The sequence below is a fragment of the Mesoplodon mirus genome (genome assembly GCF_964341445.2).
Source record: "Mesoplodon mirus genome assembly, chromosome: 2".
Lineage (NCBI taxonomy): Eukaryota > Metazoa > Chordata > Mammalia > Artiodactyla > Ziphiidae > Mesoplodon > Mesoplodon mirus.
The window spans coordinates 87146049-87290227 of NC_138977.1; the positions used below are offsets into that span (position 1 = coordinate 87146049).

General features: G+C 36.1%; 1 protein-coding gene across 2 annotated transcripts; it reads right to left on the reverse strand.

Moving 5' to 3' along the window:
• Positions 1–1474: 1474 nt before the first annotated feature.
• GABRA2 (gamma-aminobutyric acid type A receptor subunit alpha2) lies at positions 1475–120146 on the reverse strand (the record flags this gene model as incomplete). 2 transcript variants are annotated; one of them, XM_082610954.1, is made up of 10 exons in its annotated part: positions 1475–1771; positions 5712–5891; positions 11656–11858; positions 41996–42148; positions 43185–43328; positions 47824–47906; positions 50020–50240; positions 71099–71166; positions 117414–117529; positions 120055–120125. In XM_082610954.1, the coding sequence occupies 10 exons, from the start codon at positions 120123–120125 to the stop codon at positions 1475–1477; spliced, it is 1536 nt and encodes a 511-aa protein (XP_082467080.1). The 2 variants fall into 2 exon arrangements, with proteins under 2 accessions (XP_082467080.1, XP_082467081.1); XM_082610955.1 differs by lacking the exon at positions 5712–5891 and having other exon boundaries at positions 120055–120146.
• Positions 120147–144179: the final 24033 nt, after the last annotated feature.

The window sequence follows — 144179 nt, forward strand, 5'->3', positions numbered from 1 at the left end:
AAAATGTTGAATCTAGGCATGAGACACAACTATTAATTTCTATTAACATATTTCAGGGACATAAAGAGTATTTTTTAAATACTGAAAGGAAAATGAATTTTACTCATTAATACTTAGTAATTATATAAAATTGAAAATTGTAGTTTCTAATTTAGCTACATGTTTGTGTGTGTATCCTAATTGAGCTAATTGTGTGTGTGTGTCTGTGTGTGTGTGTATGTGATGTCTGTGCATGTGAACTAATCCGCAATCTGTTGGTGATGCTTTAAAGTTTCAGTTTAAAAATGTTCAACTCTTACCAAAACCTCTTCAGGTATACAAAGCTGCAAATTTGAGTCAGAGAAATTTAAAGTTGCAATTTACAAAAGCAGATTTACATTAATTCTTATCTGAAAGAGCTGCTTTCAAGACAGAAAAATGTGCCAATTAACTGCCCTTTCCTTTGTAATTAGTGGCTTCTGAGTCCTGATGAAAAGAAGCCTTAAGGCAGAATTTGCAGTAAACAGGAAAGGAGAGAATCGTATAAGTGCTTATATATATTCTGTGACACCTATGAATTCTCATTGATGGGAGTTTTTGGCACAATTTTCTAATCCAGTATGAATGTTGCTCCACAGCAGCCAAACTGGATGTTTTTTCCAGTCTCCAGCACCAAGAAAATTTAGCTGATCAATTTCAATACAACACATACTGGAAAGAGTAAGACCTATTTATTGTCTTTTTTTTTTTAATTTAAGGTAGTTTCCAATGATTAAAATAATCTGTAGGATTTCAATTATTACTTTCAAATAAACTCTGATGCTAAAAATGTGATGACCACGACATTCCAATAGTTATTAAATTCTAGGCATAATGAACATCCTGTCAGGGTGACTCATAATTATTTGAATTTGTCATGCTGTAATATGTACATGGCTATAGACACTATACAGGGTAATTAAAAGCTGATTTCAAATCTCTAGTTTTTCTTCTTATGTGTACTAGGCTTCCAATTATACTAGCAGGGATCCTGAGCACTCGGGAAAGGGAACTGATGTTGCAGATATGAGGTTCTGTTATTTAGAGGAATTCATCTTGGAACGACAATGTTACCTTACGTTATAGTTAGGCAAAAGTAGAAAACACTCCTATGTAAGACCTAAATCAAAAGTATCCATAAAATGTGGTGTAGGATCTCCATTTTCATTGCTGTTAGGAAAAGAGAAAATAAATCAGGTCATCTGAAATCCACTTTAAACCAGTTCCTAGGGTAAATCTTTTAAAAAGGCAATGGCTTTTTGGGCATGGGGTGCTTTCTGCCTGCAGTACCACAAGTTAGCAAATGCGTGTCTCTATTAGAGGTCTATAAGCTATGTTGCTATATACATACTGTACATGTTGGTTCACAAATTAGCAGTTATTAGTCAGACTGTACATGGCAAAACAAACCAGGTTTAATGTCGCTATACATCCCAAAGACAACCTGTGTCTAGATTCAAGGACTGACCCCTAATACAGGTTCTCTGTTTAAGTATGTAGCCCAGTAAACTAAATTAAATGTACCAAACAAAACTGGGAAAACTATTCTAGACATTCTGTCAATTTTGCTCACACTGTTGAAGGTTTTCTTGGCTTCAGCTGGCTTGTTTTCTGGCTTCTTGTTGGGTTCTGGCGTGGTTGCACTCTTGGAGATGGTAGAGAGAACTGGGTCTTTTGAAAGATTCGGGGCATAATTGGCAACTGCCACTGCATAAGCATTGTTCTGTATCATGACAGAGGCTTTTTCTTTTTTCTATTGAAAAATACAAGAATTAACAGAATGTGGGTTGAGACTGCTTCTTAACATTTTCCAAACTCCAGTTCAAATTCTGAAGAAAAGTATCTTGATAAACATCATTATCCATTAGAAAGAAGGAATTTAGGGAAATAAATGTAGTTTATTAAGTCCTAAAACCATGAGGGAGAGGAAACCCCCAGAGTAAATCAATGATATCATTTTTCTGGAGAACCATTTTCTTGTTGTTTACATGGAACACTGACAACCAAAAATACAACTTTAACAAATGACACATTTTTGACCCTTACAAGTCACTCAAATATTTGTTGAATGAATGTGTGAATGAATAAATGAAATGTAGACATAATTTAACACAAGGAATGATCATCTACAGTGAATGATCTCAAATTTTGAATTAATAATTTAATTTCTTTAACTTGATAACAGGATTTCTCCCCTTCATGTCAAAATCATACAGTAATGTTTTACTCAGATGGTAGGAAATTGTATCCATATACAGATGTTAGTGTAATAAATACTAACAACATAGAAGGAAGATGAAATACAAACTTTTGGATTTCTGCCTAGCTCATCCACAACATGTTTCTCCTTATACTTCCCAGTTCAGTTCTTACCCACTTTACTCTGGGTCACAGTTTTCTCCTGCCTGGACAAAGCAGCATTCCTTTGTACTCTTCCACTTGGCTTGACCTCATCCAATCATTAGTCAAACTACAACCCCCATGGGGACTTTTTAAAGACATAAATTGGATGGGGTCACCTGTCTGCTTAAATCTCTTAAATACCATCTCATGGAACTTAGAATAAAATCAACACTTCCTGCCATGGTGTCTTTTTTTGTTCATTATATACCAGTCTCACTGAAATAACTTGCATTTGGAGGACTTCTTTGTTTGATGCCTTTGGCTATGCTACTTCTGATAGGGCCAGAGTAAAGGGACAAAATAGGTAATTAAATAGTTAATCCCACTAGGGGACTGTAAGTAAAGAAAAAAGTATGGGAGACTCCTGTAAGTTAATGAACACTCTAGAAAGCAGGTTTGCTTAGCCACAAAACCATGAAACAGAAGCATGAGACATTCCCCAAAACAATAAAACAATGGTGGCATGAGATGCACATCCTGCCCAGTGAGCTCAGTAAGTTAATGTTTCCTAGGACATGTTCCTATATGCACACTAAAAACAAAAATATAAGGAAAGGTGACATACTAAAACCTGAGATGATTTCACATTTTTAGCATAAGTTACCACCTTTTTGCTCATTTCCATTGAGGCATGACAGTCCCAGCTTGACCATGTAGGGACAAGAAAACTCCCCTGCCTGACATGGAGGAGGAATTGATGATAGAAGCATGACATCTACTCAAAAATGAGGAAGAAGGGTTTTTTTCCCCCTCCCACTGTTCCTTTGATTATAAAACTGTAGCCTGCTAAGTTCTCAGAGCACAGCACCCTCTGGCCTGCCTACTTGTAAGCCTCACAAGCATCCTATTCTAATACATCACATCTTATTTATCTCTTTGTCTCTCACTTAATTCTTTCTGCACTGAGATATAAAGAACTGGAGCTCAGAGTCCCCTGAAATGCCACCTAGTGGTTTCACTTCCTCATCCTGGAATGCTTTCCCTCCATCCCATTTTCCACGTGATCAATACCCTCTCATATTGTGGTCTTGGTTGAAGTGTCCTTTCCTCAGAAAGTACTTCCTAACCACTCTATCTAATGTCACCCTGGCTCCCCATCTATACTCTTTTAGAGCACCCAGTTTACTTCCATCGTGTCATTTTTCAAAATGAGTAAATTCTTTCTTTACTTGTGTGATTATTTGACTGACATCTTCCTTTCCTATTAGAATCTAAGTTCAATGAAGGCTGGTGCTATTTCTGTCTTGTTCACCATTATAACCTTAGCATGATTCCTTCCATGAGGTAGGCACATAATATGTAGCCAAATTAATGAAACCTGAAAATATTTACTCAACATTAAATAATAATATTTAATGAAACCTGGAAAACTATTTAACAGCACTTCTGTATTAATACAAACTCATTGCTAGTTATCTAAATGCAAACAAATTTGAGCCAGCAATAAATTATCCAAAATAGTGAATAGTGTAAATCAACAGATTTATAGGACCAATTGACCTAGAACATAATTTCAAGTATCAGTATTTTGAATAAGAATTCTCACAATGTCCAAGTAAAATAAGATAACAAAGAGCCTCTGAAAGCATAGGAGGATCTGTAAACAGGCCCACATTCTCCCTCACCTCTTTTCCTTACTGATAAGGCATTCTTCCAGACCTGGCAGGAGCATAAAAGGAAAAGGGGTGAGGGATTACCATTTGTAGCTATATGAAAGCTATAAAACAGCTTTTCCCATGTTACACATGGAGGGTAATCCTCAAGCATATAACTGGTAGCAATGATAACTAACACCTTGTGAGCCCTAGGATGTGTCAGGTTGAGTGTTAAGCCTAAGGGTGTCATTGCTGACAAAATTCACTACTGGATAAGAAGTAAGTTCTATGCTGTAACCCCAAGTTACAGAATCAGAAACAGAAGCTAAAGAGGTTTTGTGACATGACCAGGTCTCCTGTCTACTAAGTGGCTAAAAAAGCACACAAACTCAAATGTGTGTGGCTTCCAAACCTCTACTTTAAACAGCATGCCTCGTGACTTTACCTCTGAGGAAGCTTGTGAATATCTTTTTCTCAAGATTTTCTAATTGAAGTTTATATTACTAGGTCAACCTTCTAAACGGACTTTTTAACCCATAAAGTTCTGACATATAGTGTTTATATTATTATTATTTCAATTATACCTAAACATCACTTAAACTGATATCGAATTGCAGAGATTGGGCAATGCAGAACTCCTAGCAAAGTTCCTGGCACAGGCCAGGCTCAAAAAATGTTTGCTTCATGATAAATGAATGACATCTACTAGAATGATTACTATGATAATATATGTATATAGGTATATATAATGTATATAAGCATATAATGTATTTTATAGAATACAATAACCATTTATTAGATTAATAGAAATAGATTCTAATAGTATGTTCTGCAATTCTATTAGGTAATTATCCCAAAAGTCCTCAATTTCAACATCTATAGATGTAGGAGACTGAGAAATAATAAAATAAGCTCAACTGAAAAACAATGCTGTGGAATTTCCACATTTGTGGAAACTGTTTCACTTGTGATTGAGACATATAAGAGGGAAGTGGGAATATATGACTATACACTAAAACAGCAAATGATTTATTTTTATACATTATCTGGAGAAAAAAAGTAAATTATGTTGCTTTAGAATCAGTGGATGCTGTTACTTAAGTGGAATGAAAAGGGAATATAACCCATACTAATTAAACTTTCTATTTTTTAAATGACATTTTATAAGAATCAGAATATTCTGAGGTTATTACTTTATTAGAGTGTCCAAATATATAATTAAAATTTTAAGTCTGGAAAATTCCTGATTACAGAAATCAAAACATCTTACACCATCATGGCAAACCAGTTTTGGCTTTCTTGGAATATTAGATAAAATGAAGAGTTAGTAAATTGAGCAAATGCTCTAGCTAAAATATAGACACCTAGTAGTGAAGTGACCTAGGATATAAATGAAAATAACAATGACATAGTTTCAGAGTTGGAAAGAATCTCAGAGACTGAATAAGGAAATGGAGCTTAGAATAAGGAAATGGAGCTCTCATAAATACAACACTAAATACAACAGTCTTTGGAGAAAACCCCAGGTTTACAAAGTGGCAAATTTATGCTCTTTCTACATACCATGTTGCTTTTTTACAGTCATTGTGGCTACTAGAAAGCCCATTACTTGTAAAACAACAACATGCTCCCTTGTCAGATAATGCTATTGTTAACTGTCTGCTAACCATCCTGACTGAGAAAAGTGATACTTACAGAAGATTGTTTGAAGGTTATACAGTCCATCCACTTCTCTAAGTACTCTAAAGTCTTTCCTTGGATTAAACTGGGCCATGAGAAAGCTATATACTTGGACCATATTAGCTTAGCTCCTTGAAGAATTGCCTTCACTGAGTTGTATATTAATGTAATGCCTTCAGCTTTTATTGAAGGGGACTACAAGAAACATCAATATGAAATTCATTACTGCTTTTATTGGGAAAATGTTGACATTACTTGCAATAGCACTCAACTTTCCCTAATATAAAACCCATATGATATTGTTTAAAAAAGATTTTTAGTATAGGGCAATCGCTCTTTCTGAGGAAGTTTATACATCCATTTTTTGGTTAAAGAAAGATAAGTTTCCCCCATGGTTTACTCTCATAGCCAAGAAGCTCAAGATTTGAATCTCAGCATAATCTAACTATGAACTACAGTTAATGTTCTGGCCCAAATGGTGGACATATTTGCAGTCTATTTTCCTTCATCCTGATTTTCTACTTCTATTTATATCTTATTATAATAATTTAAGTACATGCATTCTTTTGGTAAACTGCCTGAAATGCTTTTGGAACAAGGCATGATGTCTAAAAATGCATATAAATGAATAAAAACACTTAAAATACAATGTTTTCTATGAATTGCATGGAGTGAATCACAAAACAATGGCACATTTCATGTTAGTTTGGATATTATGGTGCTATGTCTATATTTCAAGTAATTTAATATATAGTGTATTTCCAGAGAATATGCTTTTCTTGGCCAGTGTAGAACCACTGACTCAGACTTAGAAATAAAAACAATCTCAAGAGACAAAAGGTATTTTTAAAAATTTAATTCAAATAAACTATGTGCTAAATGCTATGTCAGGTATTGGCAGAGAAATAATGAATAAGACAAAACTATTATCCACTTAGATCAGGTCACCTACTGTTAGAAACAGATTTGTTTATAATAAAAGTATAATTTAATGAGGTTACATAAAAGAAATTCATGCCAGGTACTGTAGAAGGATAATGGGGGGATGGCTATTAGATACAATTGGATAGATTTGAAGGAATAAGTAGTTCGCCAGTTAGAAAAGAAAGGAAAGGGCATTTTAGCAAGAGGGATGAACACATCTAATGCCATGGAGATGTGTAGGGGCATGGAATTGGGAGATGTATTTTGTTTGTTTGTTTGTTTGCGGTACGCTGGCCTCTCACTGTTGTGGTCTCTCCCGTTGCAGAGCACAGGCTCCGGACATGCAGGCTCAGTGCATATGGCTCACAGGCCTAGCCGCTCCGTGGCATGTGGGATCTTCCCGGACCGGGGCACGAACCTGTGTCCCCTGCATCGGCAGGCGGACTCTCAACCACTGCGCCACCAGGGAAACCCCAAGGAGATGTTTTTAATGGCTATAGGAAATATATGAGCATGGACTTTAGGCTTGTGTTCAATCTTGGATTCACCACTTATTAGACGTGTGATCCTGAGCAAGTAACTTTACTTGACCAATCTTATATTTCCTCATTTCTGACATGGAGATATTCCCAGGCACATAGTAGTAAGTGCACAATAAATAACACACACACACACAATTTCTCATTATTCATCATGTAAACAAATATATGAGAAGGCTATATATTTGGACCATATTAGCTGAGCTGCTTGAAGAATTGCTTTCAAAAATTCATTAAAGAGCTGAAAAATTAAATGAACAGATTTCTGTTTTAGAAAGATAACTCTGGCACTACTGTAGAGGATGGATTAAAGGGAGATATGATTTAGAGATAATGAGGAATAAAGAGTCTCAAAATAATGAGAAATGGCAAGGGCGTGGTCTATGACATATAGGCAGGAGAATGGACATCATTCAATGACTGATTAGGTCTTAAGGGTAACTTCCAAGTTGTTGGTTTCTGAGATTAGGTTTTGCCATGAACTGAGGTATATATGAAAAAAAAGTCGGTATTTAGGAGATTTTTTGTTTGTTTATTGTTTCTTTCACCTTTTAAAAGAGATATGTAAAGACTGAAATGTCATATTCATGTAGAAATGCCTAGGGAACAGGTTGGATGTATGAGCTTGGAAGTTAAAAGAAAGGTATGGAGTATAGCTGTAGATAATAACTGTGGAAGGTAAGATAAAGGTGTTGGCTGTAGTTGTGATTTGATTATACTTCATTAATTCATACCATATTTATTGAGCAACTAATATATACTAGGCCCTGTGCGAAAGGACAAAGATAAATGATTTATTAAAATAAACATGGTCATTGTTATCATGATCAGTGAAGGAGGTGGGATATAAGCGTGCAATTACAAACTGTGATAAAGAATTAAATGCAAAAGAGCAGGATACTATACACACTTATAAAGTGATCTAATTATTCAGGGGTGTGGGGAGTAAGTGTTCAGAAATTTCCTGAGGATTGGTATATGTGTTGAAGATGAGTGGGCTTTACCTATTTGGATATAATAAATAATGAACAGTGTGCTTAGTGTTGCTGACATTCTTACAAGTATTGTCAGTAAAATCCTTAAAGTGAGAATCACATATGAATAGTGAAAACAAAAACATAAAATAAATGTAAATGACTATCTTTGGGGATAAACAACAGCAGATGTTAAGGAGATTGGATCTACTCTGAACTCAGGCAAAGAATTTCAAAGAACAGAATGAATAGTAGTAGCTGCCAAGATTTGAGGAAGGAAGTTGATATTCTAAGGCTCGTTTTAAAGGCCTAACAGAAGAGAAAAAGTTGCTGACTTGGGACTGAAATGGAATCTTGGAGTATAACAGTATTCAATGGATTCAATGGGGATCCCTTAAGAAAAATGGAAAATTATCTTATCTGAAAATGTAGAGGTCCTTGCTGTCCTTCAGTTATAGGACAATGAATGGAAAGAATTACAGTGAGCTGAGAATTAAACTAGAAGTGAGAACATATACATTATAAACAATGTTTTCAAAAAGCTTGAATGGAGAAAAAGAGGGTGGAATCTGATAATGGGGGAATGGGTGACATACAATCTGGAGAGAGTTTTGGTTTTGCCTTTATGGTAAATTAAACATATTAAGCATATTCAGAAACTTAAAGCAAGGAGACAGCTGAAAAGGAGAAGAAAGCTTTGAAGAAGTAAGAGAAGAAAATAATAACTGATGCTTCAAGATTGAAAAAGGAACAAGAAGAAAAGAATCAAGAGATGGGGTGGAAGTCTTGAGGAAGTGGAAGAACACTGGGTGTAAAAGAAGGTTCCAGAAGAACTTGGGAGGTTGCATAAGTAGATATTTTCTTATATGTAAGGGCATAAATATTTGCCCTTCCATATAAGTTGGATTATTTGATCCACCACTACATTTTTAGAATGATAAAATTTTGTTGACTAATTTCACTCCTGAGGCTAAAGGTATAGTGTACACACTTGTGCAAGATCACAGAGCAAGGTAGGCTTTGTTTTCTAATAGAGGGCTCAAATGTGTCTTGAATATGAAGTGAGTGGATTTATTTATTTATTTGCAAAAACTAACTTTAAAGATCAACAGAGCACAATCTACATGAAAACTGTATGTTAAATACATATCTCTTTCTTTCAAACATATAATATTAATGTGAATCTCTAAGTGATTATTCTTATGAGACAAACTAATACTTGCCAGTTAACAAACCTTTAATAACTTTTTATATACTCGTTGGATTGACAGATAATTTAAGTGCATTTACTCATGTTTACTAACTTCAAAAAAGAGGACTTCCTCTAGTCTGGTTAAACTGAAAGGATGCCAATTTGGCCGATGGATAAAAACTTTGTATTTCAGGAAAATTATTGTTCTCCACTTAATTAAATCTAAGGATAACTAAAGCAGAGGTAAATTGCACTGAAATTTTTTTTTTAGGCAGATGTGCTAGTTTGGGGCACTATACTAGATTTCCTTTTAGTTCTAAGGACCTGGTTACTTCCAAGGTAGGTTTAGGAAGTACCTCCCCAGATTCATTTCAATCATGAAAATGGATTGAGTACTCATTGATAAATTCACCACTGTAAAGTTTTAAAAGTCTTTCCATGAAGGCAAAGAAGTCTTCTCATTGGTATTGCATTGCCAGATTTAATATCAGAAACTTATTTATTCTTTTATTCAATGAAACTTTCTGAAGTGCCTACTAAGTGACTGGCACTGTGCTTGGCACTCTAACTGTGGAAAAGTGATTAAGAACAAGCAAGGTGCCTGATATAATGTTCCCTTTAACTTATCCACTGAACTTGAACCACTTATTACTGAAATAATACAAATTTGTTAGTTGTTTTCCTGCAAATTAGGTTGGAACATAAATGATTTCAACCTAGATTTAGCTTCACTATGTGTGATCTGCTATGTGGGTAGAGTTAAATCCAGTATTTATCAGTAGTAGGTTATTGCTTTTAGAATGCATTATCAAGAATGTGTTTTTCACATTTATAAGTACTTCTCTTTTCCAATTTCAGGGGGTGAGAAGGCATATTATTTGATATGCCAAATCACAATATCAATTTGATTGACACCCTCATCACATTAAAAATAATATATCAGTATATTTCTACACAGGGCATGTACACTACAAACCACTATTTATTTTTTGTGACATATTTACAAAGCATTTTATCTTCAAAAAAAGTTAGTATGAAAGTGCATGTGTAACTAATATAAAAAGAAGTAATTGCATAGATAGCAATGGAAAAGCAGTATATTTTATGGGGAATGAAAACATCAATCAACAGTAAAATGCAATGGAAATGGTAGAATAACCTAGAAGTTAAGCATGGAAAATTAATCAGATTCCCTTGAATATTTACTCATTGGTTATTAGTATACAAAACATAGCTTATAAAATGAAATAAACCAGCACTCTTATGAGAACTTTTACAGTTTACAAAATTAGGGAAAAAGAGCAAGACTTTTAAACTATAACATCAACTGTTTGTATGCTTTAACTGCAATATTGTCATAGAAATTTGAAAAAAAAATTGTATTCAAATAACTGAAAAGGAAAATCAGCAAGTATGTTATTCCAAATTTAATGGAAGGGTATTCAGGTAGATATTTTATTAAAAAGGAGCCCTCCAAGTAGAACTTTTTACTATTATTAAGACTGCTTTATATCTCATTGTGATACATACAAAGCCTCCTCTTAAGACAGATGAATAATAATCTATAGACTAAGAAAGGAAATGGCTATTTATCAATGCACAAAACTCCCACTTCCTTCAGTACTTGAAACCTAAAAATAGACACCTGAAATAATTACCAAAGAAGTTAATCATCAGAACAAATACTTTTTCTCTTATAGACTGCAGGAGCAACTTAAAATGTCTAGACATTCCTATCTAGTTACTAATTCCATACAACATGGGAGAGATTACGATATTGCCAGTCTTTTACATCCAAACAACAGAGATGGAGGTAGGTGAAGAGTAACTCAGCCCACTTGGTAGGGCCTAAAATTCTATAACTGGTAAAGTTAATGCCCACTTTTCTTTTCCAAATCTTTTTTCTATAAACCAGTGTGGTTAAGAGCATGAATTTAATGGTCAGGCAGATCTTGGTTTAAGTATACTTATTAACTTGTGTGAGCTTGAGCAAGTAAATAACTTCACTAAGCCATCCATAGCTTCTTCATCAGAAAAAAATGAGAATTAAAAAGAAACCCTAGTTATAAAGTTGTAAAGATTACATGAGAGAACATATATAAAAAACTTAGCACAGTGCCTGACACACAGAGCTCAAAAGATGCTAGGAAGTGGTTTTAACAGAAGTAATACTACCAGCACTCCTAAAGGATTTCAGGCAAGAGCATACTTTGAAAGAAATCTTTTATGTTTGAATGTCCTTAATGTCAGTTTTGAGGAATAGTATCTGTTGCAAGCTAAATCTGTTGGGGGATTCTCTTAATCACGGTGAGAAGGAAGCTCTCACTTACCTTGTCATTTACTACACTCTTTCCATCCCAAGCCCATCCTCTTTTGGTGAAGTAATTTACAGTTGCAAATTCAATTAAGGCAGAGAACACAAATGCATAACAAACAGCAATAAACCAGTCCATGGCAGTTGCATAAGCCACTTTGGGGAGAGAATTCCGAGCACTGATGCTTAGAGTTGTCATTGTTAGAACAGTTGTTACTCCTGCAGGAAGATAGGAAGTAAAAACATCAACAAATACCAGCAGGACAGCATTGGAAATACTTTTTTTTTCCCCCAAAGGTACTTTCAGTGCCACATCTAGCCACTAAAAAAGCAAACAAAAATCTTCAGAAAGAAAACAGTGCAAAGTTAATTATTGTAAATGGTTATTATACTTTTTGAAGTGATGATTCTGAAATGCTTTCATTTTTCATTTTTGTTTGTATGAATCTCCTTTTTCTCTTAAATACCGTTGAGGTTAGAAAGACTGGTGAAACTGAAGTAGAATTTCCTATGAGGAAAGAAGGACTTGAAATTGACCCATTGTCCATTAACATTAATTTAAAAAAATCTTTCACAAAGCCTCACATTAATTTGTTCATCATTTATTTGAATCAATCTAAGCAGACGACCAATCATCCACACTAGTAGTCACAATAGAACTATGATTAAGAAGTTCTTCATTCTAAGTATATCTACCTAAGTATGAAATTAATTCTGGATTGCCTAGCATTGTGAGGACATAATTTCTTTCATAATGAAGCTTAGAATCTGCAGAAAATAAAACAAGCATCTAAATCCCAAACCTTATAAAATTTAAATCACTAAAAAGGTATATTTTATACCTTTGTTGGTTTAAAAAATAATTTCGTTCCTTGCATTATAAAGCTTTTCTGCTTATAGTCTGGGAAGTCACGATGGTTAAGTAAAAAGAAAGCAATAACTCAGAAGCCAGTCACAGTATCAGCAGGTCAAAATGTCTACAATTACCTGTTTTATCAGAGATTCAAGAGAGGATTTGTTATGTACATAGGGGATACATTAAATTAAAAGACAATTGAAATGTTAAAGAAATGCTCATTCATATACTGAAATTTTTTATATTTTATTTTTTACTTTCCCTTTGGATAAATAAAACAGCCTTTTTTCTCACTTACCATAGAGTTAGAAGTTCAAAATAGCAATAATTCTATTTAATCATGAGTGAATGCATCTAGGAATATGATGGTAGTAGTAGGGATAAAAGGTAGAAAAATAAATTTAGTTCACCTGCTGCTGAGTCAATATTAAAAAACACATTTATAGAAATACATTGTGTTTGCATGCATCAAACTGTGAAAGGTTTTAGATGGTGTCTTCTTTCGAGAATTTGGTAGAGGAGAATAATTAAATAGAACACAGTCCAGGTACACCCACACATACCCACGAACACAACCATATCCACCTGTACACACACACACACACACACACACACATATATACATGGCAACGCAAATGATGAATCAATATATGAAAATATATTTAACTTCAGCAGTCAAGGAAAAAAAAGCAATAATGAGATACCTTTTCAAAACAATATTATCAGCAAAATGTTAGCAAAACTTTAAAAGATTGATACTATCCTGGCATTGAAGAGGATGTGGAGCAATTGACATTTTCTTTAATAGGGATTACAAATATCTAAGAGACTGTTGCCTAATCTGAGGTCATAAAGATTTAGGCCTATATTTTCTTTTGAGTTTGATAGTTTTAGTTCTTACATTTAGGTCTTTGGTCCTTTTTGAGGTGATGTTTGTTTATGGTAGATGTCCAAATTCATTCTTACGCATGTGGATAGCCAGTGGGCCCAGCAACATTTTCTGAAAAGACTTTTCTTTCCCCATTAAATGATCTTAGCACTGTTGATGAAATCAACTGATCATAGATATATGGGTTTACTCTGGACTTTCAATTCTATTCCATTAATCTACATGTCTGTCCTTATGCAAATTTCACAGTTTTGATAACTTATAGCTTTAGAGTAAGTGCTGAAATTGGGAAGCAGGAGTTCTCCAAATTTCTTATTCTTTTTTAAGATTGTTTTAGCTTTTCAGGGTCCCTTACACTTTCCTATAATTTTATGGTCAGTTGCTCATTTTTTCAAAAATGGTCATTGGAGTTTTGATAGGTATTGCATTGAATCCCTTGTTTGGGGAAGTATTACCATCTTAACTACATTAAGTCTTCCAATTCCCAAACATGGGATACATATCTATCCATTTTAATCACATATACATATATCATCTCCATTTATTTAGAACTTTAATTTCTTTCAGCAACATTTTATAGTTCTCAGTATACAAGTTTTTCATCTTTAAACTTAAATTTATTTATAGTCATTTTATTCATTTGGCTGTTACATAAATAAAAATAGCTTCTTCTTAATTTCCTTTTCAGATTGCTCATTGCTAGTGTATACAAACAAAATTGATTTTTTTATTGTTGATCTTGTACCCTGAAACTTTGCTGAATGTATTAGCTCTAATAGTTTTTATGTGGTTTAATAAAAGTTTTCTATGTATAAGAACATGTGATCATGTGATCTGCAAATAGAGTTTTATTTCTTCCTTTCCAAATTGGATGCCTTTTATTTGTTTTTCTTGCCTAACTGCCCTAACTAAAGCCTGAAGTATGATGTTGAATAGAATTAGTGAAAGCAGACATCCTTGTCTTGTTCCTGATGTTAGAGCAAAGACTTTTAATCTTTCACTTCTAATTGTGATGTTAGCTGTGGGCTTTTCTTTGGTCCTCTTTGTTGGGTTAAAAAGTCCTTTTCTAGTGCCAGTTTGTTGACTGTTTTTACCATGAAAGGTGTTTCATTTTGTTTTTCAGAATCTACTGAGATGATTTTGTGTTTTTTCATATTTCATAAATATGTTTGGTATTACATTGATTGCTTTTTGTATGTTGAACCAACCTTACATTCTTGAGGTAAATTCTACTTGGTCACAGTGTGCAATCCTTTTTATATGTGACTGGTTTCAGTTTGTTAGTTTCTTGTTGAGGACATTAACATCTATATTCATAAGGGATGTTGATATGCAGGGTTTTTTATTTCCCTTGTGATTTCTTGGCCTGGTTTTTGTATCTTGGCAAAATGGCTCCATAGAATGAGTCAAGAAGTTCCCTCATCTATTTTTTCAAAGAGTTTGAGAAAGAATGGTGTTAATTCTTTCAATATTTGGTAGAATTAACCAGAAAATCCTTCGGCCTTAGGCTTTTATTGATTTTTTTGATTACCCACTTCATGGCTTTACTTGTTATAGATTTATTCAGACTCTTCAGTCAGCTTTGGTAACTTTCTGATTTGAGGAATATGTCCAGGTTATATAATTTTTTGGCATACAGTTGTTCACAGATTCCCTTATAATTCTTTTTTATTTCTACAAGGTCAGTTGTAATGTGCCCTCTTATTTCCTGATTTTGAAATTTTGAGTCTTCTCTTTTTTTTTTTTTTTTTTTTGCGGTACGCGGGCATCTCACTGCTGCGGCCCCTCCCGTTGCGGAGTACAGGCTCCGGACGCACAAGCTCAGCGGCCATGGCTCACGGGCCCAGCCGCTTCACGGCATGTGGGATTCTCCTGGTCCAGGGCACGAACCTGCTCCCTGCTTCGGCAGGTGGACTCTCAACCACTGTGCCACCAGGTAAGTCCTCTCTTTTTTTTCTTGATAAGTCTAGCTAAAGACTTGACAATTTTGTTGACATTTTCAAAAACCAACTTATGGTTGTATGTTGATTTTCTCTATTGTTATTTCTATTCTCTATTCCATTTATCTCTGTTCTAATTTTTATTAATCCCCTCCTTCTTGCTTTGGGTTGCATATGCACTTTTTTTTTTTTTTTAGTTTTTAAGGTGGAAAGTCAGAATATTAATTTGAGATCTAAAAAAAAATAATGTAGATGTTTACAACCATAAAACTCTCTTTGAGAAATGCCTTTGTTGTATCCCACAAGTTATGGTATGTTATATTTTCATTTCCATCCATTCTAAAGTATTTTCTACCATCTCTTGTGATTTCTTCTTTGACCCAATGGTTATTTAGAAGTTTCTTATTTAATTTCTACATATTTGTAAATTTTCAAATTTTTATCTATTATTGATTTCTAATTTCATTCCATTGTGGTCAGAGAACATGCATTGTATGATTTCAATCTTTAAATTTATTGAGAATTTTTTGTGGACTAATGCATTGTCTTCCTGAAGAATGTTCCATCTACACTTAAGAAGAATGTACATCCTGCTTTTTTGGGGTGGAGTATTTTCTATAGAAGTCTGCTAGATATGGCTGTCTTATACTGACATTCAAGTCTTCTATCTTCTAGTTCTAGCCACTATTGAAAGTGGGGCATTGAACTCTTCAAATATTATTTTTGGACTGTTAATTTCTCCCTTCAATTTTGTCAATTTATAGTCATGTATTTTTAGGCTTTTTTGTTGGGTGCATATATATTTATAATTGTTATAACTTCTTGATTGACTCTTTTATCATTATTTTATATTCTTATTTGCCTCTGGGAAAGTTTATTCTTTCAAAATCCATTTTGTCTGTTATCAGTGTGGACAATCAAGCTCTTTTTTTTGGTTATATACTGTTTCCATCCTTTTATTTTACCCTTATTTGTATCTTTGAATTTAAAGTTGGTCTCTTGTAGACAGCATATAGTAGGATCATGTTTTATTGTTTTTTATCCATTCATCCAATTTCTCCATTTTAACTGATGGATTTAATCTATTCACATATAACATAATTTCTGGTAAGAGAAAAGTTACTTCTGCTATTTTCTATAGGTATTTTATATTTTTGTTTCTTAGTTCCTTCATTACTTCCTTATCTTGTGTTAGATATTTTTTAATGTACCATTTTAATTCCCTTGCTATTTCTTTTACTATATGTGTTTGAGTTATTCTCTTAGTGTTTGCCCTTGGGGATTAAAATATCTAATTTGAATTAATACCAACTACTTATCAAGAGTATACTAAAATTTACTCCTATAGCTCCATGCCCCTCTTTATGCTGTTATTATCACAAATTACATTTTTACATTGTGTGCCCATCAATATAGATGTACAATTCTTGCTTTGTGCAGTTGTCTTTCAAATCAGAAATAAGGACTTACAAACAAAAAAATACATATTTATACTGTCTTTTATATTCACGTGTTATTATTTATTTCTTTCTGTGGGTTTGAGTTACTATCCTTCCATTGCAGCCTTAATGGTTTTCTTTAGCATTTCTTGTGTGACAGTTCTGCCATTGACAAAACTCACTCATTTTTTGTTTATCTGGGAATATCTTAATTTTTGAAGTGTAGTTTTGATGGATATAGAGTTCTTGTTTGAGAATCTTTTTCTTTTGACACTTTGAATATGATATCCTACTGTCTCCCAGCCTCCATGCTTTCTGATGATTTGTTAGCTGTTAATCATATTGAGAGTCCTCTTTACATGAGGCATCACTTTTCTCTAAATGGTTTCAAGATTCTCTTTCTTTCCAATTTGATTCTGATGTATCTATTCGTGGGTCTCTTTAAATTTATTCTATTGCTGGTTTACTGAGCTTCTTGAATGTGTTTGATTTGAAAGGTTTTGGCCACTATTTCTTCAAATATTTTTAAAACCTTTATCTCTCTCCTTTCCTTCTGTGACTACCATTATACATATACTGACATGCTTGATAATATGCCTCAAGTGTCTTGGGCACTGATTATTTTTCCTCATTTTTTCCTTTCTGATCCTCATACTTAAGAATCTTAATTGACCTATCTCTGAATTCGGTGATTCCTTCTGATTCCTTAAATCTAATGTTAAGCTCTTCTAGTAAATTTTTCTTTACATTTATGGTACTTTTGAATTATAGAATTTCTACCTGTTTACCTTTTATAATTTCTATCTGTTGATTTGATATTCTCTGGTGAGACATCATTATTATACTCTTCTTTCATTCTTTAGACATAGTTTCCTTTAGCTCTTCTATTTTAACTAATGTAGCTTATTTAAAGTCTTTGTCTACTTAGCCCAACACCTGGGCTTCCTTAGGTACAGTTTTTATTGAATCTTTTTTTTTTTAGTAAATGGGCTATACTTTTTTTTTTAATTTGCAGAACTTATATTTTTGTTGTAAACTGGACTTTGAATACTGTAATGTGGTAATTCTGGAAATCATATTCTTGTCCTCTCCAGGGTCTTTTGTCAATTGCTACTTGTATTTATTGTCTCTGTTTGTTTAGTGACTTTTCTTAACTAATTCTGTAAAGTCTGTATTCTTTTCATTTGGGACCACTTAAGTCTCTGTTTTCTTAGATTAGTAGTCATCTAATGATTGCATAGAGTTTTGCTGAAACACTTGAAACTAAAAAAATCTCTCAGTCTTTGTCAGGTGATTCTGTGTGCAGGTTGGGATATGTCTTCATCATTCAACCAGGCAGTTTACAACTCTGCCTTCGCATCCACTTCCTGCTTGTGTAGAGGCTCAAGGTCAACAAGAGGGGAGAGCTTTGGGCTTCCTCAGTCTTTTCTTGTGTATTCACATAGCTCTATGTATGCATGTGGCCTTCTAGATTCCAGGAAATATGTCAGTGCTTTTCAAATCACTTGTGTACAATTCATTCATCAGCTTTTCCTCTCAAACCTTTTGGTTAGCCCATTGTTTGTCCCAGATGTTATCCACTGCCTCAGGCAGAAGCAGCTAAAATATTTGCCTGGAAATGCTTTCAGTATGTATCCTTCAGGTGGTAGCTTTGACACTGGGGGAATTCTGAGTCAAGAGAAATAAAAACAAGCTTTTGAGAAGATATTCCAGGGAGGCATCATACAGATGAAGTAATGATAATTCTTTTTGGATGAGCTCCATTTTCCTCCTTCTGGTACCAGGAATTTAGGCTTTATTTTCAAGACTACCACTTAGGTAGGGAGTGGGTATAGGACTAGTGTAAGTTACAACACCATAAAGATTACTATTCTTTACCAAGATCCTACCATTTTTCTTGAATACATGTATTCAGGGTTGTAAGCTCTTGGCTAGTTTCCAAAGTTCTGAAAAAGCTGATTTTAACAGTTTTACCTGTTTCTTATTGCTTTTACGATGATGTGGGATTTTAGTATTTCTTATTCCACAGTTTTTGGTGATGTCACTTCTAACATTTTGAGGGTCTACCCTGAGACCTAGGAGTTATCTTTCTAGATAAGCCAGGGCAGTATAAAATACTGGATAACAGTATAGATATTTCCTCAGAAGGCCTTATCATCAGATGGCTTGGGTTTGAATTCTGGCTCCATTACTTGCTGCCTGTGCGATTTTGAACAAGTTTCTCAACTATTCTCATTATGTTCATCTTCAAAATAGAATTTTAGACTATATCTACTTCAGAAGAACGTTGTGAAGGTTAAGTATGCATTTACCACAAAGCCTGGAACATTGTAGGAATTTATTAAATGTTACTTATTTTACTTCTCTTTTTCATTGTTATTACTATTATGTCTATCAGAAATCTACTTTACTTAAATGATAGCAGAAAAATATTTAAAGGTAAATGATACACAAGGCCCTTTACATGAACACTGCTTATAAAAGTAAGAAAGTGGCAAAAGTGACATAGTCAGTGTTTGGGAAATAGTTTAATAAATTGTTGAATACCTACATTAGTAATACTGATACAACATTGAAAAGAATAAAGTTGGGCTATACATTGATGGCAAAAAATCTACAATACATTTTGCTTAAAAATGTTTCATGATTCAAGATTCATGAAAATATACACAAATGGATTTGTGCATCAGTAGAGATATACTGCATGAACTTAGTAAAAAAAAAATCAGAAAAGACACTCATCTTAAGTTACCACTTTGGTAACTTTAGGAGAGAAGATAGCACATGGTTTGGAATGATGAAACAGAACTGGACTTGTGACTGATTTTTCATTCTTTTACTTTTTTTGGTATTTTACCGGGTAAATATAAAAGGATAAAATCTCTAAGGATACAATCTAAGACAATAATATTAGTTACTTTGGGGAATTAACATTGAAGGAAAGTCATTTTTAAAAATTTTTCCTGGAGTGAACCTGCTTTGCTTCTGTGATAAGAAAAAATACAAAATTTTTGATTTAAACAAGAGATACTTAATGACTTTTAATCTTTTCTAATTCAAGTTTAAATTCTTGGGAATGACTGATAGATACGTTAGTGTTGACTAACTTAAAGAAAATCTACAAAAAATGCATGTTCAAATTATGGCCAACTATAAATTTAACTATGATTCTAAGTCTATACTGCTAGCTTAAAATTAGATTTGAGTCTAGTCATTCAAGCCAATAAAACGTTATAGCAATTTCAATATGAATCTACTATGAGGCTCTTTTTCACCATATTCAAATCTTCCCTATATCTAAATTTTATTTTCTTTCATCTGATTGTGGAAACTTGACATTAAAATTGTTAACATGGACTATAAGCTCCTTCCTCCTTCCCTCCCTTCCTTCCCATTTTTCCTTTTACTGGAGGGGTAAGATTCTCATACATCAGCTTTTCTGCCTGCTAGTTGAGTCTAGCCTGGTCCCATTACACTGTAGATAGAAGAGCTAAGAATTAAAGAGCTGCACTTAGCTAGAAACCTCACAAACATTCCACAAGCCCATCTCCCAATAATGGGCATTCTTCTATACCTAGTAGGGCCTCCATAAATGAATGTTCCCACAACATTACTTTAACAGACTTGTGTCTTCCCTTATCACCTCTGTGTGACCACCGAATCCCAATGCTTCTTTGGGAAGCCAAAGTTTATTTTTCAGTAAAATAAAAGGCAGGTATTTTAAATTGCTTTCAGCACTAAAATTCTATGCATATATGTGAAAAATATGCGACCATTTCCCATACACATACAATATCTAATGCATAGCTATTTTATATTCTGATTTTATTCTGTGTAATATTTATTTCAAAGTGTAGGTGCCAAAAACCTCAACTCATAGTAGCTGAGAAAATGGTGTCAAAGTAAAGAAATGCTAAGTATTGAGTGAAAATATACACTGAAAGGAGAAAATCAAATCAGGGGAAATGATTTCAGCACAGAGACTGAGACTGTGGGCTCCACAGCCAGATGCCTGAATTTCAATTTTGTGACCTTAGGGAAATTCTCTAGCCTCTTCGTTCCACAATTTCCTCATTTGTAAAGTGAGGATTAAGGATAGTGTTTTCCCATCCTGTTGTTATAGCAACCAAATGAGTTACTGCATGTAAAGCAATGCCTCTGTTATAAAAAAGACACCCCAGTGTGTGTGAGAAAAAGAAACATCACCCTTAAAACAAAGTCAGGACATATTTAAATCAGAAAAATAAAATAAAATACTACTTGAGACCTTTATCCCCATCAAATGCTTGTTTGTGGTTAGGGTGTGGGAAGTTAGTTAGGAAGAAGTGTCAGAAACCAAACAGGCACAAAAACTGCAATAGAACAGAAATGTAAAATTGTTTGATACCACCTGCTGGCTACTGCTAGAAATGGCAGAAACAACAGACATCCTGGAAACAAAATGGTGGATTTCCCACTCAACTCCTGCCTGCCCCTTCAGCCCAATGGACAAAGCAATAATCACCCCTTTCCCCAAAAAATGATAATAATAACATTTACAAATACAGTATAAGTGCAGTATGAAAGGTTGCAATTTTAGTTTATTTTTAAGGTTGAAATTTTAATGCATAACTGTACTACATCTGAATAACAAAAAAGTTGAAACTTCTATGTGTTAGAGACAGAAATTAGAACTTGTATAGCATATCATTGTCCTAAAACCTAATTATCTCAAATTCCACTAATTTAAAATTTGTGAACTATTGATTATAATCTAGAAGAACATGATCGAAAGGTTAATTATAATGTAGACAACACTTTGAGGGATTACAAAGTTTTCTTTATGCTTACCTGAATACATCATGGATTTAATAAATCCAAAACTCATATCCCTTTCCCCAAACCCTTTGTATCTTGATGTCCCTTTCTCAATGAAAGGCCTCTGCGATCAGAATGAAGTCATTTTCATATTCTGTCAGTTTGGGCAACACATGGTTTCCTCTCCCTTGAACCCTTTCCTTGTCACACATCCTTCTTCTTTACCTAGTTAAATCCTATTTCTTCTCTTAAATTATTGAGTACCTACTTACTGCAGGTACTTTTTGTAGGCACTGGGAACATACCAATGAACAAAATAGCAGAGATTCCTGCACCTAAAGAATGCACATTGGACTAATGCTGCAGTACACACAGCTCAACTTGTTCTTTCTGCAGGATTTCATCCATAAAGGAAAAATAATAGGCACCTATGAACTGGTCCTATGCATACCTCCATAGGTCGTGTCCTTTTTAAATTTTCTGTTGGTTTACATGACTGTATATCCCCAATAAACTATATGGATTACAGTTTGTTTGTCTTCTCCCCAAAATGTAAAAGTGTGCATAACAGAGGGTAGGAGATCATTAAGTAGTTTTTAAATTAAATAGTTTTTAAATAAATAGTGCATAGCAGAGTGCAGGAGGTCGTTAAATAGTTTTTTTAATTGAAATGATTCCCCCAATGATCTGTAATTGATAAGCCTTTATTTATTAGGATAATGGCAAGAAATCTCTTCCTTCTTTTATAAAACAAGTAGGCATTGAGTTCCCATTCTGTGCTGGGCTCTGTGGAGCTGTGAATGGAATGCGAGCCAAACCAAATCAGTTCTCTATGAGACATTTTTTCAAAAGAGCACAAAGTAACATAACATCACAGGTGGGCAGGGTTTATGATGAACTGTAACGGGGTGACCTACCTAGACGGGAATTTGGGTTAGACTTCCCCAAGGAAATGAAGAGATAAGTTAAAATGGTCACCAGACAACGGAAGATAATACTAGACTGAGGAAAGAATATGCACAGGACCCAACCCAGAGACATGGGGAAACACAGCATTGCGAGGCATGGAGAGAATCCTGCAAGGTAGGAAGGCAGGAGAGAAGGGTTTCGTGAAGAGTCGGAGAGAGGGTGAGGCAAGAGCCAGACTATCCAGGACCTGTTTGATGGTGTTCAGGTGATATAAATTCTTTTCAAGAGCAATGGGAAAGCTTTACAGAGTCCATTTTAAACTGGTTAGTGACATGGTCAGTATTGCTTGTTTAAAAGATTACTCTGGCTATTGTTCCTCTATAGTTAAGGTGGTTGCTATTTTCTTTATTTTTTTCCAGCATTTTCTGTTTTCCTTTTGTTTACTGTAGTTTGAATACGATATGACTAGGTATGTTTATTGTGTGTTTTGATTTGTTTTGTATTTATCCTTCTTGGTGTTCTCTGAGCTTTTGGACCTATGGTTTGGTCATTAATATTTGGCAAGTTTCAGCCTGTTAATGTCAAATATTTCTTCTGTTCTTACTGTCTTCTTCTTCTGATATTCCAATTATGACTATGTTATACCTGTTAAAATGGTAGCACAGTTCCTGAATGCTTTGTTGTTGTTTATTCAATTTTCTTTTCCTGTTTGAATTTCAGTCCGTAAGGCTTCTAATGATCTACAGACAAGCTCAGTGATTCATTCTTCAGCCTTATTGAGTTGATTGATGAGCCCACTAAAGGGATTTATGTTATTGTGTTTTTTTTTAAATTTCTATCATTCCTTTTGATTCTTAGAGTTTCCATCTCTCTGTTTATGTAACTGATTTCTTCTTGGATGTTGTTTCCTTTTTCCATTAAAGACATTAACATATTAATCACAGTTATTTTAAATTCCTTGCCTAATAATTCCAATATCCCTGGCATGTCTGAGTCTGGCTCTGTTGTTTGCTTTTTCTTTTCCAACTGTGTTTTGTTTTCGATTTTTCCTTTTGGCATGCGTTCAAAATTTTCCCCCAAGTTTTATTAAGATATAATTGGCATGCATCACTGATAAATTTTTGTTGAAAGCTGATCATGTTGATTTGGGTAATAGGAACTGAGATAAATAGACCTTAAGGGTAGGATTTATGTTAACTTGGCTAGAGGTTGGCTGTGTTTAATGTTTGCTGTCATTATAGGTGCCGCAGGATTCAAGGCTTTTTTTGTGTGTGTTCTTGCTGTAGCTTCCCCTTTTGACTTTGGACTTCCCTAGCTACTCCTCCTCCCAGGGAGTCTGTGTCTTCACCTCTTTCTGCTGTAAGCTGCTGCTATTCTACGGGTGTCACCTTGGTGTGGCGGTAAGGTGTACGGGAGGGAGACTGGTCTACAATCTTCTGATTAGATCTCAGGCTTTTAGGCAGCCCGTGTCTCAGACCATAGCTTCACAAGTGTTTCTCCACTTGTACAGCTTTCTTCCCCATTCTGCTTACTCCTTGCAGTGGCTGTAGCATGTGCAATCTATTTCCTTGATGCTCTGATCTCTGTTGATAGTATTTTATTTCCTCAAAACTCCTTAGGTGAGAGAATAAGACTAGAGGGCCTGGAGTCTGAGGACTGGCCTTCTGTCAGCTGGGATGAAGCTCTGGCCAAGTCCCTTCCTCTGGACATGGGCTTTGGGTATGGAGAAGGCTCTGGGTATATTTCAAAAAGCTTCTTCTCCCTTGCCCTTTCCTCTGCCATTGTCAAGAATGGATATTTCTCAGATCTTTCCCTTGAGAATCTAGTGGGGTTCCGGGGAGGTAAAGCCCACGAATATGTGGGCATCCCCCGTAAGATTGTGGCCTTAGGAGTTTCTTACTTTCACATGAGTACACGCTCAGTTTCTAACAATTCATGACAATGACCATTCAAGTGCCTCTACCAGATATCTAAGCAGCATCTCTTTCAGGTAAAAAGAAAATCTTAACTGTGTCTCTCAGTGTGTCTGCCTCTTCACAATTTGGGCTGGCAGTTTGCCTGTCACCTTGATTCTTGTATGAATGCAGTAAAAGCCCTTAATTTTCATTTGTTTAGCTTTTTCTTATTGTAAGGATGAGAGTGACAGCTTGTAAGCTCTTCACATGACAGTGCTGAAACCTGAAGCTCAGCGCCTTGATTTTAATACATGATTTTTTATAACTTCCCATGTTATTAGTCATACATATATTTTTTCTCTTCTGGGTTTCTGGTTGTGTCTGCGTGGTTGAGTTTGACAGTTAATCAGAAAAGCTAGGTAATATTTAGCAAGGTAATGAATCAATATAATATAGACAACCTTCGGGAAGTAAAGAATGAACTGATATCAGCAGATGACTGATAGTCAACAAGGCAAATTCATAAATCTCTGCATTTGGCCAGTGCAATTAAATTTGAAACAGATGCTCTAACAGTTCACTGTGTTCCTGCTAACTGCATCTTCAAAGAAGAACTTTGAAGACATATAAAAATGAATTAAAATGAATTATAAGGTCAGAGTGTTGTTATATCACTATATCGACATCATTTAAAAATAACTTGTTAAAAACAGGAAAATTCAAGAAATCAACCAAGTTTTTAATCATATGTACCTGATTTATGTAATCAGCTTGCCTAATATTTGTTCCCCCACTAACTGGTTTGATTATATTTTTGGCAAAAATATTACTTGTAAAATCTGGCCAAATTATTTAATGCTTCACTACAAGCATAAGCAAAATCATATTTTAATATTGAAAGTAAGAAGAAAATTCATACAATAATGTTACTGACCCTAATTTAACATCTATGCACACTAATTGTTAAATTAATAAGATATTAAGAACCTTCATGGATACAGACTGCAATTTATTTGCAATCAGTGTATGTGAAAGTACATATACGTACATGCATATGAATATTCAGGAACTCTGGGGCATCAGTGGTGGAGCCTCAAGCTATGAGAATCCATTAATATACCAAGTCTGTGTTGAGTGCCCCTTCCAGGTTATCAGAGAGCACCCTGAATATTCCCAGAACATAACATATCATAATATAAACCATTGTTTACCTTCCCTTCTCCTCAAACAGACTGTAACATCTTTGAGTGTAGGAATAACATCTTTTTTGTTTACCTTGTGTTGCTAGGTATAGCAAAGTGTCTGGCACATATTTTCTAACTGAATGGATTAATAAATATAGTTTTGAAGCAAATACACCTATTTGTGTGGATATAGACATATATTATAAATGAGTGGGTATGTTTGTGTGTGTTTGGGGTTAAATACATAAATACACAGAAACAATCTGATACTAACTATTTTTTTCCCAGAATTCAATGACTAGGGAAGTGGATGCCTGGGAAGATTTGGGATTAAGAGATGTCCGAGCCTTTAAACAGTTTTAAGTAAATATTTTATGTGCTCCATAGGTCTAATAAAATATTATATATGTAACATTTTATATATATATATATATATATATATATATATATATATATATACACACACACACACACACACACAAAATAGTGTGTTCATAGTATATGGTGTACTATATACTATGGTGTACTATATACTAATACATAAAGTATATATATATATAACATATATAGTTATATATGTAATATACACATATATAAAATTATAAATATACTAATTTTATGGTTAGTTCTTAAAAAAGTTATTAAGCTAAGCTAAGCACCAACTAAAGACTGTTCTCTGGAGTGAGCAAGTAGGAAAGCAGACAAGATAAAATGAAAGTACCACCTCATTCTCTCTCTGATTTAACAATTGTGATGGAAGACATCCAAGGGTATGATTGTTGTGGTATCAGAGACCTAGGCTTCCTCTTTCTTGTTTCTCTGCCATTTTTAAGGTAGTACTCATGTCCTTGAGGTTGAAGAGGGTTTGCCAGCACTTGACCAGCATTCCAGCAAACAAGAGGGGAGGGAGAAGGAGGGGCACATAAAATATTTAGGTTCTTAATATCTTATTAATTTAACAACTAGTGTGCATAGATGTTAAATTAGGGTCAGTAACATTATTGTATGAATTTTCTTCTTACTTTCAATCTTCAAATATGATTTTGCTTATACTTGTAGTGAAGCATTAAATAATTTGGCCAGATTTTACAAGTAATATTTTTGCTAAAAATATAATCAAGCCAGTTAGTGGGGGAACAAATATTAGGCAAGCTGATTGAATAAATCAGGTACATATGTCTTTGAGAACTTAGTCATATGGCCACATCTAGCAGTAAAGGAGGCAGGGAAATGAGTGGGTGTGTACATCAAGTCAGTGTAGTGTTCACTTGATGTACACAGCTAGAATTGAGACTTCTAATGTTCTGTAAGTTATTAGGGAATAACCATCTCTGACAGATGGAGGCCTGTGATGCTCTAGGCACAGACTATATAAATTATCTGAAAAATTGGGAAAGGAAGAAAGGAGTGTTTTATATTAACCCTCTAACGTATCAAACTACCTACCAAAGCAAAACTCTACATAACTACATACACTGGCCTCCTGCAAGTCATTCCAATGGGCTTGCTTTGCAAATGCAGCTTTGAGACATTCCCAAGGCCCACTTCCCAATAGTTTGGTCCTATCGAAATAGAGATTCTAGACCTACTATTTCCATGTACATTCTGTCTTTTGACCACTCTCTTCTTTAGTTCTCTCTGTAGGCTGTTCGTTACCACTTGTAGCTCGATTGTTCAGATTCCACGAGGTAACATAATTGCTCTTCTACTCCTCTTACTTTACTGTTCTCTCTGGGCAATATAAGTTACTCTCATTTCCTACCCTGTTCCCACATGACAAGTATCTTTAAGGATGTATCTTATGAATTCCAGTGCCAAATATCTCACTCTGGCCATCTTCTGGATATCTCTAATGGGCTCAATAAAAGTTTATTGAGCTTCCTATATGACATTAATTTTTTTTTTTAGATTTTTTAAAATTAATTAATTAATTAATTTTTATTTTTGGCTGCGATGGGTCTTCATTGTTGCGCGTGGGCTTTCTCTAGTTGCGGCAAGTAGGGGCTGCTCTTTGTTGTGGTACACAGGCTTCTCATTGTGGTGGCTTCTCTTGTTGCAGATCACGGGCTCTAGGCACATGGGCTTCAGTAGTTGTGGCATGTGGGCTCAGTAGTTGTGGCTCACGAGCTCTAGAGTGCAGGCTCAGTAATTGTGGCTCATGGGCTTAGTTGCTCCATGGCATGTGGGATCTTCCTGGACCAGGGTTCCAACCTGTGTCGCCTGCATTAGCAGGAGGATTCTTAACCACTGCGCCACCAAGGAAGCCCGACATTAGGTTTATTTATTTATTTATTTATTTATTTATTTTCGGTACGCGGGCCTCTCACTGTCGTGGCCTCTTATGTTGTGGAGCACAGGCTCTGGATGCACAGGCCCAGCGGCCATGGCTCATGGGCCCAGCTGCTCCACAGCATGTGGGATCTTCCCAGACAGGGGAACGAACCCGTGTCCCCTGCATCAGCAGGCAGACTGTCAACCACTGCGCCACCAGGGAAGCCTTAGTTTTTTAATTAAAAATCTATCCAGTCTACTACACGTCTGCACTTTGTTATACATGAGTATACACAAATATGAATTATATGCTCAGGGAGAATATAATCTACTGGAAGATGCAGATAATCAATAGGCAAATTTTACAGATGGTGTAATAAATAACAGAGAAAATATGGGCTGCTCTGAAACTGCCTAAAAAGTACCTGTCCAAGATTTTGGGATCAGAGAAGGCTTCCTACAGGAAGTGATATATAAAAGGAAATTTGAAGAGTCTGAGGAATATGTTCAATGAAGAAAAAACATGTTCCTGGGTCTAATGTAGGTCAGTGTAGCAAAAGGTACCCTCACAACAGGTTAGGTTGGGGAGGCCCATGAAGGCCGCATAAACACGGTAAGTGTTTCAGTCAATGGCTATAACATACAGTCATGGAAAAGTTTCATGCAGGAGAGGGTTATGTGACCAAATTTGAGTTTCAGAAAGATCGCTCTTGCCACACTGTGTAGAATGGAATGAAGAATAGTAAGACTAAGGACAGAAAGATCAGAGAAACCTTTTATAATAATCCCACACTGTTAAGTCCCATAGAAATCTCAAATTTTAAGCCTTCACAACTGAACCTATAGTCTAAGCCAAAACCTACCACATCTCCCATAATTTTCTATTGTAGGGAATGACGTTACATTTATCTAGTCACTCAAGTAGAAATCTAGGAGTATTCTGCAATGCCTAATTTCTCTCCCCTTCAGATTCACCATGTCCTGCATATTCTTCCTCCCTAGCTTCTCTCAGATCTATAACTTTTTCTCCACCAACATTCATTGTCCTATTCAGGACTTCATTATTTCTCACCCAGATAATATCAATTGTCTCTTAACTAGTCACCCTCCATCACTAATACCATTTCAATCTATTTATACAATATTCCCCATAATAGTCTTCCCCTACACTCAAATGCCTCCAGTTTACTCCCTCACTAAAATACCCTTCAAGCAGTTTCCATGGCTTTAGCGTGGAATGTAAGGCTGTACACGAACTGGCCTCTGTCTAACCATCGTTACAAAGAAATGAATCCCATGCCTGAGATACACTGAGAAGTAATCTGCTGTTCTTCATATGCTCCATGTTGCTTTTGATAATTGTGCACCCTCTGCTTTGAATGTGGCCTTTTCCATTATGATAATTTGCAAGGCTTGAGTCGATTCTTCTTCCCTTGGGATTTCTCTGACTTCCTCAGATTTAACTGCTTCCTTCTCTTTGCTCTTACCTTATTTTGGAATATTTCTCTCCCAGCACATATGATCCTCTATATCACTATTTATTTACATGTCTCTCACACTCCTCTATACTCTGAGCAGCCTATAGGCAAGTGGAAATGCTACCACTTCATTCAGATTCTGGCAAGAGTAAATCCTTATTTTTTGTTGATTCATCAAATGAAATAATTAATTTAAAAATCTGTGAACAGTAACACTGGGAGACCATATTCACAAAAGAAGGAACATACAGGTTAAGAAGCTAATAAGCTTTAGAATGAAACAGAGGTTTAATCACAACATTGTAATATAAATGGAATATAAAAATAGTGTAAATTGATGCCTTTTCCACTTAAATCACATATTCTTACATTACTCCAGATAGGATTAAAAAGTATCATTTAGGAGCACCTACTATATGCCACATCTTATTATAAGAACTTTTCATGTATTAATTTGTTTAATTCTCATAACAACCCTGTGAGTTCGATATTATTATCATCCTCATTTACAGTTGAGGAAACTGAGGCTAAGTGAGGCTGACTACCTTACTGAAGATCACACTGTTAGCAAGTAGTAGAGGTGGAAAACAAACCCAGGCAGTCTGCCTCAAAAGTACACACTCTTCACTAAATTGTACTGCCTAGGGCTTCCCTGGTGGCGCAGTGGTTGGGAGTCTGCCTGCCGATGCAGGGTACACGGGTTCGTGCCCCGGTCCGGGAGGATCCCACGTGCCGTGGAGCAGCTGGGCCCGTGAGCCATGGCCGCTGAGCCTGCGCGTCTGAAGCCTCTGCTCCGTAACGGGAGAGGCCACAACAGTGAGAGGTCTGCGTACCGCAAAAAAAAAAAAAAAAAAAAAAAAAAAAAAATTGTACTGCCTAGTCTGTAAATGGTCTTCTCTTTCAAAGCCAATTATATGTCCATATAGTGTCTTTTTCAAAATCATGAATCTAACACTTCAGCCTCTAAGCTCTTTATACATTTTAAAGTTATATCGTGTATTAAAGTGTTTTGATTGCTTGAGAAGTGGCTATGCATAGAGACAATGTGCAGTAAAATCAGGCACGAGTTTGGATTCTGCTTCTGCCACAGCAGCTATGTGATCTTGCTAAGCTTCATTTCCATCTGTAAAATGTAAATGATTTTTTTTTGGTGGGAGGGGGATTGTTGAGAGGATAGATTATGAGCATATATGCCTGGTACATAGAATTGTCCAACAAATGTTAAATTATCCTCCTTTCTCTCTCCCTCTCCTTGCCACCTTCTCTCTTTCAGCCTCAGTGACTTTATCTCTAAAATGGGAATTATGATATATTATAATATAGTATTTTATATACTTGAACATTAAATGATACATGCAAATGTCCCATTTGGAACCTGTCAAATAAAAAGTGCTATAGCTTCTCTGTTATTTCTGAGTTGTTTAGGCCCCCAATATGTAGATAAAGCAGCTAAGAATCCAAACCAAGGATGCAAGAGTCCCATCTAGTGGTGGTTTAAGAAAAAAATCAAGACACCTAAGGATTATACTACTTAAATGGTTGCCTAGAAAGCCTTGGGCTATTTTGTTTTATTCATTTCCCACCTTGAGACATAATCTAATGTGGCTCACAGGGAAAGAGAAAGGAAAGCCTTGAACTGGATTCTTCTCTGTTCTTCCATTGTTCCAAGAATGTCCAAAATCTTTTCAGAATGGATCCACAGATTTCTGGTCTTGTTAAACTCATTATCTTCATTGCTGAACTACTCTATTCCTAGATTTCTAAAAGGATGTGATTCACCTCCCCAGTTAGGCATCATTTGATAGCCTAATGCTGTCATATGGATTCAGCAGTGTCGTTATGACTTAAGACCAATCTCTCACAAGAACACTCATCAGTCAAAATCTATTACATTTGAGAGGTGACTTCCAAGAAGTCTAGCATATGGTTTACATCTAATCTCAAATGATATCAGGAATGAGGTGGAAGTTCTGGTTAAGGTAAGGCTAGATCTAAAAATGGTTGAAAGCAGCCTTTCTGGGATCCCTGCACCTCTGCTCCATTACCCAGGGAAGTTCAATCCAGCGTAACTGCTAAATACCACAGGGATTTTCATGAACTAACTACATGTTTGTGTTCCCCCCAGATTCATATGTTGAAATCTAATCCTTGATGTGATGGAGGTGGAGACTTTGATAGGTAATGTGGTCATGAAGTTGGGGCCCTCATTAATGAGATTAATGCCCTTATAAGAAGAGGCCAGAGAGTTAGCTCACTCTCTTTCTGCCACATGAGGACACAAAGTCAGCTACCTATAATGAAGGAGAGGGCTCTCACCAGAACCTCACCATGCAGGTATCCTGATATCCAACTTTCAGCCTCCAAAACTATGAGAAAGAAATTTCTGTTGTCTATTAACCACCGAATTTATGGTACTGTTAAAGTAGCTTAAACTAAAACAGTAATATTCTGATTTCATAAGTTTAAAAGAAAATAATATATTCAGTATGATGACAATAAGGCAATAAAAGAACAGACCACAGAAAACACTATCTTGTATAAACTCCCCACTGTTATCAAATCTTTTTATTATTTCAATATTGTAATTGTATTGTCATAAAATGCAAGGTGACTGTTCAAATATTAATAGTTTTGGTGCTTTCTTATAGCTCCCTGACGTGATCTAACTAGGGAGATATTATGTTATTTGTGATAAATAATTGCATTATTAAATAATTTTTATCAGAAAAAGTCACCCAAGTAGAAATTATTTCCTTGAAAGACTAAGAGGTATTTGAAACTAAACAATAGTTTTAATTTTTTTGAGAGTTTAAAAACTAAGAATAAATATGCACTCAAAATTTTGCTATATTGAAAATAAATATTTAATGATCTAAACCCGTTTAAATAGTAAAATAATCAGAGTAGAAAAATCTATTATTTTCCACTTTGCTATTTCAAGGCGTAAGTGGAGAAGAAAAAAAAAACAACTAAAAACAAACAAACAAAAAAAATCAAAACGAAACAATGACAGTAACAAAAAACCCTTCTCTTGAAACACCTAAAATCTCCCTTATATATTCTATAAGGTTATCAAGCTTTCACAGATGAGTTCCAAGACAAAGTATATTATAAGAAATGGTTTTACAGAATGCAGTCAAAAGCAGTCATAGAATTCTCCACCTCAGATTAAAATTAAACAGAAGTTTCTAATGACTAATGTGAACCTATTATAAGTACCTATACTTTTAAAGACCTGGATTAACTAGGTTAATTTTGCTTAAAAATGCAGAATATGACACCAGGACAGGAGAGAACTTTGAAAAGTCATTTAATGCATTAGTTACTATACCATGATGTGATAGTATCAACTTCTGGGCAGGAAATAGGGCAAGGAATCTGAAATACTTCAATAAGCAGATGCAAATGCCAAAAGTTAACTATTGTTCAAGTCTGAACATTCACCTCTAGTTCTGATCTATGTTTAGTAAGCCTGACTCTCAAACAGAAATTACCTATGTTTGAAGCAATCACCCAGGAGATTTCTGATTTCAAGCTCTAAAAGAAAAGAAAACAAAACCAAAAAAAAAAAGGGAAAAAGTAGTTTGGTGGCATAATGTTGCAGTAGAAAAAGTGAAAAGATTAGAGTCAGAGAGTGTAAGGTCAAATTCTTTCTTTGTTACTGACCTGCTGTCTGATAATGGAGTAGTCTTAATACTTTCGGGCTTCAAAACTCTTGTCTGAAAAGGGGGGATAATTACTTTCTTAACTGGGGATATATATTTTTTTCAGAATTAAATAATGATTAAATTTGAAGTTTCTAACACAGTATATAACCCATAGAGGTGCTCCGAAACGTGCTTTTACTTTTTTTTCTCATCACTATGACCACATAGACTTCAGTGTAGGAAATGAGATTGGATAATCTGCCCTCATAACTTGAATGGTTATAACTGTATTGAAGTGATATTTGCATGTCCTGAAAAGAATCTAAAAAAAATTTCACTGGCAAAATAACAGCATACACTTTTAATTCTCTTCCTATGCCCTTACTAATAATCCATTCTCCTCAATCAAGCTTAAGCAGGCCACCTATATTCCTGAAACAACTTCTAAACCTGCCCCTAGACTTGGACCAGCAAAGCTTTCTAATCTTCCTTGCCATGGCTTATTAACGTATCTTGCTTCAGTCACTTTCCTAATTGGCATTGGCTGACTGGGATGAGTCTACCAGCAGGGAGGAGTGTGGCTGGTGGGCTGGCAGCTTGCTGATTAGCATGTGCTGCCTTGTGCCAAAGTCAATTCTGGGATGCCAGGTGTGCAGCCTGTTAGTGCCCTGCAGCCCATGCCTTGTGGAAGACAGGGATTTGGAACGAGGTTTGCAGAGACTGTTTTTGCCCTGCACAGGCTTTCTGTTCATTGGTTTCATACCCTGCTACCACCCAGACATTCTACTCCTGCTGGCACTTTCTCCATACTTTCCAATTAAAACCGTCTATGTCTCCTTCTAAGACTACCCCAATTCTTTCGCTTCGATAGGCTGAAGCTGTATCCAGGTGATTTTCTGATTTTCTCTCTCTTTTTAAAGTTCTTTTCAGCTTGATTGTGGTATGATTGACAAATAAAATTGTAATATATTTAAAGTGTACAGTGTGATGAATTGATATACATTATGAAAGGATCCCCACCATAGAGTTACTTAACCTCATCTCACATATTTACCTCTTTTTTCTTTCTTTTTAGTGACGACACAAGTTCTATTCCCTTAGCAAATTTCAATTAGACAGTACAGCATTATTAACTATAGTTACCATATTATACATTAGATCCTCAGACCTTATCCATCTTATAACTGAAAATTTGAACCCTTTTATCAGCCTCTCCCTAATGCCTCACACCCAGCCCCTGGCAATTGAGATTCTATTCTCTGTTTCTATGAGTTCAACTTTCTCTTTGCTTGGATTTTTTGCTCAATTCTTATGCAATGCTCTTTCCTATCGCTTCATGCCTTCATCCATAGACCACTTGGATTCACAGAACATTCTACAGTATCCTTGGTTCTCAGAAAATACTTAGACTTGTTATTTGTTGAATATATAAGAAAATAAAAGTGTATGTTTACTTTAAGATTTAATAAAACCTGTACACATATTGTTTCAGGGATCCTCTTAGCATCCCAATGAGGTAGACAGCATAAGTTTTACATCTATTCATAGTGGAGAAAATCTAGACTTTACAGAGATTACATGCTTGCTTAATCTAGAAGTGGAATCAGAACCTGACAGAAGCTCTCTTCATTCTTGGTGCAATATTCTTTCAAACATGTAGTTAAGCACTCAACATTATTTGCTGTTTTATATAATAATTTTATTTATTATTATTAGTTGTTTTACTATATCTGTTACTTCAGATCTTGATTATCTCTTTATTAAACTACAGTAACCTCATTATTAAGGGACTTTCTGCCCAGTAGATGACTGGTTTCTCAAAAGTTGAAGTGGAATGTTCTTATTATCTGCCATTTTTATGATCACCTATAGTATGTGTTTCATGTAACGGGTACACAGAGCCCACTTATTATATAGGTTTCCTGAGCTAAATGAAGAAGCATGTTTTTCACTCACCAATTCCACTGTAAAAAAGATATCTCTAATATTAAATAACTTCTCGGACATGCTGGTGGAGGGGAGAAATGCTCCAGAGTAGGACTAATGTTGAGACCTATAGGTAATTAGACAATGATGAGGGCAACAGGATAAAGGGAAGGTAAGCGTGAGGGAAGGGAGGAAGAAGACTAGTGACAATATTGAGAAAGGTATGAAGAAAGCAGATATATTGGTAACTCAAAATGATAGTCTAATAATTAGATATTTAATATTTGGTTTTATAATGTATACAGTTTACATAATATAGAATTTTAACCACACTGAAAGAGAGGTCAGGCCTTTGCTCTCAGCTTCTGGGATGCGATTTCTAGGCCTGGAATGTCACACTTGATAAGAGTGGCTTTGCCTGGGGGCTTTGGTGTAGCCCAATAGTGACAGTTGAATTTAGGGTGGGAGTTTGGGAACATGCCATATCAACTCTACCTCCTGAGCAGCTGGAAACTGAGATCAGCCACAAGACCAATCAACCATGCCCATGTGACAGAGCCCCAGTAAAGCCTCGGGACACCAAGGTGCAGGTGAGTTTCCTGCTTGGCAATATGTGCTGTCACATATCAATGCCAGGAAAGTACTGCTGTCCCTGACTCCATGGGGAGAGGCCAATGAAAGCTCTGCATTTGGTACTTTGCCTGGGCTGGCTTTAATCTGTATCTTTTCCCTGTAATAAACCATACCTGTGAGTGTAACAGCTTTCAATGTGTTGTGAGTTCTTTTAGTGAATTAACAACTCTGAAAGTGGTTTCATGAACTCCCTGAACTTACAGTTAGTGTCAGAGTGATTGCAGCCCTCTGCCCTGTGTTCCTTCTAAACTTCACAGTTGGCTAACCTATTGCAATGAATAAGTTTTATTTGCTTTTTTTCCCCCCGGTATCCATGCAAACTTCTTTTGGAAACAGCACTCTGATTCCCTAATTTTAAAAATTAGGAAAGTACCCCACTTAACACTTTTAGTCTCTATAATTTTGCTAACGTAACTCTCGTTGAACTCACAGATGTGCTTATCTATACTATCTATCTATACTATCTATCTATCTATCATCTATCTAAAATAATTTTCCATTTACTTATTGCCTCAGTTTAACCTACTTAATTGGCCATCAGCTTAAAAAGAGGTAAAAATAACTGCCCTCTTGAAATTTAAATTCTTATCGGGGAGGCAAATTAAACAAAAGTATATATTTTTTCTATAAAATATTGGAAGAGGATATGTGCAATGGAAAAAACAACATAGAATAGGACCAGCGGGAACAGAAGATTCAGGATTGGGAAGCAGTTCACGATTTTAAGTTAGATTGTCAGGTAGGTCTCTTCAAGAAGATGACATTTTAGAAAAGCCTGAAGGAAATGAAGGATTTAGCCACACAGATATCTGGGAAAAGAGAAACCCAAGCAGAGGGAAAAGACAAACCTTAGAGGTAAATGGCTAGTATATTCATGAAATAAGAAAGAGGCCTGAGTGGATGCTAGGGTAAGGGAGGTCATAGGAGGGGTGTGAACCTGTCCATGATGATTGTATCAGGGATAAGAATGTGACCCATGTCTAACCAATAAGACTCAATTATGGGACTTTGAGATGGGATGCACATCTAAGATGTTGTTTCTTATGGATATCTATACAAGCTCATGATTAATTAAGAATAAAGTTAACAAAGAGGCTTAAGTCCGCTGGACTTGAGCTTCATTTGACATAATAAAGGAGACTCGATTAAAAACTGAACACACACTGGCATATTTCACTTAAATACAGGAATATCAAAAATTCTGAAATTCCCTTCAAACAATTGGACACTGATGATATGAATATCAAAGAAGTTGGATAACTGCCCAGGTACGTCTTACCTAGAGGTTTATAGAGTTTCATAACTCCCAAAATATGCCATCTTGGGATATCCAACCTAAGCTAAAACAAGATCTGACCACTCTTTACCTATTTATTGATAAGAAGGAGAGAATTAAGTATTAGATAATAAATAGTAATAATAATAGCAAACGATTACATAGAATTTACTATGTGCCAGAACTGTTCTAAGTGTTCCATGTGTCTATGAATGTATGTGTGTGTGTTGATTCCCTAAAATATCTCATGAGGTAGATATTATAATCCCAGTTTTACAGAGAGATGAAACTAAGGTACAAAGAGGTTAAAAAGACTTTCCATAGCTTACCTAATTTGATCATAGAAGAGCCAGATTTTGAACCAAGATACAAACATACCTTGGAGATATAACAGGTTTGGTTCCAGACCACCACAATAAAGTGAATATCACAATAAAGCAAGTCACATGGAATTTTTGGTTTCCCAGTGCATATAAAGTTATGTTTACACTATACTATAGTGTATCAAGTGAGAAATAGTATTGTCTTAATTAAAAAATACTTTATTCCTTAAAAAATGCTAAGCATCATCTGAGCCCTCAGTAAATTGTAATCCTTTTACAATAGTAACATCAAAGGTCACTAGTTACAGATCACCAAAACAAATACAATAATAATAAAAAAGTTTGAAATATGGTGAGAATTACCAAAATGTGACACAGAGACATGAAGTGAGCAAATGCTGTTGGAAAAATGTCACCAATAGACTTGCTTGATGCAAGGTTGCCACAAACCTTCAATTTGTAAAAAACGAAACATCTGCAAAGTGCAATAAAGAACAGTAAAACAAGGTATGTCTGTGCTCTGATTCCAGAACATGTGCTCCTAATCATTTCATGACCTTCATAGCAAACTGCTATTTTTTTTCTTATTGTAGTAGAAACCACTAGCTGCCAATCCAATATTTAGTCAATCATAATATTGGAACACTGAATTTATTCAGGGTGGCAATTTCTCAGACTCTCCGGTTATGAGACCAAGTTAGGCTAATAATATATAAATAGAGATTGCTTGAAGGGACTTCTGGGAAAGCTCATTAATGGCAAACACAGAGCTGGAAGAGGAATTTTGCCCTTTTTGCTTACTCCATCCTGTTCCTGGATATGAATGTGATGCCTGGAGCACCAACAGCATTTTTGGACAATGAAGCAAAACTCCATGCTAGGGATATAAAAGAAGAAAGATGAAAAGAGACAGACTGCCTGATGCCCATGATATTATCATATTAGTCTTGGAGGATCTACTTGAGGATTTTTTTCACATGAAGAAAAAGAAACACCTCATATAATCAAGCCACTATCTTTTGGATTCCCTAACATAAGCAGTCAAACTGAATCACGGAAATCTGTGATCAAAGTAGAAAAATGAGCAATCCAAACATATCCCTTCTGGAGTTTTAATTACTCCAAAAATATAAGACAAGCAGGTAAGTCATTTGCAAATGCAATGAACTTTGTATGTACAAACTTTGCAGTATAAGGCATTTGAACTCCCTGTACTCTTTTACCAGACAAACATACACCCTAACAGATGTTTATTATTTGGTTTTAGTTCTTAATAGAAAAAACTCTCTATTCCATACTGAATATAATATTAAGACAGAAATACCAGTACATATTTCTTATGTATAAACTTATTCATATACTCATATGTACATATATTAATGTGTAGTAATATATTCATAGATAAACTTACTCATAAATTTGAAAAATGATTTGGCTACAAATATACAAACAATAATTGACAAACTCGTTATCACTATTCTTATTTATAGGAAGTTCTGAAGGATGTTAAGCAACGAAAAAAACCATAAGCCACAATTTGACAAAATAAGCTATATGTTTATACAAACACAAAATGAGGTTTGTACATTGTAAATACACTGTTTAGTCACAGGAGGCTTGAAAGCACAAAACCTGAGGTTTAACGTTAGAAGTTTTCCAAGTGCTTTCTTGTACCGTTGGCAACAGAGACCAACTACCTCATCATAAGGGTGTTTGGTTTTGTTCAAGGACATACCCCAAGCATCTAGAACCATGTGATAAGTAGGTGCTCAGTAAGTATTTGTTGGTGTTGAATGAATTGGACGTGAGCACTCAGAGAAAGTCAAAGGAGGTTTTCCTAATCTATCATTGCAAATACGTAGGCAGTCCCTTTGAAGAAATATCTTTGAAAAATATCAAGCTGCCCCTACAACCACAAAATAAATGCAATATTAAAAAAAACTGAATAGATTAAACCTAGTACAATGGAACATAGTTTCTAATGTCAAAGGGGTGCACATTCTAATTTCAACTCCTCTGCCTGCTGTCTTATTTGCTCTGTTTTCTTATTCTATTGACAGCATGAAGTCAGACCTCAAATGTCAAGAAATTTGGCATCTGTGTTCCAGGGCATATTAGTTTCTTAACTGTAATAATTGTTGTTGTTGTTGTTTTAACTTGGGGGGTTACCCACCACAGAAAGCTTCTGAGGCAGGAGGAGGGCAGATGATTTAATGATATCCTGTAGACCTGATTTAATGGTAATCAGCTTGTAGACCTGACTGTGGATTCAGGGAGAGAAGTTTGGAGGGGGTAGACACTTTGCTTAGGTAATTGCGGTGCATCGGTCAGAGAACGATGTTAAGGAGGCAGAAAACAGTGAAAGATAGAATGGGGGTGGAATAAGGAGGCTGGGCAGGTTTCAAATCTCATTCCACACGGGATGTAGGATTTTTAGCTTTCACTTTCACATACATATACACATGGAATTGCTGAACTGTTGTCCACAGAAGCTGTACCATTTTATATTCCCCCAGCAATATGAATATTTCCATTTCTCTGCATTCTCACCAATATTTATGTCATTTTGTTTTGTTAATTATTATGGCCATCCTAGTATGCATAAAATGTACTTTATTGTGGTTTTGATTTGTGTTTCCTTAATGTACAATGCTATACATCATTTCTTGTGCTTGTTTGCTATTGTATATTTTCTTTAGAAAAAAGTCTGTTCAAGTTCTTTGCCCATTTTTTAAAATCAGATTTTTGGTCTTTTTGTCTTTGAGTTGTAAGAGTTCTTTATTTATTCATGATATTAAACCCCTATGAGATATATAATTTGCAAATATATTCTCCCATACGTAAGTTGTCTTTTGACATTATTGATAATGTTATTTGAGATACAAAAGTTTTCAATTTTAGTGAAATCCAATTTATCTGTTTTTTCCTTGTTACTCATGCTTTTGATGTCAAATCTAAGAATCCATGGCTAGATCCAAAGTCATAAAGATTTATCCTATATTTTCTTCTAATAGTTTTATACTTCTAGATTTTACATTAATGCTTTGTATCCATTTGAGTTAATTGTTTTATCTGGAGTGAGGTAGGGGTCCAGCTTCATTCCTTTGCACATGGTGGTCATAGAGCTGTCCCAGCACCCTTTGGTGAAGAGACTACTACTTCCCCACAGAATGGTCTTGCCACCCTTGTTGTAAATCCATTGGCCATAGTTGTTTTTGTTTGTGGACTCTCAATTTTATTCCATTGGTCTATATGTCCATTCTTATGCCATTACCACACTGTTTTGAATAATATAGCTTTGTACTAGGTTTTGGCTATGTGGAGCCCCTTGCAATTTCATATGAATTAGAGGATTGGAATTTCTGTAAAAAAAAAAAAAAAGGCCACTGGATTTTTTACAGGTATTGAATTCAATCTATAGCTTGCTTTGTGGATAATTCCTATCTTAACAGTATTGTCTTCCTCTCAAAAAACATGAGATGTCTTTCCATTTAATTAGGTCTTCTTTAATTTCTTTCAACAAAGTTTTATAGATTTTAGTGGGCAGGTCTTTCACCTATATGGTCAAATATGTTTCTAGGTATTTTATTATCTTGGATACCATTATAAATGAAATTATTTTTTAAATTTCTTTTTGAATTATTCTTTGCTAGTATTGAGAATAAAATTGAGTTTTCTCCATTGATAATAAGAATAACCAACAGTTATATAGCACATATTAAATGCCAGGCATTGTTCTAAGAGTTTACACTGGTCTATGGTCTCAAAACACTATAGTCTATAAGATAAAGGTACACTATCTTAGCATGGCCTACAAGGACTTCCCATTAGGCCTCAAGCTATACTTCTACCTGTATATATATCAACTGACACTGAAACAGCTCACTGTCACTGAATACACTATGCTTTTTCATCCTTCAATGTCACTTCACACTTTATCCTTTTTTGGCTAGGATTTTTGCCCCATATCATCTGTCTGGGAAACTCCTACTTATCCTTCAAGAATTAGCTTGAATGTTGACTCAACTACTTAATCAGTCCTTTTAGGGAGGATCCATGTGGCTGTCTTTTTAAATGGCTTATAGGTGCCTCTTTTATAATGATTTCATCTTGTGTTGCCATTATCTTTCCCGCTTATTCTGGTGCCCTCCACTCTATGGAGATAGTTGAATGCAAGGACTGTATTTTATATGTTTTTGCACCTTTAGGGCCTGATGCCATATCCAATGTAGTAGATTCTCAATAAAGCTTTCCTAGATGAATGAGTGGACCAAATACACAAAGGTGATCTACTTTGTCACAAAATGTACTCATACTAGTTCATATATCCAAAAAGCAGTAACCAAATTCCCCTGCATGGTTTAAATCAAGAAAATTAACTTTGTTATTAAACACACTACTGGTAGCGAATGAGGGAGTATTTTTCTCCTTCTCTTTCCCTTCCTCCCTTATTCTCTCTCACTTAAAGTACTAAGGTCATTTTTGTTCATCTAAAAACCAAACAAAAAAAATGAAATGAAATTAAATGAAATAAAATAAAATAAACATAGTTTAGAAATATGGTACTGTTATATTTTACATTAAAACCTCTAAGAATATTCTCCTTATACTAACATGGAAAGAAGCATTGATAAGCAAAATGATTTAACAGAAAGAAGACAATATAATTCAGAAGATTTGAGAACTTCTTATATTCCTTTTTTTTAAGAGTGTGACACTGGCTCTGTATTGTACCTCTCTGAGCCTCAGTTTCCTCATCTATAAGGCAAAATGAATACTCCCTGCTCTGCATACCACAAACTACTGGGGTGAAGATCAAGAGAGATAATGCTTTTGAAAGAAAGCCATGAAACAAAATGTGCTGTACAGCAAAGTATGAGGTTATTCACTCACCAAACACAGTTCTTGCAGGCACAGATTCTCTATTAAGCCAGAATGACACTTGGGAGAGAATGACAGTCATGATGCAAGGCAGATATGTCTGAATCACAAAATACCCAATTTTTCTTTTCAAGTGGAAATGAGCTGTCATTACGGTATATTCACCTAGAAGAAAAATTTAAGAAGCTTAAGAAACTGTAATAGTCAATAGTTTGAACATTTTGGAAATGGAAGGGATTAGACAAAGAACAGTCCCTGATTTAAAAAAGGAAAGAATTTGCCCCATATATGACATGGAAAGTATATAACATTAAAATGCCCACTTAGCATAGCAAGAGTATTTAAAAGAAAATTTTCATATGACCAAAATATTTGAATGGCATGTGTATTGTGTGGAATTTGTTTTTCTCTCTAGGTCATGCTTACTGACCAAGGGATAGAGGATTCGTAAATGCTCTGACCATGGATTATCTTACTTGCTCAGGTTCTCATCCCCTTTGGTCCCAACCTCAAGCCTCTGTTTTGACTGTTTCCAGTCCAGTCCTTTCTGGCTCTTTAAAGTATTTATCTCTGGCCACATCTCCAAGACTGATCTCCTGGCCCAGATTTTCTACTTTTAGTCTTGTCACCAATTCTGTATTTATGTGTTAATGTCTGTTCTAATAGAGTGGGGCCAGTTCTATCTGATACTCATAGCTACCTTCCTTTCTGCTCTCTGGATTTACATCTGCCAGATGTGAGATCATTCGTTCATACAGCTGTTTTTCCTTAGAAAGGGCTTTAGCTTTCCCACACAGACCAATAGTAATTATCCATAATCAAGAGTTGAATAGTCTTAGCTTATCCAGAATAGAGGGAAAAGAATTAGAAAGTGAGGGAAATTGTAACACTGTGTGAAGGTAAAATTGGCTTGTCTCAAAAGACACACATGTTTTGAATTGGGAACATAAGTTAGACTAGTGTTTTTTAAACTTTAATGCACACCTTGGTATCTCCTTGAAATCTTGTTAAAAATGCAGATTCTGACTTAGTAAGGAGTCAGGCCTGAGATTCTGAATTCCTAAAAAGCTCCCAAGCACCGTCTGCTGCTCCTTCATAGACCTCGGACGCAAAAGGTTTTAAGCAAACTGATACATTTCCAATGATGTTAACCCATTAATCTTCTTAGGAACTAGCTTTTCTTTAGACTCATTTTACTAACCTGTACTGGATTTAATTGTCTCCTTCCCAATTGATTGGCCCAGCAGATCATACTGATTTAACCTAGAGCCATCAGGAGCAACTTGTACAGAATCAGATGCATTGTATGTCCAAATGTAAGTGACCTCCGAGGTTGTATATGCATCTGTAGGAAATCAGAAAAAAAAATATTTTTAAGCATTTTAGTAAGAACTATCAATTACATCCAGCATCAAAGGTTGCATATTTCATAGAATTATTGTTTACTATAAAAATTGACATATTAGGGCAAAAAAGTGTATTTGAAATTTACAACTTCAATATGAAGGGTGTGAAGCAGACCAAGAGAGACAACCATGACCACAAGAGTATTTTCACTGTAACCACTTTGAGAGATGAAGAGCAGATTTCTCTTTAGAGCCTGCAAAAATCACTGGGCCCTGAGATGGTTAAAACATCCTCCATATTCACAAGGTAGTAGATGACGGCATTGCAATAAACAGGTTATGAATGCCCAAGGCCCATTTAACCAGTTAATTTAGAAATAATAATCACTCATGAAAAACTTATGTCCATGTGAGAATAATGATGACATGTGTTTATTTTAGGTATTATTTTTTTAGTTAGTTTTGTAGGTTTTTCTTCAAAACATTCAACTAGTTAAGAATTAAGTGACTTAACTATCATAGTACAATGCATTTCATTAGAAGAATGAGAATTCTGAAGAATATGCAAAATAATTCAGAATGCTATATTTTCATAAGTTGAAAACACTTTTTAAAACCTGTTCATTTTAAAATTAATTAATGCACACAGATCTCACTGAACTATACTTGCATAGCATCCTAATTAAGCTATGGATTGGCAGGAGGAGACAAATCACATACAGACCAAGTATAATTTTCTGATTTATTTGGCCAAGGATACAGAACTGAGCAGAAGTGAGATGACTCTAACGCTGGAAGGCAGGCAGCCTATCTTGTCTCAGTACTTCTCTGGCCCTGGCATTTCCCTTGTGCCTGTAGGGGGAACAGCTGACCTCTCCATGCAGGCATACTCTCTCCACAGTTGAATGACCAGACAATTCCAGTTGTACTACTGACCTTTCAAAGGACTTCTATGCACTTTTGCTCAAAGGAATGTTTAGAAATATTAGTTACCCCTGTCCTTGAGCAAAACTCAGCATCACAATCACATTTTCAGTTGAGGGAGAGAAAGAACCAGCTGTCTCCAGCAATATCTCTGCCTCTAGCTCTCCAGGACACTGGAAAAGCTCATTTACCTGCCATCTAATAGGTTTTCTAGGTTAATACCATTGTTCTGGGGTGGTTCTGATACTTAACTTGATCTAAAGTCTGTGAGCACAAATCCATTCCCACTTAAGCATTAGTTACAATAAAGTGAATGTTGTGTCTTATTCACTGTGTGGTCTTTTAATGACATACTACAGTGTTGTCTGGTTTTCAGAATGTTACTAGTAAATGTTAATATCAGTGAAATACATGTATACACCTACATCCACAAATAATTAGATTATGTGAAACAATTTTTGAAATATCATTCTAAAAATGTATGTATATATGTATATCATTATACATACTTGATATCATAATATGTATATATATATATGTATTTGTTTTTATAGCAGATCTATTCCTACAGCTTGCATATGAATGAATTCAGTTACCCTAAGGTTTAAATTTTTATTAATTAATTTCAATTAATTAATCATTGATGATTCTGCTTTTATGTATAAATAAGTAACATTAGTAATGTGTATAACTAACAATGCATTTGCAGATCAAGTGGTCTTCTCTTCAATAAAATTTCAAATGACACAGAATTTAATAAACCAAAAAGACATAACATGTTCCAGTTCATATCAGAAGGCCTCAGAGTACTCAGTAGTTGTGGATCTTAATAAATTATGAGGTTTTATTTTAAGTAATTATAATAATTCTACTTTGGAATTTTGACGTTTACCTTTAAACATAAATAAGAGAAGATGAAACTCTACAAACATAGGTGACATTTTAAAGAAACTAGTAAGAGACTAATGGGAGAGACTCTATCTTACTCATATCTATACTTCTTGCACCTGGAACAATGCCTGTCACAAGGAAAATGTTCTCACTTCATTCTTGCTAGATTAATCAATAAACTCATAATATTTTAATTCTGTTATTTACTGTTATGAAAGATGGAAATCTGGATAGAAGTCTAAGAATATGTTAAAGAAAATGACTGATCCTGCCCATGTCTTTTATAAAAAAGCAATTATTTACTTTCATTTTTTAGGCAGGAATGTTTTTAGATTGGGGGTCTGATGAGAGAAGAGAGAGCAGAAAGTTATACAATGGAGATTAAAGTCATTTCCTGGCCTACCAACACACATGTAAACTTGGAGACAATTGTGATTTTTCAGTGAAGTATAAAAGGAGAGAAAGACAAATTTCTTTATAAATTCCATATCTAGATTAGGTTTCCATTAAATAATTTTATTTAATTTTATGCAGTAATCCATTTTGAGTCCTAATCTGCATTAAACATTAAATGCATACTGTCCAATTCTTAATATTTGATAACCAAAACAATCCCCAAATCATTTTTATCCAAAAAGAAAATTTATAATTTCTTTTGGGATAATGCCCAGAATTCTCTTAGATTTCCATTCAGGAAGTTTTAAATCAAATTAAACAGCAAGGAATTATATAAAGATGTGAGGCAACGGGAATAACACAAAACGAAACTGAATTCAAAATTTAAATTAGTAGAAAAGATGCTTCTTTTATTTGAGAACAATGATAAAAAGTTCCAGAAATTCTATCATTTGTGGGGACAAAAGGGAGTTTTTTAAATAAGTGAGGAGTAAATGACTAGAAGAAAAAGTCATGGCTTCTTCCGCCAAAATTTGTTATGCCAGCATTTTAAGTTTTGGGTTGGCTTGTTAGTCTATACACCATGCTCGTGTCCATACTATCAAGTACTTACTATTGGCAAGGATAAATAAAAGAATATACAATTTTTACTCAATGTGTCAGAAAATAAATATAGAGAAAAATAAATAAAAACAATTACTTCAATAGAAAATGCCTAACAGTAAGCTCTACGTGTTGCTTGCAACACTTCTAGATACAGAAAACCATATTCTCAAATGTACAATATTACACTACTCTGAAGATGCACTCTAAGGCATTTTAAAATTTAATTTAAAATATTTTCAGGTGTATTTATTTCAAATTCAGAATTGAGACATCATACGTCATTTATATTTGGTATCTTAATGTCACTAACTTGTCCACTGAAAAATGCCTTTCCTTCTTAGACCATTACTACATCTTGAATAAATCCTTTCTTTGGTATGAAACCTTTTCAGTTTTCTATTTAATGCCATTTATGCAATGCAAATGAGTTTTCCTCTGCTGCATCTGCTGTAGTTTTTCCAGCATCATGTTTACTTTGTATAACATGATTGACTATCTTAAATAATCTTCGAAGAAGTGCCAGTATTGAAGTGATAGTTTCCGTGAAAAGAAAAAAGGCTTTATTGTTAAACAAAGAGGAGATCCTCAAAGAAAATAGAGAACTGACACCTTTCGTAAGATTGAACAGAACAGACAAGATTGAACTTCTCATTCCACAAAACTATGGCCATCAATAAAATTAGAGGGTTTTGCATTCATATTAGTCACCATTCTTCTCTTTTCTTTCACTTGATACAGTCTGTGGGGAGAAGGCATATTATTCAGTCATACATATTTGTATCAGGTGAGAGAACTGCATTTCTATGCAAGAGAATGAAAAGTCAAAACTGCCCAGAACTGACAAAGATGGAGGTGCCAGAAAGAGCAAAGGTTTCTGAAAAGGTCAGGCTATGGAACACACTCACAAAAGAGAGAAGCTGCTTAGCTGTGTCCATGAATTTATCCTGAACCTGCCCTGAATGCCTTGTGGGCCTATGGAGATGATTTGACCTTCCCTCTTTTCAATTATTCTGGGAGAGCTAATGCTTCTGCTTGACATATAAGATACAACCTCAGTGACCTAAAGAACAGCCAAACGCACAGAGCCTTTTCTGAAATATTTTATGTACACAGAAAGCGCCCACATGTAGCAATCGAGTTACATCATCTCCTTCAAATTTATTTTAGAAAGAAACTTTCCTTCCATTATTAGAGAGTAGAAAGGTAATTAGAGATCCACTTTTTTTTTTCACCTATTCTCTGTTGCCTTTTGTAACAGGCTGATCACTACTTTAACAAATAGAATCTACCCTTAACATTTCATTCTTAGTTGAAAAAAAAGCCATTTATTTAGCATTTTTAATGGGTTAGCACTTGAAAAAGAAGGTAAATGACATAGTCCTGGCCTTCAAGAAGCTCCCAGTCTACCTTTTCACATTGATAAAAACACAGGGTGTTTTTTATTAGCAGTAAAGCAAATGACAATTAAACACAATGATTAAGATATGATATTTGAGAGCACAATAGGGCTAGCCAATTGATTACTTGAGGGAAATCAGTATGATTTTTAATTTCTGCATCTTATTGGGCAAGTATGAAACATCCCATCATATGAGAAGAAAGTATACAATTAAGTTGTGCTGCTGACTATCCCTGATTTTATTGACCCAAAACATGTACCTTCATCCCCGTACTTACAGCTGCCAAATTTCAGAGGACATGAGTGGGCATCCATTGGAAAATCCTCCAAGTGCATTGGACATTCAGCTTGAACTGTAAGCCTAAAAGTCAAAATTCCACTCTTTATATGAAAGTCAAGATAAATTTGCAAGTCAAGTAAATTTGCAAGTCAAGATAAATCACTACTTATTGTGGTCAACAGAATTAATGATGAGGTAGGACCCTAATTAGGGCATCTGATTAGGCTAATTCACATTTAAATATGCTTTTGTTCTTTCACATTTAGGCGATCCTTCAGAAGACATTTGCACCTACAAAATCTGAGCTCAAGTAACAATATTTATTTAAAAATATACTTTAAGCATTTTGTACTATATGGTTAGTTAAGAAGTTATGTACACATTTTTGAAGGTTATTTTCCCATTAACTTCAGTATTAACATTTGAAATCTTGAAGAAAAAATGAAAAATAAACCTCTGTCATAAAAAGAATGTTATTTTCTCCCAACATTCCATCAATAACCATATAGCAAAATTGATATAGGAATTCAATAATGCCTCAGAGAAGCACCTTTCAAAATTATGTAAATTGTAAATGAATATCATATACTATATATAGATACATATATATAAATATAAATATAAACATAGTTACATATATAGATATATCTCCTAGAAATATCTTGTTGAGACTAGACTATTCAACTTATGGACACAGGTTATGAATGTTAATGAAATTTTTTTTATATATACGTGGTCACATTAAAGAGTAATCATAGCAAATTTGTTTTAAAGAAAATTATCAACTATTCCATTTCAGACAAAGGTAAATTACATAAAATAGGGACTACACTGAACTTATAGAAGAATCTCTGACAATGAACAAAACAAATGTAACCAACAATTTAATTATAGCTTATATACTTCCAAGAGAGTATTTAACTAGAACCCTACACAATATTTTTCCAAACCCCAAATTTCCAATCATTGTCTTAATTCACAGGACTAATTAGCGTGTAAAATCAAGGGGGATACGGCATCTATACTGCAAGATTCAAAGAGAGAAGCTGAAAGAATAGCTAACTTCCATTTTAGGCAATGGTCATTTAGCAAAGAGTTTTTTTCTTTAAAGATCAAGACTGTATTATTGTCCCTTCTTAAATAACTTTCACAACTGAAATCCAACACTTAACATTTCATGTGAAATAATACATCAAATGCTTCGAATACACATCTGTCTATATACAATGCTGATGAAAGTTATCTATGTTTTAAAGTCTTTATCAAACATTTACCTTTTAGATTATACACCATTTTATTAGATTTGTGATTGTTTTCTTTGTTATGTAATATAAGTAACTTATTTTAAAAAGATTAATTCAGGGCATCCCTGGTGGCGCAGTGGTTGAGAATCCGCCTGCCGATGCAGGGGACATGGGTTCGTGCCCTGGTCTGGGAAGATCCCACATGCCACGGAGCGGCTAGGCCCGTGAGCCATGGCCACTGAGCCTGAGCATCCGGAGCCTGTGCTCCACAACGGCAGAGGCCACAGCAGTGAGAGGCCCGCGTACCGCAAAAAAAAAAAAAAAAAAAAAAAAAAAAAAAAAATTAATTCATGAGTGTTTTCTTTGTTATGTAATATGAGTAACTTATTTTAAAAAGATTAATTCATGAGAAGAGTTCAAATGGAACAGTGATTAGAGTCAACAACTGTATATTTCTTTCGATAATTTTTTAAGATTGACTCGTGAACTTGATGTCACATGACATCTCTGAGGTTATAAAAGTATTTTTCTCCCTTCATAAGAAGGACTAAAATATTAAATTAAGTGAAACTTGCTTAAAAATCACTTAAAATTTTGATGAGATATTTCATGAGATATTAAAAATAAAATTATGTGCTTGTATAAAGAAACATTTAAATCATACTATTAAAGTTGTATGTAACTAAAATGTAGTATGAAAAGTAAACTGCCAAAAAAAGTCAATTCTTAACAGCTAAGGCAATTTTTAAGCTTTAACACACTAAGCTGAGTGTCAAACTCATAACCTCTATATTTTAAATATCAAAGCATTTATAAAGCATATTCTGGTTACCTCAATAATCTGTTGTGAAAATGTTCAACTTGTTAATACTTGACAGCTAGGTTGGCTGGTTGGTTAATATACAGATTCCTCAGTATTTAATGGTAACATATCAAACCTGAACACATACCTCATTGTGTATAGCAGAGTCCCATCATCCTGGATTCGAAGAAGCTTGTTTGGCATTGTCATATTATGTGCTACTGATTTTTTCCCATTGTGGAAGAAGGTATCTGGCGTCCAGATTTTGCTGGCCATTAAATTGTTAAGTCGAAGGATGTTCATAGGACCTTTAAATTTTAACCGTTCATCTTTCCATTTTTGTCGAAAGAAAACATCTATTGTATATTCCTGAAATATAAAATAGAATTATATTGAAAATAATAAATGTTTTCGATACAAAGACACTATAAAATTTCAACAAAAATAATAATATAAATAGTTTAAAAAGAGAGAAAGCTATTTTGAGAAGTGAATTTTGAAAGATCATTCCTTTATCTTATCAATAAATGTTGCCACTTACAATAGGATAAAGCATGTGTATTTGCACAATTAGCTACATATTATTATGAAAAGAAAATAATAAATTTACTTTCTCTGGTGTCTTTAAGTTGAACAAGGTCTTAGGCAAACTGTTTTACTACATTGTATAGTTTAGAACCACTCGGAAAGGGGGCATGCTTGGGCCGGGTCTGGGTGGATTGTCCCAAATAATTTATCTCAAGAATGAATAAGGAGGCAAGCAGGCAGCCTGATTCTCAGTAGAAAAAAAAAAGAAGAAAGGAAAAGAAAAAACTATTAAACACACACACTGTGGGATCTATATGACATCACCTGTTGCCAAAGAAACTATAAAAAAAATCTTATTCCTTTCTTAATCCTAAAAAAATGGGGAGATGTCATACTGCTAACAAGAATGTATTGGGGAAGATGATTTCAATAAAGTTTATTTAATGAAATTGTAATAAAATACTTTGAAAAGTATTAGAATACTTAAAATATGAATATTTTGCAAACATCTCAGGTTAAAATGTACTTTTAAATATTCATATAGACCAGCTAGTGATCAATTCCCCTATTATCATCCTCCAGTACATTAAAAGTTGGTTTATTCAATCTCTCTCTCACCCTCTCTCTCTCTTTTCTCGTTCCCCACCTCCCCTCTTTTTTCATTCTCTCTCTGTCTTTCTTAGGATAAGAGGATGTATACATTTTAGATGAGATGTACAATTCACAATTATGATCGATACTGACAATTTTTGGATATTAAAAATTTTGGTCAGTGTATGTATGTTTGTACAGACACTTCCATGATAAATAACTAAAATGTTCATTTATGCACCTGAGATTGTAAATTCAGATACTGTCCTTTGTGCATAAAGCCATAGCCATCACATGTTTGAAAATAAACAACTTAGCAACTGGCAATCTCACTCAACTAAAATTATGTGCTTAAAAAAGGACATTAAAAAGACCATATACGGGGCTTCCCTGGTGGCGCAGTGGTTGAGAGTCCGCCTGCCGATGCAGGGGACACAGGTTCGTGCCCCGGTCCGGGAAGATCCCACATGCAGCGGAGCGGCTGGGCCCGTGAGCCATGGCCGCTGAGCCTGCGCGTCCGGAGCCTGTGCTCCGCAACGGGAGAGCCCACAGCAGTGAGAGGCCCGCAAACCCCCCCCCAAAAAAGAAAAAACAGACCACATACGGACTTCCCTGGTGGCGCAGTGGTTGACAGTCCACCTGCTGATGCAGGGGGCATGGGTTCATGCCCCAGTCCGGGAAGATCCCACATGCTGCGGAGCGGCTGGGCCCGTGAGCCATGGCCGCTGAGCCTGCGTGTCCGGAGCCTGTGCTCCACAACGGCAGAGGCCACAGCAGTGAGAGGCCCGCGTACCGCAAAAAAAAAAAAAAAAAAGGCCACATACTTACGACAATAACAAATCATTTATACAACACTTACTCAAGTAAATGAAAGTAAATGATTCCCAGCGATCCCTCAAAAGTTGAATGGATGAAGATAACAAGAAATGGCCACAGGTAATGACATATGGACAGTAAGTAAAGAGTGGCTCTGGGCTCCTAATCCTTAGAAGAAAATATCTTCATCTAACCCACCCTCACTCTCTGTGGTTTAGTCATTTTTTTTTAAGTTCAATTCTATATAAGTGTAACTCAATTTTTAAAAAGAAGCTTGATTAAGAGATGAGTTTTTGCTATCTGACAAATTTTTATGCAAATATTTCTTCCAACTGTGGTTCTCCCAAATCCAAGCCTGATGTGAACACATTGGACATTTGCTTGTTCAGGCACATTGAATATATTTTACAACTTTCTGTAAAACTTCAAATTCAATTTTTCCATTTCTATAAAATTATGAGATGTTTTATCTGTTTCAGAAGCTCTTGCTATAGCAACAAATATTCCCTACAGACCCATCACATAGGAGATACTCAAGGTTTCCAAACAGTAAATTACAGGTGAGTTCTTTTTAAAAAGTATTTTTAAGAATACTGTTTTTGAACCTTCGCAGTGTCCCAGGTATGCTCTGCCAACCTCTGCAGAGTGACCTGTGCCTTTTTCTTCTCCTCTCCGCAACCAGGTACATTCATGTTATGCTCTAGGCAATTTTAGCAATCCGCATCCTCGCTATTCATCAGATAAAGCAAGTTCCCTACTTGCCTGGGCCAAGAATTGTACTCACAGCCATGCTCCCAGTCCCTTGAATATCTGGAAGAAACAGTCAGCTGTCTGTATCTTTACTACTCATAATACAACTTTCTATTACTAAAGATCGTATACTGCAATTATACCTTTGTTCCTCTGCCTTCTGCTAGATCTGCTAGATCTTCTAGCAGATCTTCACAAAAGGCACTATGGCTTTCATTGTGTATTATTTTACTTTGTCTTCAGAGACATAAGAGAGTGTAAAGAATACTACAAACACTTTGTAACCATCACCAGCAAGAATCACAAATATTATTGAAGCATTCTCTCTCCTGTGTATCCCTCCTCAATCACATTCCCCTACTCTGTTAGGAAATAATTATCTTGAATTTAGTGTTTATCATTCCCATACATGGGCTTACATATTTACTATATAAATGTATGTGTTCTGTGTCACATTTTTAACATTTCTATAAATGAGATCATACTGTGTATACTTTTCTGACAGTTTTTTTTAGTTACATTGTTGAGATTTATTTATAGCAATATATCTAGTACTTTGGTTCATTTTCATTGCTACCTAGCATTACCTTGTAAGAACTTTTACAGTATTCCTCCTTTTTCCATGTTCTTTAATATTTTTTCTATTTCCTTTGTCACTATTGTAAGCAGTACTGTTATGAACATTATCAAACAATGCTTTAAGGTAAGAGTTACTTTAGACCAGAGGTTGGCAAACTTTTTCCATCAGGGTCCAGTTAGTAAGCGTTCTAGGCTTTGCTGGCCATACGGTCAGTATCACAACTACTCAGCTCTGCTATTGTAGTCTGACACAGATAACACTTCAATGAGTCAGAGTGGCTATACTGCAATAAATCTGTGTTTACAAGGAAAGGCGGTCAACAGGATTTTGCCCGTGGATCATGGTATATCCATCACTGCTCTAGAGTAAATGGACAAGTGGCAATACAAAATTTATTATATGTGCAATCAATAACAAGATTTTGTCAAAATGAAATTGTAAGAGGTGTATACATCACAATAAATAACAAGATACTGTCAAATCTTCAAAAATAACAAGATATTGTCAAGTTGAAATCCTAAGAGATGTATACATTTATATCCCCACTAGGTTCTCTACAACTTGGTATAGACAGAATATTTCATTTTAACCATTATGGTTGGCATGAAATGGTTCACAGTGCTGCCATTTGGCTTTTTCTATTAACTAGTAAAATTTAACACATTTTCATATGTTTAGTAAATGCTCTACTTTTCCCTTTTATGGATTGTTTGTTCATGTCATTTACTCAGTTTTCTTTTAGGTTGTCCTTTTCTTATTGAGTTATAGAAATTCTTCATATTTTCTATATACAAATATTTTAGAAAATACAGAACTCACTAAGAATTATAATAAAGATCATAAAGGTATACAAAAGATCATAAATATACCCCTGTATGTTTCTCTTAAACATGTCAAAGTTCTGCTTTTAACATTTAGGTCCTGGAATTACTGTGTATCATATGAGACACAGATCAAATTTTTTTTTTTTTTTCAAATGGAAAACAACTTTCTGGTACCATTTATTGACTGACCTATATTTCCCCACAGCTCAGCAATGGCATTTCTTTCATGTTTCTAGTGATTATATAGGCAGGGATCTGTTTCTGTTTATTTTTCAGTCGAAGACATTTTATACTTCCTATTACAGCTTTTTTTTTCTTTATGTGGGAGATATTGTGAAGTGTGTTTTTTGTTTGTTTGTTTGTTTGTTTTTTGTGGTTTTTTTTTTTGCGTTACACGGGCCTCTCACTGTTGTGGCCTCTCCCGTTGCGGAGCACAGGCTCCGGACACGCAGGCTCAGCAGCCATGGCTCACGGGCCCAGCCGCTCCGCGGCATGTGGGATCCCCCCGGACTGGGGCACGAACCCGTGTCCCCTGCATCGGCAGGCAGACTCCCAACCACTGCGCCACCAGGGAAGCCCTGAAGTGTGTTTTTATGATTCCAAATATATCAGTTTCTTTTACTTATATTTTTGTCATTGATGTTTAATTTTACTGCTTTATGATAAGAGAGTATGCTCTGAAGATAGCAATAATTTTCAATGTACTTAAAATAGCTTAGGAAAAATTTTTGTTGAACTTGACCATTTCCATCTTTTAATGGTAAGACAATTCAGTCCATTTACATTTAATGTGATTACTAATATATTGGATATGTCCCTAGGCTATATTGTTTTTAGCAGTGACAAAATGATGAGGATAGATGGAATAACTTATTTAGATATCTCATGATTAACTGATTAAAATAAATAAGAACTCTAGAAAATTATGGAAGAGGAATCATAAAGGAACAGATACATACACACATACACAATGAGTAGAGGTAGAGAAAAGTATCAAACTAAGAGAAAAGAAATTTTAAAAAGCATATAGAGATTAACAGTGTCAAATAGTGGTGAAAGATCTTGAATGCTTAGTAGAAAAAAAGAGTTCAGAAACCAAAATGCAGTGGGTTGAGGAGTGAACAGAGCATACAAGTGGGAAAAACTAAAATATAAGGTACTCTTTGCCACTCCTGATTTTGTAAAAGCCATTAAGGGAAATCAGAGTTTAACCAGTAAAACCTAGAGACTAACTTATACCATTTAGCTATTGCCGTGTTAAAAAACACCTAAAATGCAGTAGTTTAAAATATCAACCATTTATTACTAGCTCATAAGACTGAAGGTCAGCTGATCTCACCTGGGCTCAGTTGTTCTCAGCTGTTCTTGCTCATGCATCTGTGGGTTAGGCGGCCATTGGCTGATCTGAGCTGTTATTGTATAGAGACAATGGGGCAACTCAGCTCTGCTCCAAGTGTCTCTCATCCTACTCCAGGGACCACTGGTCTACCCTGCACTTACATTTCTCATGATGATGGCAGAAGTACAAAAGAACAACCCCCAATGCACAAGCCCATTTCAAGCCATTGCTTGTGTGATGTCTGTTAATAACCCACTGGCCAAAGAAAGTCACATAATTGAGTTGAGTGACAAATACTTTAGCAGGTCACCTCACTCTCAGTGGGAGGGCATTGCGAAGTTAATGAAAAAAGATGTTGATATTGAAAGGGGTGAAGAATGGGTGCCATCATTGCAGCTTATCACACTAGCCCTCTGTGAGAGAAAAATAAAAGATTTTTGTGACTGAAATGAGATGTTTGAAAACATCTGAAACTTCATCATGTGACTCCAATGAAAGTTACATGGGTCTAATATCGGCGGGCAGGTTGGTTATAAGTTAGTAAGTATAACTGTAATCAACTGTACTGTACCTCAATTAAGTGAGGGTCTGTGAGCAGAAGCAAGATTATCAGCTTAGAGCAGTAGCTTACAAAGTGGGGTATGTACATCCATTTGGGTGTAGGAAGAAAACATTAGAATCTTTATGTTTATATAGAATTCTTATCTAAATATAAGAAGTAAATTAAGCTTTGCTAATAATATAGGGAATGATATTGGTACTCTCACTATGTCCATAAGTAGTAGATGATGGTCATGCATGAAAGGCATGCTATGAGAAGAGAAGAAGCCACAACAGGGAATGGTCAAGTGATGCTGAATTCATTTGCATTCAGTGTACTGTGATTTGTACTCAGGTGAATTTTCAAGTTATAATAACTAGTTTTGGTTAAACTAACTCTAGTGAAAATAGACAATTGACTTGAAAATTATTGCTAAATGACACCATAGATTGAAGAAAACACTAATAATTACACAAGCACAAGTGAAAAATAAGAAAAGGGGATATCACTTCTATGCCTAATATGAGTTCTTCATTAGCCACATAAAGAATGATGAACTAATCAACTCTACAAAGAAATATGTAAAAGCAAATTCATAATTTTCAATAAGGCTACTTAAAATATGGGTTTATACCCACTACATTTAATGATGAGCTTCATCTGAAGCACATGTTGTGCCATGAAATACTGGGTAATGATAGCATAAGGACATTGCAAATAGTATGTTGTTTTGAAAACCAAATATCCAGAACATGAAGGTGAACATCTAAACTTGGTAGATGGGTTTTTTAAAAATTGGCATGATGGTTCAGTAATCAGTAGCCAATGATGCACTTCTTAAATTTGAATTTGCATATTTTTCATCTATGGCAATCATTATGACAAGTATTAAAATAATATAAATTTAGAATCAGACTTTTGATTGCTATATTATAAAATATTAAAGAAAGATATATAGAAATAATAAAGCACAATTTAAACATATTAAATGCTAAAGTATTCTCAGGAATAGGAATCTTAAGTATGAGTAAAAATAAATCTATTTTAATAATGACACAATAATTATTCCTGAAAATAATATGTATTTTAACTTTATCTCATTCCAATTTCTGCTTTTGTGCTTCTCATAATACTGCAATATATTAGTACAAAAACATATAGATACAGACATATAGATACATAAACAAATAAATACCGTTGATTCACTAGTTTTTGTGGTTTTGCTTTCAATATTAAAATAGCAGGGAAAGGAGACATTTCAATAAAATAATATTCATATCATATCCACTAAGTTACTACAGGATTTCCAGACAGATTATTTGCATGTGATTCTTTTAAATGCATCTATAACACACATTCTCAGTACTTGAAAATAATATTTTTGAAAAGTTTCTTAAAATAAAACTCAAGTTTGAGTATATACTAAGTTAGTAATTACTTGATTTGTGTGTTACAAGAAAATTGCCAGAAAGTACAAAACAATGCAACTTCTTCATACAAATAAGACCTAGTCCCTTGAACCGAGGTTCTAAAAGAAATAAATAATACCAAGATCAACCACAAAATTGCTCAGAGAATACATAAACAACTAAGGAGCACATTTAGAAAGAAACAAAAAAAAATTCATAAGGACCTATCAACATGCAGCTATCCTCTGACCTGTGTATAGGACACATGAGGCTGTTAACTGAGACTGAGAAGTTGAAGAATCCATACACTTCAAGATTTGAAAAACTCTTTATGGGAAATTTAATCCAACTTCTCCTTTTTATAGATGGGATTATAGATAAATTTAGTGACTGCCCTGTTTCCAAGCTTGTAAGGGGCAGAACCCAGACAAGGATGTTATTTCCAGCCTAATGTCTTTACTACCACTAAGTGTTATTTCCATAAAATGTATTGCTAACAAGGAAATCACTCTCTATTGCACAGTTTATTGAATAAACATGATTTCAAGGACACATTAATTTAGTGAAGACAGCATATTTTTTAGTGCCTGGTTACATTAATTATAAGTCAGTGCTTGTAGCCAATTTCTGAAGAATTATATCTACTCACTAAAACATAATCAAATTGCACGACTGCTCTTGGAGTGATTTCTCATTTACTTTGATTTACTGAGTGTATTTGTTTTAATTTTTAATTTAATTTAATTTAATTTTGGCCGTGCAATGCGGTCTGTGGGATTTTAGTTCCCCGACCAGGGATTGAACCCGAGCCCTCAGCAGTGAAAGCACAGAGTCCTCACCACTGGACTGCCAGGGAATTCCCTACTGAGTGTATTTTAAAGTTCCAGAATTTATTTCATTATACCCTTTTGCTATTAAAGGTTAGTCTCCTATGAGTAAGTTCCTATCAGTGTGTTTCTTCAATAACGAAGAAAAATGTGGTTTATGAAGCATGTATGTAGCAACTGAAGAAATAACACCCTGAGACTATACAAGAATGGGTAAGATCTAACACTTTCAGTTGGTACTCAAAGGGGTGTGAACCAGGAATTTAGCCCAGTATTAGCATTGCAAAAATTGCAAAAAGTGAAAAGCTTAAGAAAAGATCAGCAGTAAACCCAATTAGTGCAGTTCATAAAATCTTATTATGCAAAGACGCTCCCACAAACAGACTGCAGACCACCACAGCTACTGCATGTTCGGACTATTGTGCAGGCAAGATGCCTGGGCTTTCTCTTTGGAACTAGATGCCTGGCAGGTTTACAAACAAATTAGAAACTGATACTAAAGGTTCAGATTCTAACAGTAAATTATTAAAATATATCTAATCAAAATACTTAAAATGATTAATAGAATATGTAAATTGCAATTCACTTTGATACAATTTATTTAAAATTCATAATAACCTTATTAAATATAGAGAACTATTCCCATTTCACATATTCATTAAAAAAAAGAGAAAGCCAAAATTTGAACTCAAACCTTATGTTTCCCAACATCATGTTCTTTCATTGTACCATATGTAAAAACAATCCTTCGAGGTGGGACATTAAGGGGAAATTTCCTTCTTTATAGACTAAAATATAGACACTAGTCATGTATTATGGAAAGTTGCAGCCTGAGACTGAAGTTTTGGAATCTCTGTCAAAGTCTTCTTTCTACATTTAAAACTGACTCAAACACAAGATTGAAGGATAACAGCAATAATAATAAGTTGAGTAATGTGAAATAGATGTTAAGTGCATGCAATCTTAAGTCAGATAGAATAAGGTACTGGACCTTTAGCAGGTCACTTAATCTCTCTTTATTTCTGCTGATGTATCTGTAAAATGGTGATAATTATACAACTTACTTCCTTTAAGGATGAAGTGGTATAATACATGTAAAGTTCTTAGAAACAATTTGGATATCAAAGAAGGTAGCCTGGTTTGAATCACCTTCAAAGTGTCCTTCTCCCCCCATTCCTCATACTCAAGAAGAAGGTGGCCTGGAAAGAGAGGGACACCCAGAAACAAAGGGGCACAAAGTAAAGTGCCAGGGGCAGGAGCTAAGTAGGATGCCACAAGAGGTCCATGAAAGAATAAGCCAGCTGTGCTTTTGGTGTTTTGGATAATAAAGAGATCATTGAGAAGAAATCACAGGTGTGCCCCATGAGAGGTCCTGTATTTCTCTACCGGCCATTCAAATGTCATTGATTGCCAAGAGAGAACCACCAACAGAATAAGCTAAGTAAAAAGAATTTCCCCCCCTTTTTATAATCTCCCTTTTTCTTGCTTCAACTCTGGAAGACCCAGAAAGAGGAGAGGAAGAGTAGATCATGGCCTCTCACCCACTGTGCACTCCTTACCTGTGACCACGGCTAAGAAAAGGAGAGAAGCTCTAAATGGCATATGAGATTGAAGTTAAAATTGGACTGGACTGGGCTCTTTGATGTTTGAAAGTGAACAGAAAGCTACAAGATGCACCCCAGATATTGTCATGATATGGCAAAAGAAGATCCAAAGAGTGAAGTGCTGCTGAGTTTGATCAGTTGAATTTCTAAAGCCCTTGGGATGAAGCCCAAATGCTTTCTCACAGCCTCCAGAGCCCTGCAATGACCCTTCCCTCCCTTACCTCTCTAGTCTCATGCTTAGCAATTCTCCATATATGTTGCCTATAGCAATAGTGATACTGCAGGGCCTCTGACATGTCATGCTTCACCTTGTTACCCAAACTCATTGATTTCCCTTGCAGTCTCTCTTCCCTGTCAACCCCTACATTTGGCAACTTTTACTCCGCATTGAGAATAAGTACAAAGACCACCTTCTTCAATGTATCAACAGTATCTAGCTGCCCAGAATGTAGGAAAAAAGCAATAATTAGTCCATGAATAAATGAATGAGAGGAGCCACTGGAAATTAAATATAGTAACAAGGATTCTGGACAATATCAGCTCAAATGGTGCACAAGGAGAAAGACATCAGCAGAGGCAGACGGTAGAAAAACTCTCAGATATCTTATCTCAGTCCCCTGCATGCAATACCTTAATCCTTAAATTCACAAGTGTGAAGTGTGTATGTTTATGTGTGTGTGTGTCTGTGTAACTATATTAAACTAATCACAGTAGGCTTTTCTTTTATATATTTATTTTTAAAAATATATTGACACATATAAAAAAGTCGGGCTATAATAAGATCTATGGTAACAGAAATCTACTGTTTTAAGTTTTATTTGGAGATGCTTTTATGGTGTTTGGGGGCATTTGGCTATAACGCCCTTCATGATCTCATTCTAAGTTATTTTCTAGCTTCATCTCCCCCAAAATCTCTAAGAGTATTCTAGGCTGCATTCACACTGAACTTTTACATTTTACTAAATTCAACAAGCTCTTTCACTTTGTGCTAGAACACTTTTCCCATTACATAGCCAGCCAGGCCTTGTTTGTCCTCCACTATCTTCTTTTCCTAGAAACCTTCTCAGATATAGATATTCTCTATCCACATCTCCTCTGCCACCATATTAATCCATAAATACTTCAATTAAAACATCCACACTGTTTAAAGTTGATTTTTTTTTTTCTTAGCTGTTCCCCCACCTCACTGTGAACAACATGAGGACAGCACTGGGTTATACTTAAGTATTTCAGCTCCCAACACTGTGACAGACAGAGTATGTACTTAGCAAATCTGGTTGAAAAGAACAAACACAACGCATGCCTTCTAGTAGCTCAGACGGCAGTAAAGAAGAAAAACATGTTCAGATTTTTATAATCTAGTGTGCAAAGTCATAAAAACGTGTGAAAGCCATGTGGTGGAGCACAGGGACAAGAAGGATGGACTCTACTTGGAGTAGCCTAGAAAAACATCAGGGAGGATGAAATGGAGCTTGGCTTTGAATAAATGAAAGCTCTCCAGTTGGCCAAGGAGGAGGGTAGGCATAACAAGAACAGGGAAAAACATCTGCAAGGCCAGAGAGTTGTTAAAGATAATGGCAGGTTCCAAGAACAGTGAGAAGTTCAATGCAATCTTTAAAAATAAAAGCCTGTCTGGTAGTTATAATGCCTTGCAGCTACTGCCCCCCACCTTGCCTTCTCTGCCCGACCACGCTGCTTAAAAATGTTGCCTCCACTCTTTCTCCATTTCCTCACCTCCCACATGCCTCAGCCCACTGCAATCTGGTTGCTTTTACCACGATCAACAAATATCTCCTTGTTCTTAATCTAATGACACATTTAAATCCTTTTCTTGGCTTTACCATAATATATGACACCGTTGTTTCTCCCTGCTTTTGTAATGCTCTCCTGCGTTGGCACTAAAACCACTGTCTCCTGGTGTTGTAGTTAACTCTCGGGAAAATGCTCATCATGGGACCTGAGACCTCCTGTGTCTGACAATAATCTACACGTAATAGTATCTCCTGGAGAATGTATGGGAGTAACACCGGTGGTTGGTTTCTATTATTCCTCCTCAAGGAATACAAGTTCTGCATAGTTTTCCCCAAAAGACAGGTCCCACCCTTGTAACCTGGGGAAAGAACTTGCAACTTCTGCAATTTTTATTTTTATTATTTTATTATTTTTTTGCAATTTTTATTTTAAAAATCACTTAATGTTCAGAAATCCTAGCTGTTTGTTATTTAGTTTTTACAAAAGAATGGGGGAGTGGTAAGGAATGCCCTCCCCTGAGGCAGCCAAGCGAGGTATGACTAGATATATGTAATTCCTACAAGCCACCCTCCTGCAGAAAGGTAATGGATTGAGTCAAACTAGTTAAACTACCTTTATTTGCACTCTTTTCTGGAACTATTACCCCACTCCCTAGGTGAGATTTCACTGTGGGCAAAACCTATGGGTTCATCCCATTACTAAATGAATCATACTTCCTTCAGGATACAGAATCCTACCTGGACAGAGGGCCATAAATTATACAGACACCTGACTACTGAACACTGTTGCATCTGATAAGGAGGGAAAGGCAGTGGTCTCTGACGTTTGTTCTTAAGGATCAGAGCACAGTCTAGTCAGAGAAGGGAATCCACCTTCATTTGGACAGACATCCATGGTTGCTCCTTCTCAGATTCCTCTGCAATCTTTTTTATCCTCCTCTAGTCTAGAGGTTCTGTCAGGGTATGATTACCAGCTCATCCTAATCTCTTTCCTTGCACAAGTTCATGTATGCCTTCAACTACCATCAGATGGCTCCCAAGCCATCTGCACTCTAAGTTCTCTTGAACTCCAGGTCTATTCCTGCTACCTAGACATCTCCAATTAAATCTCTCACAAAGACCCCAACTCAATACATCCAAAACATAAATACTCATCCTCTAGACACCAAAACAAAAGCAAACAAAAATTTTCTTCCTGTGTTCCATATCCCAGTGAATGATACCACCATCCACCCAATGTCCCCAAGCCTTCATCTTATACATCTCCTTCAACCTCTACCTCCAACAGATCACAATGGCTTATCATTTCTATCACGTCTCTTAAATCTTTTCAGTTCTTTCTTTCAGGGTAGTAGTCCCTCTACCCTGACCCAGTCTACAATCATTTCTTGGCTGGCATATATCAGCTTTCAAACAATTTTTTCCTTTCCTTGTCCTCTAATATAAATTATTGGATTGCAGAAAATCTGACTCTTCACATTCCTTCTGTATTACCCCAGTCGTCCACCAATCCTATGATGGCTTTTGACTGCCCTCAGCATACAGTCAAATACCTCAACCCTGTTAAAAGGCAGACTGTCATGCCCCACAACAAGCAATTATGATTCCACAGATTGTAGAAGGAACCTAGAAAATCACTTTTTAAATAAATACTCCAACTGATCCCAACACAAGTGTCTATGATTCTCATTTTGAGGAACATTTTTAAAAATTCTAGGAGGGTGCTGAAAAATATTGGCTGAATATTAGCTAAGTCTAATTCCTTTCCTTCCAAAATATCAATAACTGTCCAGTAATCAACTTCTACATTCTGACTTTAAAGTGAGGAAACATTAACAGATGGCTACTTCTGATAAGTGTTGACAGCTTAAACCCAGTGTTAATTTTCAGCCAAATATCAAGATCTAGTAATTCTCTAAAGCTCTCTATGATGTTAACTACTGAACTACATAATATCCCAATAGCTTCTGGGGTTTCTAAGAGTTAATGCACTCTGTGTTTTCATAAGACAGACAAGTATTAACTAAGGGGATTGATATGATCGATAAACCAAGGTCACCACTTACCTGGCTGCCTGTTTCTTAATTGCCTAATGTAAACTCTAGATCAGAAATCTTGAGATGACTTCAAAGTGTTCATCATTCAAGATCTAACCCTAACACTTAGCAGTGCACGAGATAACCATTTGGGCTGAGGTTCTTAGTCTAGGTTTCAGTGCAATAGTTGGTGGCTATACCACTTATATCTGAAGAATATGCTCACACAGTGAAAGTGCTTACTAGAATGGGAAAAGACCCCCTATATAGACCAAATTAAAAAGTAAAAAATACACACAGAAGAGCTATAAATTGCTTAAATGTGCAGTCAGCTACTACCAACTTTGTCAATTAGCTGCTAGCACATCCCCAAGTTTACCTTCTTACTCATGAATTTTTTTAAATATTGAAATAAAAAAAACTGTACTTAATTGCAAGTGCTGTAATTAGAATCTTTAATTATAATTTAGATCTGCAACTTTCTTTGGACAATTACACTAGTTAATGATTCTGAGACAGCAGTGTGTGTGTGTGTGTTTGCTCTTTTGCTTCTTAATTCTTTTTGCTAGGCTGCTTTTTCCTCTCAGGCTAATGTCATAACAAATCTACATCACTGACCTGCACAGGAGGACTTAGGAGTTTAAGTCTTGCTACTGAGTATGCACACTGCATAGAAATAAGAGTATTAGCTAAGCTACCAAAAGTGAAATTAAATTTATTCTTTACTGTTTTCCCATTAACAAATTTCTTCTGTAAGGCATGAATTAGTTATCTTCATATCCACTTTTATGTGTGGGTAATAATAATGTGGGTATCTTGTACCTCTGCATCATACTAAATTTCTTTCTCTTTAGAATCGCACATATAAGTTTCATTTCTTGACCTGGCCATCCATACTAAAACATATTCAAACTTTTCCTCATTATTTGTTTTGCTTTCCAACAAAAGTAATATCAAGATTGGAAATCAGTCCATGTGAGCACCGTGAGGTCCAAGTCATTTCTCTTCACAAAATGTACACATGTTTTTAAATTGAGCTTTGTCTTCCCTAATATATTTATAATATGAGTAAGTGTGTGTGTTTGTGTGTGTCTGTGTTAAATGTGTATATAAATTACTCAGCTTTCATCTTCTTCTCTAGATTTGGACACATATCAAACAGCAGCTGTTGCATGGCCAAACTACCTCTTGACTCCCCCTCAAAATCCTCCTCATATCACACATTATTAGGTACACCTATTATTAGTGAATTGCCTCTCAGCTCCAAGTCCACCCTCCTTTCCCCTTCTTTGTGACACAGGAGAAGGGCTCTGTAAACAGTGCTCCTTCACCAGCTCACACAATATTAGGCTTTGCCATTAGAAGGTGCTGGAGGGATACTGCCATGTCATAGCAAGGGAAGAGGGCTTTTCTTTCTGGTTCTCTTCCTGGTTCAGGTGCACTGTCATTCTCTGACACAGTTTCAAAGGACTGCTGAGCTGTGAGTTGTCAGCCAGCAGGCAGGATATTCCTCTGACCAGCTTCAGCATGTACCCTCATATGTTTCTTCACCAGCAGGACGTGCATACTCCTCTAACCATAAAGTCCTCTCCAGTGAGCTCTAAGTCTTGGCCTTAGGGGAAGGACTCCTTTACAAGTCCTGAGTTCCTTCCTTGTTCATGATGCTTCATCCCAGAAGCTTCTTTTACATTTTTATTTAACCATCTTGTACTAATCTATAATTCATTTTATGAGATTTTCCCTGTTCTAATTACCGTTATGGATCTTTTCCTCTAACTGGACTCTGATGATAGAGTAAGTAACCCAGTTAGTGGTCTTGCAACTAATTAGACTCCCCCCAACCCAACTATTGGTAAGACTGAGTAAACAAGGTGCATAAAGATGGAAATAAAGTAGAAAATTTGACATGACCAAAGAGAATTCTATAGGATTATGTTAGGCTAGGTGATTCAAAGAAAATGTGTATTAGGAAAAAACGTCTAGGGCCTTCAAGCATCTCAAGAGCCTAAGAGATGTTAAATATGTATTTCATTTTAGGGAATTTCTCAATATACAAGTGCATGTGCTCACATACATACACACACATAATCCAAAATACATAAAGAAAACTAAAGAAATAAAAATAAGTGATTTTTTAATATTTAAATGTTGCCAAACACAATTCTACTCAACATAATTCAACCTATATGGTTTGGAATATGAGTGCATTTTCATATTTAATATAATGTGAGGTAGTGTCCCCCAAAATAAGAAAGCCTATCTTGAGCCTGTTAAAATTTCTTTAAATTCTTGGGCTAAAGTCACTGAAGACACCAACATTCTGAATTCAGTTCACAGATGAGTTTAAAATTGCTCTATTGCCAATGACTATACGCCTAACATGAGCTCCCACCTTTTTATTTTTATATATTTATTTTTGCATATAGCTTATTAATATTTATTTCAAATTTATTTCAAAATTACAGCAGCAGACAGGACACACAACTGCTAGACGCATTATTGCCTGATCGTGACTGCTTCACTCAGAGACGGTCCTGTCCCAGTTCTGGGACTTGTTGTCTTTAACCTTGAGTGTTCAGCTTCACACATCAGCATTCCCTGCTCTGGGCTGCAACTTGACATCCGTGGATTCCTTATGCTAAGCTTTAGTTCTTGCAGGAGAATTATAATGCTTTTTCCCATTTTCTTATTTGATTTTCCCCAGAATTTAGGATTTGTAAAAATATATAAATTTCCCATCAAATGCCTGGAAGAAATTCCTACATGGAAACACTAACTAAACGATCACAGTTTCTTTTTATCTTCCCTTTTTTTAAAAAAAAAAAAATCAGCTTTATCAAAGTATAATTGACGAAAAAATTTTAAGGTATTTGAAGCAATCATAGTGGTGATTTGATATACATAGTGAAAGGATTCCCTCTGTCTAGTTAATTAACATATCTATCGCCTCATATCTATTTATTTATTATTTGTTTGTTTTTGGCAAGAACATTTAAGTTCTACTCTCAGTGAATTTCAATTATACAATACAGTGTTATCAACTATAGTCACCATGCCTTACATTAGATCCTCAGACCTTATTCATCTTGTAGCTGAAGGTTTATACCCTTTCACCGACCTTTCCCTATTTTCCCCACCCTTCAGCAGCTGGCAACCACTTATCTAACATCTCTCTTTATGACATTTTTATTCCACATGTCAGTGATGCAATGCAATATTTGTCTGGTTTATTCACTTAACATAATACCCTTGAGGTCCATCCACGTTGTCAAAAATGCCGGGATTTCACTCTTTCTCATGTGATATATATATCACATCATATTTCCATATCTTGGCATTGTGGAAAATGGTGAATTAAAAAAAAGGAGTTCAGGGCTTCCCTGGTGACGCAGTGGTTGAGAGTCCGCCTGCCGATGCAGGGGACACGGGTTCGGGCCCCAGTCCGGGAAGACCCCACATGCCGCGGAGCGTCTGGGCCCGTGAGCCATGGCCGCTGAGCCTGTGCTCTGCAACGGGAGAGGCCACAGCAGTGAGAGGCCCGCGTACGGCAAAAAAAAAAAAAAAAAAAAAAAAAAAAAAGGAGTGCAGGGAATTCCCTGGTGGTCCAGTGGTTAGGACTCGGTGCTTTCACTTCGGGGGTCCAGGTTCAACCTCTTGTGTCAGGGAACTAAAGATCCCACAAGCTATGCAGCACAGCCAATGCAAACAAGCAAACAAACAACAACAATAACAAAAAACCAGTATTGCAGATTTCTCTTGGGGATCCTATTTTCATTTTGAATATCTATACCAGAAGTGGATTACTGAATAATATGATAGCCCTATTTTTAATATTTTTGAGAAACCTCCATACTGTTTTCTATACTGATTACACCAATTTACAAGGCCGCTAACTGCACAAAGGTCCCCTTTTCTCCACATCATTGACAACATTTATCTCTTGCCTTTTTTTAAAACTATTTTTATTGAGGTGTAGTTGATGTACAATATTATATGTTTCAGGTATACAACATAATGATTCACAGTTTTAAAGGTATACTCCATTTATAGTTATTATAAAATATTGGCTATAATCCCTGTGATGTGCTCTACAATATATCATTGTAGTTTATTTATTTTACACATAGTAGTATGTACTTCTTAATCTTGTACCCCTATCTTGTCCCTTCTCCCTTCCCTCTCCCCACCAGTAACCACTAGTTTGTTCGCTCTATCTCTGAGTCTGTTTCTTTTTTGTTATATTCACTAGTTTATTTTATTTTCTAGATTTCACATATAAGTTGATAAGTGATATCATACAGAATATCTTATCTTTTTGTTGATAGCCATTCTAACAGGTGTGAGGAGAGATCTCATCGTGATTTTGATTTACTTTTCTGTGATGATTATTGATGTTGAGTATATTTTCATGTACCTCTTGGTCATTTGTATGTTTTCTTTCAAGAAATGGCTATTCAGTTTTTATTCCTTATTTAAATTGGATTGTGGTTTTTGCTTTTGTTTTTTTACTATTGACTTGTACCAGTTCTTTATATATTTTGCATGCTACCCCCTTATCAGATACATAATTTGCAAATATTTTTTCCCATTCTGTAGATTGCCTTTTCATTTTATTGATGGTTTTTTGCTGTGCAGAAGCTTTCAGTTTGATATAGTCAGTCCTACTGGTTTATTTTTGCTTTTGGTGTCAAATTTTAAAACATCATCGCCAAGGCCAATGTCAAAGAGCTTATTCCCTATATTTTCTTCTATGAGTTTTATGGTTTCAAGTGTTACATTCAAGTCTTTAATCCATTTTGAGTTGAAGCTACCAGCTTTCTAAATTTTTCAGTGATCCCAAAGAATGGTCAGAACAAAGAAGAGGAGGATTAGTTTAATCCATTATCACCAGTGGAAAAAAGTATCTTCATATATTTTGCCAAAAATATAACTGTTTGTCTAAATCCCTCAAATAACAAACAATTGCATGTCTAGAAAAAGCATATATGAAGATATGTTTACTTTTGATTTTTTCAGGTAAAAGAATTCACTCTGCAAAATGAACAAACAAAAAAACTTTAGCATGGTAACTGTTAGTATTAATATTCACTACACAAAATCTAAAACATTGAAAACTGATATTTTGGGGCCTTATATCATTTGCCTTTCTGTTTTGGCTGGTGATGACACACAATAGCTAACCATATAAGAATCATAATTTATATAATATTCTGCTAATTTTTCAATGTACTGCTTGACAAAATTCTGACTCTGCACTTGACTCCACATAGAGATTAGGTGCTCATTCTCACTGTCTCTAAGATAGGGAGCATTTATTAAGACAAGCTTCACAGAAATATTATCTTTAGTGCCAACCAATAATGTTTGGGATTACTCTTACTAAAAATATGTTTCTGTGATCCTTTCAAGTTTGTGTACACTGAAATTAACCTATGGAAAGAGGAGGATTAATATTTCAGATCATGATATAGGATACTGCAAGGGAGGAGGAGAGTTATGTTGAAAAGTGTGATTTTTTTCCTGTGGTTGCAGAATTGTAGCTAATGCCTGAAGTTGGGGGGAAAAAAGCACTTAAATCTTCACATTCTAATTTGAAAGAACTTCAAAGATCAGCAGTGTTTGGTATCAACCACCTTCCCAAAATTGGGGGTCATCACCCCTCTTCCACTTTACATCTTCAGCCATCCAGGTTAATGTAAAAAAGAACTATGAGGTCAGAGAAATGGCTCTGGGTGGAAGAAAAACTGATTTTTTAGTGATAAAAACCAGCATATCTGCTCCCTACAGGAAAGTTAGGGAGGTCCCAATAAAATGGATAATTATGGGAATGTAAATTGGTACAGCCACTATGAAAACAAAATGGCCGTTCTTCAAAAAACTAAAAATAGAGTTGCCACATGATACAGCCATCCCACTCCTGGGTGTATAACTGGAAAAAAACAAAAACTCTAATTTTAAAAGACACATGCACTCCAGTGTTCATAGGAGCATTATTTGGAATAGCCAAGACATGGAAACAACCCAAGTGCCTGTCAATAGGAAATTGGCTTAAGAAGATGTGGTATATAAGTACAATGGAATATTACTCAGCCATAAAAGAGAATGAAATATTGCCATTTACAGCAACATGGATGGACCTAGAGAATTTTATACTTAGTGAAGTAACTGAGAGAAAAACAAATAATGTATTATATTACTTACATATGGAATCTAAAACATAATACAAATGAATCTATATTCAAAACAGATATAGACTCACAGACATAGAAAACAAACTTAAGGTCACCAAATGTGGGGGGGCAGGGGAGGAGGGGTAACTTAGGAATATAGGATTAACAGATACAAACTACTGTACATTAAATAGATAAGCTATAAAGATTTACTGTATAGCACAGGGAATTATATTCAATATCTTGTAATAACCTATAATGGAAAATAATGTGAAAACAAAATAACTGAATCAGTATGCTGTACACCTGAAACTAACACAATATTGTAAATCAACTATACTTCAATAAAAAAAATGGCTAATATTGTTAATGAGCATCTGCAAAAAAGGAAAACCTTTAGTTTTTGTGTGTTTATCGATGTGGAAAACCTGCACACTTATCCTTCCCCTTGGGGTATCAGATAAAGGGAAGAAATTGGGAAGAGATGACATGATGGAGAAAGGCCAGGCAAAGCAGGGACAAGGGCATCTCCTCTAATTCTCATTCCCTGACCATAAGGAAGGTGGATGAAAAATAATTTCTACAAAAAAACTTTTATAATAGAGCACTGTAGATAGCAGTAGAAGTGGAAGACGGATTACTAAAATTCTTATGCTTAACCAAGGATTTATCAATGATGAATCTAGTGCACTGATTTCTAACCCAACAGACTAATTTCCCTCTTCTACTGATCTCATTTTAAAGAAAAATAAAGACCAGTTCCATAGAATTCAAGAATGTTAAGATTCTAGTTTTCTTTAGATTAATTTATATGTATGAGTGTATGTAGTGTATTTATGTAGCTAGGATGACAAGAAATCCACCTTACTCAATGTTAGTAGAAGGTTTCCATTCGTAACACCGACCACAACCACAACCTGTGAGAAGCAGTTATGTATGAAACTGCCCCAGACGTATGGAAGTCAAGCAGGGGCCTTAATCGTAAAAAATGGTTCGGGCTTCCCTGGTGGTGCCGTGGTTGAGAGTCCGCCTGCTGATGCAGGGGACATGAGTTCGTGCCCCGGTCTGAGAAGATCCCACATGCCGCGGAGCGGCTGGGCCCCTGAGCCATGGCTGCTGAGCCTGAGCATCCGGAACCTGTGCTCCGCAATGGGAGAGGCCCGCATACCGGGTTCTCAGTAATATCATTACTTTTATTTAAACAATTGTTTGCCACACTGCAGCTGGGTAGAAAATTTTGAAAATAATATAAAATATAAAGGGTTAATCTGAACACTCAAGTTAGAATGGTGCACACAGATATAAGCAGATTAACAGCCTTAACTCTCCATGTATTTGGGCAGACTAAATAGGCATGAGACAGATCCAGAATCTATAACACTAAAAATACGTGTTTATTCTACATTACCCCCCAAACTTCCCATTATATGTAGTAAAAATACTGTTTAATGAAAAACTCACCATATCTGTATCTGAGACGGGGCCAAAACTGGTCACATAGATGTTAGTGAAGACTTCAGTAATACTGTCTGGTGTAAGAAAAAGAGATTGAATATAGATATTATATAATGAGAACCACAGGAGAGAGAAGGGGTCAAGTACATGGCATGGTTAGAAAGTTCTATGATATTTGGGAATATTTCATTTTTGCTTTCTTTTCAATGTTCACAACCAACAAAAATAGTTGTATTGCTTAATTACTTCATAGGGTCTTACAATCCTAAATGTTAAATGCTTAGAAGGATTATGACATTCTAATTTGGAAACTATACCTGACTAGAGCATTTTGTTTTCAGCACACTGCTCAGAATGAATAGTTTCTCAGAAACTATCTTAAATTACCACCAGTACGGAAAATAAAGTACAGTTAGTATGGTTACTGTTTGATACAGTCCTGTAATTGACCATTAAACCAAATATTTCAAATGGTATTTCATGATGGTAGAGATTTAGTTTGTAGATTGTAAATTAGTGTATCTTCTCAATAAAGCACAAACACATTGTTAATCATTATAAATAAAAATAATTCATATTTTATAAAAAGCTTTATCATTCAGTAACATAAAAATAAAAGCAAATAACATTCATTAATCACAAGGATTACTTCCAAACAAGCTTGCCTTTACATGTGTCTAAGAATGCCTAAACCGCAAAGATTAAATTGAATTAGATTTGAAAGTTATGTAACTTATAAAGTGTAGCAAAATTAACTGGATTGCTTTATTAACCAGGTGATTTAGATCTTTGATTTAAAATAAGCCAAATGGCAAATGGGGGAAAACTCAAAGGAAAAATTTAAAACTAAAACACTTTCAGTGTTCTTATAAGAAAAAAGTACATCATTAATTTCTACCATCATAAACTTAATGCCTTAACTGCTAAGTGTCAAATGTGTAATTCTACACAAACAATATCATGAAATATTTTAATATTATACTGAACATTAATTCACAACCATGAAAGAGACAGTAAACTGATTCTGGAATATTGTATCCACTAAAGCAAAAATAAAAACTAAAAGGATTTTGAAATAACAGAGTAGACTGAATGCTTACTCTTAAAAGGACTTGAAATGTAATAATCTACATGAGAAATCTATGAGATAGATTCTCTGTTATCATCCCAATATATGTGTACACTGATGTACGGAAAGTTAAGGAAATGTGCCCCATGACCCACACTCCATTGAGTGGATAGAGCCAGGTTCTAGGAACCAAGCACTCTGGCTCCTGAGCCCTCAGGGTAAACAAAGCACTGTACCACAGTCAAGAATAAATTTAAAACGAAAAGTGTTTTCTTATCAACTACATATTTCTGTTCACCACAATACTCTGTGCCAAAAGCACACTTATGGTGTTCCAAATAAATATATGCCTTCAACTTTGTTATTTTGTATACTATTTTATTCCAAAAAATGGTATTCGTGAAATTTTGTTATAAAACTCATTTGAAACTCATTTCTAAAGTTAATTCTCAGCTGCCACCTGCCCCCAAACACTTGCACAGGGTCTCCTTCATAGCTATACAATTTGTGCAGTCACATAGGTCCCTGTGCTCAGAAAAGTCCCATGCCTTGTCTAATGTTCTGTTTTTGCTTCCTTGAAATTCTTCATTATGTTTTGCATAAAGGGCCATGCATTTCCATCCTGGACTGGGCCTCACAAATTATGTACTTGGTCCTGGATCTGAATTATATATGTTCTTTTCCTCTTACTCATACAAAATCAATCGTGCTCTCACATTTATTCAATAAACAATTGAATAAAACGTTAGTCACTATAGATATTGGTTTAAAATATTCCAAGAGAGAGAAATTAAGATGTTATGGTAGTCTTCATCCAAATAGAGGCAAATGGAATTTATTCTCCTTAATCTGGGGTTGTAAAGTTAGAAAAGAGAGTTGATAAAAATACATGAATCTATTCATGCTAAGGACGTGAAGAATATCCACTTACACACCAAATGGCAAGTAAAGAGTAAAGGAGAATATGATCATCCTAGTGGCTGCAATGAGGTGCCAACTAAGAATCTAAAGAGAGAAAAATAAAATTACCCTCAAAGCTCTAAACAGTAAGAACAACACCTCAAGACAGAACAGAGATATGCGAAGTTACCTTAAAGAAAATAATTTCAAAGTTTATGGACTTCATAAACACAGTTAAAGAATGTATGCATTTCAAGGAATATTTTCCTGCTATGCATGTTCAGAAAAAGTAGAGGAAAATAAAGTGTCCCTAAAACTAGAGATTATAGTGTTACAAAGGCAGCTTACACCCCTGTGAAAAAGTTAGTTGCGTACAGTCACTGCTGCTGAGAGATCCAGTAATCTGAAGTCTGGAATATTTATTGAATTTAGAGACCTGGGAGCCATTAGTAAAATAATGTGTGCAGAGGCCAGCTTGAAGTGAGGGAAGTGAGAGAAGAGGAAGAGCCTAGAGTGATTTTAAACAACCTTTGAGAAGTTCAACTGTGAAGGGAAAGAGGACTCCAGCAACAAGGGAAGGTGGGGGAAAAGAAACAGTTTTTGTTTGCTTGTTTAAGGTGGAAGATAGTAAAGGATCTGGCAATGCAGATGGAAGAGACTAAGGGAGCCCCTGAATATTCAGCAGACAAGATCAGTGAAAGAGGAATATTCCTGAGTAAGCAGGGAGTGCATTCATTAAAAGAGATTGACATTATATACGTGGAGGGAAGAAGGAGGAGGGAATATCCTTAATTATGTCGGGGTGAGAAGACAGAGTGTTGAAATAAATGGAAGTAGGTTTTGGGGTCTAGTGGCAGGAAAGTTCCTGGAGAGGAGAGAAATTCTGAGTTACGTGAAAATATCTGTGCATTATTTTTATTATAATAGATGATGATTCCAAGTCAAAAATTTGATAGTATAATTATATTAATAACATTTACAATAGTATACATCCATAGAAGACCACTGTAGCATCTGCTGCCAGTTCTTTGCCCATAGCCCCTTGACAATCATGATTCCTCTACATCAAGGGTCCCCAACCCTCAGGCCGTGGACCGGTACCGGTCTGCAGCCTGTTAGGAACCAGGCCACACAGCAGGAGTTGAATGGCGGGTGAGAGAGCGAAGCTTCATCTTCCGCTCCCCATCACTCCCCATGGCTCGCATTACCTCCTGAACCAAGCCCTCACCAGTCCATGGAAAAACTGTCTTCCATGATACTAGTCCCTGGTGCGAAAAGGTTGGGGACCGCTGCTCTACATACTGGGATGTTCTGCTGCAAGCTCCTGTGATTCTCTGCCTGAGGGCTTTTCCTGGCTGTGCAGGGCAGGGTGTAATTGCAGAAAAGTTTGTGATCCTGGGAACAGCCATCAACCAACAATGGACGAGAGTTGGAGGAACTATAACTCAGCTTTCTCTCCCTCTCAGTGGAGACAACCCTAAGTCATACTCTACACCCTTTCCCAGATGACTTCAGTGGGAGCAAACTACAACTGTCCCCAGCGGTAACCTGCTCATCATGGTACCCTGCTTTGGCTGGCTGTCCTCCCTTCCCTGTATCACTTTGACCTCCTTCAGCTAGTGCCCCCTGATATCCCTTCCCAGATGATTGTGTATCTTAGAGTCTGCTTCTGTGAGAAGCCAAAGCCAACTACAAACATCATTCACATACTCTAAGAAGAAAAAAAAAAGATAATAATTAAGGAGTCAGGAAAGATATTAATTGTATTAAAAGATATTAATTAATTGCAGCTAACCATCCAAGCAATAAGCTATACTGTCTTCACCCCTGTAATTTAGATATAACACTAGTACTAATAAAGGCACACACTCATAAGATGGAGAGTAAAATCAAACTGTAAATGACATCCCTTCAAGATGATGTGGATGTTAATAATTTTGCTCACCACGTGTCATAAATAGGATGTCATGCACTTTTTTTTTTTTTTTTTTTTTTTTTTTTTGCGGTACGTGGGCCTCTCACTGTTGTGGACTCTCCCGTTGTGGAGCACAGGCTCTGGACATGCAGGCTCAGCAGCCATGGCTCATGGGCCCAGCCGCTCCACGGCATGTGGGATCTTCCCGGACTGGGACACGAACCCGTGTCCCCTGCATTGGCAGGCAGACTCTCTACCACTGCGCCACCAGGGAAGCCCTCATGCACATATTTTAAGACAAGTTAGCCGTTGCTGTTTTGCTTTACTCTCTCAGCAGCAACAAAGACATTTTGCTTCCTGGGATGATTTCTGTTAACACCTACATGTGCCATTTGTCATCAGTCAAGTTCAGTAAAGTCAGCAAATACTTCACCGACTTTTGTGTATATGGCACTTAGTGTTCCCTATTAAAAGTTGAAAACTTGGAATCTGATAATATAATTTGTCACCATTCCACCACAAAAGAATTGCTGCCCCTTATCCAATATCTTCCTCCCAGTAGACACTTAACACGTGTTTGATAAATACAGGGTGCATAAAATCAGGAAGAGTTAAGACCAATAATAAAACCAATATGAATTGTGTTTTCTTACAATCATTTTTCATGATAGTTCTAAGTTTTGGTCTTTGATTCTTTGCAATGATTTAGAAACATGAAATATAAACATATATTGAATACATGAAATTTCCTCTCAGTGTAAGACTCCTGGTGCTTTTAAATTTTTGAATCTTTATATATTCTGTTTGTTCTTGTAGTTTTGTTTATTTACTTTGATTTTTTTCCTACTAATGAAAATGCATTGATTTAAAAAGCATAGCACATTTGGGGATCCAAAACAAGAATCAAGGTGGCTGTATGTTTATGGACAGGACACAAAGTCCTCAAAGGATAAACTAAACATACCCCATCATGACAGTCACTGATTATGGGTTACAAATGACTCTGACTTTGAAATCACTGGAGGGTTTATCTATCCCCCAATAATGTTTGGGACTGTTCTGGCCCTTAGAACCATCACCAGGTAGAAAATTTGTAGTACCTTCTCTTTCTTTGAAATGTCTTTCTTCAGTACCGAATGATTCAGCTTGCTCTGGTGAGGAAGCTGAAGACACACCTCTCTCCCCAAAGCACTAGTAAAGAAAATCAACTAGGAAAGCGAAGAGGAGACTGAATGCACATTGATTCCCATGGATTTAGTGGGACCGTTTGGTTCAATTAACAAATAGCTACTAAGAGTTTACTAAGTATTGTCCAGAGACATCCCTGCCTGACAGACAAGGGAGAGAATGTTTTCAAAGGGAAGCTGTTAGTGGTGCCAGAAGCAATTTATGTTCCTCAAGGTAACATTTCATCAAGACATTGCTACATGCTCAGTGTGGGACTCTGACAGGGGAAAGAATGAAGATGTTCTCAAAGATCTCACTTTTACTATCACAGGTTAGATTCTCTTTTGAGGAGATTCTAGTGGCCCCATTCCATTTCAAGTTGTTAAAGATGGCATCCAGAGCACACGGGATACCGTAGAACTCTAAGAGTTCAAAGTTTAGTCTGAGCACAGGCTATTACATATCTAGTATCCCTGGGTTAGTTAGAAACTTGGAGCTTATTAATCACCAACCTGAAATCCTATGCTGTTGTCTAAGTACTGATAGAAACCAGCTTAACAACTAAGTTATGAGAATTTAAAAATAAAAACTATGCTGATATAAATTTACATTTTGCTCCCCAAATACATATTAATAAAAGATGATTCTCATGTCCAATATATATAAGGATAAGCTTTTACTTTTTTAAGATAATGAATTATTTTATAAATCAACATAAATTGAGCATTCTTAATACACTAAGAACTACAATTCACATATATATGTGTGTGTGTATATATATTACTAATACAAAGGATTGAAAAAATTCCACTATATTAATTTTCTTTCTTATAAAAAAGATGCATAAGTTAAAGCTTGCTAATTGACTTTTTCTTTTATGACCTTTTCATCATCCTCACAAAATACTGCTGTGGACAGCGATATTTCTGTTTACTTTGCAAAATAATTTTTCAGTTCTTTCTTTTCTATTTTGTAGAAGGAAAGCATTTAAATGTAATAGAAGTATAGACATTGAAAACACTAAATTTCAAAAGCTGATACAGGCCATGGCTTCAATATTCAAATTTCTGCCTCCTCTGTTTCTAGTCTTGGTAAAAGTCACCATCATTTTGTCAGTTGTCAAACTTCTAGTCTCAGGCTGAACTTCTTACTCATATCCAGCATTTTAATTGTTGACTGGGTTCTGTTGATTATATTTCCTACATCGTTCTTGACTTTCCCTTCTCTCTCAGTCCTCACTGGCAATGACCTCTGGACTGGCCTCTTTTAGTTTTCCTGCTTCTAGTCTCACCAACTCCTCCTACATACCCTCCATGACACTGTTAATAATAAATCACATGATGTCTCTTCTCTGATCAAATTTTTCTCAATGACTCTCCCTTGCCTAAAGATCAAGTTCGAAGATCACAGCATAGCACATCAAACCCTTCATGATCTTTGTCTCCTTTCCATCCTGATCTAGCGCTGTCCCACACTGTATACCTTAGCCATACTCAACTCCATGTTATTCTCCTCCATTCTTTTTCAGGCAGGGGGGTGTTGCTTTCTCTTTCCTCTACATAAAATGCCCTCTCATTTAATCCTTGTTCTTAAAAAATAAGTTCAAATAACACTTCCTCTTTGAAGTTGTCCTTGCCATCCCTGAGTATTTAATTAGTCTTTGTGTTGGTTCCAGAAATGTTTACTTCTTCAAATGAAATAATCAAATCATATTGTAACTTCTAATGCATGAGGAGTTGTTAAATGGTTGTGCGTTTCCCCGCTCTACTCACCACTCAACAGTGCCCAGAACTTTGCTCTATGTGCATAATATGGAGCAACATAGATTATGACAGAATGATAATCACAGAAGATTATGGTCAAGGATAAGGCCCTACCAATCCTGTCACACTCAAATATGAGATAAAGTATTATCTTTACACCTATGGATAACCTGAAATAAATTACATGTAGCAAAAGTATTATGATGATAAAGTGCTGAATTACATTAAACATATAGGGAAAAAATTTAAGGCACAGTTTTAGATTCAGATGCTAAAAACATAAGATCATTTGCCTTTATTTCTAATAGAGTTCAGTTCTCATATTCAACAATCCAACATTTTTCATCTACAACATCCTAAAGGTAAATGCATGAAGAGCCTTGTTGGCAATATTACAAACCTTTGCTATCTTTCCCTGAATCTCTTGGATCAGCTTCAAAAAGAAATTCTGTACTTATAAAATGGAGCTAACTGATATTCTAATTTGATGATAGTATCAATTTCTTCTTAAAAATAAATTTGGCCCAAATTAGTATAAAAGGAAAAAATAAATCTCCTAAAGTGATTAACTTTATCACCCATCACTGGATGCTGTTTCCTGACAGTGTGTATATTGGAAAATGTTATGATTACTTTACACCTAACATGTAATTAGGAACTTTTAGAAACTTTATGTAGCAACCCTTAAATACCTGTCTTATCTGTTGAATTCCCATTGTGTGATAATAAAAGGAACTTATTACCTATTAAGCATTTACTATATGCATGGACTGGGTTAAATTTTTTTATATAATTTCATGATCACCCTGTGAACTGTGAATAATTATATTCATTTTATCTCATCCAAATTCAACAGCTACTTAGAGAGCTGTACTGAAACATTTTTTGTGACTTAAAAATCCCATGCTAATAACTATTTCAATAATAAAATGTCATTCAAAAACACAACCATTAGAAGAATTTTTCATTTAGTTTAAGATTATTTGGTATCTTTAGTGCCAGTATAATCACATCATATATATATATATTATTACACACTTGCCATGCACCAGTCTCAAGTTATATATTTGAGGAGATAAAATAATGTAGAAATAATAATAAAGAAACCTACAGTCCAGTTAAATAGTTGGTGCTGGTTTTATAAAACATGATGTCATTTCAACTTTTCATTCCATCATATACGTGATGTAATACGTATATGTTACATATTAGTATGTATTATATACACCTAAATATATATATATATATATGTATATATGTTTATGGTTTGTTTATATATGTATTATATATTGTTGTGTGTGTATACATATATGTAATAATATGTGATTTATATGTATATATTTGTGTGTATGTGTATACACATACCAATATATAAATTTTGGTGTTGAACTGTCCCATATTTAAATCAAAAGCCTTATATCACTCTATCTTAAATCTGGAACTTCTGAAGAGGGCTACATGTAGAAAGATACTGATAAATGGATAAATAAATTTTCTTTCTTTCCTCTTGTTTTTCTTCCTTCAAAAAATGATAATTGAGGGACTGATTGTTATACTACATAATACACTTATATAAAAAACAAATAAAGAACATAGTATGTAGCCATCATGGTCTTTCAGGGGAAAGAAACAAGTAAATAGATGACTGTCTACAAAGCATGTGTAAATGGTAAAAATAATCAATCATACCAAGTGGTGATGTCAGGAGGTAGGAGGTGGTTGATGGTAAGAAGAGGAGTGACTCTGAACCAAAACTGGGGTGTCAGAGAAGGCTTCTCAAGCCATCCTTTTATTTATAATGCATGCTTCTTTTTAAATTTTTAAAAATTTTAAAAGTTGTTTTAGTTTGCTCTCAGAACCTTTCCCTTTTATCATTTCAACTCATTTGATTACATGGTCTCATAGTTGAAAGAAAGAAGGAAAGAAAGAAAAAAAGAGAGAGAAAGAAAGAGAGAGAGAGAGGGAGGGAAGAAGGGAGGAAGGGAGAAAGAGCTAGCTAGCCATTAACTGTAATGATTATTAATTCTTATGATAGGTCCCTTTGATGCAATTTTAGGAGAACTAGAGTTCTAATTAGGGAGAAATCTTAAGAAAGTAGATTACAGCATAGCGTTTGGACCTCAGAGTGAGGACAGAAACACAGCAGAAGGAACTTAACAGAAAAGATTCACTAGATGCAGGAGATAAATGAAAGGTTGAAAAAAAAAGATAACTGTGAAATTAAAGTGATAGTAGAATTCTTTGGTGGTCTTTTAAAGTTGTTTTGGATGCTACACCTAGATCTGGTCAGAAAATACTCAGTTTAATGCAAGTTCCCAAACTCAGTCTCCTTTGTGATTCATAGCATTATTTTACTTTGGTCTAGATCTGTCCCTGAATCCTAATTATGTCTATATATTGTTCAGAACATTAAAATATTTTATTTTAGACATTTACTACTATATAAGAAGTAGAGATATGAGAAAAAAAATTTTAAAGGGCTTCAAATGCTTGGCTTATTTATTTATTTATTTATGGCTGTGTTTGATCTTCATTTCTGTGCGAGGGCTTTCTCTAGTTATGGCAAGCGGGGGCCACTTTTCATCACAGTGCGCGGGCCTCTCACTATCGCAGCCTCTCTTGTTGCGGAGCACAGGCTCCAGACGCACAAGCTCAGTAGTTGTGGCTCATGGGCCTAGTTGCTCCTCAGCATGTGGGATTTTCCCAGTCCAGGGCTCTAACCCGTGTTCCCTGCATTAGCAGGCAGATTCTTAACCACTGCGCCACCAGGGAAGCCCAAGAAATTTTTTTACAGTCAAAATTTTTAGTCAGAATATTTGAAAAAAAAATATATATATATATATGTAATAACATTCAACACTCATGCATGAAAAACTGTCCTTTCAAGGATAGTGATCACAGACCATATTTGAAATAAAAAATTAAATTTACTCTTTTTTTAACACCTTTATTAGAGCATAATTGCTTTACAATGGTGTTAAATTTACTCTTTAATAATCTATAGTATACTTTTAATTTCTCTGCTCTCATCATATATCTTCCATAAAATATTTCAATGCAAATAATCACGTTGCTTCATTCCTTTTTTTGATTTGCATTTAAATTTTATTCTTTTTCCTTCTCTGCTCTAATACACTGTTATAAGCATTTGATTTTTCCCCACTGTCCTAAATTCAGTTTCCAGCACCACGTCCTATAACAGTATTCATTATACAAACTTGTAGGTTGATACATTTGGGGTTTTACCACAAAATGATTCCCACTTTGTCCACCCTTACTTGTTCCTGCCATTCCTGGTAGTCTTTGAAACTGCAGTTTCAGCTCTCCAGGCAGTTTTAAAAGGCAGCTGTTGTACAATCCCAGCTAATAGATCAAAGAGATTCACCCCATGTTTGCCTTCACTGAGCTCAGAACGTGGAACTCTCAGCCTTTTGCTATAAGGGCAGAGAAACGTTGATAAATGAGCCTTTATACCTCATGCAAGAAAAACACATACAGTTTATAGTCACAGGGGCAGTTATAGCTAAATCAAGGCATTTCACTTGTGCCCAATACGTCTCACCCCCAGCTCTCCTGTTTGTAAGGAACTGACATTATTTGTCTGAACTGTTGGGTCTCGGTAATTTGCTTTTATTTGTGACTCACCGAAATAGTAAGCAAGCTACATAATTGATTTTTCCTTTGGTCTTCCCAGATATAATAATGTTTGCTTCTTTTCTCAGTGTGAAAGTTTTTATGAATCCCATCTGTAAATGTTCACAAGAATATAAATCTAATACAGAAATGAAATACATCATTTTCAGAAAATATTGTGGCAGTTCTCTTTAGTTCCTAAGAATATATCACCACAGAAAGAGAAGAACTGAGACTGCCTTTTGCCCATGTAAGAAAAATTCTAGACAGATTTTTTAGACTTATTTAGTCAGGTAATTTCATCCATTGTCCATTTCCATTGACTGCACAGTACTTGTCTCTGTGTGGCCAGAGAACAATGAAGCCAGATCACTACTAAGGCTCCCTAACAAGGGAGACAATTTTCTGCAATCAAGAAGACTGTGGGCATCCATATTGATTTTGGAGAATGGCTGGAGCAGAGTGCCTGGATCAGACAATTTAATGGGGAATGCATAGGCAGAGCCAGACCTAGATCAAGCTGTAAAGTAAAAGAAGTTTTTCTCTGAAAGGTCATATTATCTTTTCATGCCTTACTATTTTCTTTGACCAGTAGAGTTGTCCCCATAGCCCTCAAAGGTTCAACAATCACTTATTCAGCACCAGCTGGGTGCATATCATTTTCACAGTGCTGTGGAGGTTACAAAGAAGTATAAGGGAGTTCACTGTTCTTTTTTAAGTGCATAAAACAAAAAGCCACAAACTGTAAAATAATAATACTCATTACATTTATTACAATGCTTGCTGATGCTTAGGCTAAAACCTTGTAATTATCTTTGTCTTTTCTCTTTCACACCCACATCCAATCCATCTGGAAAACTTGGTTCTATAATATATCCAAAATCCTGCTACCTGTCAAGATCTTTACTGCTACCACCTTGGTCTAAGCCACCACCATCTCTCACCTGGATAACAATGGTCTCCCAGCTTCCACCTCTGCCCTGATACAGTCTATTTTCATTATATATCACTGAGAGTGGGTCTTATAAAACATGAGAAAATGGAATCATGCCATACCACCACTTGGAATTCTGAAAAAACTCCCCATTTCACTCAGAGTAAAACTAAAGCTCCTATAATGGCCAACAAAGCCTTAAGTGATGTAAGCCATCCTCTCTATTATATATCTAACTTCATCTCTCTCTATCAACTCAGCCTGCTTGTTCTAGACATACTCCCACCTTAAAGCCGTTGAACTGACTGCATCCCTCCCCATCCTAGAATGCTATTTTCCCGGCCATCCATATATGTAACTCCTCTTTAAATCCTCATAGAAATGTCAACATCTCATCTTGCCTTCAGTTTTCCCAATACTCACTTCCCTGCTCTACTTTTATTTATTTATTTTGATTTTCTCCATAGCATTCATCACTTACTGTCATACTACATAATGTACTTCACTATGTGTATTTATTTCTGCTCTGTTCACAAAGATGTAAACTTAGGGGCAAGAACCTGTTTTGTACACTTATAATATTCCAACGGATTAGAACTATTGTTGACACATATTTGGCATTCATTGAATGCTTATTAAAAAATAGTACATTTATGAAAGAATGAATAAAAACAGTTTTTACCACGTGTATACTACATGCCAGGACTTTGCTACGTGTTTTGCATATATTATCTTACCTTCTCTCATAAAACACTGTGAGCTAGGTATTACTCCAAATGCAGAAGCTGACATTTGGAAAAAAATGTGTTACTTGTCCAAGGTTACAAAGCAGATAAGTGACAGAGCCCGGATAGAAATTCATATCCAACTAACACTTGGAATATTAACCACCATGACGTGTTGCAAGTAAACTCTTTTTTCACTACACAGTTCTGCATAATCCTAAATTCTGTTATGTGTAGGAAAGGATTTAAGCTTCCTAGATTGGGAAGCAGAAAGTAATTGTCAAGAGCTTTGTTATTCCAGAGTCTAATCCTAATTTAGAAAAATTTTCAAAGATACTAGTTCATAATTTCTATAGAAAAAGGAAAGAAAAACAGAGGGAACATGTGTGAATTTTAATGTGTTCTTTTATTTCATTTCATCATATCCTGATCCTCAATTCTTCCTGGGAATTACTCCTAAGTTTCTCTAATGCTTGAACTCTCTTCTGGACCTTCGATTAACACAATACCCAAACCACTTTGTAAATTCAGCATTTTCAAATAAACTAGGTGACTTTTTAAAAATCATTCAAACTGCTTGTTTGGAATAATGCAAAGCAGCCAACCAGTGGAACCGCAGCTGTTCTCAGTGATTCCTCTTGAATTCAGTTATGGTCTCAAGAACAAAGACACTTGGTCCCACCTTGGTGAAGCATGGTAACCTTTTAACTTCCCTCACTCATGGCACCAGTGTATACTCTTGTGCACATTATCTTATTTCACATATGAATCTGTCATCTAGTCTTGCCCCATGTATGTCAGACTTGGCACCACCTGTACCTCAGATTCCAAAATTCTTTGGGATGAGGCCTGGATATAATTATACACACTATTTTATACACACCGTACAGGCAGCCATGAACTGACTAGACTCCTAATATGCGCATTCTGATAAAAATATCCTCGTCTACTCCCTTCCGAGGCACCCTCCACCCACACCAACACTTCACTTTCTCATTTGCCTGGTGAGTCATATCAGTGCTGGCAATTTATATTAAATGCTTCAATCCCAGCTTCTTATTTTGTTTTTTGCCAGTATTCTCTTAACCTGAATAGTCCTTATAAGTGCAATTGTTTGCTTCTTACGGCATAAGCATGGAGGAATGTGTAGTAATCGATAGAGTCCTAGCATTTCACTGTGCTGAACAATATTTTTTAGAATTAAACATCCATCATGCTTTAGAAATACTCCAACAGATTGTCTTTCTAAATGGTGCCTTAAACAGTGGGTGTCCCTCTCTCTGCAAGCTCGGTGAAGAGATAATATATCTTTTGGGGTCAGGCGATGCTCCAATTTCCCCTCAGTAGACCTTTTAATTGCAAATAACTTTTCTTAAATGGATTCTCAAAATTCTTATTTTTTAAATCAAAGAAAACAATAGAAGAATCTTTATGTGCACAAAGCATTCACTTTAGCATTTCCTGCAGGATAGCTCATTTAAATGTGTAGGATTCCTGACGCTCTCATTGCCAAAGATGCCCCCAGGGCACAAGAACCTTCAAATAATCAGGTCTATGTTAGGCACAGCACTACCAGAGCATGATTGGAAGAAAATACATTACAGTCTAATATGCTATGTTTTCTTTCTTGTTTTTATTTATTTATATTTTTCTGCATTACTTTCAAACACGACTAGGTCAGTTAGAATGGAAGTTCAGTTGTAAGACTTTTGCAGGCTCTTTCTAAATATACACTTCATCAGCTTATTAGACCACTGGAGCTAAATGTGGTTACAATAGTTTTGTTTACATTCCTCATCCGTTATTCTCATAATGGTGATGTATTATTACCTGTTCCAAGAGTCAAGAGCCCTCATCTCTGTCTTCACTGAACCTGCTGAAATGTGACATCTCTTGCTTCACATCAGGGGCCAAGATCATATCCCTGTTAATTGTTAGTTGGATCACGGCACTCAGTGCTCCCGCCCACATCACGCCTCGTGAAAGAACACCATTTCCCTCAAATTCATCCTTTAAACTCCGAAAATCACTTTCTTCAACCACTGCTCTACTGTGTGCCTCAGAAAACCTTAATAATTCTGGAGTTCTCAGAAAATCAAAATCAGCTTTCTACTGCTCTGCTTGTAATCTCTTTTCCCAAGACTTCTAATTTTATTCTCCTGTCCAGTCCCTCTCTATGGAATTGCCAAATTTAATCTATTTGTTGATTTTTTGACTTTCTGGAAATCTCCCATTCAAGAACCCACTTGCCTCCACCTCTTCATACTCTGGCCCAGGCACGAATCAGCGTGGCAATTACTTGGGAGTTGAGGCAAACTCACTGAGCAGAAAGTGGCCACTGCTTTCCAGCTTCCCAAATTTATGGCATCTAACAGCTCCTCTCCTTGAAGTTTATCAAGCAGTTACAGGATTCATGGCAGCCACAAGTAAGTAAGTCTTTGAGGAATCTAGAGTCTGCATATCAAAATCACTTCTGAGACTCACATAAGCCCTGGGTCTGCAGAGATTGTCACAGGACAATCAGCAACAAATTTAATGGTTTCAGAGTTATTGTATTCTATTTTCCTAGGGAGGCAAAAGGAGCTGCCGCCCTGTGGAGGTTTGATCTAGTGTTAGGGGGAACCCTTATTCCCCAGTCCTCACACTTTCCTGGGAACACTATTGAAATAACACTTCCAACCCCATTCCCCACTCATTCATGCAAGCATGATAAGCATGCATTATCAAGCATAAGCTTTTCATCCAGAGACAGAGATGAAAGTGTCCCTTTCTGGCTACACTACTGGGGTTCCATACATATGAAACAGTGACAACGAGTATGTGTGTCTATCTGCAGGCCCCAATATTCCTGGGGTGAATTATTAGGAAGCCTGACCATGATCACACATGTAAGCCACATTCTCCAATCCAGCTTGGTCAGAAATGAAACATATTCTAATCACCGTATGTCTGCTTCCTATGTCTATGTTTTCTGTGAGTTTAGGAGGGGAATAAAGGAGTCTTATTACTGGCCTCATAAACCTTCAACAGCTAAAGAGAAGGAATTACACATGTCTTTCACCCAAAATGTTGAGTTTCAGTTGATTAGGACTGTGTGAAGTTTAAAGCCCTCAATTTGAATCTGAATTCTGTCATTTACTATCTTTATAATATGAGGCAAGTTATTTAATCTCTCAGTGCCTCAGTTTCCTCGGTTGTGGATTCAACAAAAATTTTCCCGGACTGGGGCACAAACCCGTGTCCCCTGCATCGGCAGGTGGACTCTCAACCACTGCGCCACCAGGGAAACCCTCAACTAATATTTAATGAGCACAAGGTCTGTGCCAGATACTGTTCTAGGATCTGAGGATACACAATGTGCTCATACACAAAGAGAATAAAATGCATTCCTGGAGCTTTCATTCTGTAAAATTGAAAGAGTTCTACAACATAAGGTCAGTATAAGAATTAAATGAGTTGGTATATAAAATGTACTTACAGTGGTACCCAGAGCATAGTAAGCACTCATCAATTAGTAAGCACTCAATAAGTGATGGTGATGATGATGATGATGGTGATGATCTTTGCTGCATTTAGGGAAGCAAAGCCAACTCTAAATCTTGCTATTAATGCAGTTATTTCTCTATGATTGTCTCTGAGCTTCATTCAAGATGCCCCATAATGCATTGATGATTCTCACAAAAAAAAAAAATGTCATAAATTCTGATTTCTATACTCCAGTCTCAAACCCTACACTTAGCTCCTTAGAGGATACTGTTATTTAATATGCTATGCTATGTCAGGAGGAATTGAATTTTTCTGACTTTGAAAGTACAGGGGTTTCATTTTTGTCTGTGTTTTGTTTTGCAACATTCAACTAAAGCATGTTTTGCATATCGTACTTTCAACTTGATTGTGGTAGACAACATTGAAAACATTTTCTCATGGTCTTCAATGTGGCAGTAGGACACTGCTAAATAAATACATCTGTGAAGTCAATGAGAATGTGGACAAAACAGAACTGTCATTTCTTTAAGAATATTCTAACCATTTCTCAGTTTCACACACTGGCTAATTAGGAATTCCAGGTGTGAATGCTTGCTGGGTTGGTTCTAGTATAGATGTGGCTACACTAGCACACTCCTGCCCCTACATCCATGCATAACCACCTTCTGCAATGCAACTGATCTAGATTCAACTCAGAGGGAACTCTCTACACACTCTTCTAACAGAATCCTTTCATCTGCATGCCATGTCAGTTATGAGGATCTTATGTACTAGCTTGGTTACTTGTTAGAATTGTCCATTTTAATTCCTACCTAAAAATACGTGACATCCATTTATCTTAGCCACATTAATGTTCTCTATGTAAGGACTGATGATGAATTGTTTTCACAGGTAATGGATAACTCTCAAACACAGCTCCTTGTCTTAATACATTCATTCAACTATCAAAAAACATGTCTATTATTTACAAGTGCTGTGATCTGCAATTCTGTCTTCATTTTGAAACAGGAAATGAAAGCCTGGATATTTTAAATATAGTGATAAATTTAATTTTAAATTAAATTTAAATTTAAATATAAAGATAATAATGAGTAAAGGCATTAACTAAAATATTTTCCTCCTGACAAAGTCTATCAAACTATAGACACTGGTTTGCAAAAGTTGACCAAAATTTGCCCATTTATGTTGTAAAGTCTAATAAAAGTCACTCACTGTAAATTTAAGGATATATTCTGAAACAAAATCCTTATGGGATTTGACATTCTCAGGCATATTCTCTCTACTGCTGTTGTAAAATCTAATGCAAATCACTCACTCCAAATTTAAAGAGATAATCTTAAAATAAATCTTAATTGGACTTAACATTCTCTGACAATTTAGGGCTCACCTTCAATTGTGGACACTCATGATATCCATGACAATCACTGTAGAAATGGCACTGTCAGCACCATCAATTATCAGATGATTGAAAGGTGTCATACCTTTCTTTACTCAGTAATGTGTTGCTAAAACAACACATCTACAATTGCCTGTTTCTAATATATTTTACTGTACCAAGTAATATTTTTTTAAACTTTTGGTAAGTTCTCTAATTGTTTAGAACTCTATTTTTTAAAAAAATAATTACTTTCAACAAGGAAGGACCCCTCATATAGTGATTTTTATTTTTGTATTACAATACAATGATAAATGAGAGCATGAAAGATCTATAAGAGCAGTGGGAGCTTCACTCACATCCCTGAAAAGAGAGGGGCAGAAAGAAGAACATCAACTGATGAAAAGAAGATTCCCTTCTCCTGTCCCACTAGCTCTGGGAGCAGTGAAACCAGAAAAAATGCCTTATGGTTCCTTGGGAATCTGATTTGTTCAGGAACTCCAAAAATAATAAAGACAACACCCCTTAAAGCTTGAAAAAAGAAACTTCATTAAAAAAAACACTGCTTTGCATGGTACAGGTTAACTTACATTCCATCCAACAAGAAAAGCATAGTTTGGAAACAGAACTAGAATTTTAAAAATGTAGATGAAATCATTATAATAAACCATAAAAAGCTACTAAGTAAAAGATTTAGAATTGTCTCTAAAATTTTAATGATTGGTTGTAAGCGTCTGCCATATAGTTGCTAGTCATTATTCAGAGGAGAGAATATAAGCCTTAGCAGACTTACATGCAGTAAAGGAATGGTTTGCAAAAGGACAAAAGATGATAAAGTTAAACTGGTTTATTCGATTATTAAACATTTACTGAGTGACACTCTATGCAGGATGCTGTGTTAAGTGCTGTGCAGATTAAACAATCAAGATGACTTAGTCCCCATATTCAAGAAATTCATAATCTACTCAGGAAGCTAAGGCATGCCCAGGAGTCACGGTAATTCAGATCATCCCTATTTAAGTAAAATTAAGGAGTTTTTACCCATTTGCCTAAGTCAAAAACCTTTGAGATATCCCTGATTTTTCATCTTCTCTCACCTCATCTGGCCTAACAAGTGTTATTTCCACTACCTGCGAGACATCCAAAAACAGATGTTTTTTAAAAATGAATAAAGCTGCAATAGATAAGGCAGATGATAAGGGATGGATAATAAATGTAGGGAATGAAAAGTAAAGTATTTCAACAAGACAGAGAGGAGATAAGTGACAGGGGGAGTATTAAGAAATAGTGGATACACACTATTATATATAAAATAGATAAACAACAAGGACCTACTGTATAGCACAGGGAACTATACTCAATATTTTACAATAACCTATAATTGAAAAGAATCTGAAAAAGAATATATATATATATATATATATATATATATATATATATATATATATGTACTTATGTATAACTGAATCACTTTGCCGTACCCTCAAAACTAATACAACATTGTAAATTAACTATATTTCACTTAAAAAAGAAGAATTAGTGGAGACAACTAATCAGTAAGCATTAATGGACAGAGCTAGGAGATGTTTACACCTGCAGAGGCAGAGCGGGCATGAGATCTCTAATCTAAGAAAAGACTTTAGAAAAATGCACACAAGGGCAGCTGAACTCCTGGGGAAAGATGAGACTGCCATCAGGAATGAAAATGTAAGCAAGAAATATTTCCATGTATTAAAGGAGAAAGAAAAGAGGTCATCAGAGAGAAAAGAGGCAGAAACACACTAATACTAACTAAAAATTATGACAAGATAATGGCCTATTTGAGAATATATAATGACATAAAACTAATTTAAAGAACAATTTAGCAATGGAAGGCTTAAAGAAAAAAATAATTTTATTATATAGAATTTCTAATGTGTAATAGTTTAGCCTTTCAGCTATAAAGTTAGTATTCTGAGAATACTTCATAAGACATTTAATAAACATATCAAGAACATTACCAACCCTAAAATGGTTTTAAAAGACATCTATTCAATATAGGCAAGGGTGATAAAAATAAAATTAAATGTTATGAAAGTATTACTAATGAACTTTAAAAGTCAGTCATTTTAGAATGTATAATTTTATTTATATTAATGGCAATTTTGAGCCATAACTGACATCGAAAATGCATTGTTGGATATAATTCAACTTTTCCAGGACAACTGTAAGGGAAAAAATGCGTTCACATATAATGGTTTAAAACTACAATACCCACAGCTGGTAATCTTGTCACATAAAAACTAAAATGAAATTTCTTTATCTCTTGCTAAGGGTTCATAAATAAGATATTCTGTAGATCAAGTGTCACGTCAATGTCATATCATCCTGTAGATGGCTTGTCATCACCTCCGTGAAATGTTCATTCCTACCCAATTAAGGGGCATGTAAGATGCCAAAACTTGGAGTTAGAGAAATCTAAATTCAAATCTGAGTTATATACCAATAATCTTGTGGACCTGTGCACACGTCTTAAATTGTGCTGCAGTTTCCTTACAGATGGGGCTCAGAATGCTCATCTGACGACATCCTTGTAAAATTAAATGAAGTGATGTCTGTAAAGTGCACTGTGCTTGGCACAGGCTAAATAGTAAAAAAAAAAAAAAAAAAAAAAAAAAAGGATATATTTTAAGTTGGTAATAGAAATTATATTAGTTTTATATTGTTTAACAAATTATTACAAACTTAACAACTTGAAACAGCATCCATTTAGGAAGTCCAGTTTGGCATATGTGGGTTCTCTGCTCAGGGTCTGAGGTGGAAATCACGGTGTCAGCTAGGCTGTGTTCCCTTCTGGAGACTCTGGGGAAGGATCAGCTTCCAAGCGCATTCAAATTGTTGACCTTGCAGCTGTAAAACTAAGGTCCCCATTTCCAGCTGGCTGCCCTGTCTCATCTCCTTGAGGCTGTCAACATTCCTTGCTACGTGGCCCTCTCCGGCAGTGGAGAATCTCCAGGTCAAATCCCTTTCCTGTTTCAAATCTCCCTGAATTCTCTATTTCTGACCATCTCCGACCTCCAGAACCAGATTTAAAGGGCTCATATAATTACATCAGTCCCTCCTGGATAACTTCCTTTCCTTAAGGCAAAGTGCCATATAACAAAACCTAATCGTGGGATTGATGCATTCATAGTCCCAGGGATTACAAAGGACTTATAAAACATGCAGCAGGAATCGTGGGAGATATCATAGAATTCTATCTACCACAGCATTGTGGCAACCGTCTTAATAATTGTCTACTGTATAACACTTTCAATCATTTTAAAAACTTACCTTTTTTAAAGTTTGAAGAAATCATAAGTAATTATGATTAGAAACCCTCATAAAATCCCTTAAGTTGTTATATCATTAATGTTTAACTATATTTACATACAGGAGATACAACATATTTATGGGAGTTTGAATTGCTAAAGAAAATCTAGAAGAAAGTAGATTACCATTTACTTGCCTACTCATGCTTTCTCAGAGACATCTTATTCCCATGCTTTGTTCTGTACTTCAATAAACGTAACCTTGAAAAGCAGAAATTCCCTTTCATTTAATTCCAGTGTGTGACAAAAAAAACCACGCAATTCACAGATTCTGACAAACTTCTGAAGTTTGGTTCTGCAACAAGCTTCTACTGGAAAGGCACCCACAAAAGGAAAAGTTTAATCATAGTTAACCCTAGGATAAGTAGTTAAATATCATCCAATTCCATGAATTCTCTTAGAAAAAATAACTACTCATGTCCTGTTTTTTTTTTTTTTTTTTTTTTTTTTTCCTTTTTGCGGTATGCGGGCCTCTCACTGCTGCGGCCTCTCCCGTTGCGGAGCACAGGCTCCGGACGCGCAGGCCCAGCGGCCATGGCTCACGGGCCCAGCCGCTCCGCGGCATATGGGATCCTCCCAGACCGGGGCACGAACCCGTATCCCCTGCATCGGCAGGCGGACTCTCAACCACTGCGCCACCAGGGAGGCCCCATGTCCTGTTTTTAAGGGAACTCTCATTTAAACTCATTATTTCCTAAACTGAGAACAAATCTCCACATTATGACATATTAGCAAGAATCAAAGGGCAATTGGGAAGCTGGCTACTAATAAACACAAACCATATGCCAGGTACTTTTATGGTAACATTACACACATATTTCATTTAATCTTTTTAACGTTCTTAAGAATGTTGGTTATTTTATACCTATTTTACCTTTGAAGAACCTGAGGCTCAGGGAAGGTAACTAATATGTGCAAAAACCGTATAACTAGAACGTGTTAATGCCAGAATACAAACCTAGGTTTAACAGACTCCAAAGCCTAATCTCTTTCCTGGGTACACTATACTGCCTGGCAAGATTAACATGGGTCAAATGGGCACAAAGGAAAATGCATCTAGGAGACAGGGTTCTTGCATTTAATATTCCTTCATTTCTTTGGTTTTTATTGACTTATCCTTCTTTCATGTGCCATGTTCTTCAAATATGATTTACAACAAGCTAACCAAAGCTGAAATTTATAAGACTGATTGCATCATTGCATTATTAATTCCACAAATAATCTAAGTACTAATAAAGCAATGCTGAAATAATCTGCCTAAATGACATGGTCTTCTTGTGTCCTTCTCATTAGCTATTCTTGAGTATAATAAGAGCAAAAGCTGTGATTCACATCAAGTAAGGGGTAAAACCAGCAGAGTGAGAGACAAAGATTCTAGCTTTAATTCAACAATACCCTAAGAGATTGTACTACTAATCAATATCCTTTCTGTCCCTTCATATCTGAACACAGATCCAAGTCCAGGGTATATGTCAAAGTCAAGGCTGACCAAGAAATGTGATAAGGAGACCCCCTAATCAAATAACTGAGTGGGATTGTAAACCATCCTTCACCTTCCAGAGGTACTTACCCAGAGGCCCCCAGAGCAGATATATTCTCATTACTATCCACTATCTCTGTTGCATTTTGGGGTTCTTAATTCCTGATTTATCAGATAAAAGCTATGGAGAAACATGCATGGGTCAGAATGCACATTCTATCACAACATAATTATGTGATAAAGGGCAAATAAGTGGTCTCTTGCTCTCATTTTCTTAAAGAGAGAAAAAAGTGGAGATCATCAAATTACTACCTTCTGGACTGATAATGAGTATTAAATCATAGGTGAACTGCTTAGCATATTACCTGGCACTCAAAATATTTTGGATATTATTATTATTAATTTATTATGATCAGCATCATTTTATAATGTAGCCTCTGCAAGAAAACTGCAAGGCCTTTGTAGACCTAAAAGAGAGCCTCTGCAAGACAACTGAAAAATTTCAATCGTCCATATGAAACTAATGATGGTTCTGCATAATTTCAACATGGAAAAACATTTAGACTTATGCTTCTCGGGCTTTTGAAATATATTTTTGTAGTTTTGTTTTTGTTTCTATCACATGCAACTAGTGGCTCTTCCAGTGCTTCTGTTTTGGAGTTAGAATGCGGTGCTGAATGCCCTACAGACAACAGAAACCATGAGGCCTTTGGTTCACAATCATCATTCATATGGTTCACCCAATGCAGCAAAAGTGAAGGCCACAGAATTAGTTCTTTTACTATATTAAATCCAAGCACATCCTAATGGTTGTAATTCTATGTGCTATTGAATTTAAGGACCAGCAGAGCAATTGAACATATATGTCAATCAACTGTGTTTCTAAGAAGAGTGACCCATTGGAAGAAATGCTGGAGGTCAAAATCACTAATATTTAAAGATAAAACTCGAGATAGCCTCATCCACCAGAGGGCAGAAAGCAGAAGCAAGAAGAATTACAATCCTTCAGCCTGTGGAACAAAAACCACATTCACAGAAAGATAGACAAGATGAAAAGGCAGAGGGCTATGTACCAGATGAAGAAACAATATAAAACCACAGAAAAACAACTAAATGAAGTGGAGATAGGCAACCTTCCAGAAAAAGAATTCAGAATAATGATAGTGAAGATGATCCAGGACCTCAGAAAAAGAATGGAGGCAAAGATCTAGAAGATGCAAGAAATGTTTAACAAAGACCTAGAAGAATTAAAGAACAAACAAACAGAGATAAACAATACAATAACTGAAATGAAAACTACACTAGAAGGAATCAATAGCAGATAACTGAGGCAGAAGAACGGATAAGTGAACTGGAAGACAGAATGGTGGAATTCACTGCTGTGGAACAGAATAAAGAAAAAAGAATGAAAAGAAATGAAGACAGCCTAAGAGACCTCTGGGACAACATTAAATGCAACAACATTCATATTATAGGGGTCCCAAAAGGAGAAGAGAGAGAGAAAGGACAAGAGAAAATATCTGAAGAGATTGGAGTCAAAAACTTCCCTAACATTGGAAAGGAAATAGCCACCCAAGTCTAGGAAGCACAGTGAGTCCCATACAGGATAAACCCAAGGAGAAACACATCGAGACACATAGTAATCAAGTTGGCAAAAATTAAAGACAAAGAAAAATTATTGAAAGCAGCAAGGGAAAAACGACAAATGACATAAAAGGGAACCCCCATAAGGTTAACAGCTGATTTCTCAGCAGAAACTCTACAAGCCAGAAGGGAGTGGCATGATATACTTAAAGTGATGAAAGGGAAGAACCTACAATGAAGACTACTCTACGAGGCAAAGATCTCATTCAGATTTGACAGAGAAATCAAAAACGTTAGAGACAAGCAAAAGCTAAAAGAAATCATCACCACCAAGCCAGCTCTACGAAAAATGCTAAAGGAACTTCTCTAAGTGGGAAACACAGAGAAGAAAAGGACCTACAAAAACAAACCCATTACAGTTAAGAAAATGGTAATAAGAACATACATATTGATAATTACCTTAAACATGAATGGATTAAATGCTCCAACCAAAAGACACAGGCTTGCTGAATGGATACAAAAACAAGACCCATATATATTCTGTCTACAAGAGACCCACTTCAGACCTAGGGCCACATACAGACAGAAAGTGAGAGGATGGAAAAACATATTCCATGCAAGTGAAAATCAAAAGAAAGCTGGAGTAGCAATACTCATATCAGATAAAATCGACTTTAAAATAAAGAATGTTACAAGAGACAAGGAAGGACACTATATAATAATCAAGGGGATCAATCCAAGAGAAGATATAACAATTATAAATATATATGCACCCAACATAGGAGCACCTCAATACATAAGGCAACTGCTAACAGCAAAAAAAGAGGAAATAGACAGTAACACAGTAATAGTGGGAGACTTTAACACCTCACTTACACCAATGGACAGATCATCCAAAACGAAAATAAATAAGGAAACAGAAGCTTTAAATGACACAATACACCAGATAGATTTAATTGATATTTATAGGACATTCCATCCAAAAACAGCAGATTACACTTTCTTCTCAAGTGAACATGGAACATTCTCCAGGATAGATCACATCTTGGGTCACAAATCAAGCCTCAGTAAATATAAGAAAATTGAAATCATATCAGACATCTTTTCTGACCACAACTCTATGTGATTAGAAATGAATTACAGAGAAAAAAACGTAAAAAACCCAAACACGTGGAGGCTAAACAATAAGTTACTAAATAACCAACCAAGAGATCACTGAAGAAATCAAAAAGGATATCAAAAATTACCTAGAGACAAATGACAATTAAAATACGACAATCTAAAATCTATGGGATGCAGCAAAAGTAGTTCTAAGAGGGAAGTTTATAGCTATACAAACCTACCTCAAGAAACAAGAAAAATCTCAAATAAACAATCTAACCTTACACCTAAAGGAACTAGAGAAAGAAGAACAAAAAAAAACCAAAGTTAGCAGAAGGAAAGAAATCATAATGATCAGAGCAGAAACAATTGAAATAGAAACAAAGAAAACAATAGCAAAGATCAGTAAAACTAAAAGCTGGTTCTTTGAGAAGATAAAATTGATAAACCATTAGCCAGACTCATCAAGAAAAAGAGGGAGAGGACTCAAATCAATAAAATTAGAAATGAAAAAGGAGAAATTACAACAGACACCACAGAAATACAAAGCATCCTAAGAGACTACTACAAGCAACTCTATGCCAATAAAATGGACAACCTGGAAGAAGTGGACAAATTCTTAGAAAGGTATAACGTTCCAAGACTGAACCAGGAAGAAACAAAAAATATGAACAGGCCAATCACAAGTAATGAATTTGAAACTGTGATTAAAAATCTTCCAGAGGGGCCTCCCTGGTGGCGCAGTGGTTGAGAGTCCGCCTGCCGATGCAGGGGATACGGGTTCGTGCCCCGGTCTGGGAGGATCCCATATGCCGCGGAGCGGCTGGGCCCGTGAGCCATGGCCGCTGGGCCTGCGCATCCGGAGCCTGTGCTCCGCAACGGGAGAGGCCACAACAGTGAGAGGCCCGCATACCGCAAAAAGAAAAAAAAAAAAAAAATCTTCCAGCAAAAAAAGTCCAGGACCAGATGGCTTCACAGGTGTATTCTATCAAACATTTAAAGAAGAGCTAGCACCCATCTTCTCAAACTCTTCCAAAATATTGTGGAGGAAGGAACACTCCCAAACTCATTCTATGAGGCCACCATCACCCTGATACCAAAACCAGACAAAGATACCACAAAAAAAGAAAATTACAGGACAATATCACTGATGAATATAGATGCAAAAATCCTCAACAAAATACTAGCAAACAGAATCCAACCACACCTTAAAAGGATCATACACCATGATCAAGTGGGATTTATCTCAAGGATGCAAGGATTCTTCAGTATACACAAATCAATCAATGTGATACACCATATTAACAAATTGAAGAATAAAAACCATATGATCATCTCAATACATGCAGAAAAAGCTTTTGACAAAATTCAACACCAATTTATGATAAAAACTCTCCAGAAAGTGGGCATAGAGGGAACCTACCTCTAGCTAATAAAGGCCATATATGACAAACCCACAGCAAACATCATTCTCAATGGTGAAAAACTGAAGGCCTTTCCGCTAAGACCAGGAACAAGACAAGGACGTCCACTCTCACCATTATTACTCAACATAGTTTTCGAAGTCCTAGCCATGTCAATCAGAGAAGGAAAAGAAATAAAAGGAATACAAACTGGAAAAGAAGAAGTAGAATTGTCACTGTTTGCAGATGACATGATACTATACATAGATAACCCTAAAGATGCCACCAGAAAACTACTAGAGCTAATCAACGAATTTGGTAAAGTTGCAGGATACAAAATTAATGCACAGGAATCTCTTGCATTCCTGTACACTAATGATGGAAAATCTGAAAGAGAAATTAAGTAAACACTCCTATTTACCATTGCAACAAAAAGAATAAAATACCTAGGAATAAACCTACCTAAGGAGACAAAAGACCTGTATGCAGAAAACCATAAGATACTGATGAAAGGAATTAAAGATGATACCAACAGATGGAGAGATATACCATGTCCTTGGGTTGGAGGAATCAATATTGTGAAAATGACTATACTACCCAAAGCAATCTACAGATTCAATGCAATCCCTATCAAATTACTAGTGGCATTTTTTACAGAACTAGAACAAAAAATCTTAAAATTTGTATAGAGACACAAAAGACCCCAAACAGCAAAAGCAGTCTTGAGGGGAAAAAAACAGAGCTGGAGGAATCAGACTCCCTGACTTCAGACTATACTACAAAGCTACAGTAATCAAGACAATATGGTACTGGCACAAAAACAGAAATATAAATCAATGGAACAAGATAGAAAGCCCAGGGGTAAACCCACGCACCTATGGTCAAATAATCTATGACAAAGGAGGCAAGTATATACAATGGAGAAAAGACAGTCTCTTCAATAAGTGGTGCTGGGAAAACTGGACAGTTACATGTAAAAGAATGAAACTGGAACACTCCCTAACACCATACACAAAAATAAACTCAAAATGGATTAGAGACCTAAATGTAAGACTGGACACTATAAAACTCTTAGAGGATAACATAGGAAGAACACTCTTTGACATAAATCACAGCAAGATCTTATTTGATCTACCTCCTAGAGTAATGGAAATATAAAGAAAAATAAACAAATGAGACCTAATGAAACTTAAAAGGTTTTGCACAGCAAAGGAAACCATAAACAAGATGAAAAGACAACCCTCAGAATGGGAGAAAATACTTGCAAATGAATCAACAGACAAAGGATTATTCTCCAAAATATACAAACAGCTCATGCAGCTCAATATTAAAAAAAACAAACAACTGAATCCAAAAATGGGCAGAAGACCTAAATAGACATTTCTCCAAAGAAGACATACAGATGGCCAAGAAGCACGTGAAAAGCTGCTCAACATCACTAATCATTAGAGAAATGCAAATCAAAACTACAATGAGGTATCACCTCACACCAGTTAGAATGGGCATCATTAGAAAATCTACAAACAACAAATGCTGGAGAGGGTGTGGAGGAAAGGGAACCCTTTTGCACTCTTGGTGGGAATGTAAATTGATACAGTCACTATGGAGAACAGTATGGAGCTTCCTTAAAAAACTAACAATAGAATTACCATATGATCCAGCAATCCCACTACTGGGCATATACCTAGAGAAAACCATAATTCAAAAAGACATATGCACCCCAGTGTTCATTGCCGCACTATTTACAATAGCTAGGTGATGGAAGCAACCTAAATGCCCACCGACAGATGAATGGATAAAGATGTGGTACATATATACAATGGAATATTACTCAGCCATAAAAAGGAATGAAATTGGGTAATTTGTTGAGACCTGAATGGATGTAGAGACTGTCATACAGAGTGAAGTAAGTCAGAAAGAGAAAAACAAATATCGTATATTAACACATATATGTGGAACTTAGAAAAATGGTACAGATGAACCGGTTTGCAGGGTAGAAATTGAGACACATGTATAGAACAAACGTTTGGACACCAAGGGTGGAAAGCGGTGGGTGGTGGTGGAGGTGGTGGCATGAATTGGAAGATTGGGATTGACATGTATACACTGATGTGTATAAAATCGATGACTAATAAGAACCTGCTGTATAAAAAATAAAATTAAAAAAAAAATTAAAAAACTACCTCCAATCACACTATTTAATATTAAGGCTAATTATCAATTATTTGAAATCTTTAAATTATTGATAAAAAAAGGTAAAACTCATTGTTAAATGCATCAAATGTATATGAGAACCCCAAATAAGGAGCTACCCAAAATACCAACAAGTCTATGTATTTTTATGTATATGAGCATTGGATTCACATACATAGTCAATTGAGAGATAGTGAATTCTAGGTATTCTGCCAGGCACTGAGGACACAGTAGCAAACTAGAAAGACACGGCCTCTGCTCCTCATCCACTTAATTCCACTGTCCCTGGCAATTACTGTCACAGAGGTTTGAGATTGCGGGCTAACACTTCAGACTATCTCTTCTTAAATCCCTGCAATTTGAGCTCTGGCTTCCCATGCCTGGGAGTTGGGGAAGAAGGTTTTGAAGGTGTATCATATCAATTTGTCAAAAAAGCATAACAATTAACTTGTAAACACACTAAACATGTTACCCACAAAACATAGTTCCTGAATTATTTCTTGAAATAAGATATGACTGTATCACCAAGCAGTGCATATTGTTTGTCACTACTGAAGATGAGTTACACCCTGAGAAATGGGTACTTCTTGCTAAGAATGGTAGTCATTAAGCTGCCAAATATCTCCAATTCTTCTACTCCTGAGTTAATGGTAGAGTTGTACTTCTCTGCCCCCTTGAAGTTAAACATGTCTATATTCCTTCCTTTGAGCAAAGAATCTGAGCAGTGACATTGTGTCACATGTGGGCAGAACTTTAAGTGACAATTGCTCCTGATCACATGTCTTTTCCCTGACACAGTGACCAGCGATATTTTAGATGGTGGAGGTCCATCAGCCTGAGACCCTAAGGGATGATGATGGGTAGGCGAACCCAAGCCTTACATACCCATCACACCTCAGTGGATAGTGTTGTGTCATGAACAAGATAAATAAGGGAGAAATAAGACATATTTTAAGCTGAGAGTTGTTACTGCAGCATAAGCCAGTTAATTCAGACTAATACCTTAGTAAAGAAAAGTAGGTCTCTGACCCTATAAAATTGACAGCCATCTCAGGACAGTGGACAAAAGCTCCTCTTTGAAGTTATTGAGGAAAATGCTAGCCAGACTCATCTGGTGACAGACTGATCTTACTATACACATTTATTTTTCCTTTTTAATTAAAAGGTTACAAATAAAGTCCTATGAGAGAAAAGAGGAAAACACCATCATTTTTAACCAGAAACTTAAAGATAGATAATTCAGTCCAGCACGGGGACCGCCTGCATCAGAATCAAGAACATTTGATGAAATGCAGATTTCTGGGCTCAAACAAAAACTGACTGAATTTTTGAGAATGTGTTAAATTTGCATTTAACAAATTCTCCAACTGATTCCTTCACACCCTTCATGAGAAATCTTGGTTTAGGACTAGGGCCTGCAAACTAATAATACTCAGGTGTGTGTTGTTTGCGTTACACAAGATTTTATTTTGATTAGCATTAGAATTGGTTGGTCTTTAAAATTAAGAAACTTCCCATGAAAACTGGTATTTCCAACAACTTGTTAAAAATAATTGGAGTATCTAGCAACTCTAATCTCAAACACTTATACAGCCATAATCAGATAAAACTTAACCCTCTTTAAACAAGGAATGTACCTGCTCCAGTTCTTCAGTTGTCATAATGTCAACCCATTTTTTACCTGACCTGCCCAAGAAAAGCATTAGGGTTTGGGTCCCCTTATTCTGGTTTCTGGAAGCTATGTTATACAGACTGGAGGTTATGCTCTGGAAAGTGGGAAAAAAAGAAAGCCATTGGAGAGTATTGAGCAAAAGAATTACACAACCAAATCTAGTTAAAAAGTAAAAATCTGGCAATATGGAGAACAGGGTAGGGCTAGATTTATATACACAAGTGTTTTGGGGGACAGCACATTATTTACTTGCAAGGCAGGTAACTTAACTAAGTGACATGAGCTGAATGAGATCTCTGGCTAAAGGTGGAGGACACACCTCCTGTAACAGGGAAAGCCATTACTTAGTTTCAACTGCTGTCATCAACTCAATTTCAATTTCAATTTCTGGCATCAGGAATTTTGGCCTAGGATCACCAAATCTGCCATTTTTGAAAGAGAAAGAAATCCACACTTTTATTGGAAATGTCCTAATTTTTAAATGTTTTAAGCTAATTATTTATTTAAAAGCAAAAATAAGTTAAACAATCAGGTTAATATCTGTATATTTGAGGATCACAGAATTGGAGTCAGGAGACTGGAAAAGAGTAAAGAGAATTTGAAAACTCATTCTCAGATGGATTTTTAGCTCTTGTAGCTTGACAAATGTAGATTACCATTAACCATGCAAGAGAACCACAGGAAGAAAAGCAGTTTCAGGTAGCAAAATTATGAATTCAGTTTCTAAAAGTTTGAGAAATGTATATATGGAAGGACATAGCTCATCAGTAGTCTATTCATTTATTCAACAAATATTATGATTACTATCTACCTTCTAGAAGCATTACACATAGAACAGGGGCTAGAACAACAGACAAGGAGTCATAAATCTCTGACCTTAGGATACCTTAGATGCCAATAAGTAAAATGGGAGTTACAAGAAAGTATGTTAATTTTATTCCAAGTATAGTAATGGGTGATTTGTTGAAGAGAGATGTGTGTGTGAGGGGATGATAATCATGTAAAGTTACTAGAAAGTACGACGTCTAAGCTGGAACCTGAAGAAAGGCAAATGTGTTCCCAGTAGACTCAACAGCCTGTATAAAGGCCCACAGGCTAGAGAAAGCCAAATGCATTAAAAAATAAAAACTGAAACAAGGTCAGTGAATCTAAGCCACTTCATGCAAGATAGCGATAAATAGTGAGCAATGAGGCCAGAAAAGTGAACAGAGGCCAGAGACTGTAAAGTCTGCTATGTTAAATGCTCTGGACTTGATCCTGAGAGCAGTGCGTGGCCATAAAGAGAGTTCATCTGGGCAATAACGAGCAAATTTACATCAGAAAACAGCAGCAGGATGAGAGAGAATCTACATATAGGTTAATATCTGAGGCTATGGAATTGAATGAAATTCTTCTGGGAAAATCATGAAAGTGAAAAGTAATAAGAGTTAAAAGGACAGAATCTTGGAGAGCACCCATATTCAAGAAGAGAGAAAATAAAGAGGGAACAAGGACTGATACAGATGAAGAAATGTGGAGAGACCAAGAATCAGGAAAGAGGTGGTAGATCTATGTTACCAAACAGAGCAGAGAAGCCAAAGAGGGTGAGCTTCGAATAGATGTAGCCATTTACATCACAGAGAGAGAGAGAGAGAGAGAGAGAGAGTCCAGCAATGTCTAGAACATGGGCAATTATAATTTGGCACATTTATCATTACTTCACTTGTACCAACCACTTCCTAATCAACCTTGCTCGGCTTTAAGAGAAGCTCTTAATTGGCATTTTTGTGCACTAGGAGTACCTAGTTTTGTACAAACTCCTAATTGCTAGGAGTTGGAAGGCCAAACAGCCTTTATTCTCTTAGCTCATACTTTATAGAGGCCTAGCAGCTTTATTCTGCTAGCTTGTATTCAGGCCCATACTCTGCCTATTTTTCTACAATGAAGAAAAAATTGGCTTCAGATTTCTGTTCCAAGAACCTTATTTTCTACTCTATTTGCCTTGAAACAAGTCACAAAAGGATGGGAGAAATTTTAGATGGAAAGGGTATTGCAAGTCATTGCTACAGTCTCCTTACCTTCATGTTTTGGAAACTGAGGCACAGAGATAATAATTGGCCTTTTATAAAAATAAAGGGGTTTTTCATAGATAAACTAGTTTTTTTTTTTTAATGCTCTGGTACACTGCTTTGCCCTCACAGCCTCTTCTGATCAAAGTAAAGGCCCTTTCCCCTCCTCGTGTCTTTAAAATAAAAATTTAATCAGTTCTTTAAGAACTTGGATTCTCCGGGTTTATAATCTGGTCTCTGTCAGGCACTCTCATACAAACCATGTATAATATTTTTAAAAGGAAATTGCAATTTTCATCTGTCCAAAAAGAAAATTTTGGAGCAACTAGAACATAAAATAATTTAAAGAGAGAGCTCTATTATTTTTCTGCCCTCAAGATTACATACGTGGTAAAATTTTATTTACCACAACACAATATTCAGAATTAAATTAGTTTAATAATCAATTATTTTATAATTTTATAATCAATTAATCAAATTGTATAATCAATTATTTATATTGGATTAATTCACAAGCTTCATGTCAATATTTTCTTTCCCACAACTAGCTAACTGTAATATCCAACAAATCTTTTGAAGCAGAGTTCAAATATCATCATGGCTTCATCACAACATAGTTTTAAGTTTTTAAATATAAATAGAGATAGGGATATGTTCTTATTTATATAGAATGTGACAAAATTAGAGTGTACTGATAGCTGGATAGAGAAATTGTATTTAACATACACCATAGACTTTAACGGTCAATCTAGTATTTACTGGCAATTTTGTAAAGGTGTATCATAAGCAATAAATTTATCTATGATTATACTCTGATAAAAATAAGATTTATCACTGCAACCTTTAGAAACATAAATTGTGAATTCCTAATTATCAGCGTAAACCAGAGGCAGTATGATAATAATAATAATAATATGTGAACACTTAGCCTCTTCTTGTCATTGCATTATATTCTGTATGAATGCTCCCTGAGGTTGTACAGCATGGCAGCCCTAGCTGAGTACTTTCTTGCTACTAAAAATGTGACCCAAAGACCAGCAGCATTGGCATCACTTGAGGGCCTGTTAGAAACCCAACATCTTGAGATCCACAGAGATATATTGATTCAAAATCTGCATTTTAACAATCATCATCCAGTTTATTCATATGCAAATTAAAGTTTTGAGTACTTTAGGTATATTGACCCATCACTGGAATTAATATTTTCTATTTTACAGAATAGAAAATTAAGGCACAAAATGATTAGGTAACTTTTATTAACATTAGTAAATGTGGCAGGCATTGCCAGTAGCCTACTGAATAGCCAACACATCTTCCTTCTTTCTAATAAATCCTCAGTTTTATAAGGGCAGAAATGTGCCCAACCCCTGGTAGGGCACTCATTTTCCCAGATGCTCTCCTAGCTTGAAATAACTATGAGATAAATATGGAAATCGGCTGCAAGTGCTGGAAAGGATTATTTTTCTGATAAAGGGAACTAATGGAACTGGCACCATCCCTTCATTTCATTCCAGCCTTAACCATGGATATGATAGCTGGAGCTGCAGCAGCCATCTTGGGATCAGAAGGTAACAGCATAAAGGACTGAAGTCACACTAAGGAAGAGGAAGTGGAAAAATAAAAAAAAGTCTCAGTTCTTGATGCCATCACTTAACAACTCAGTACTAGGAGCCACCTACCTCTAGACTTCTTGTGAGAAAAACTGATTCCCCACTGAAGTCACTGCAGGTAGATTTTTCTGTTGCTTTCAGACAAACGCATCCTTAACTGATATAAACTACCATGAGTGGGCTTCCCTGGTGGCGCAGTGGTTGAGAATCTGCCTGCCAATGCAGGGGACATGGCTTCAAGCCCCGGTCTGGGAAGATCCCACATGCCACGGAGCAACTGGGTCCGTGAGCCACAATTACTGAGCCTGCGCTTCTGGAGCCTGTGCTCCGCAACAAGAGAGGCCACAATAGTGAGAGGCCCGTGATAGTGAGAGGCCCGTGCACCGTGATGAAGAGTGGGCCCCGCTTGCCACAAATAGAGAAAGCCCTCGCAAAGAAACGAAGACCCAACACAGCCATAAATAAATTAATTAATTAATTTAAAAAATTAAAAAAAAAACTACCATGATATTCTTCTTTCATCAAGGTTTGATTATTTTATTCCAATGTTATGGAGCAAGGTTTCCTTTGTTCCAACTGGCATTAAATTTGCACTATAAAAAGCCACTGGGGATTATGATATCCTCTGCTAATGTCTTCTTCAGACAGAAGTATGTAAAGTGTCACATCACCCTCTCTGAGCGGGTGGGGGAAATTACAGAAATGATAGGCTGCAAAACAGTTCCCTAAAGGGAAAGGATTTGATGAAGAGTCACTTTCCGCCCCACTAACCTTCATATCCACTCACTTAAACATGAACCTGAGCACTTTTCCTTATCTGCTGATAGATTTTGCTTAACCTCCCAGCTGTTCCAAAGCGGCGGCAACAGTGGCAAAGATTGCAGCTGCCCCTACAAATGGTAGCAGTCAGATGCCTGAAAGTGAAATGTTTGTATTAGAAGCTGTCACCAGAAATGACAAAGACTAAATTGGGTGTGGCAGCAGCTAAAGGAGAGTGACAAAGGCAGGCAACATCCGTGTAACAAGCAGACCTCCATCTACACATAAATATCTCCATCCTGAATCAGCAACTGGGCCCCACGTGACATCTCATCAGCCCCGTATTTCACAGATAATAATGGAAATGCTCAACGACCCTCCCTGCTAATGCTATGAGTCAGATCATCAGTTTGGTGGCAGCCAAAAACACCTCCAGGAGTTCTGCAGATTATCTGGGGAGCTTGAAAGAATGAGAGTGGAAAGGACTTCTGCTACAGAGATATTCTCCTCACTACTTCATCTGCCTGGTGTCCTCCTTTAAGAATTCAGACACTATTATTCATATTTATATGTTTTAACAAGTCAATTTTTTTTTTTTTTTTTTTTTTTTTTTTGCGGTACGCGGGCCTCTGACTGTTGTGGCCTCTCCCGTTGCGGAGCACAGGCTCCGGACGCGCAGGCTCAGTGGCCATGGCTCACGGGCCCAGCCGCTCCGCGGCATGTGGGATCTTCCCGGACCGGGGCACGAATTCGTGTCCCCTGCATCGGCAGGCAGACTCTCAACCACTGCGCCACCAGGGAAGCCCTTAACAAGTCAATTTTTGATATTTAATCTATTTTAAATGGCAACATACTGTAATATAAGCATTACTGATCATACAGCTCAGTGTATAGCTTTCCTGTTAGTTCTTTTTGATCCTGTAATCTTGTAATCATTAATGAAGCAAAAGCTACTCAGACTGAGAAACAGATACTCAGTTTTAGTTTTTAGTTATCAAGGGACTTTGTTCTCTTAGTAATGCTCTAATGGCAACTCCCTTTAAAAAGGCTCGACACTCACCCCCATTCCATTATAACATTTTCACCACCTAAACCCACCCATTCACTCTCTTAAGACTCTAAGTTTCTCTTCCTCTAATAGCTGTTGGATGATTCCTTTGCTGTTCTCCAAAGCACAGTCATCAGCTTCACATTTTTTGCTTTGATGATTATCCTCTCACATGCCCTAGATAACTAATTAAATCTACCCTCCCATATTCCCCTCTACCCGACCTGAACACAAGCCATGCAATTCCATTTTCTTTTAATTAAGACTTCCTCTCTCTTGGTACCCAAAACTTTAATCTTCCTTGTAAACCTGGCTAGCATTTTAGCTCACTATTTCCTTTCTTGAGAAATTGCAGAGTTTATGCAATCATGCAGCAAAAATGAATTTGTTCCATTTACCCTAATTCTCTGCCTATGGCTGATTTGCTTATTTCTCTTGTAAAGGCTTCAAAAAATTCATATAATTGAAAAACTGTAGACCCTCTAACCTATATATATGAGTAGCAACTCATCATTTTTGCTTCAAAATCTAAAATCTTCTCACGAGTAAATAGGAGTAAAATGGAAGCCTCTCATCTTTTTCTAAAACATTCCATGACGTTTGTCTTCCTCCGCCAAACCACTCCTCCAATTTAAGTCTGGAGCTCTCTTCATCCAGGGAAGTTTTTAACATGCACATACACACACACACACGCACACACACACACACACACCATTCTAAAAGTAGCTGATCCTTTTACGTTCTTAATGGAAGTCAAATGCCTTCCCAGTACTTATTAAAATATTTATGTACTACTACAAAATATAACCTGAACAATGGGTTTGGGAATGCTCTTAGGAGGCATTTATAATCTTTATCGTCTCTTCAACCTTCCTTAACTTTGTGGCATAACTCTATTCCTCTACTCAATAGACAAGATCCAATTGTATTACTCAATATATGATATTCCTCAAATATTCACAGAATTTATGAATTATTAACCATCTCCACAAAATAGCTGAAGATAGCAGTATCTTCTTTTTGACATATTTTTCCTCTGGATACTCTATCAGAAGAAGAAAACCTTACCTTTTCTTTTATTATGTTTTAAATCAACTTAGTAATATTCCAACTGAACATGTCCTCTAAGAATCCTGCAATACTTTAATACAGAAAGAATAATGCCACACATACTACTGGGACAATCTTTGTGCTACATTTTGCATTTATTCCCCTAAAAAGGAGCTACCATCCTGAATCTTAACAAAGATATTTATAAAAAGAATGCTCTTATAACAGAGTACTGTATTTTTGAATTTTATGTAAAACCATTTTTTATGTTCTTAATGTGCATGTTTTAAATATTAAAACAAACAAAAATTTAAAAAAATAAAAATTGACATAACTTAATTCCTATTAAATTAAGATGGAGATGGAGTCATACTTTTCCATATGCCAGTTTTTTCATTTGTTAAAAGGTATAATAATAACATACAGAGACATCAAATCTACCTTAATGTAAGTTACTTAAAATTCAAAAACCCAATGGAGAATTTGAAGGGATCTATATGTATCTTATAAGTTGATATCCTTAATTTGATGAGTTTCTATATGAAATCCCTTTAGATTTAAACATTAATTTTATTCTAATGATAACTTACTCCTAAATGAGAAGATCTAAACCTTTAGGAATGAGGGTATTTCAAGTTAGAAACAAGTTTTCAGAATTCTGTGTTGGGTCAGAAACATTAAAACTCAACGGAAATAAACTAAATCCTCATGATATTACAACTCATATCATTTATATTTTTATTTCACAGTTCATGTCTAGTTATTATTTAACTCATCTGTAGCTCAAAACAAATTAAGATAAGGCAGAAAATAAGTTTTCCTTAGAAAGAGAACTGAGGAGTATCCAGAAGTTTTGACTGGAATAAACACTTACCTTTCTACCTCTAGGAATGCCACGGTTACCATAAATACTCTCAACACCCCTGCTACAGACACAGAAAGACATGCCCTCTGGAAGTTATACTCTTCTGTAGATATCACAATTCTCAGCCTGACAGTAAATATATCAGAAATCACTCTTCTTTTTATGAGAAAAGATTTACACTTCAATAAAGAAAAACATACAATAATTATACAATATTTTTAATTAAGGAGAGAAAGAAGAAACCACTGTTAAGATAGTTGAAAGGCAGAAAGAGCCAAAATATGATATGATATGAATTTCTGCAAAGACTCAGTCCTGTACGGCATAGTATTTGCAGCATTTACAGCAGGACCCAGCAAATCCTTGGCCCTTAGAAAGAAACAATGGAATGAATGAACTAGGCTTATAGAGACAGAAATTGGCTAACTCCAGTTGTATGATGCAAGTAAAAGTGATTTCTTTTCTTTATTTCAATAGCATGTTCTTATAATGGAACATGTGTTGTACTGTTTTGAGTCATTTTGAGAATCACACTCTACCTACCTTATCTACCCTCCAAGGGGCTTCATCCCCTGGAGACCAACACTACAACTTCTACATCTTTATATCCTGCAGAGTGTCTAGCACATCATAAGCCTTCAATACACATGCGTTAGGGAACAAACTACTAGAATAACTTCATTTGACTCTTTTCATGTTAACACATCAAAAAGTAATGAATTTCTGGCTGACCTAGCTGTTCACTTGGCCATCTCCACTACCAATATAGATTTCTACAATATGATTGGAGCTGTAGCAATCAAAAACTAACACTAACACAAATGGATCTGTCATCCCTATGGTCCAATTTATCCACTGTGTATTAAGGAGTGAAAAAAAGAAAAATGTTGATTGCACCTGAGCTTAAAAGCTGGCAAGAAAACAACAGAGTGAGTGGGGTGTGCTTGTGCCTGAAAAGAGCAAAAATAACAATCCCTCAAAATTATGACTAAGGGCAATGCCTCTCTAGCAGCAATGGTTGAGAGAAGAAGCTGCTATTAACCAAAATTGTTTTAAGGTGAAAAAAAAAAAGCCTTAGCGTTAGTTCACTGAAACATGGATAGTATTCTCTGGGTCACTCAGTTCAGTGATGCTCCCTTGAATTTTGCAGGAGATGTTGTTTGGGAAGAAAGTTAGAAAGAATCTAATGCAACCCATTGCTGCCATGTATGCACTCAGTCTACCTTTCCTATAAAATAATCACAAGCTATATATATAGTTAAAACATCAAACTGAGAAAGAGTTCTGCAAAACCTCACTCTAACCATTTCTGAAGAAGCCTGTCTTAGCACCATTCCCTAAGAGGGTAGGCAAGCAACACACAGCTTTAGAGTGAGGGTGTACAGAAACGCTAAGATGTTTCTTAGTCAGCTTGTAATACTAAAAAGAATCCAAAAGTCTGCACATAACATTACTGTGTTTCTCATTTTAGCTAGCATGCACTGTGAGAAAGCCCGTACTGTGAAGGAAGCCCATGTCCAGAGTTTCCAGCCTCCCAAACAGCAACCCACTTCAGGCACCTAGTACCTTTCTGCGTTCTGTTTCATGCCTCCCACAAAATAATTTTCAATAAAGAGGAAATGAAAAAAACTTGATATCCATTATTTACATATTTACCCAAAGCTATTTACACACTTCTGTGAAGTCATCCCAATTTATTTTTATTTTCTCGCTCATGAAATAATCAAACTCGGTGTTTCCTGTGACCTTTTCGCAAATGCAAGTAGGTGGAGAAGATCTGGTGGCAGAGAGTGAAAAAGGCTCTGCAATCTTCTCATGCCTAAGAAGGCTATTCCACTCCAGGCACACTGGGGGACCTCAGAAGACCTAGTCAGGAGGGAAGGGAGACTAGATTCTCTGCTGCCTCCTGCCTCTTCAGGAGCATCAGCCCCAATCACAGCTGCTGAATGAGGAGAATGCCGAGCATCAGAGCTGTTAAGAGGAGGACCAGTACCTGAAGTTTACTCCGCCTCCACCTGAGACAAGAACTTCTTAAGGGCTCAGCTGCTTCCTTTCTGCCCAGCGCACAACCCACTTGTCCCCTGCCCCTTTCAATTCCGTATAGAGATTTCAGATCATTCTTGGTGTGTTATCTCTTTCCTGATGCCTCTACCACCCTTTACCTCATAAGGTGCTGTCAAGCATCGGGCACGCACCCGGTAGCTGCAAGACCCAGAGCTCGTGCCATTCAAGTTCCTGGCACATCCCAGGCTAGGATGATGGACACGCTCAGTTTCATGTCCCTAAAATCATCATCTGCATCTCATAGTGAGGTTTTCATTCTGTAAATATGATTTTGTTCTTATAGGCAAATTGAGTATCATGAACTGATGATGCCCAATTGTTATATGTTACAATAATCTGACATATTTCTTTTGTGATTGGTTTTGTTTCCAGAGATTCTGTACATATACAAAAGTGTGCTACAAAATGAAACTAATAGCATGAGAAACATACAAATATATCTTTTCTCTGTGCCACACATTTATCCTTTTTTAGAAGTCACAGCTTTTACAAATTAAAGAAAACATTGAGTGATGGACTCTGTTGCATTCATAGTAGAAGTAGTAGTAGAATCAACAATAACAGCAATAATATCTACAAGTATTGTGTTCCTACTCTGTTTGCCGGACGCTCCAATTTTTTTTTTTTTTTTTTTTTTTTTTTTTTTTTTTGGCGATACGCGGGCCTCTTACTGTTGTGGCCTCTCCCGTTGCGGAGCACAGGCTCCGGACGTGCAGGCTCAGCGGCCATGGCTCACAGGCCCAGCCGCTCCGTGGCATGTGAGATCTTCCCGGACCGGGGCATGAACCCGTGTCCCCTGCATCGGCAGGCGGACTCTCAACCACTGCGCCACCACGGAAGCCCCCAAAATTTTTTTTAAATTAAATACTTAACAAACCAATAAGTCACATGCTTTTAGCCCCCATTTTACAAATAAAGAAACCAAAGCAAGGAGAGGTTGAGTGAAAAGTTTGTAGTTCATATAGTATGGAAACAGAATTCAAATTCAAAGATGCTGGTGTTCAGAGGCATTGATCTTAACCACTTCTTTATAAAATAATACGATGTTATTTTGAGGTCAGACTCCCTCTTAGGTTCTGGGAGAGACCAGATTTTTTGTACTAATTTTTGCCCACCAAATATCCTATATTTTATTTTTATAAACTTGAGAGTAGTAAAATTCATAGAAACATGTTATCACCCATCTCTCTACAGCCTGAGGAAAAATATCCAAGAATGAAGTTGGAAACTGACCCTCAGACCCTAAGTCTATAATCTGACATCATGTTTTTCATGGCTTTCAGCATAAAGCTGCTTCAGGTTTTAGAGGACAAAACAAGAGCACTATGTACCAATTCTATCTAGACAAGCTCCTTGAAACAGCTTTTCAAAATACAGTTAAGCACAGTACTCTATCTAGATCTTCCAGACTGACTCTATAATGTAGATACCAAGCCTTGTCATTTCTAATAGTTGTCATTGTTGAGCACTGTGAATGTTAGCTGTTATAAATATACGAGGCCTGTCTACACTTTCCTTTTTTTCAGCGACCCTCTAAACACAGTCCGAAACACAAATGTTGCTCCTTTTATTCAGTTAACAGTTTGAAAGCCTCTTATGGAACATCAAAATCCATAGGTGGTACCTGAGTTGTTAGCTCCAATGACTAAAAGGAAGACTAAAGGAAAAATTGATTCAGTTATAAGTTCTAGCTAAGCTGAACATATGGTCTTGGTAGATACATTTCCAGACTTACAAAGGACTAAGCCAACCAAATGCACAAGACCTACCAGTATTTTCTTGGCATGTTTTCAGGGATACTACCTTCTAAGATGATGTTCTCCTTGAAGAACTCTCCTCTGCTATTCCTAATGATCCTAATACCTATCAATGCATGCCACATTATGCTTTCTTATTTACTTGAACCACACCATATTATTGTGAGACAGACAGGGTAAGTAGAACCTCCCCTCCAGTTTCACAGGTAAGTAAATGATGTCACAGATGGGATAAATGAATCACCCCAAATCACACAGTTAGTTCAAGACAGAATCACATCTAACATAAGCCAGGAGTTGGAATAATTGTAGTGATTGTTTCCATTCACCAAGAAGTCAGCCTAATATGCTGGTGCTAACAGTGAAAGGCCCGTACAGTAATTAAATGATAATTGTTCTGATGATTTTAAGGATAAGGTAAGTTCTATAGTCAATTCTTTTCATGGGACCATACTAAATAACATAAAATAAAATAAATGAATAAAATCAAATTCATTCAAGAAATATTTAATTCCATGCTTACTATGTGCCAGGCACTGTTCTAGATGCTTGAGAACCAGACAACAAAACAGGCAAAAATCCCTAACCTCAATTAGCCTGCATTCTAGCAAAAGAGACAAAAGTAAACAATTGACCTAATGATTTAAAAATTATCTTGTATATTAAAAAATAGTAAGTGCTAAGTAAAAACAGAAAAAAAGGCATAAGAAGGAGCAGTTTTACTAAAGGATGAACACATAGTATTTATTGCATTGGTCAGGGTAGACCTCATTGAGAAGGTGAGCTCAATGGGTATCCAGGGAAGAGGGAACAGCTGGGGAAAGGCTCCAAGGAGTGTGTGTGTATCGTGGTGTCTTCATGGAACAGAAAAGAAGCCAATGTGACTGCAGCAGTCTTAACAAGAAGGAGAGTTGTGTGAGGTGAGGCCAAAGAATAGGAAAACAGATTATGCAGGACTTTGGAGACCATCGAAAGAAATCTGTGTTTTATTCTGACTGAAGTAGAAAACATTGCAGGATTTTGAGCAGTTGAGTAGTGTGATCAGGGCCTCAGTTTAAAGAGGACCCATAGTTCTGTACACCTTAAGTCTTTACAGTGCTATATGTCAATTATACCTTAATAAAACTGGAAGAAAAAAAAGAAAACCCATAATTAATTATTAAATACCTTAAAATTTTATCATTCAACCTATTGTACAATCCTTTTCATGTATAGAAGTCCCAATTTATCCTCCTCCTCTCAGAATAAAATGCTAATATTCCCATTTTCCCTAAGAAGATATCAAGGCTCAGAACGTCTAAGTAACTTGTCTGGGATAAGAGCTAGTAAGTTGAAGAGCCAGGTGAAAAGAATAACTTTTCTAACTCTTAATACAAAACTGATTGCTCTCTCCTATGTACTCATTTATACTAAGGTTACAAAGGAGAAGTAATATTAATTGAGATTAATTATTCAGATTATCCATCAATAGAGACGTTCAGTTTGATATATTAAATAGAATCAAACCCATTTTTCCCCTTATTATTAATTTCTGGGGCATAATGATACAAATAATTTCCCTGAACTTTCTATTTGAAATGACATATGAACATTCAGGCTGAGAATTTTGGGCAGAGAAGAAACCGTAATAATAACTGAAATTTACAACAGTGTATTTACAAAGGTTTTCAAACTCTTCTAGTTATTGGTATGTATTAATTCTCTACTATATGCCAGTCACTGTGTTAAATCTTTTGCATATATCACTGTATTTAATATTCATCAAAAACCCTAAGAATAGTAATAGTAATCCCATTTTACAGATGACAGATGTAGCCCCAGTGAGGTAAAGTACTGAAAGGTCACAAGACTGCTCAGTATCCCATCTAGAATTTTACCTAAATCACCACAGTCTAAAGTTAGGTTCTCTTCACTCAGCCACACCACCTTCCTGCAGCAGGATGCACAAAGTATCACCTCAACATTCCCAACTAAAAGGTCAGCCAGATGTGAGTAGCTCCATTTTCCAGATGATTAACTAGTCATAGAAAAGTTCATCAAGTATTCAATAAAATTTTTATGGTCACCATATGCAAATCAATATTTAGTTAGTGAGAGTACAGAGGATTTATGATACAATACCTTGCCTCAATAAGTTTACGATCTTGTTAAGGTAACAAGAGACACATAAAAAGGTAATAAATAATCCAAGATAGCACATAATATGTACAAAACAAGATACAAAGCCAACAACGGCCAAAGAAATTCAACAGAGGGAAAACTGAATCTGGGTGCTTCAATTCAGTTAAGAAAGGTTATTACTGAAAAGGACCCACATTGAGGTGGTCTTCACAGGAAAAGAGAGAATGAGGAAGAATAATTCCAGTGAGAGGGGAATATTTTCCCCTCAAAGGCTAAGGGAGCAGATGTGAATGGATTATCAAGAGAAAATGAATAGATGTGTTTGAAGTACAGGATAGATGGGGGGCAAAGTAAAAATTAAGCCAGAGAAGTCAATTGTAAAAACCTTGATTATCATGTTTGGACCCTATGGGAGGAGGGAAGGAATTGATTATGTTTAACTGCTAGTATGCTGTGTGCACACTGTAGTTTATGTAATCCTCTCAACAACACTATAAAGTAGAAATACATCATGGCCATTTAATTAATTTATTTTTTTTAATTTTGGGGGGGTATAGTTGATTTACAATGTTGTGTTAGTTTCAGGTGTACAGCAAAGTGAATCTGTTATACATATATGTATATCCACTCTTTTTTAGAGTCTTTTCCCATATAGACCATTAGAGAGTACTGAGTAGAATTCCCTGTGCTATACAGTAGGTCCTTGTTAGTTATCTATTTTATATATGGTAGTGTGTATATGTCAATCCCAATCTTCCAATTTATCCTTCCTTTACCCCCTGGTAACCGTAAGTTTATTGTCTACATCTGTAACTCTATTTCTGTTTTGTAGATGAGTTCATTTGTACCCTCCTACATGAGAAAGGAAATAGTCACCCAAGTCCAGGAAGCACAAGAGTCCCATACAGGATAAACCCAAGGAGAAACATGCTGAGACACATATTAACTGAACTAAGAAAAATTAAATACAAAGAAAAAATATTAAAAGAAACAAGGGAAAAGCAACAAATAACACACAAGGGAATCCCCATCATGACCATTTTAAATGAAAGGAAACAGAGATTCCCTGGCCAAGGCACAGTTTTGGATGTGTAGATGGAACAGAAATTCTAATCTAGATCCATCTGCATGCAAGGCCTATATTCCTTCCACTACTCCCTCATCACCATCTACAGAAAGCAATGGGGAGCTATCAAAGGTATTTGATCAAGACAAGAGAGTAATATATGAAAAGTATTGACTAAAAGAAGACTAATCTGACTGTGAAATATTAGCACATGTCCACTCTCAGAGAAGGATTGGGGAAGGAAGACACTAGACAAGAAGAGCCACTTTGTCTATTGCATTAACCTACAGAATGAGTGACAAGGATCTATATTTGAATGCTGATGACCAAAGTAAAAAGAATGGAAGAGATATTTAAAAAGAAATATGAAGAGATAAATGGCAATATCCATGTCCTTTAACAGGTAGTTTTTACATCCCAACTATACACCCACAGTGTAAACATTTCTCCTAAAATCTCATAGACAAAATCCAAGATCTAGCTTAAATATCTTAAGTCTTTTTGACAGCACATGATTTATTAAAAAATAATAAAATCTAAGCCTTGGGAAAATGTCTGCCTTAGTGAAATCTACCTCTCAAATCACCATCATGAATTATGACAGCCTCATGCTAGGCATACTTCTGTTGTATGAGTTTGACATTAGTTCCTTGCTATATATGCTAACATGGACAGTAATGCCTTCTATTCATGGTCATTAGAAACGTTAATTACTAAGAAAATATTCTTTTCCTTTAGTTTTTCCTTATTTTAACTTTTCTTTTAACTTTTTATTTTATATTGGAGTAAAGAACTTATTTATAAAATGGAAACAGACTCATAAACTTGAGAGTTTTTTCTTTTAGTAGACTGTGTATATTAAACAATTGAATTATCTCTGAGAGATACAATGTATCATACTTCTGAACATAATTCTTCCCCATCACTTTTCTCTTGAAATGCAAGGTACCACTCAGGATTCAAGTCCAAAACCACTATCAATTAAATGGCATATTATTTTAAAAAAACTTAGGTCTTTTCCAACCTTTTCTGACTACTGGGCAATGCAAACCATACAATTGCCAAATATGTATAGAATTAACAACCATCTACATTTTTCAAAGAGAGTATTGACATAAACATCCAGGCGTTTAGTCACTACACATCTTTTCAAGCATTTTAATATTGCAAAGTTGCCAACCTGGTAATAATCAGGCTAACTATATAAACCTTCAGTCAGTACCAAGCATTCAACTAATTCGTCTTAACTTTGAATTAGTTATTAAACTGAACATCCTACTAAGTATAACATATATTTGATAAATGTGTGCGTGCAGATATATATATATATATATATATATATATATATATATATATCATGTTAGAATTAATGAGTAACAATATTTTGGCTCAGAATCCTTTCAGGAATTACACACCTACCCTACTTATACCTAATCTCCTTAGTACCACCCATCTATGTTAAAGGATAATTAAAATTTAACATATTAACCAAGCCTAGTTTCCATTACTTTTATGGATAAAAATAGATTTGTTTTTCTGAGTTGAGAATGAATGTTTAAATTTGAAATCAAACTGTGCCACAGGCCAATAAATTAGGCCTACAGCTAAAGTATATCCAAAATGTCTTTGTAAGTTTCAAGAATGCCAAACCGGTGCTGTGTTTTAGAAACGTCACATGCACGTGTAAAGAAATATCATCACAGAATCCTGTGATGATTGCTAAAATTTATCTGGTTGCTAAAATTCAACCTAGATACTCTTTTATATTTTTATGTTTCTTATTTCTATACATCTGTACTAGTGTGAAAATAAGCATCTGCAAAATTCAGTGAAGGAAACGAAAGCTACTATACAAGCATATCTGCCCAATAATGTCACGCTTTCACATAGTCTAAGTTTGAAAAACTTAGCCATTATAAATAAACTAATTTAAAAACTATTCATGCACAAAGTCTGGGCTCTATATGACTTCAGGTAGTCTATAAAAGGTATGTTAAATACATTATGTCTGTATAAAAGGAATCAGAGATAATGTTTATTTCATATACCTTATTTTCTATTACCTATGTTTTTTAATATGTGACAATGCATTCATGTATAAAATGAATTAAAATATAAATATTACCTTTAAATTTTAAAGGCATTATTTTGTGAGCATTTAAGAAAAGGAAAACTATTTTTACCTCCAAGTCCTGGTCTAAGCCGATTATCGTAACCATCCAGAAGTCTGTCTAGAATTCTTGTAAAGATGGTAATGTTATTTTTAGCCTCATCTTCTTGGATGTTAGCCAGCACCAACCTAAACAGACAATTTTACAAGCTGATATATATACATACGTGTGTTTTGCAAGTGCCAACATGCTCTTCCTCCTTGATTTGAATTTTAAGGCTCCCTGAGCTATTAGTGTCACCCGTTTTCCTTCTTTTTTTTTTTTCCACTTCTTTAAATGCCAGTATGTCTATGGGGAAGGTAAACATGCTGTTGGAAATAGATAATAAATACTAGCTTATCAGAAAGTTTGATGCCAAAATTATTTCAGATTTCTATCACTTCGCATTTTGTGTGACCTATTCAATTTTTCTAAAATCCACTCCCTAGAATATATTATGATGGTAGATTATCACATGCAGATACTATTAGTAATGTTGTTCTGCATTTGGAAAGGTACAAAAACCAAAGGGACTACTGAAAGAATTCTTCAGTGATTTGAATATTAATTGGAAAATAAATTGCCTCCTTGGAGGCACAGAATTTTTCCATCTTTCTCAGAAATGTCTTTTCTTTTTATGTCTTTTTCTCTTTTAAGCTAAGATGATTTTCTAACTTTGGGTATACCTCCACCCAATGGCCAAGTGCAATATAGACATCAGGGAAACTCCGCTGGCTGTGTTCCAGACTCCACTGAAGTCAGGAGGTGGAGGTGGGCTCTGAAAACATCAGCAGCACACACACAGCTGCAGAGAGCCTTGGAGGAGTACCCCTCCTGACTGGTCTCTGAGGAGAGCAATAGAGGTCATCCAAAGATTAAAATGCCCAGGTACCTTGTGTGTGTGTGTGTGTGTGTGTGTGTGTGTGTGTGATAAATTTGCGGAAAGAATAAGTGGTCTTAAAATATCACCAGAAGAGGGTTAGAAACAGTGAGTGATTTTCTCCATTATTTCTCCATCAGAAAGCCAGACACCTGGTTTTGTGACATCCAGCAATTTGGTGCAGAAGCAACTGGATGTATAAAACAGAATGTCCCTTTTCACTGCCATTTTTTTTCCCCAGAATGATTCAGAGATCTAAATTACTGGTCCAGAAAAAGAATCATTTATATAATAGAATAAAATACTGGCATGAGCATTACTGGTCAAATATAGAACAGAAAACTAGTAGAAGAACATATGGTTAAGTACTGAGGATTTTCAATGATTATTAATGGACCACAGTTTGTTCACTCCTCTAAAATCAAAGATTATATGTAATTGCATTCTGATCAAGGTGTATTGTGTGAAATATCATTGACAGAATTCATTTGCATTTAAATGATTACACAGCTAGTAGCTAAAAATAGTCATAATACATCAAAAAATCAGTAACCAACTTCAAACAAATATCCTCTTGGGAGAAGAGAATATATTAAAATATTGATATAAAGCTAAACATTTTAAAAATTATGTAAGCAAATTAGTTCATACCTCAAGCCTCAAAAGTTTTCATGTTGCCTTAAGCTAACTTTAAAACCAATCACTAAGATGGTCATCAAGTTCCACTTAGAGATTTTCACTGGAAAGCGTTTTTTAATCACATGTCACATTTTCTTTGTAAACTCAATATTAAGATATTAAATGAGGAGCTATTTTCCAATTAAAAATAAGACTTCATAAAGAGATTTCATCTCAATTCTAGAAAGTATTTTCAAACTTTGACAATTACTGAGACAGGAAAATGAAAATTTTAAAGGGAAATAAAGGTATCATAAAATCATAAACACTAATTTTTTTAAAGGAATAGTTACATGGACATTATTATGAATCATATTTTAAGTTCTCTGGCATTTAGAAAACCATACCCTAAATTTAGGCAATTAATAAAAGCTGCCCATTGATGATAAAAAAAATCAGAAAAAACTACAATTAAGATGATGCTATTGAAAACAACAGAAATTAAATTTGATATTTGTAGAATACAGGCAAAACAGAATTTGTTACATTTTCAAAGTAAGTACTTTTTATGACAGTACCATTTTAGAAGTAAAAATTTCTTAATCAATAATTGATTAATAAATCAAGCTTTTGTTTTATTTGTTTGTGATTGTGAAGTTGTATAGTACCTCCACCTAGAGGTTTCAGATCCACACATCATTTAGGTTTTCTATGTTGACTGAAAGAGCCAAGACCAAAAGAAAAGAAAGACAGAAAGAAAAAGAAAAAAGAAAAAAATTAACACTCAAATCATTTTAGCTTATGCTTTTCTGTTTGGCTTAAAGGAAAACTGATGGTTTCTTTACTGAACTTCAGTGTTATTATAATTGCATATAACAACCACTTCAATTCCTTGCAAAAATATGCCATCCAAAGGGCACTCTTTTCTTCTGTGATTTATTTTTTTAGAAAATGTTTGTATTCACTTTTGTATTTTATCGCTAAAAACAAGAATCAGTGAACTTTTAATAGTCTCTGTCACTTAATAGTTCTATTTCTTGGTACAATATTTTTTCATTAGAAATGATCCTTCAAAATATTTCAGCTTCTGAAAAGCCACCTTTGCATTGATAATATTCAAGAAACACACCTTTACCCTGAATTTAAAATGGCAAATACAGTAAATAATTGTCTCACCTGGCTGGGTCCCACACCAAGAAAACAAGAAGCAGCAACTGCATGTTGCAGATGTTCAGTTTCATCTTCATCACCACTCTTTGTAAAGTCATGGAAGAAAAACAAAATACACTTAAAATTACATTCAGTCCCACCATCCAAATAGCCCAAAAGAATGTCATTTCAACTGGGAATTGGAGTTAAAGATATAGAGATTATTCCAGTAGAGTGTGTGTAGGGTGTGATGACCGGAGGAGGGTTTTTTTTCTTTTCTTCTTTTTTTTTTTTTTCCTTTCTTTTTTTTTTTTTTTTTCTCTTAACAGAATGATGACCAAATAATCAGACTTTGCTCTGCCAGGAACTTCCCTCAGCCACATCGTCAGCAAACACTGTTTGGTGGACACACACACGTATTAAGAACACACGGGACCCTGCACTGACATTTGAGCTAGAGAAAAGAATGGGTTGGAGGGGAGAGTGAAAAAGGGGAGGAGAAACGGGTATTTCGTGCCACATCCCCTCAACCAAGACCGCCTCCGCGACCACAGCGGGAAAAGCAAGGGGCAGCCAGCCCACTTCTTTCGATTATTCTTCTTTCATTACAATGAACTGCAGTCCTCACGTCTTCACTACTTCACTCTTTTTAAAATAAAATAAAATCACCTCCCTCCCTGCCCATCCACAATTGCCCAAGACCACGTCTTGGAGGCAGCCGGGTTCGGATTAACTGCTGCGAAACAACGCGTTTGACAGCTGTTCCGGAGCCGAGGACCGCAATCCGAGCCGGAGCGTGAGGCTCCGGGATCCAGCGGAGGCAGGCAGGCAGCGGCGATCACAGCGTGCAAAGTTAAAAGACTATAAAAGAGCCAGGCTAATGTGCTGCCGGGCGGGCGTCTCGGATCTTATTGTAGTTGCAAATAGGCTTCTGGTGAGGAGTATCGAAATTATTTTTTAAACATGCTGGGGAGGAGGGGGCGACCTGAGCCGCTTCGGTTTCCAGGGAGCATCGGAGAGTGAATGGGGGGGAGATGAGCCATGCACGTGAGGCAAAGGTAAATGGGGAAGCAAGGGTCCCTGTTGGGACCAACGTGTGCGACCTTACCTGAAACGGCAAGCAGAATTGGGTGTTTTCCTCCCTTTGCCCTGATCTTGAGGAGATAGGAAACTTGAGAGAGAGAGAGAGACAGACAGACAGACAGACTGCAGCAGCCCGGCGAGCGGGGAGCGATGGGCTGGTAGCAGCCGAAGGAGAGCGCGAGAAGTGGCGGCGGTGCGAGGAGTAGAAGGAGGCGAAGGCGTCCGTAGTGGCGGTGATGGGCGGAGGAGGAGGAAGAGGAGGAGGGGGAAGCGTTGGCAGGAGCTGGCTGGGTGGGGGGGGCGACGCGAGCAGAGGCGCGGTGCGCGCAGGCAGCGGCGGGCACGAGCCCCACGCCTGGAGGAGGAGGAGCCAGGCCCGAAAGGAGGGCTAACGAGGTTCTCGGCAACGCAGGGACGCCCCCCTACCCCCGCCCAGATACCGGGTAACCGCCCACCGCCCGCCGCCCGCCGGGCACCTGCCAAGGCACAGCCCCAAGCGGCGGCGAGCGCCTCTCTCCGCGCCCACGCCGCGCCGGAGGAGCGGAGCCCACTCGCCGCTCGGGACTGCGCCCCGCGGCCGCCCTCAGGGACTCCCTGGAGGCCCCGAGGTTCCAGGGGGCTGCTGGTGGGTGCTGGTGCGGCTTCGGGGTCGCGGTGTGTTGGTGCGGCCCTAGATCCCCGGGACCTCGCCCTGCCGCCCGCCCCCCAGCGTGCCCTGGCTCCGGAGCGACGTGGCTGCCGAGGAGAGGTACAGCTCCCGCTGGAAGGCGAGGGGACTCATCACGCCTGTACTTGGTCATCAGCGCATCCACGCAGGACCAAGTTCGAGGCATGTTGCGTGGAATCAGACAGCAGGAAGTTTCTTTGATTTCCTGAGCCCTTCTGATGTACCACTCATTCCTTCACACTCCTGCAATCAGGACTAATTTCCCTTCAAAGCTCTGAGGGCTGGAGACTTTCCTGGAGCTGGTCAGTCAAGTTATCTGCAGATTATTGGGAAACCCGCTCACTCTCAGCAATTCTTTTCCCCAATATCTTTTCACAAACGTCCTCCCTACCTGGTGATCAAACTCAATCAACCGCTCCAAAAAAGTTTACCTGCTCCCTACCCTACCCACCTCCACCCCCAGCAAAAAGGGACCTGCTGGGCTTCTACTACCTCTGCAAATTCTTTCCGCAGCGGGGCGGGGTATGTAACATGTTTTGAGGTTTTCCCCCTTTAGGGGTTTCTGCTGGTGTAGAGACCTGTTGTAATTTCAGTCCCATCGTACACTTTCAGCCTTGTGCTTAATATGTCTCATTTCTCTTCTACTTTATCTGAGGCGATAAAATCCAAACGTGCAACTTGAACAACAACAAAAAGAGAGACATTTTCCACTTGGTACTGCAGGTAAGACAGACCGTTATGCACATCCTTCTAAAGCAAAGCAGAATGGGTGTTTGTCTCTTCAAGAAGTTGTAATAAATGGTAGACATTTTAAACGAAAAAAAAAAGTATGCTGATATGTTTCTGTCCTTTTGCATTCAGAGTCAATATATGCCAAACACTTCAATTTTGTTAGATATGAACCCGAAATTCAGATGTTTTTCCTAGATGGTACAGTTTTCATAACAACAGGCACTTCTCTTCGCCGGTAAATTTTAGCTCTGCTTTGAAGATTATGTGCGGAGAATAAAACCTTTACATTGCAAATTTTTCAAGCTGTTCTTTTTAACCTATTAATCACCACTTTCTAAATGAGCATTTAATAATCTACAACCTAAACAAATATTTGCTCTACTTAGCTGCCTCCGTGAAGAATGGAACACCACCCAGCTTTCTCCTCCATCATTAATATTCCCTTCCTGACTTGCCCACTGCAGAGTCTAATTGAAATTCACAAAGATAAAGGCATGCCATTTAAAACCTTGCAAGTAACTAGGGAATCTAAACATTTTCTACTTAGTGTGAACACTTCACTTCCTACTGTATTTTCCTATTTTCCATTTCTATGAGTCAATCTTTATTAAGATCTCTATCACTTCACCATTTATATTACTACTAAATTGCTTATATTTTGATAATGAAAGTTGAACAGCCCATGGTTTCTTCCCAACCTTAATTGCTATGCTACAAAATTTCTCTTTCATGGATGTACAATTTCTGTAAATATCTTCATAGATTATTTTCTTACTTACCACTATAGTCTTTTCCTTGGGTGCTGATGACGAATTATGGATTGTAGCTTTAATTGTTTTATCTCAAAATTTGTATTTATTGGAATTTGTTCTAAAAAAATAAACTCTACCATTAGCACCCTTAATAAATTTGTAATCTCACTGCCGTATGACCCATTTATGTGGAAGTTCACAAAGTTCAAGCTGTTTTGGATGATTTTCACCATTTGCTTTTCTAAAAACTATGTTAGAACAATCTATAGATTTGGATACACACTTACTTGAGAGAGACTCAGTAAAAGCTAGATTCAAAAAATTCATTATAAAACCATGATTTTTAGTTCTTCCCCACAAAATGCTTTGCAATTTTATTGAAGCCAGATAGCTGTGATTTAAACTTCAAAGTACATTAAAGGAAATGGAAATCAGAAAAGCCGATTGCAAGAAGCGGACCTCTACTTTTATTGCTATATCTTCACTGATATTTTGCTGTGTTACTAGTCCAGTCAAATTTCTTCTAGGATTGTCCAGCTTCCACAAATATCTGAAAAATCCAGCGTGATATCCTTCTTTCCTCTCTGTGATGGAGTGCAGCGAACTGCCTGTGATTTGAGAGCCAGCCTGTGTAGGTCATGACTAAGCTCTTCCTACCTACTCCTTGTGGAGCAGGTCCTAAGGTAACCAATCCTGTAGAAGAACTGACAACTAGTCGTTTACCAGTAAATCCATTCCCGCCCAGGCTAAAGCAGTGCAAAACCTTCTGTTTGAACATGTTTGAGTTACTCTCCCACAAATTGGATTTAGGGGGGCTCACTTCTTATATAGTTCCCATCCCTAACAACCAAGTCCCTAAGGAGATTTCCACATGAGGACCAGGAAAAAAGAAAATGAAGAATTGGGAGATCATGATTTTGTCTGATTTTGTTTCCTGATATCTCACAATATTGTATAGTTTTAAAATTCATTTAAAATTTAAAATTCACAAAACTGTTCATGTTTTTTAGCAGATATTTTGTAGAGCTTCCTTTTTTAGGGCTCAGCTATATTGAGACTTGGCACTAGTGCTCCAGGGAACTACTACTCCATAATCTATATATAGGGGACCTAATGAATCTTTAGGTTCTATAAGATGTGTATATAGGTATATATAATATATGTACATATATATTATATACATACATACATGCATACAGATATACAGATATTTATCTGTAGAAAGATAGATACCTGAACTAATAAAATAGGCATAAGGATTTTAATGAGAATAGCATTTATATAATACATTTCTACAAAATGCTTTCAGTCTCACTGCCATATAATTTGGTCTTAGTGATGTTTACATACCTTGAAGAGAAGTACCAGAATTACTTCAACAAGAATACCATCTCACCATATTTACAAGTTTTTAAATATCAGCATATATTTCATATAATAAATTTATATACACTTTACATTCTTATGAGTCATTCATTCAAATGAGAATATATATTTGTGAAAAAATAGAAACTAAAGCATAGATTATCCTGTTTTCACAGAATTAAATATTATTCTGTACTTTTCCCCAGAATACTTTACTAATTTCAAAGTATGCTTGGAGTGCAAGTCTGTTCTCACATATTCACCACATTATCATTCAAAAAAAAAAAAACTGGAGCAAATACCCATTTGGTAATTCTCAAGTGGAAACCATGGTTTGGTAAAGCTCCATTTTTCCCTGTAAGTTGAATTTAGATAGATAGTTCTAATATATCCACTAGACTCCAAGATTTTGCAAGAAGAGACAGCTGGAAAGTGGGAGTAACTAGCCTTATAAACAAATAATTCCAAAACTACTCTGTTACATTAATGTATCTAGGTCACATTTCATTACAGCTAAATATATCACATACACTAACTTGGATACACTAATGCACATTACCTTCTTCAAACAGAATAATTCTCTGTTTATAAAATAATTTTACAAACCCTTATCCAACTTGCAAATCAAATATATCATGCATTCTAGTGCATTTCTATGATATTAAAAGCTTAAAAACTAAAATCCTAGTGATTTCTAAGATTTTAAAAACTACTTACATCAAACACATATACAAAGTAATTTGAAAGGAAATCCTTTTGCTATCCCTTCGTGAAATTATAGATAGAATATTTTCACGTTATTCAGTTACTTCCTAAAACAGAACATTTCAGTAATGCAAACCAAAAACTCCCTCATTGGAAAATACACCGTGCATTTCATTGAAGGATAAGCTGCTATATGATTGGCAGCTTTTGCCTGTGAGGCATGTTCCCTAAATAATAATCATTGTAATGAAAATAATAAATGTAAACCTATAATATCTTCATTAGTATAAAAGCTTAGACCCCATTCTAAGTACTTTGCACGTATTTATTTAATTAATCTTCACAAGCAAGAGGTTATTATTATTCCTATTTCGCTGATGCAAAACTGGAGGCACAGAAAGGTTAAGCTAGCTCAGGTATTCCAGTTGGGGAGCCAGAAGTAGAGCACAAGCAATATGGTTCCAGAGTCTCCGTGTTTAATTATTATTTTGTATTACCTCTACATTATTCCTTGACAGCCAAAATTTTAGCTTCTCATGTGTAGTCTCACTATTGAAACTTTGGACAAAACATTTAACTGTTGATGTCTTGGTGTCATCTGAGTAGTGTAAGTCTGTTAATAATAGCCATATATTCATTTAACAAGTCTTATTTAGTGTCTGCTGTGTATGTACAAGACCCCATTAGATACTACTACTCAGGATATAATTATGATTAAGGCATGGTCCCTACCCTCATGGGAGCTTACATCAAATTGAAAAGGCATAAAATAATGTATGTTGTTAATTGTAAACAAATTAATGACTGAAGCCTATACATGTACTCTAAAAACTTTGTTTCTAAAACAATACTACTTTTACTAAGGAGCAACATACAGCATAAGAAAAAGAATGCAACATAGGGAGTGTTTCCTTTAATAATTTACAAATCTAGATGTTACCATGTAACAATTAATAAATGGATTCTTATTATTAAGAACATGGTTAAGTACCTTCTATGAAACAAACAAACAAAAAAACACTTAAGAAGCCCCTAGGACCAGGAAAATTTTATATCCAGAATAAAAAATAATCTATTTTATGGGGATATTTTCTGAATAATAACACCTCATCAGGAAAAATCATGCTGAAGAAGCCACTAACAATAACAACAACAAAATCAGAGGACAGAGGAAGTCCAGGACCTAATTTGAGCCTATGTACATACATCTCAGGTAGGATAATATTGGTCTCAACAAAGGATTATTCCAATATCATTATTTTTAGCATCAAAGCTCTTCCATTGTGAGAGGAAGAGAGAATATACATACTGTGAAGAAATAAGTGAAATACAATCAGGCTATGAGTATTTCATGGTCAGTCAGAGAGACATGAAAGAGAAAATAGAAACCAATTATTTCTAAGAAAAAAATGAATAATACCATGGCAAATTAAATATGGATACCAAATAATTTTAAATAATAATATGTAGACCATTTCTACTTTCTAGAGACCTCTTTTATTTGCCAGAGTGACCTGCTCATAGATGCCCAGTAAATAATTGCTGATTTCTTTGTAGAGTTAAGTACTTTGGAACACAAAGTGGGAGCCTTGGTTCCAGAGTTTAAAATGTCATGACCTTTGTCAGTCACAGTTGTGATATCTGGTAACTCTTGAAGCTCTCAGTATCTCTCACCGCTTCCTATACATCACTGGAAGTCACCTTCTTTCCTCAAAAGGTCTCTTCTCTGGTGTCCTCTATCTTACCACCATCCTCCCACCAAAATTCTGAAAAATGGATTCCCCAAACACACACGCATTTACTGTTGCTGAGAAAATACCTCCTATCTACCCCCATCATCAGACCCATTTTACCCATTACCAGTCCCATCTCCTGAGCTCTGTCCTCACTTAGACTACTGCAATGCCAATACACAGTAGCCAACTGGTTTCTCTACCTCCAATCTCAGTTTTTTTCAGTTTGTTTTCTACAGGACCAAGAAAAGAGTCTTCCAAAACCAATTCGATTGTGTCTGTCAATCATTTAAAATCTTTTGTTGATAAAAGTATAAGGTGCAAACTCTTTGATGCATCACATATGATCCCTGTTTATATCTCCAGCCTCAACTGTGATCTTTCCACGGACACCTTGTCACACACATTCCCATGCCAGCACACACACACACACACACACACACACACACACACGCATATCCATAATTAGCATTCATTTCTCAACATCATCCCGTTCTCTACACTCCCTACAAAGGAAAGTGTTTACATTTCTGTTTCTTTCAACAGCCAGTAGTTTCATGTCGCTACGCTTTTGGTTATCATTGCCCCTTCAACTGGAATGCCATCTTTGTCTACCTGGTGAGCATGTCACACCTCAGCCCTATAAACTATTTCTTACCCGTCCAGATACAATTGTTCATATTGTCCTTTTGGGCTCCTGCTGAACTTAGCACAGGCATTTAACGTGAAACCTGGAATATCCCATTTAACTTATTTATTAACTTTTCTATCTCACACCTGTGAGCCTCATCTTTTTTTTTTTTTTTTTTTTTTTTTGCGGTACGCAGGCCTCTCAGTGCTGTGGCTTCTCCCGTTGCGGAGCACAGGCTCCGGACGCGCAGGCTCAGTGGCCATGGCTCACAGGCCCAGCTGCTCCACGGCATGTGGGATCTTCCCAGACCGGGGCACGAACCCGTGTCCCCTGCATCGGCAGGCGGACTCTCAACCACTGAACCACCAGGGAAGCCCTGTGAGCCTCATCTTAATCATCTTTACCTTCCTGGTGCCTAGCATAAGACCAGGCATATATAATCTTTCAGGAAATTCTTGAGGAATTTATGATAGAATGAATCAGTGAATGAATGAACAACCTGATGAATAAATGAAAGAACACATGAGCATCTGTGCCTTCATATGTATATGAGAGACAATACTTTCTTCAGAGGAAATGAGATGCAAGAGAGTAGTGGTTAAGTGCTCGGACTCTGGTGCTAAGCCTTTCGGTTCAAATCCTAGTTCTACGGCTTAATCACTATGCAACCATGAATAAATTCCTTAGCCTCACTGTGCTTTAGTTTTCTTACCTATAGAATAAGCGGAATTGTAAAACCAACTTCACAGGTCTTGTGTGAGTGCTCTGAGTTGACACACGTGCACAGAATAGCAACTGGATCACAGACAACACTGCAGTGTTTGCTGGTATCACTGACATATTTGAAAGCCCGTAGTTCACTGCCTCGGCATTTAGTGGGTGAGATGAAGCTACACTCCTCACCCTTGAATTTATTGCATTTTTTAGTCTTATCTTTCCACTGTATGTTCCCATCCACTTTTTCTCACTAACATTCAGGTTCCCACCTGCACAGAATAATCAGTCAGAGCCCCCCTCATATACCTACATTCTCTTATGTTGCTTTATTTTTGTTCTTATGAATACATGGTTTCCTTCATTCTCTTTTTTTTCTGCTCTTTTTTTTTTCCTGTCCTCCTTTTAGTATACCATGCCCTCCTTTTTATTCCAGCTTGGCCTGCATTTCCAGCTTTTGTTAGTTCCCTAATGTCCCCTTTTCCTCCCTCTTTCTTGATATTTATATATAGCATAAGTCTGCTTTTGTGCACACACTTGTCTAGCATATGGATGAAGGTGTGTTTATAAGAGTGCATACAGGCAGGGAAGTGTCTATTTTGTCCAGTGGGAGTGTGAGTGTCTCTGCTACAAAGGTATGGGCAACCCTGTCTGTGTTTCTGTCTGTTGGTCTCTCTATAAACCATGCTATTAAATTATTCAAGTGCATTGTGTGATTCATTATAGGAACTGAATAGAAAAGTCAAGTGACTTTCTCTTTTGAACTGGCTACTGGTTTTCCTGCAATAAAGAAATTGCCACATGTTGGATCATTTGTTTAAAAGAGGCCCATATCTGTAACATCCAGAAAGCCAAAGACACTAATCAATGTAGAAGTTTTCAGCCACTCTGCCAGCCATACCCTAGATTAAAATATGATTACAAGTTGCTATTCCTTTTTTGTGACTTCCAGGTCTCTAATATTCTCATGCTACTCAGCCGGAAGAGAAAAAAGTAAGAGACATTTTTGTATTAGGAGTTAGGCGTTAACAAATTATCTTTAAAGAATATTTTTTGAGGGGAGCTATTGTAAAAGTGGCTTATAACAGACATTAATGCTGTCTGGCAAATAGGGCCAGTTTCCAGCCTAGATGTATGAATAGACAGAATTTCATTACTTTCCTTGAAATTAGAGGTGACAGTGGAACTTTCTCTGACCAATGAAAGTTGAGCAGAAGGGACACAGGCCATTTCCAGATGGAGGCTGGGTGAGCCTGTGTTCATTCACACTGCTGTCTCCTCCATCATCTGGTTGTAGCCAGGGATGCTCCAAATGGTACATCAGTGGCTCCTTGAGGAGGGCAACAAAGATCAGAGCTCCTAGCTGACCTGCTATGGACATGATACAGAATGAAATAGAAATAAATATTTATTGTTTTAAGCCTCTAAAATTTAGGATGGTGTTTAACTTGGCCTCTACTGACCACTGAAGGATGAAGAGAAAAGGAAGTTTTGTTGTGTTTTCTTTTTCTTTTAATTTTTATTGGATTATAGTTGATTTACAATGTTGTGTTAGTTTCAGGTGTACAGCAAAGTGAATCAGTTATACATATACATATAATCCACTCTTTTTTTTAGATCCTTTTCCCATATAGGCTGTTACAGAGTACTGAATAGAGTTCTTTGTGCCATACAGCAGGTTCTTATTAGTTATCTATTTTATATACAGTAGTGTGTATATGTCAATTCCAATCTCCCAATCTATCCCTCCCCCACCTTATCCCCTTGTAACCATGTTTGTTTTTTACATCTGTGACTAATTCCATTTTGTAAATAAGTTCATTTGTACCTTTTTTTTAAAATTCCACTTATAAGCGATATCATGTGACATTTGTCTTTCTGTGTCTGACTTCCTTCACTCAGTATGACAATCTCTAGGTCCATCCATGTTGTTGCAAATGGCATTATTTTGTTCTTTGTTATGGCTGAGTAATATTCCATTGTATATATGTACCACATCTTCTTTATCCATTCCTCTGTTGATGTACATTTAGGTTGCTTCCATGTCCTGGCTATTGTAAATAGTGCTGCAATGAACATTGGGGTGCATGTATCTTTTCAAATCATGGATTTCTCCAGATATATGCCCAGGAGTGGGATTGCTGGGTCATCTGGTAGTTTTTAAGGAACCTCCATACTGTTCTCCATAGTGGCTGTACCAATTTACATTCCTATCAACAGTGTCAGGGTTTGTTGTGTTTTCTTTTTAATATGAAATATTGAATGATGGAGTGGCATACAAAATATTTTCTGGCAGGGAGACTTTCTTAAACATCCTGAAATCACAGCATATAAATAGTTGCTTACCAAAGTCTGAACCAATGGATTTCTTTGATTTTGGGTAACACTTGTTCTTTATTTCCATCTCTTAATGGTTCTTTGCTTTCTTTCTCCACCTAAACACCCAGAGGGGTTGAGACAAAGTCTAAGGTGGTTCCTGACAAACAGTTTCTCTGAACCTCTGCTTCATCCTGCCCCACAGCACAGACACTGGATGTGGTGCATCCAGACACTGGATGTTGTGCTGATGGGGACAGAGCATGGTATTCAGTGAGTTCCAGCAGGAGTTCTGATAACCAAAACATCTGTCAGGTTCCAGAAATGGGATGGAAAAATGACAAAAAGAGAAGGGATAAGAAAAAGAGGATGACTGGGACAACAACTGTTAGATGTTAAAGTGAATGAGAGGTGGATAGGAAAACTGGTTCTGATGAGGAATTCATGTTAGGAATATGTCTCTGTGTCTCTACTACATAAAGAAAAAACAAAAGAAATTGACTCTGACCTAAATATAGTGAGAAAATTTTAAAGCCATTTGCAGAGATTTCCAACAAGGTAGAAAAGGCAAGTTAGTCACGAACTTTAATTCTATTGTTGTCGTTATACGATTCACAGGAGCAAACATTTCTAGATTCAAATTTCTTTTAGCTAGTCAATCAAATTCATTCAAGTACAAACCATTGCAACAATGTAACATGAGAAGAATATATTTGTCTTGAATAAGCTCTTGAAAGACCTAGAAACTGATTTATCTCTCTTCTTATCACTCACTGTGCTTCTCATATTGTAGATGCTCTGTGTTAATAGAAGAATGTAAGGCTGTGTCAAGGAGTTCATGTATGTTGTTCACTGTAGCTCATCTGTTCTCCCCTGATCCATTTTGACCCTCACCAGCCTGGTCTCCATGCAGTAGTCTGAGTTGTCTGTCCAAAATACAGATCTGTTCGTGTCACTGCCTAACTTAAATTCCTTCACATATTTCCTATTTCTCATAAGGTCAAGACCAAAATCTTTATCATGGTCAAAGTTAGTCCCAGATGCCTTGACGCCTGCCTGACCTTGAACCATTGTTTCCTTTGCTTCATCAACCACAGCCTTCTTCAGTTTTTGGAATGTACCAGGCTTCCTGCTGCTTTCTCCTCCTGCCATAGGTCACTGTAGTACCTATCTCCTCTGCTAGAAAGTTCTTACCCCTTCCACTCACCTGATTTGCACCAATTCATATTCATATAAAAAAATAGGAAGCTCTTCCTCAAGAAGCCTTCTCTGACATAGCCTCACCACTTGTCTCTGTTAGGTTCCTTTGTTATATGTGCTTTCTCTTAGAGAACTTGTCTCAGTTTTTTTATTGATATATGATTATGTGTCACTATTTGGTTAAAATCTATTAACCAATCATGCTGTATATTCCATGAGCTCAGAAGCCATGCTTCTTATTACTTAACATTGTAGCCCCTGCAATTAGTACACTGCCTGACAGAGATAGTTGTTGAAACAAATAAAGGGATAAACAAATGTGTAACAAACACAGGATTAGATGTATAAATGTTGCTTTCAAAACTAGGATCTCATATCCTTATACATAAATCTGCAGTTCAGTAACTTGGTTTGTTGCCACATTCATAAAGAGTCTATGGAGAACTAATAGCTGAACATCAGGTCACAACCTCTCTGCATTAATGAAAAATGTCAAGGGACACAGTGTTGGGGCTGAGAGGGGAAGTGGGGTGGCTGGGAGAATTAATTCAACCAAGGCAGGCCAGCAAGAGGAAACGATAAGAAAGATAATGGTGTATTGGTTCACAATGACAAAAGCTGTTTCTGCTCATCCAGTAGCATTTGGTAATGGTGGAAGCCAGTGGATTCCTTACGTCAAAGAATAAGACATCAAAGAATGTGGAATACCTAGGTTCCAGTCTTCAATAATTCATCATCCCAACTTATCTGGCCTTAGTATATTCTGCCCGGAATGGGGTGATTTATCCTTATTTAGTTTGAATGCAGGACTAATTAGCAGCCCCATATGAACTATCTGGATGTGGGATCTATAAGTATTCTAAAAGGATTTTTGCCACATAGGAGCTGTAGTGGATGGAATATAAGATACCTTTTATTTCTTATATATTCTTATATCTTGAAAACTCTGCTTATCTACTAATAGAATAATTTCCCTAGGAATTTTATTACAAATGGGAATTTTATTTTTGTATCAGTTATTCCTAACTCTTAAGCTCTTAAGTCAAATGAACTGTTTATCTGTCCCATATCCCTATAAATCCAAGCATATGCTCAGAGAAATATATTTTACATAATATAAATATAAAATGAAATTAATATTTGCACATATATATATATATTTATAGCACAATCTGAACTAATCAATTAAGACTCAGGGGTCAGTAAATTAATCAGCTGCTGCACAAATCTGCCCTGCCACCTGTTTTCATATATAAAAGTTTACTTGGTCATAGCCATGCCCATTTGTTTAGGTATTGTCTAAGAGCTGCTTTTGTGCTACAATGGCAGATGGAGTCAGACTCAGGGGTCAGTAAATTAATCAGCTGCTGCACAAATCTGCCCTGCCACTGGTCTTGTGTGCATCTTCCATTTTGGTGAGTGTTCTTCCCCTGTGCTCCCATGCCATCCTCTGCTTGCTCACACTATACTGCAAAAATATGTTCACCTATCTCCACAAGTGGAATGTGAACTCCTTGAGGATAGGAGCTAATGATGTATTTCTGTACCCCCTTCTGGGTAGCACAGTAATGAGTTCTCAATAAAAATTTGTTGAAAGAAATGACAAAATGAAATATGGATAGATGGCTAGGTCAAATAAACATCGTTATTCTGCATGATTATACCAGTGATTGTTCATAAGATACTGAAGCAGGTTGAGCTGGAGAGGTGAAAACGTGTTTTGTGGAGATAAACACCTTCTTACTGATGATTCTATGAACACTCATGCTGATGTTACCTGTTCTTGTTACTTAGCAGAGGAATTTCCCAGTGTATCAGCACAGTTTATGTTGCAGGATTGTCCTAAAAATTTTTACTATTTAACTCACAAAATGTACTGAACTAAACAACCACAGATAACAACCACAACTTACAACCATTCAAGTTTTATCAAAGTACCTGATAGCAGAGATAAAATGAAATTGAATTTAATTAAGAAGAGATTGGATTCATTTTTTTTTTTTTTTTTTTTTTTGCAGTACACGGGCCTCTCACTGTTGTGGCCTCTCCCATTGCGGACGGAGCACAGGCTCCGGACGCGCAGGCTCAGCGGCCATGGCTCATGGGCCCAGCCGCTCTGTGGCATGCGGGATCCTCCCGGACCTGGGCACGAACCCATGTCCCCTGCATCGGCAGGCATACTCTCAACCACTGTGCCACCAGGGAAGCCCAAGATTGGATTCTTTATTCAGGTATCATTGCCTGTCAATGATCAAGCAATTGTCTACAAAATCAAATTCTAATGTATTGGTTCTCTACAGATGAATGTGAACTCTTGGGCATTGACTTTTGTACTATTACTTGGTAGAAATTATGGGTATCCAAACAAAACATGGAGGTGGCTCAGGGAAGAGAGAGAGATCTCCTTTAAATGTACAATAGGAACATTGATTTACTGCATGAAAATATCAGTGCAATGACTTAACTATTCTTAACACTAGTTAAGAATTAACAAAACTTTGGAGGAAAATAAAGCAAGATGGTGCCATTTTGTTCGTGTAATATTTTTCATTGGTATAACTGCTCCTAAGGATGGATCCCACCCTAAGCTCTGAAAATAACTAGAACAAAATAATGTAGAGTTTCCTGGAACCAGTTTAATTACAAGACCTCAAGTCAGTCTTGTTGGGCTTCCATTCTGTCTGTCTTTATAGTTGTAGTAACAGAGTCCTTTGGTTGAGATTAAGTTCCAACCAATGTTTGGTTTTGGTAAGTGGCTTGGCACTTAATTCTTCCACACCTGACTCCTGCTCTGATTCCATCTTTAATATCCCCTCTCTTTAAATAATCAGTTACTGTTTCATTTCTCCTAGTTTTCCTGGGACCTCAGTCACAGTTGTGAACTCTGTGTCCCCCTAGCTCTGTTCTCATTTCCTTGTTTATTCTCTTCCTTTACATTTTCTTAGGGTTTTATCTAACAATGAAAAAGGACCTGACCCCTTAAACAGCACGAGCCTGGAGAAAGTTGACAAAGTTTAATGGATAAAGAAGTGTTCTGACTTTAGTGAATCATAGACTCAAGTGTTCACAAGGGACCTTAAATGCCCTCTAAACCTATCCTCCCATCCCCTTCTACCTAGGACCATGACTGATCTATAAAGCTGAATAACTTCAAGATCCCATTGATTTTATTTATTAAGTCATCTAGGAAATCAGGGAAGAATCCTCTCATTACCACCTCCTCAGAAACTGGTTTGTTCATTATATTTTCTGCTTGTAATTAACTTTAAATGTTTCAGTATCAGTGGTATGACATACGTGCATGGACAAGTTAAATTTAACTAACATTCTAAAAGAAGTTTATTAGCCTAAGAAATGTCTCAATATGAATCAACCCGTTTGGGTTATTGATTTGCATAAGCCTTAGGAAAAATAACTTTTGTTGGTGATAGCAATGGGATTTGAGATATGTGAAAAGTTAAGAGGAGTTTAAGAGGATCCAATGTCCTTGCATGAACAAGATACAAGAAGCTCAGCAGCAACCAGTGCCCATGGTGCAGCAGGCCACTTCTAAATCCTTTGACCTGGAGACACCTCACCACTGGATCAACTTACAAATACTGCAGATCCTGCCATCGGAACTTCCTGTGTCCCCTGCAGAGTGAGTGTTTTTCATGGATGATGCTGGTCTGTGAACCTGTGGGCAAAAGAATAAACCTCTCTGAATTGAACTAAAAGGAGTTCTATGACAATGCCTGCTTATTAATAAATACCTTTTATATTGGGCAGATTTTGGCTTAAGAATTACTTTCATTGTAACTTAACATCTGATAGAGAGGTTGCAGGTTAGGGGCTGCCTCTAACCAAGGGTGGTTACTGATGTTAGCCAAAAGAACCTGACTTTACTAAAGGACCAAATTGGTTTTGGCACACTTGGGTGATTTGAAACTGTTCACAGGAACTGTAGAGTTTGAAAATGCGGAAACAAGGAGTGAGCAGCTGATATTAAAAAAAAAAAAATGTTGCCAGGGCTTTATATTTGGCATAGGGTTAAAGGTAGCAATAGTGACACAGTTTGGCTGGAATGGGTACAGAAAGCTTACTCACATCTGAGCCTAGGCTCTTGAACTTGGACAAGGCCTCCCTGGGAAAAGAAACTTATACTATAGGTAGGAGAACTTGGGGCAGAAAAAAATGCCTTATTTCTAGAACACTTATTGATAGTGGAAAGCAACTCTTGAACATGGTTGTTGGTATATAAATCAGAGCCAGAGATATTTTAGGTCTTAGCTTCCTTCCCCAAAGAAAGCACACCATGGCACATGCTAGCATGGGTACTAGTGGAATTGAAAGATTACCGATTTATAACCATGGATCAGAGCTCAAGAGAAAGATGAAAGTTTAGCACGTCTAAAACTAGCCAAAAAAGTCATTAGATTCTATAAGATTCTCTACTAGGGGGAGGGCATGATTAATGAGTTAATAACCAGAGTTGGGAAGGCTAGAACATTGCAAGAACAGGAAACCAAGCACAGCCTTATACCATCTGGTCTTGGGAAGGTCTATACTGCCCCCACTCACAGATTGACATTTATATCAGAGCCTTTTTGGAGAAAATTAACGTCCAGTCCCCTCTCTCCCCTCATTCTCCATCTTCTCTTTCTCAAAAAGCAGCAGATTAAAAAAAGAAATGCTTCTGCTTCTTTCTTTTGGGCTGAAACCCTGCCTGCAATCACTGGGTGCCAGGGAAGGGGAGCTACCATGACAGACTTTATTTTCTTTAGTCAATTACTTTTCATAGAGTTCTATCACATTTAATATGGTAGAAGTAAAGAGTTTATAAACAGTCTTTTTTCAAGTTAAAATAAGTAGTCTATAGTCACATTTAAAGAATTTGGGGAAAAATGTAATTTTTCACTCATTTATAAATCATCCAAATTAAAAAAATAAATGTAAATGGACACCTAGTCCTTGTAGTACATGGGCTCTGCATAAGCCAAGGAACCTGGCTGTATAGCCCAAGACATTTCCATTTAATGGCTAAATAATTAAAATAAGCAGTTAATTTATTACATTATCAACTATCTTTACAAAGAACTTTTCTTACTGAATTTGACAAACCTCTCAATCAGCTTCATGCAGTAGCGATGTAGAGAGCATTGTTAAAAGAAAGTGAAAGAAAATGAGAGATCCTTAGTCCATTTTGGCTGCAGTAATGGAAGGAAGTTCTCCATTTTTAGTAAAACTTAATAATAACTCACATTTATCAAACCTCTACACTGTGCATGACACTACTCAGAGAACTTCAGATACAGCATCTCACCAGTCTTTCATAACAGCCCTTTCAGATATTAGCTCTGCTTCAAAGATTAGGAGAATCAGGTTCAACCTGGCTAAGTTATTCATTCAATGTGACAGGGCCACTCAGAGCTGCGTCATGGCTTTCAGAAGCACTAGACGTTTTTTCCTTTGTGGGCCCCTTCTTCTGTAAAAAAAAAAAAAAATTCAAATAATAATAATAAATTAAAATAAAAGAATATTTTGTTAATTGAAAAATTATAAAGACAATTGTTACCCAGGCTGGATTCACTGTTACATGTTCATTATTCTTATATTAAGTTGTTTATTTCTGATTTTAAGAGAATTTAAAATTAAAATAGACACCACGCCTACTGTGCCTAAGAAGTAAGTTGGCCCTGCAGACACAGGATTCAAACTCAGATCTATGGAGTAAGTTAAAAAACTACATCCTAAATCACCAATGTCACCTTCTTTTCCACTTCTCCCAAACTTAAAAAAAAAATGTATATTAATGTAACAGGCTTAGGCTAAATTCTATGAGTTTGTAGAATTCCAGTTTCTTTTCTTCCAAGATAGAACACTCCAGAATTAGTTCAGGAATGTACAAAGAAAATTGTCACTGCATTTGTAATGCTGCAAAGTGAAAGGAAATGTTTTGTTCATAATCATTTGAACTCTTCAAGCCATAAAGAACAAAGACGCTTAACCTATCTTTAACATTCATTTCTGTGTTATTGAACCAAAACTGCCTGCAGGTGCATGTGGCTATTTAAAGGGAATTGTAAATCGCTTTCATATCTTACTAATGTAGTGAGGACGTATAAATAGTTGCACATGGCAGATAATTAGTTTATGCCAACACATTATTGTGCTTATGAGCATCTGGATATCAACTACTTGGCAAAGCATCCAAAGGAAGTTATTGCTAACAAAATACTATGAAGTCATTTGCAAAATGCTGAGTGGTGAGTATTCAAGTGACAAAAGGAATATGTTAAACTTGTGCTAATGTATATTAAGATTTAATTTAAATAAGGAAATTCAGAGAAAAAGTATGCTTCACAATCAGGAAATGGTGTACTTAATATTTCTTGGGACCTGTTTTCCTTTTATTACTTTCTTGTTAAATAAGAAGAGAACAAATGCATACATAAAAATACACATATTATATAAATTGCACTTTTTCTACTTTACAGAAAACACTTAGAAAACATTGGAAATCTTTATTCCTAGAAATATATATATATACATACATATATGTGTTTATGTTTATTATGCCATACTCTTTAAAAATTCTAAAAGAAATTCTAAGATACATTGTCATTCTGTCTCTTGTCAGGCAGTCTGAAATCTGTCCACCCACAGAGAAGGCTAAATTGCCTAAAGCCCTTGTAAACTGTGGGCACTGTTTTCTCTTATATCCCATGTACCACTCACCTTGGAGGCGGATAGGACTCCTATTTGGTACTCATTGCAACATCCAGACCATTTTCTTCCCTACTATCCAAAAAACTCAGCTTCTTTGAAGCCACTGCCTTCAGTATGTAGCCTCTTATCCACTTTTGCTGCTAATATTTCCTACCTTACACCCCCTTTTATAAGTACCTCAATTTCCTTCATTCTGTAGGTAGGTAAGACCTATTGACACCGGAACCGTTTCACCAAACACACTCGACTTTTCTTACTTCAGATTCCGTGATGCATCGTCATATTCATTGCCTTACCTAGACCCCTTCACTTACCCCTCTCTTACTTTGTTGAATTAATTTGGGAAAACCCAAATCCTCTTTGAATCCAACTCTCGACAGACTTACTTGGTGCCAGCAACTGAGTAGCTGCATGTGCCTAGAGAGAAACACAAAATGTCATGATCAAAATCCTCAAGTGGACCCGTAGTCCACCAGGGTAATCCTATTGTATTTCTTTAGATGGCTTTCTCTCACTTTGCTGCATGATTATTTCATACCTTTTTTTCAAAATTTTTATTGGAGTATAGCTGTTTTACAATGTTATGTTAGTTTCTCTTGCACAACAAAGTTAATCAGCTATATGTATACATATATCCCCTCTTTTTTGGATTTCCTTCCCATTTAGGTCACCACAGAGCATTGAGTAGAGTTCCCTGTGCTATACAGTAGGTTCTCATTAGTTACCTATTTTATACATAGTATCAATAATGTATATGTCTCAATCCACATCTCCCAATTCATCCCACCCCTTCTTCCCCCTGGGTATCATATGTTTGTTCTATATGTCTGTGTCTCTATTTCTGCTTTGCAAATAAGATCATCTATACCATTTTTTTAGATTCCAAATATATGCATTTATATACAATATTTGTTTTTCTCTTTGTGACTTACTTCACTCTGTATGAAAGTCTCTAAGTCCATCCATGTCTCTACAAATGACCAAATTTTGCTCCTTTTTATTGCTGAGTAATATTCCGTCATATTTATGTACCATATCTTCCTTTTTTTTTTCTTTTTTCTTTTCTTTTATTATTTTTTAACATCTTTATTGGAGCATAATTGCTTTACAATGGTGTGTTATCTTCTGCTGTAATACAAAGTGAATCAGTTATACATATACATATGTTCCCATATCTGTACCATATCTTCTTTATCCATTCATTTATCAGTGGACATTTAGGTTGCTTCCATATCCTGGTTATCATAAATAGTGCTGCAGTGGACATTGAGGTGCATGTGTCTTTTTGAATTATGGTTTTCTCTGGGTATATGCCCAGTAATGGGATTGTGCGGTCATACAGTATTTCTATTTTTAGCTTTTTAAGGAACCTCCATACTATTCTCTATAGTGGTTGTATCAATTTATGTTCTCACCAACAGTGCAAAAGGGTTCCCTTTTCTCAACACTCTCTCCAGCATTTATTGTTTGTAGACTTTTTGATGACAGCTATTTTGACCAGTGTGAGGTGATACCTCATTGTAGTTTTGATTTTCATTTCTCTAATAATTTGTGATGTTGAGCATCTTTTCATGTGCTTCTTGGCCATATGTGTGTCTTCTTTGGAGAAATGTCTATTTAGGTCTTCTGCCCATTTTTAGATTGGGTTTTTTGTTTTTTTAATATTGAGCTGCATGAATTGTTTACATATTTTGCAGATTAATCCTTTATCAGTTGCTTCATTTGCAAATATTTTCTCCCATTCTGAGGGTTACCTTTTCGTCTTGTTTATGGTTTCCTAAAAGGAATCCAAATTGGAAAAGAAGTAAATCTGTCACTGTTTGCAGATGACGTGATATTATACATAGAAAGTCCTAAAGATGCCACCAGGAAACTGGAAGCTAATCGATGAATTTAGTAAAGTTTCAGGATACAAAATTAATACACAGAAATCTCTTGCATTCCTATACAGTAACAATGAAAGATCAGAAAAAGAAATTAAAGAAACAATTCCATTCACCATTGCAACAAAAAGAACAAAATACCTAGGAATAAATCTACCTAAGGAGGCAAAAGACCTGTATGCAGAAAACTATAAGACATTGATGAAAGAAATCAAAGATGACACAAACAGATGGCGAGATATACCATGTTCTTGGATTGGAAGAATCAATATTGTGAAAATGACTATACTACCCAAAGCAATCTACAGATTCAGTTCAATCCCTATCAAATTATGAATAGCATTTTTCACAGAACTAGACCAAAAAAGCTTACAATTTGTATGGAAACACAAAAGACCCCAAATAGCCAAAACAGTTTTGAGAAAGAAAAATGAAGCTGGAGGAATCAGGCTCCCTGACTTCGGACAATACTGCAAAGCTACAGTAATCAAAACAGTATGGTACTGGCATAAAAACAGAAATATAGATCAATGGAACAGGATAGAAAGCCCAAAGATAAGCCTATGCACCTCTGGTCACCTAATCTATGACAAAGGGGGCAAGAATATACAATGGAGAAAAGTGGACAGCTACATGTAAGAAATGAAATTAGAACACTCCTTACACCATACACAAAAATAAATTCAAAATGGATTAAAGACCTAAATATAAGGCCAGACAGTATAAAACTCTTAGAGGAAAACATAGGCAGAACACTCTTTGACATAAATCACAGCAAGATCTTTTTGACCCACCTCCTAAAGAAATGAAAATAAAACCAAAAATAAACAAATGGGACCTAATTAAACTTAAAAGATTTTGCACAGCAAAAGAAATCATATTTCATACCTTTTGTCTCTCCTCAGACATCCACAACTCCTTCCTGCCTTTCTCTCTGCTGATTATTTTGCTTCTCAGGGAAAATAGAAGCAAAAAGATAACAGTGAGATTTTACATGCTCCCACCAACAAATCTAAAATCCTATGTGTACTCATGTCTTTTTTGTTTTGCGGTACGTGGGCCTCTCACTGCTGTGGCCTCTCCCATTACGGAGCACAAGCTCCAGATGCACAGGCTCAGCGGCCATGGCTCATGGGCCCAGCCACTCCGTGGCATGTGGGATCTTCCCAGACTGGGACACAAACCCATGTCCCCTGCATTGGCAGGCGGACTCTCAACCGCTGTGCCACCAGGGAGGCCCTGTACTCATGTCTTCTACTTGTACACTGGCCTCTGTTCCATCCTGTCTCCTCAAGGGCACAACTTCACTCATTTTCCCCATTTGATTCACAGCATGAATTTTTCCATGACTACAGGTTCATTTCCATTTGCAGACAAACATACTATAATATACTTCATTAAAAATAAACAAACAATAGCCAAAATCCTTCTCTTGAACCTATATTCTCCTATAGCTACTGCCTAATCAATTTGCTTCTCTTTTAGCAATATTCCTCAGAAAGAATTCTATATTCAAATTTTCCACTATTTGTCTTCCAGTTTTTTTTTCTTGGACTCATTTTGGCCTCAGTTACAAAAACTCATGTTAATGACACCAATGGCCTGCATGTCACCATTTGTAAGGATCACTTACTTCTCAGAATTCACTTCCTTCCTCAACAGCATTTGAAACAGTGGCTCACAACCGTCTCCTTGAAATAGTATATTTACTTGACCTCTTGGACACCACTTTGTCTCGTTATTCTCCTACTTTTCTGGCCATCACTTCTTTGTCTCCTTTGCTGAATGCTCCTCATCTTCTCTACCTTCAAACTTCAGAGTTGCCAAGACTCCACCCTCAGATTATATTTCCTTGCTCTCTGTGCTCACTCTGTAGGTACCCTCATCCATTCATGGCTTTAAATACCATCTATACATACACTGAACCTCCAGCCTATGTCTCTACCTTAGAACAATTCCTGAATTCCAGACTCATATATCTATGTATTTACTTAACCTTTCCGTTTGGATATTTAGTTGATCATGGCATTAAAGACCTAAATATAAGGTCTTTACATTACATGAAAAGTTGATCACATCCAATACTGAACGCCTGGTATTCATCCCCCAAATATGTTCTTCACATAGTCCTCTCCAGCTCCATAAATGGCAAATTCATTATTTACATTGTTCAGATCCAAACTGCAGAGTCCTTTTTGCCTCCTCTCTTTTACCCAGTCTATCTACAGAACTTCTATTCTTACTCTGCAAATATCTAGAATTCTTCCCATGCTCACTATCTCTACTGTTTAGTCCAAACTAAACTCTGTTACTCGGACTATGAAAATTGCTGATAAGTGTTCTCTCTACATCTATCCTGGCCTCTCTACAGCCTATTCCCTACACATCCACATCTCTGTGTAAGAGGTGCTTTGGCTTTCCTCCCAGCCACTTGGAAGCTAAGCTAATTGTACAACTAGCCCGCAGGGGATAAGGAGTGGACCCCAGATCTCTCTCTGTATATATATCATTCTGACCAGTTTTCAGCATTTTTCATTTTTTCTAGTCACTCAAAATAAATGGTATTTCCAGCCAGAGTAATATATACATATTATAAACCCCAATATTAAAGAGATCTGTACTGAAAATTTAAACTCTGCTTCTCACCCTTAAGTTGCTCCACCTCAAAGGCAAAAATGTTTAACCCGTTAACTGATTTCTCTAACAGTTAATATTCCTCTATATTCAGGCAAAATGCATAGATTCATATTTTCTGGTTATTTGATTTCAAATATTATCTACAGAATTCCTGCTCTGATGATTTAAGTCTCTTAAGACTCAACCCAACTTTCTATCTCACTGGTCCTATTTAGTTTTTTTTTTTTTTTTTGGTCCTATTTTGTTTTATCACTATTTCTAGTTGAATGAATAAATATTGCATACATGATTATGGCTAGGTAAATATTTTGCCCTAGAGAGCCAAATAGAGTAATTCTTATTCCATTTTATTTCTTTTACAGTATTTTCTTTTTCCCTAAAGTTTTAATTATCTTACATGTTCTTGACTATATCCTGAAATGTTTTTTCACTCACTCATGGTGTCAGAAATTCTACTGAAGTCATCTCTCTCTTTACTTCTTTTTTTTTTTTAATTTTTAGGTGTTTCCAGTTTTATTGAGAAATAACACACATCACTGTATAAGTTTAAGGTGGACAGCATGATGGTTTGATTTACATGTATTGTGAAATGATTACCATAATAAATTTAGTTAACATCCACCATCTCATATAGATACAGTAAAAAGAAAAGAAACAAGTTTCTCGTGATGAGAGCTCTTAGGATCTACTCTCTTAATAACTCTTTTATATATCATACGGTGGTGTTAACTGTAGTTGTCATGTTGTACATTACATCCTTAGTACTTATTTACCTTATAACTGGAAGTTTGAACATTTTGACCATTTTCTTGTAATCTCCCCTCCCCTTAACACTTTTTTTTCTCCTAAAGACCTCCCTGCTGGAGTCCTTATTCTCCTAATCAGTTCTACGCTGATTGATAGGATTTTTGACAAAAATATTTATTTAGGTTTCATTTCATCACCTGTAACAAAGAGTTAGGACAATTTTCTACATATCATTCTGGGTTATTATGAGAATTAAATGAGCTATATAAGGAAATACTC